The sequence below is a fragment of the Equus quagga genome, chromosome 3 (genome assembly GCF_021613505.1).
Source record: "Equus quagga isolate Etosha38 chromosome 3, UCLA_HA_Equagga_1.0, whole genome shotgun sequence".
Lineage (NCBI taxonomy): Eukaryota > Metazoa > Chordata > Mammalia > Perissodactyla > Equidae > Equus > Equus quagga.
The window spans coordinates 67,533,334-67,677,512 of NC_060269.1; the positions used below are offsets into that span (position 1 = coordinate 67,533,334).

Genomic DNA, 144,179 nt, shown 5'->3' on the forward strand with positions numbered 1-144,179 from the left:
TCTACTTGTTGTTAGGATGGAGTGGCAGCTTCTAAGATCCTTACGTACCAGACAAGAAATTGGAAGTCTTTCAATGGCACTAAATTCTTCTTTTTCCTTTCAAATAGTTTTGTATATCCATGCTTTAAAATAGATAAGGGCAGAAATGACCAAAGAGTGATGATCTTATAATATTGATTAATTTGACTTGGATTGAGAATAGCAAAAGTAATTGTTTTACTGAGAGAAGTAGTTCATAAACAGGTCAGACATTTGAGGAATTTTATTGTCTTATCTATGATATTAGTGTAACTGCTTTAGATGGGTTGATTTGCTGAGTTGCCTTTCTGCTTTATTTTTTGAGCTGTATTTGTTTTAGTTTTGTTTTCTCAAACTTGATCCTGCATTTGAACATGTGATACCAGCGGGTAGTAGGTAATTTGGTCACAGGGCCCTAAATGCCAAACTTAAGCAGTTGATGATTAAAAATGCAAAACATTGCTGTCTATTAGCTTAATTATTATATAAGTAATTCTATTAAAATATAAGAAATACAAAGTAAGCAGTAAATTTGAGCAAAGGAGCAAACACTTAGGCGCAGTTTGACTCTGTTCTAATTAACCTTTAAGTGTCATAATCTCCATCTCATCCTCCGCTTCCGTTCTTTACTTCCAAGAGTAACTCTTTAGTTCTTATAACAGTACAGTTAGTCTGGTGTCAAAACACAGCTCTTTGCCTCCATGGCACCCCCATAGAGTTAGCTTCACAGCTATAAACTATGAAAAGTATCTACTGTCACATTTTTTGTAGTTGTTGTTTAGGCATTTTGTTTTGTTCTTCTTGCTGTTGTTAAAACTGAGGTTCTGGAACTCAATACATTGTTAAAGGCCTTGTAATGGAAAATTAGAAAATGCTATAGCCATTGTTAGTTATTCAAATGTACCTTTTTTGAGTTATTCAAATATTCCAATCACGTCCAGAGCTCAGACCTCTTTGTATCCTGTTCTCTGTGCTTAGAATACTCTTTCTCCAATCTGAATAGACCAATCACAAGTAAGGAAATAGAAACGGTAATCAAAAACCTCCCCAAAAACAAGAGTCCAGGACCAGACGGCTTCTCTGGAGAATTCTACCAAACATTCAAAGAAGACTTAATACCTATTCTCCTCAAACTGTTCCAGAAAATTGAGAAAGATGGAGAACTCCCTAACACATTCTATGAAGCCAACATCACTCTGATCCCCAAACCTGACAAGGACAACACAAAGAAGGAGAACTACAGGCCGATATCACTGATGAACATAGATGCAAAAATCCTCAACAAAATTTTGGCAAACCGATTACAGCAATACATCAAAAAGATTATACACCATGATCAAGTGGGATTTATACCAGGGACACAGGGATGGTTCAACATCCGCAAGTCAATCAACGTGATACACTACATCAACAAAATGAAAAACAAAAACCACATGATCATCTCAATAGACGCAGAGAAAGCATTCGACAAGATCCAACACCCATTTATGATAAAAACCCTCAGTAAAATGGGTATAGAAGGAAAGTACCTCAACATAATAAAGGCCATATATGATAGACCCACAGCCAACATCATACTCAATGGACAAAAGCTGAAAGCCATCCCTCTGAGGACAGGAACAAGACAAGGGTGCCCACTTTCACCACTCCTATTCAACATAGTACTGGAGGTGCTGGCCAGAGCAATTCGGCAGGAAAAAAAATAAAAGGAATCCAAATAGGTAACGAAGAAGTAAAACTCGCGTTGTTTGCAGACGACATGATCTTATACATAGAAAACCCCAAAGAATCCACAGAAAAACTATTAGAAATAATCAACAACTACAGCAAAGTAGCAGGGTATAAAATTAACGTGCATAAATCAGTAGCATTTCTATACACTAACAATAAACTAACAGAAAAAGAACTCAAGAACTCTATCCCATTCACAATCGCAACGAAAAGAATAAAATACCTTGGGATAAACTTAACCAAGGAAGTGAAGGATCTATACAATGAAAACTACAAGACTTTCTTGAAAGAAATAGGCGATGACATAAAGAGATGGAAAAACATTCCTTGCACATGGATTGGAAGAATAAACATAGTTAAAATGTCCATACTACCTAAAGCAATATACAGATTCAATGCTATCCCAATCAGAATCCCAAGAACATTCTTCACAGAAATTGAACAAACAATCCTAAAATTCATATGGGGGAACAAAAGACCACGAATTGCTAAAGCAATCTTGAGCAAGAAAAACAAAGCCGGCGGAATCACAATCCCCGATTTCAAAACATACTACAAAGCTACAGTGATCAAAACAGCATGGTACTGGTACAAAAACAGGTCCACAGATCAATGGAACAGAATTGAAAGCCCAGAGATAAAAACCACACATCTATGGACAGCTAATCTTCGACAAAGGAGCAGAGGGCCTACAATGGAGAAAAGAAAGTCTCTTCAACAAATGGTGCTGGGAAAACTGGACAGCCACATGCAAAAGATTGAAAATCAACCATTCTTTTTCACCACACACCAAAATAAACTCAAAATGGATCAAAGACCTAAAGATTAGGCCTGAGACAATAAGTCTTTTGGAAGAGAATATAGGCAGTACACTCTTTGACATCAGTTTCAAAAGAATCTTTTCGGACACTGTAACTCCTCAGTTGAGGGAAACAATAGAAAGAATAAACAAATGGGACTTCATCAGACTAAAGAGCTTCTTCAAGGCAAGGGAAAACAGAATTGAAACAAAAAAACAGCTCACTAATTGGGAAAAAATATTTACAAGCCACTTATCCGACAAAGGGTTAATCTCCATAATATACAAAGAACTCACACTGCTTAACAACAAAAAAACAAACAACCCGATCAAAAATGGGCAGAGGACATGAACAGACATTTCTCAAAAGAAGATATGAATATGGCCAATAGACACATGAAAAGATGTTCATCATCGCTAATCATCAGGGAAATGCAAATCAAAACTACACTAAGATATCACCTTACCCCCGTTAGATTGGCAAAAACATCCAAAACCAAGAACGACAAATGTTGGAGAGGTTGTGGAGAAAGAGGAACCCTCATACACTGTTGGTGGGAATGCAAACTGGTACAGCCACTATGGAAAACAGTATGGAGATTTCTCAAAAAGTTAAAAATAGAAATACCCTATGACCCAGCCATCCCATTACTGGGTATCTATCCTAAGAACCTGATATCAGATATCTCAAGAGTCCGTTGCACCCCTATGTTCATCGCAGCATTATTTACAATAGCCAAGACGTGGAACCAGCCTACATGCCCAGAAACTGATGATTGGATAAAGAAGATGTGGTATATATACACAATGGAATACTACTCAGCCATAAAAAAAGACGAAATTGGCCCATTCACAACAATGTGGATGGACCTCGAGGGCATTATGTTAAGCGAAATAAGTCAGTCAGAGAAAGACGAACTCTATATGACTCCACTCATAGGTGGAAATTAGTATATTGAGAAGGAGATCTGATCGGTGGTTACCAGGGAAAAGGGGGGGTGGGGGGAGGGTATGGAGGGGGAAGTGGTGTACCCACAACATGACTAACAAAAATGTACAACTGAAACTTCACAAGCTTGTAATCCATCATAACATTAATAAAAAAAAAAAAAAAAAGAATACTCTTTCTCCAGATATTCACAAAATCATGTCTTCGCTTTATTTAGTCAGCTGTCAGAAGACCCTCAGAGACATCTTTCCTGACTAAACTATCTAATATAGGAGCTGCAGTCACTTTCTACGTCCTTAAATTTGTACTATTTGTTCCTAGAAACCAATCATACTATTGGAAACGTTAATTGTTCATTTGTGTATTGTCTGTCTACCCCATTGGTATGTGCTCTTGGTCTCTTTTCTGTAAGACTGTATGCCCATTGCCTAATAGAATATGCCTGACACAGAGAAGATACTCAGCAAAGCTATGCCGAATGAATGCATGCTTCTTCCAACCATCTCTTCCAGGATATGCACTGAGATAACATCACATCATCTTTCTACTTTGGTGAATTTTAGGTAAAAGAAAATTATGCCTGTGTTTCTATTCTTCATTCAGCATTTGGTTATTGGGGTGCACTGTAATCCAGCTCCAGCCGTGGAATCCTGCCACAATCTGCTGTGTGGCTTAGGACATTCTCTTTGGGAAGCTGAAAGTCTACCCCAAACTGTGGGGTAATTATTACTGGTAATTCTGAATTTATACATGATTGTCATGCATTAATACCATTATCTCTAATCAATGTAATAACTTTGGTACTGCAAATAGGCATACCATTCAAATTTATTGTTACTACCTAAATATTCATGGTCAAATGAAGGGAACCATTCATTCTAGATATAACTTGGAGTTAAACTTTTCTTATATGCTTTATGTTCTTAAGTTCTATCAGTTGAAATATAAATATGTGTATGTATTATTGCAGGAAGAAAATGTTTTAATTAATGATTGTGAAAGCTGTTAACTTTATATATAAAAACAACTTAAAAACTTTCAAGTAGTTGAATAGAGTAATATATTTACAGTTAACTGGAGAACGCTAGATAGCTTATGCAGAAGTAGTCAACATTAGGGAAAACATTCTATGTGGAGCAACAATATTTATAAAAAATCTAAATAATAATAATTGACAGAAAAATAGAGATAAGTTGTCATAATTCCAATAATTTGATGAACTAGCATTCATAATATTATGCAATATAACCCTTGAGAATATTTTTTAGTTACTTAATTCCACCTAGGCTTTAAAGCTTATTTTAAAAACATGCTGTTTATGAATTTTCACATCTATGAGGATGAATTAAAAGCCAAAATTTCATGAGAACAAAAATTTCCAAAATCATATACAAAACATCCATGGTAAATTACTTTGATCCAAAGCAATAAAAAATATAAAGAGCATGAAGAAGAGAAATATTAGAAGAAAATAAGGGTAGCCATATGCCATTATTTTTCATCAATCAAATTTCAAAAAGATAAATATTACAAAAATAATTTAATAAAGTTTTCTCTTACAGTTCTGATTCTAGGAAAGAAAAAACTAACAAAACAGATCATCCACAGGACTAATAGAGTTACCCAACCATTTCCAAACTTTAAAAGTTTGACAGCTCATTGGAGTAATGATGATTTCTACTATGCCTCTGCTTTGCTTACTTACTGAGAGATTTTTGGATCTCACATAGCTAACAACAGAGTGAATTTCCTTCAAGAAATATTTATAGAATAGAAAATAAGTTTTAAACTGATGACATGCAATTGATGTTTTCAATGAAACAAATGTGGTGGAGGCTTTAAGTAATTAAGAAGTCATGAGCCTACATTGCTTTGTTACCATACATCAGTTGTGTATTCAGAAAGCAATAATAGCACAGGATAAAGTAAAAAAACACCCTGTGACTTTAGCAGGAATATATTGGGGGCATTTACAACTGTTTTTTTTTTAACCAAAGACAAACTATATAACATATAAGAGATTCAGGTACTGCCTCATCATGTATCCAGGAAAAATAATCAAACAAAAGGAATAACTTCAATTACAGATTAGAAAGCCTTCTTGAATAAAAGAACAGCTTAATAGTTGATTTACAGATAATTATAACTACCTAGTAAGACCTATTAAATCAATAGTTTCTTACCAAAAATGTAGTGAGTTTGATGGAAACTGTTGAAGAAGTAACCAAAGTATCTTGAAAGCTCATGGATTTCTCAAATTCCATCTATTGTAAAGATCCTTCTATTATTCTAGCAAAATGTTAAAATTAACATTCATTAAATGAAATCTGAGATACAGATAATAAATCAAAGACAATTTTCTTTCCTTGAAAAATAATTACATTACTTTCATTTCTACATTTTTGGACTTAAGGGTAATTTTTTTGCAGTGATTGTGTGAAACAGCAAGTGAATGCAAAAATATTAGAAATAAAATACATGAGTGAGGGTAACAATCTTAAGCCTGCTTCTGAAAATATTCAGAAAACATTGTTTTCAAGTGTTGTATAAAGCTTGAGCTTATGAGATTGCTTCAAAGAAATTACATCACATAATACAAATCAAGTTCAGAAGGCAAAAGATGAAAACCTTAACAATTTGAGGGCAGCATCACCATCAGTTGGCCACTCCACCAACAGAATGAGTAAAACATGATCTTGCTCATCCACCAATTTCAGTTGAAAATATGCACCTCTTTGTATGGCAGTTTTGCAGTGGGGAGACAGAAGCAATCTTATAGATTAAAAAATTATTGTTTTGCACTCCAATGTGAAACTTAGCAAGTTTGACTATTATATTTTAGTAACAAAATTGTAATAATAATCACTAATTTGTTGATAAAATTTCAAAGTCCTATATTGCGAAGTTCCATCTATAAAAATAATATTTGCCTTTGGCTAAATATTGACTTTTAATGCTGGTCCTTGCTTCCAGAAGATATTTTTGTAGCTTCTGTCATATGTCAGAAGTTCTAGACCCAGTGGATAAAATGAAGACAGTGTTCCTATCCTTAGCATACTTGCATTTCAGTGAGAAATAGAAAAGAAACCAAGATGTGCTATATGTCCAAAGTGCTCTGACAAAAATAAAGCAGGGTGAGGAGTGGTTTGGAGGAAAGTTATTTTAAACAAGATGGCTGGAGAAGGCCATATATAACTAGGATTAAGAGCATTTCTAAATAACTAGGAAAAGAGATTTCTGTCAGAGGGAGCAACGGGCCATGCAAAGGCCTTAAGGCAAGAACGTGATTGTGTGTGTAGAAAAGCAAAGAGGAATGTAATGCCAGAGAGAACAAAGGCCTGCATGACGAGACAAAGTGGGAGGAAAAAATGGAAAGACTTGGAAACTTTTACCAAGTGTCCTGAGCAGCCTTTGGAGAGATTTAGCAGTAGAATGAAGTTATTTGACTTATATTTTTAAAAATATCACCCCAATTGTCATGTGGAGAATAAACATTATAGGGATAGGATTTTGAAGATGCAACGAGAGCACTAAGAAGACTATTGCAGTTGCCCAACAAAAAGATTGTAGTGCTTTAGTCTAGAGATGTGGCAAAAGAGGTGGGGAGAAGTGGTCAAACTCAGAACGTATTTTGAACGTAACGAAGACATTGAACTTAAAAAGCATGATTCATAGAAGGTAATAAAAAGCAACTTCATTTTATCTCCCACTATCCATTTAAAATGGATGAAAACTTGCCTTGATTTTCCCACAGTCTATCTCACAGTTCTTTTTGGGGATCTCTATCATTTTAAGGTCTTAGTATATCCTTTATCTTTAATATTCTTTATATGAAAGTAGAACTGAAGGGACATGTTGCTTTATTTAATATGATGGGGAAGATAAGGAATATAAAATCAGATTACTCCTAAGTATTTTTTTAAAGAAAAATAGGTGAAAATAACACCAAATATGGAGAAGCTGGGGGAGAAGCAGCTTAGTAGGTGGGTGGGTGAGTGGAAATCAAGAGTTTAGGACTTCTGCTTTCACTTAGGATGTAAAAACCTGCAAAGAATGTTGTCCCCAACCTAACAGTGAAAAAAGCTGCAAAGAATGTTGCTCTCAACCTAACAATAAATGAAGCTGAATACTACAAGTTTCTTGAGCCCACCATGAGCTCAAGTCCCAAGACAGCCACGTAACCTATATTCCAAAAAGAAGTCTGTTTGAGGAGAGACAAGACAAAAGCTGTCTCACCTTTGATGGAGCATAGGAGAAAGAGGTGGCCACCATACAAGTGGGTGAGAAGAAATCAGTTAAAGTTTTAATGAACTGTTAAGATCTAAGTATGGGCTAATGTGTACGTTTGGAATAGCTGGAGGCCCCAGACACAAGAGGAGTTAATATTCATTCCAAAGTCTCTTCACACAAATCTCCACCATGTGCCCATGAGAAAAAAAGGGATGTTATGAGTTAGATTGTGTCCCCCAAAAAGATACATTGAGTTTTAACCCCCAGAACCTCAGAATGTGACCTTATTGGCAATAGGGTCATCCTAGATGGAATTTGTTAAGATGAGGACATACGACAGTAGGATGGGTCCTTAATCAGGTATGACTGATTTCCTAAGAAGAGGAAAGAGATGCACAGAGAGAATGCCATGTAACATAGAGGCAGAAATTGGAGTGATGAAGCTGCAAGCAAGGGAATGCCAAAGTTTGACAGTATCACCAGAAGCTGGCAATGAAGGATTCTACCCAGTGTCTCAGAGGGAGCATGGCTTTCCTGACACCTTGACTTAGCTTTCCAGCCTCCATAATTGTGAGAGAATACATTTCTCTTGTTTTAAGTGACCTGATTTATAGTGCTTGCTACAGTAGCCCTAGGAAACTAATACAGGGGGCAAAGCAGGAGACAAAAGAGAGCCCCCTTGGTGATACAGGCATGCAGGGAATGAGAGGTGGCTGCTGGGGAGGAGAGGAGTAGAAGGTTCTGTCTGCTGCTCCTGACCTTTCTCTCTGTAATGAGTTCTGGGATTTGGGGGCTGATCAAGGAAAAAGACATGACCATGAGGTGACAGGAGCATAGGTTTGTATGAGGAAGGGAATTCCGTCATGCACGAGATCTTCCAGAGACAATGGCATGGGGCACCACACAGAAGGATAAGAAGGGAGAGGAAAATTGGAGAGGGAGCTGGTGTCTAGCATGATGAGAAAACTATGGGTCAAGAACTCCACAGCTTGGGGTGTTTTATAGTCCTAGGGTTTGCTTTATCTATGTCTAGCAGGTGTTGGATGCGGTTTCACAGAATATGCAAAGACAGGTTCTGAATGGCTAAAAATATGTTTACTGGGATATATTTAAAGCAACTGGATGAGCAAAAATTTTAGTTTAGTTCTGGTGGTCTTTTAAGATAATAGTCCCAGCTCTGTAAAGAAGTAAATACAGGGTTAATATATAGAGGCCATTTTTGACCCATTTATGTAACGATCTATCCCTTGGCTCGATGTTGTTTGCAATCTAAGTTGTATGTTACTTCATAAAGCCTGAGTTTGGAGTCAGCAATGAAACATTCTAATGACCCATAGTCTTATAAGCCCACAAACTAGCATTTTGAAGCCCATTTGCAGCCAGTCTGCCCATTTAGTAAGGGAAGTTCAGGGGAATAGATCAGAAAAGGAAAAGAGTTCACTCTTTTTAATCATTCAGTAATAGAGTAACATTATGACCCCTTTGGTACATGTCTCTGGCTATTGAAAAAACTTAGAGTGTGTTATCTACAGAAAGATGTGTTGCGTTCACAGACTCCCTCCCCCTTTATTAGTCAAAAAGCAACGTAAGGCTATGTGGTTATTTAACACTATGGCTCCTAGAGTATGGTGAGATTCAGCCATGAATTCTGGTTCTTGGACCACTTGTTTAATTTGTGTGGATAACTCCTGGGACATGGCTATCTGAACTTCTTTTAAATCCAGGGCATCTATGGCCTCTAAAATTGTTTTAGCATTAGCTTTCATTGCCAGTAAAGAGAACTCATATTTTTAAGAGACCCGCTACCACTGAAGAACAACTGGGTGGACTAAGGATTCATTTTAGCCTGCTCTGGACCTGCCAAGTCATCATGCTACAACACCATCTGTTGCCTGGTAATCTCACTCCAACATCCCCAACTGGTGGAGGATATCTTTGGCCTTGGTTAATATTTTCCATTGACATCGGTACAGGCCTTTACAAGACCTACTGTAGGCTGAACAGCTTTCCAAAGCATAAGAATTCACATGAACAAGGCATATGTGGACCAGTGTCCAAAGTCTCCTCTATAGATCATTCCTACCTTCTGCACTAATTATGCAAGATCCCTTAGTACGAGTACCATTATTCGCATCTGATACTATAGCAGCCAATTGTCTGAATTCAGGCCATTAGCTGGAGCCCACTCCTTACCAGATACACTCTATATAGCCAGTGGGCCCCTATTTTATTTGTTTCCTGGGTTAACTCCTTAAGGAGAGATTGGGCCCCAGGGTGAGAGAGGGGCTGTATTTCCTTCTTCAAGCAAGAACCTTCCCCACCTTCTTAGCCCTTTACTTTTGTCTTTTCTGGCTTCATTACTCTGTGGGTGATTACTGGCAAAGCAGAGGGTGAATTATCCCTGTCACTGTCATGATGACACTGTGCTGCATTTCCATCTAGAGAGCACCCGTGCTCCTTCTCAAGGTCCCCCAACTCTGTGTCACTCCTCCAGGGCTTTGGGCTCCTACTTCCCCTCTGGGTGGCCTCCTGGTGAGAAGCTGCCACGAGCAAAGCCCAGCACACGTCTTATGGTTTGGAGCACCTATTCAGCAGGTTAGCTATCTCTTTGGAGTCCCGGGATGGACAGGGATATAAATTTCCTTGCCTTATTCCCTTAAAGTCACACTTTAGCTAGCTCAGCCCAAGGTTTAGGGTCTCAATATCCCTCCAAGAAGAAGCTATAATGATGAATATTACAAAGGCATGCTGGCTGCTTGCAAAGGCTACTCCTCCGACTGTACTTAAGAGACTGACCTCAGTCTCATGTCTGTGTCTTATTGGCTTGTTTACCTACCTCACAAGTCCCTGGAGATGAGGACATCCTGTCGTCTCAGAGTACCCCAAATCTCTAGCTCGGCTGTGGGGAGTTCCTGCCACTACAGTCCATTATTGGGTCATCAGTGGCCCATCCTTGGTCTAGAGGCATGCACTTCTCCCCTTTTCCTATTCATGCTCACAGGTCTTACAATGTCTAGCACCTGCCTAGTGGGGAACCCAGGCAAGTAGGCTGACCACTTTCCCTGGGCAGCTCGGTGCTTCTGACCCCAAAGTTCAGTTCTAATCGTGTGGGTGCACTCAAATACTGGGGCTACTGCTTGGCGAGGCTATGAAGCACAGGAGGATATCATAAAGAATATAGAGCACAGAACAGTACAGAGCAATGCCACGCCAAACTAACATGTAGGCATTCCACATTTGGAGTCTCAACCACTTAAGGATGTCCATGATCAATTTGCCAATTAATTGGTTTACTAACTGGTTAAATACATCTGAATTTCTTAATCATCACCCAAAATCACCGAGTCCTTATTTCTACTTGGAGTGAGTATTTTGGGGCTGATTGAGGAAAAATATATGATCACAAGGTGACTAACATGTAATGAGCTTTTTTCGCGTGGCATACTGACAGATTTGCATGTGAGAATGTAGGGGGAAGTATCTCACAGCACGAAAACTTCCAGAGACAACGGCCCAGAAGGGGAAAAGAACAAGGGAATTCCTGAGGGGGGCGGAATTGATGAAGGGGGAAATTGGTGTCTGGATGATGTCATTCAGCAGCACAACAGGGAGTCTCTGGGTCACAGAATTCCAAAAGGCAGGAGTTTCTTGGGATCTTTTATAATCCTAGAGTTTGTCTTACCTGTGGCTAGCAGATTTGGGGTGCAATTTTGTAAGGTGTGCAAAGCAGGCAGGCTCTAATTCACTAAAAATATGCTGCTTTGGACTATATTTTTGAGCACTGATGTGTTAGAATTTGAATTTAGTCCTGGTGGGCTTTTGAGCTACTGGTGCCAGCCTTCTGTAAAGAAATAAACAACACAGAACACACAGGACATATTTGGATAATTTGTATACACTTTCATCAGAAACAAACCCATAGGTTCCTGGAAGAGGGTAGCAAATTTTTGTGACTCAGGGAACAGATAAAGAATAATTGCTTCTAGAGGATGGATAGAAGCAAAATATGTCTACCTCTTGGGGAAAACTCAGAAGACTTTCCAACTGTGGGACACATTGGTGTCTTTGAAGAAGCATGCCTGGAGAAAGCATAATTGCTTGGAAAAAGATGTAAGATAAGTTCTCTACTGTGGAGGAAGGGCAGGACATCATCTCTGACATAGGATCCCACCCCAATCTAAGCAGAAGTTTGCTACCACTGGGGATGCGACAATAAACTCTTTCCCTTCCAAAATCAACTACAAATAAAGGCAGAGATTTTCTGTCGTGGAGAGGGCGGACAGGAGCACTGAGAAAGCCATAAACCTGAGATCCAAGCACAGCAAGACTGAGAGGAAGACTGAGATTGGAACAGGACGACAGAGCCCCCCCACCCAACCCAAGGAGCCTAGTACTGAGTAACAAGCAAGATACATCTACTGCTGGGAGAAGGGAAGGATCCTGGGGGGAGCCCTGTGTGTGGTTCAGACATGCAGAGGAAGAAGAAGGGATGCTGATAAAATCCCTCGTGTGATTAGCCTCCACCCTAAACACAAGACAACAGAAGACCACTCTTAGAGAATTTAGAGCCCAGTGGTACACTGGAAGTACTGATAGCAACAAGAAAACCCAAAGACAGCTCAACTCCTGACTGAAATAAGTCAAACCTCCGTACAACCAGCATGACAGACAGAGGCAGGCCCATTTTCAGGCACGGATACAATTTACCTCAATATCTACCATATCATGTTCAGGACTCAACAAAAAATTATGAGACACAAAACAGAGCTAGCAAAAAACAACTCATCAAGAACTAAAGTAATCAATATAACTAGACTCAGAGATGAATCAGATGCTAGGATTATCAATCAGAATTTGAAACTAACGATGATTAACATGCCAGAGGCTTAGTGAAAAACATGGATAAACATATGGAAAATTTCAGCAGAGAAATGATAAAGAGTCAAATGAAAATATTATAAATAAGCACATACACACAATATCAGAAATGAAGAATTCTTTAGAGGTGCTCATCAGTAGATTTACTACAGGTTGTGATCAAAAGAATCAGTGACCTGAAAAATGTCAATATACATTATTTTTTAAGTATTCAAACTTAAACCCAAAGAGAAAGACTAAAAACAAAACAGACCACCCAAGAGTTCTTGGACAATATTTAATATATGTAATTGAAATCCTAGGAGGAAACGATAATGAATAAAAGAATATTTGAAGAGACAATGATCAGGAATTTTCCAAAAGTAAGAAAAAACATCAAACCATAAATCCAAGAACCTCGAAGAAGCCTGAGAAGGATAAATATCAAACAGAGAAACAAGTAAAACTGCTGGGCTGGTCCTGTGGCCCAGTGGTTAAGTTCCCGTGCTCCGCTGCTGCGGCCCAGGGTTTCGCTGGTTCGGATCCTGGGTATGGACATGGCACCACTCATCAGGCCATGCTGTGGTGGCATCCCCCATGCCACAACTGGAAGGACCCACAACTAAAAATACACAACTATGTGCTGGGGGGTTTGGGGCAGGAAAAAAGCAGGAAAAAAAAAAAAATTGGCAACAGTTGTTAGCTCTGGTGCCAATCTTTAAAAAAAAATAAATAAATAAAAAATACCCCACCAATATATTTTTTAAACTGCTAAAAAGATCTTTAACTCTCCAAAATATGCTTTCCTAATCTGTGTAACTGAGATTATAAGCCCTGATTTACAAAGTTGTGGGGATTCAGTGCAATCAGACATGGGACGCACGTAGCACAGGGTTCATGTGAGTATTAAATAATAATTTTTCAACTATAATTTGATGAGTGAATTCCCATTCTTGATTTTTTAAAAAGACTTTTCCTTTTTCTTGAACATAATAAGGAAATTTTTTCAGCTTATTTGAGGTATAATTGACAAATAAAAATTTGTGTATTTAAAGTGTACAAATTGATGATTTGACATACTTATACTACTACGTGAAATGATTACCACAATCACGTGAATTGACACATCCATCACTCCATACAGTGACCTGTTTTGTGTTTGTATGGTGAAAATGCTTAAGTTCTACTCTCAGAAAATTTCAAGTACATTCTGTGTGCAAGTAGAGATGTGTTTTAAGAACACTTGTGAAAAAGATGTTTCTAGGAATGCTGCTTGCTTGCTACATTGAGCAAAGTGTTATATCAGTGAATGGATGTGACTGTCAATCTATAATGCATGTAGAGAAGTGTTAAAGAGCAGTTATAAGAAAGATATTTTTAAGAATGTATTATCACCTATAGTCACCATGCAGCACATTAGATCCCCAGAGCTTTATCACTGAAGGCTTGCATCCTTTGACCAGCATCTCCCTATCATCTCCATCTCCTAACCCTCTGTAAGCACCATTCTACTTTCTGTTTATATCAGTGTGACTTTTTTTTGTTCTTTTTTACATTCTATACATAAGTGAAATCATACAGTGTTTGTCTTTCTCTCTCTGGCTAATTTCACTTGTCTTGTGACCTAACATTTGATCCATCCAGGAGGATGTTCTAAGTGCGCTCAGGAAGAGTGCATATATCCTGCTGGTGTTGGATGGAATGTTCTCCATGTATCTGTTAGGTCCACATGTTCTTTAGTATAGTTCAAGTCAAATGTTTCCTTATCGATTTTCTGTCTGGATGATCTATCCATTGTTGAAAGTGGGATATTGATGTCCTCCACTATTATGTATTGTTGTCCATTTCTCCCTACAGATCTGTTAGTGTTTGCTTACTATATTTAGGTGCTGAAATGTTGGGTACATATAAATTACAATTTTTATATCCTCTTGATGAATTGCCCCTTTTATCATTACATAATGACCTTCTTTGTCTCTTGTTACTGCTTTTGAGTTAAAGTCTATTTTGTCTAACGTAAGTATAGCTACCCCTGCTCTATTTTGGCTTCCATTTGCTTGGAATATCTTTTTCCATCTCTTCACTTTGAGCTTATATGTGTCCTTAAAGCTCAAGTGAGCCTCTTGTAGGCAGCATATAGTCAAGTCTTGTTTTTTTCTTTTCAGCCACTCTATGTCTTTTGATTGGAGAATTTAATGTATTTAAATTTATAGTAATTATTGATAGGTGAGGACTTATTAATGCTATCTTATTGATTATTTACTAGCCAATCTTTTGTGGCTTCTTTGTTCCTCTCTTCCTCTCTTGCTAGCTTCCTTTTGAACTAAGAGTATTTGGTAGAGATATGCATTTATTCTCTCCTGTTTATCTTTTGTATATCTACTATAAGATTTTTCTTTGTGGTTGCCATGAGGCTTAAATAAAACATGTTATGTTATAACAGTCTATTTTAAGCTGCTAACTTAATTTTGACCATATACAAAAACTCTACCTTTTTACTCCCCCCATTTTATCTTTTTGATGTCACAACTTACATCTTTATATATTGTGTATCCATTAACAAATTATTGTAGCTGTTGTTATTTTTAATACTTTTGTCCTTTAATCTTTTTTTTAAAGATTTTATTTTTTTCCTTTTTCTCCCCAAAGCCCCCTGGTACATAGTTGTATATTCTTCATTGTGGGTCCTTCTAGTTGTGGGATGTGGGACACTGCCTCAGCATGGCTTGATGAGCAGTGCCATGTCCGCACCCAGGATTCGAACCAATGAAACACTGGGCCACCTGCAGCGGAGCACATGAACCTAACCACTCGGCCACAGGGCCAGCCCCTGTCCTTCAATCTTTATGCTAGAGTTAAGTGATTAACACACCACCATATTATAGTATTAGAGTATTCTGGACTTTTTTTTTTATACCAAATTGCTTTATTTGAAGGCACAGTACAAATGAAAGAACTTAAGTAGCTGCTTTTGTAGACCTTATAGAAAAGGTAAAGGTAAGCTCAACATGCATGCACTGCCTTGGTGACCAGGGGAGTCACCTCGTGGCTATGGGAAGCCAGTCTAAGGCTTAGCTCTCCTTATCACTGTCTTCCAGGGTGTGGAAAGAGATAATCTGCCATGGCAGATTTGAGGGGCCCTATCCTGCATAAGTTGGTTATGTGATCACCCAATTCTTTGCTGGATTTCACTTGCTCATTTAGGTAATGAGCATCAGTGAAGTCACAGAAATGGGGGTTATTTTGTTAGCAGCCAGTTTGTGCAGTTCCAGTAGTCTCACATTTTCTTCCAAGTGTAATGCACACTACCTTGTCTTCAGCCCATTCTCCAAGTCATCATTGTCTGGTTTCTTCACATCCTGAAGGAAGATTCCACCACCTCCTTGGTTCTGCAGCTTCATTAATTTCTCAGCGTGTTCCCTCTCCTCATGAGACTGGTGAAGAAAATATTTGGCACAGTTCTCCAAAGCCACCTTGCTGTGGTCAAAGTAGTAAGACGTGGACAAATAGACAGGAGGCACAGAGCTTCAGGTTGCTCTGGCAGTTGACGGTGGCCTCCAAGTTCTGGTGTTATTCTGGCACACTACAGTGGCTGCCTAGGGAAAGGTGGCAGAAGCAGAGGTGGCTGCGTGGTGCTAGAGCTACGGTGGGGCCTTGGGGGCCCAAGGGCACTGTGAGGAGGTGGTGGAGGGCTGGGTCTGAGTGGCTGGATGAGCAGCCGTTCTGTCCAAGCGCTGTTGAAGCAGAATACCACACCAACTCTCAGTAAAGACTGTGTCTTCATATGTTTTCAAATTACTAAGTAGCATCCTTTCATTTCAGTTTGGAGAACTCCTTTCAGCATTTCTTGTTAGGTACGTCTAGTGCTGATGAGCTCCCTCAGCTTTTGTTTGTCTGAAAAGTCTTTACCTTTCTTTCATTTCTGAAGCCAGCTTTGCCAGGTAATGTATCCTTGGTTGGCAGTTTTTTTTTTTCTTTAAGCACCTGAATGCATCAGCCCGCTCTCTCCTGGCCTGCAAGGTCCCTGCTGAGAAATTTGCTGTTAGCCTTATGGGTGTTCTCTTGCATGTGAGGATTTCCTTTTTCCTTTGCTGCTTTTAAAATTCTCTCTATTTTGTTGATTGTAGACAGTTTTATTATAAGGTGTCTTGGAGAAAATCTTTTTGGGTTGAAACTTTTTAGGGATCTCAGAGCTCCATGAACTTGGATGTCCAAATCTCTCCTAAGATTTGGGAAGTTCTCAGTCATTATTTCTTTAAATAAGCTTCCTGCCTCTTTCTCCCTCTCCTCTCCTTTTGGGACTCAGTGTTAGATTGTTTCTGTTGATGATATTCTGTAATTCATGTAAGCTTTCTTCACTTTTATTCATTGGTTTTGCTTTTTTCTCCTCTGACTGGATAATGTCAAATGACCTATCTTCTACCACACAGATTCTTTCTTCTGCTTGATCAAGTCTGCTGTTGATACTCTCCACTGTATTTCTCATTTCATTCATTGTATTCTTCAGCTCCAGAATTTTTGTTTGGTTCTTTTTTATGACATCCATTTCACTGTTAAACTCATTTTGTTTGTACTGTTTTCCTGATGCTCACTGAACTTCCTTAAAATAATCATTTTGAATTCTTCATTGGGCAAATCACAGATCTCTTTTTCTTTGGGGCCAGTGTCTGTAAAATTATAGTTTTCCTTTGGTGGTGTCACGTTTCCTTGATTTTTTATGTTCCTTGAAGTCTTGCATTGCTGTCTTCATATTTTTTTAATTGAGGTCACAATAGTTTACAACACTGTGAAATTACAGTTGTGAATTATTATTTGACTGTCACCATATATATGTGCCCCTTTACCCCTTGTGCCCAACCCCCAACCCCCTTCTCCTCTGGTAAACACTAATCCATTCTCTTTGTCCACATATTTGTTTATCTTTCACATATGAGTGTAATCATATGTGAATCATATGGTGTTTGTCTTTCTCTGTCTGGCTTATTTTATTTAACATGATGCCCTCAAGGTTCATCCATGTGGTTGTGAATGAGATGATTTCATCTTTTTTATGGCTGAGTAGTATTCCATTATATATATATGCCACATCTTCTTTATCCAGTCATCAGTCAATGGGCACTTGTGTTGCTTCCACATCTTGGCTATTGTGAATAATGCTGCAATGAACATAAGAGTGTATAAGTCTCTTTGAATCATTGATGTCAAGTTCTTTGGATAAATACCCAGTTATGGGATAGCTGGGTCATATGGTATTTTGATTTTTAATTTTTTGAGAAATCCTCATACTTTTTTCCATAGTGGCTGCACCAGTTTGTGTTCCCACCAACAGTGTATGAGGGTTCCTTTTTCTCCACATCCTCTCCAACATTTGTTATTTTTTGTCTTGGTGATTCTAGCCATTCTAACAGGTAGAAGGTGGTATCTCCATGTAGTTTTGATTTGCATTTCCCTGATGATGAGTGATGTTGAACATCTTTTCATGTGCCTGTTGGCCATCTGTATATCTTCTTTGGAAAAATGTCTGTTCATATCCTATGCCCATTTTTGGATGGAGTTGTTTGGTTGTTTGTTGTTTAGTTGTATGAGTTCTTTATATATTTTGGAGATTAACCACTTGTCAGATATATGATTTCCAAATATTTTCTCCCAGTTGGTAGGTTGTCTTTTTGAGGTTTTCATGGTTTCCTTTGCCTTGTAGAAGATTTTTAGTGTATTGAAGTCCCATTTGTTTATTTTTTCTTTTGTTTCCCTGTAGACATGGTCTTTGAAAAGATCCTTCTACGACCAATGTCAAAGAGTGGACTGCCTATACTTTCTTCTAGGAGTTTTATGGTTTCACATCTTACCTTCAAGTTTTTAATCCATTTTGAGTTAATTTTTGTGTATGGAAAACTATAAAGGTTTCCTTTTATTCTTTTTCATGTAGCTTTCCATTTATCCCAACACTGTTTATTGAAGAGATTTTCCCTTCTCCATTGTACATTGTTGGCTCCTTTGTTGGAAATTAGCTGTCTATAGATATATGGTTTTATTTCTGGGCTTTCAATTCTGTTCCATTGATCTGTGTGCTTTTTTTTTTTTTTACCAGTACCATGCAGTTTTGATTACTATGATTTTGTAGTATATTTTGAAGTCAAGGATTGAGATGCCTCTAGTTTTTCTCTTTTTTCTCAGGATTGCTTTAGCTATTCAAGGTCTTTTTTTTCCCCCACATGAATTTAAGGATTCTTTGTTCTATTTCCATGAAGAATGTCATTGGGATTCTGATTGGGATTGCATTGTATCTGCAGATTGCTTTAGGTAGTATGGACATTTTAATTATGTTTATTCTTCCAATCCATGTGCATGGAATATCTTTTCATTTCTTTATGTCATCATCGATTTCTTTCAATACTGTCTTAAACTTCTCATTATATAATGAATGTCTTTCACCTCCTTGGTTAAATTTATTGCTGGATATTTCCTTCTTTTTGTTGTGGTTTTGAATGGGATTGTATTCTTAAGTTCTCTTTCTGTTTGTTATTAGAGTATAGAAATGCAACTGAATTTTGTAAGTTGATTTTGTACCATGTAAATTTGCTATAGTTGTTTATTATTCTAATAGTTTTCTGATGGATTCTTTAGGGTTTTCTATGTATAAAATCATGTCTGCAAACAAGGAGAGATTCATTTCTTCCTTGCCAATTTGGATACCTTTCATTTCCTTTTCTTGACTAATTGCTCTGGCCAAAACCTTCAGTACTATGTTGAATAACAGTGGTAAGAGCGGGCACTCTTGTCTTGTTCTTGTTCTCAGAGGGGTGGCTTTCAGTTTTTCTCCAGTGAGTATAGTGTTGGCTGTGGGTTTGTCATATATGGCCTTTATTACATTGAGGTACTTTCCTTCTATACACATTTTATTGAGAGTTTTTATCATAAATGGATGTTGGATCTTCTCAAATGCTTTCTCAGCATTTATTGAGATGATCATGTGGTTTTTATTCCTCATTTTTTAATGTGGTGTATCACATTGATTGATTTGCGGATGTTGAACAATCCCTGTATCCCTGGTATAAATCCCACTTGATTATAGTGTATGATCCTTTTGATGTTTTGCTGTATTCAGTTTCCCAATACTTTGTTGGGGATTTTTGCATCTATGTTCATCAGTGATATTGGCCTGTAGTTTTCTTTCTTTGTGTTATCCTTGTCTGGCTTTGGGACCAGGATGATATTGACCTCATAAAATGTGTTAGGAAGTGTTCTGTATTCTTCAATTTTTTAGAATAGTTTGAGAAGAATAGGTACTAAATCTTCTTTGAATGTTTGGTAGAATTTTCCAGAGAAGTCATCTGGTCCTGGACTTTTATTTTTTGGGAGATTTTTGCTTACTGTTTTGATCTCTTTACTTGTGATTGGTCTATTCAGATTCCCTGTTTCTTCTTGGTTGAGTTTTGGGAGGTTGTATAAGTCTAAGAATTTATCCATGTCTTCTAGGTTATCCAATTTGTTGGCATATAGTTTCTCATAGTATTCTCCTATAATCCTTTGGTTTTCTGTGGAATCTGTTGTAATTTCTCCTCTTTCATTTCTAATTTTATTTATTTTAGCCTTCTCTCTTTACTTCTTAGTGAGTCTGGCTAAGAGTTTTTCAATTATTTTTAATCTTGTCAAAGAACCAGCCCTTAGTTTCATTGATCCTTTCTACTATTTTTGTGTGTGTGTGTGTGTTTTCAATTTCCTTTATTTCTGCTCTAATTTTTATATTTTCCCTCCTTCTGCTGACTTTGGGCTTTGTTTGTTCTTTTTCTAGTTGTGTTAGGTGTAGTTTAAGATTACTTATTTGAGATTTTTCTTGTTTGTTAAGGTGCACCTCTATAGCGATGAATTTCCCTCTTAGGATTATTTTGCTGCTTCTCATATGAGTTGGTATTGTGTATTTTCATTTTTCTCCAGATATTCTTTGATCTATCCTTTAATTTCTTCAGTGATCCCTTGGTTGTTCAGTAGCATGTTGTTTAGTCTCCACATGTTTGTCATTTCCGAGGTTTTTCTTGTAGTTGTTTTCTAGTTTCATAGCATCATGGTCAGAAGAGATGCTTGATATGATTTCAATCTTCTTAAGTTTCTTAAGGCTTGCCTTGTTTCTCAACGTATGGTCTATCTTTGAGAACATTCCATGTGCACTTGAGAATAATGTGTATTCTGCTGATTTAGGATGGAGTGTTATATATGTCTGTTAAGTTCTTGTGGTCTATTTTTAATTTATTTCCACTATTTCCTTGTTGGCTTTCTGTCTGGTTGATCTCTGCAATGAAGAAAGTGGGATATTAAGGTCTCCTACTATTATTGTGTTGCCACTAATGTCTCTTTTTAGGTCAATAAATAGTTGCTTTATTTACTTTGGTGCTCCTGTTTTAGGTGCATATATATTTATAAGTGTTATGTCCTTTTGGTGGAGTGTCCCTTTTATCATTATATACTGCCCCTCTTTACCTCTCATTGTCTCTTTTATCTTAAAGTCTACTTTGTCTGATATAAGTATGGCAAGACCTGCTTCCTTTTGTTTGTCATTAGCTTGGAGTATCATCTTCCATCCTTTCACTCTAAGCCTGCCTTTGTCTTTAGAACTGAGATGTGTTTCCTAGAGGGAGCATATTGTTGGGTATTTTTTTTTAATCCATCCAGCCACTTTGTGTCTTTTGATTGGGGAATTCAATCCACTTATATTTAGAGTGATTACTGCTATATGAGGGCTTAATTCTGCCATTTTATCGCTTGTTTTCTTGTTATTCTGTATTTCCCTCATTTCTCATCCCCTCTATGTCAGACTGCCAATTCAGTTTGATGGCTCTTTATTATGATTTTATCAATTTCCTCTTTATTTATCATTTGTGTCTCTGTTATTTTTTGTTTAGTGGTTATCTTGACATTTGTATAAAAGATCTTGTAGATGAGATAGTCCATTTTCTGATAGTCTCTTATTCCCTTAGTCTAAGCAGGTTCCATTGCTTTCCTCTTCCCCTTCTAAGTTATTGTCACAACTTATTCTATTTTGTGTTGTGAGTTTATCTTCAAGATGAAGTGATTATATTTATTTTTGATGTTTTCCTGCCCTTTATGTTTAGTTATAGTTAAGTGTTTGCTAATCTGTTCTGATAGAGAGTTGCAATTTTCTGATTTTGTCTGCCTATTTATCTCCTTGCTCAAATCCTTGTAGCCCTTTTCTTCTTTTTTTTTCAGGTATGAGGGCATTCTTGATCATATCTTGTCAGGGGGGTGCGTCTTGTGGTGATGAACTCCCTCAGATTTTGTTTATCTGGGAAGGTTTTTATTTCTCCATCATATCTGAAAGATATTTTCATTAGTTAGATTATTATTGGCTGAAAGTTTTTGTCTTTCATAACTTTGAACATATCATTCCAGTCTCTCCTAGCCTGTAAGGTTTCTGCTAAGAAATCCACTGAAAGCCTGATAGAGATTCCTTTGTAGGTTATTTTCTTCCGCCTTGCTGCCCTTAACATTTTTTCTTTGTCATTGACTTTTGCCAGTTTTGCTAATATATGCCTTGGAGAAAGTCTTTTTACATTTATGCAATTAGGAGTTCTACTGGCTTCATTTACATGTAATTCCAGCTGCTTCTCCAGGTTTGGGAACTTCTCAGCTATTATTTCTTTGAACAAGCTCTCTGCTCTTTTCTCCCACACTTCTCCCTCTTGAATACCTATAATCCTTGTGTTGCATTTCCTAATTGAATCAGATATTTCTTGGGAGAATTTCTTCATTTCTTTTTAGTCTTAGTTCCCTCTCCTCCTCCATCTGAAACATTTCTATATCCCTATCCTTTAGATTGTTAATTTATCCTCCATTATATCAGCTTTGTTATTTAATGACTCAAGATTTTTCTTTATCTCCCCCATTGTGTTTTTCATCTCCAACATTTCTGATTGTTTTTTCTTTATAGTTTCAATCTCTTTTGTGAAGAATTCCCTCCATTCATTAATTTTGTTCCTGATTTCATTAAACTATCTTTCTGAGTTTTCTTTTAACTCATTGAGTTTTTTAATGATAGCTATTTTGAATTTTCTGTCATTTAGATTGTAGATTTCTGTGTCTTCAGGGTTGATTTCTGTGTGTTTGTCTTTTTCCTTCTGGTCTGGAGAATTAGTATATTTCTTCATACTACTTGATGGAGTGGATTTGTGCCATTGCATAGTGATAGTATCTGGTCACAGATTCCACCTGCCACCACTGTGTGTTCTAAACCTGCCATGATCCTTGTCAGCTGTGCCTGTCCAAGTCTGTGCCACTCCTTGGGACAGCAGTGGCCTTGTGGGCTCCCCTACAATTGGAAAGCAATCACACAGGGGCTCAGGGCTGCCACTGCCTGCTCCCACAGTCTCGCCAAGAGGCACTCCCCCTTTCAGGCCTCCTGTGGTACATTTGTAGCAGCTGGAAGTTTGCTCACCCAAGCATGCAGATTCACTGTTGTCTGCTCCTAGGTCTTACCAGCTGTTGTGCTTGGTGGATGCAGCCTCCCCACTGGGTCCAAGCCAGAGCCACTCCCTGGGACTGTGGTGGTACTGTGGGCTCTCCCACCAGTCCAGAGAGAAATCATGAAGGAGTTCAGGGTTGCTGCCTCCTGCTCCCACAGTCCCGCCAAGATTCACTACCCCCTTCAGGGCCACAGTGGTACTATGGGCATTGATAGCAGCCAGGAGTTCGTTCACTCGGGTGCACAGATCTGCTGCTGTCTCCTCCTAGGTCACACCAGCCATTGTGCTTGGTGGATAGGGCCTCCCCCCTGAGTCCACGCCTGAGCTGCTCCCTGTGGACCACACAGCACTGTGGGCTCTCCCACCAGATAGGGAAGTGGTTATGTGGGGGCTCAGGGCTGCCATCACCTCTTCCCACAGTCACGCTGAGGTGCACTCCCACCCTCAAGGCTGCAGGGGTGCTATGAGTGCTCCAGCTGGGAGACCAATTGCATGCATATACTGGGCTTCCTGGGGGCCATAGAGTGCTCACTTTTCTCCAGCACCTCCCCAGCAGGTGGTCCATCCACCTTCAGATGTATAGCTGTGCAGGTCTCTCAGTCATCCTGATGTGCTCTGTGGGTATCCTCCTCTGATTAATGACTATCCATTTAGCTGTAGTTTGAAGTGAGAGAGACAAAGGGAACAGTTCACTCTGCTGTGTTGCTGACATCACCCCCCTGTCTTCATGTTTGTAAAAGCAGTCACCATCTCCAGTCTTTACTGACTGTTGGGGAATCTGAAGATGATGCAACCCCAGCAGCTCATGGGTAGACTTTCTGGTGGAGTCCACAAAGTGGTTAATACGATCCAAGTACCTCTGACATTTTCTGAGAGCCCACGCTGATGTTCTCCCAGGCCTTCCCTCCCCCCTAACTATGCAGAACACCTCAGTTCTGGGTGGGACGTGGAAAAAGTGAGCCTCTTTGGCAGTGTCATGCATTGCGGGAGAAGCTGGCTTCTCACTCACCATGCTCTTACTTTCCCCCATGGGAGAAATTGTGGGTGGATAACTTCTCTCTTAGCGCTGTGTGATGCCACCTTGGGAGAGGTGTGGTGCGGGTTAAGTAAAACTGATTTTTCACCCTCTTCAAGGCATCCAATCTTGGATTATTTTTGATTCAGTGGTGTGCTGGAACTTCTCTGCTGGACTCCTAGACTTCCAAAAAGGCACTTTTGGTCATGGGTGATTGTCAAAATTGGTGTTCTTTGGGGGCAAGATGGTAGAAAACTCCTATTCTGCCATTTTTCTGAGAAATATCTTAAAATTGAGAAAACAGCAAAACTTTAAGGTGAAATAATTTTCACTACAGTTGTCTACATTATCTTATAAGTGCCTGATAAGTGAGTGAAAGAGAACGTTTTAAAAAGTAATTTCTATCGGAAAAGGAAAGAATAGCATCACCCATCTGTAGATGATATGGTTAACTATCTAGAAATCTAAAGAGAATGATGCAGAACTTAAACTAGGATCATTTACCAATATATCCAGATAAAAATAAATGTCTAACAAATAGTATTCTTGCTACTTATTAGCAATTTTCTGAAGGAATATATGAGGAAATACTGTTTTATTCATAATTCAAATTTTAAAATATTAAATATCCAAGAATACACAACCATTTTATACTTATATATTATTTAAATACATAAACAGTACTGTAGTTAGCGTATATGTACACATATGTATAAATGTATGTATATATATAATATTTAGTGCATATATATGTCTGTTTATATCTAGTATCTAGTATATACTATGACTATCTTTTTAGAGACATAAAATAAAATCTTAATTTTATTTATATACATATATATAATGTTTCCAGATGTGAGAACATAGCAATCATCACCAAATTTATACATACATTTTCAAAAATTAGAAAAAAATTCATCTAGGATAGTTTTATTTTTTTTTCTCTTAAGAAATCCTACACTTGTTTGAGAAAAATCAAGAGGAGAGGTCAGTCAAAAAATGTTAAAGAACAAGACAGAAAGAAAGAATTTAATATTCTCTCAGAGATTAAAACATATATACTATAAACCCATGATATTAAGAAGAGTATTTCCATTGACATGGTAGTATACAGATCATTTTATGCATCAATTTAAATATTTTAAATATCATCTTCTAAAGGCATACTGAAATGGTGAATTTTAAATTAATGGAACTGAAGAAATTAGTTAATCATTTGAAAGTAAATTCGTGAGAAACATTTTTTCATGAACCCTAATACACACCAGATGAATTGAAGACAAACGTATAAATAATGGAACAATTAACTTTTAAGCTAAATATAGCTGTAAATCTTTCTTTAATCTTGCCTTTAGAAATTAATTTTATTTGAGTGCCCTAAAGACTAGTTTTATAAGTTCCAAAAATAGATCTGGGAGATAATTTTTCTTCCAAATGAGTGAGACTTTGCACTGGAAACAAAGACTCACAAGATATGAAACAATTAAAGCAAGTTTTAATTTCCCTTCCTAGTCTCCATGCTGTGAGTAATAGAGTGGAGGGGAATGGTAGCTAAAGACAATAGAGAGGAGTAGAGATTCTCATGACTCTAGGCTGAGTTGGTACATGCTAACGGAGAGTGGGTTGGACTTTATTCTGCCTGCCTGTATATCTCTAATGAAACCGAGTCTTGACTGCCAAGGGAAGGAATTGGACTTCCACTTGCAAATCTTAACAGCTGAAATAAATTTGGCTTTGGTGAAGTTCCAATTATTTAGACTAATGAAACAGCTTCCTAACTGGTCCCTATGATTCTGTCCCTACTCTTTGATCCCCAAATTCTCTTCTCCACTCAAAAGCCAGAGTGATTTTTAAGAGGCAAAATTAGAACATGTCACTCTCCCTCTCAGAACTATCTCAGAATTTCATATTGTACATCAAATAAAATTCAAGCTATCATATTGCCTTTTCTTGTTTCCTTTGTGGTACTTAATCATAACTAAAAAAAATTGTTTTGGGGGAGGTGAATTATTTATTTGTTTGTTGTCTGTATTTAACATAAGAATTGTGTGGTCTAGGACCTTGTTTGTGTTCTTCACAGCTATATGCCCATTACCTAACAGAGTGCCTGAAACAGTAGGGGTTCCGTAAAGATTCATAGAACATATGATTAATTTAGTGAACGGATAATGAATGGGGTAAAAAGTGTTGTTAAGTCATTAAGGTGAAATTTAGAATAAGGAGAAATCAGAATACATCCTCGTTTTACTTCACTGGAAATTCATATGTGATCTATTTAAAGATCATTCCAATGTACCATAATTCTCAAAGTGGAATCAAGTATGGGTTTTGATTTAGCTTTAAGAATCAGATGTCTAAATTGATTTCATTTAATTTAATCCATAACTTTTCTTGTTTATGAGTTAAATGTTAGGGAAAGGTCAATATTAAGTCAACATATCTTAATGTGAGTCACACAGGAATTCTTCACAAGGTAATAGAAGGTCTAACATTAACCATTCAAAGAATAGCTCCTCTACAACTTATGCTCAGAATTTTTAGGGAAGAATTAAACATACATTTTAGATTGCCTCAGAATCTGTTTCTTCTCCAATTTGTAGAGAATAAAATTTTAATTTAACAAATGAGATACTAGCAAAGGTGTTTTTTGAACCCATATTCATAACAACATTATTCACAATAGCCAAAAGATGCAAGCCATTCAAGTGTCAATCAACAGATAAATAGGTAACAAATTATGGTATAAAAATAGATACACATTATGGTATTTATATACAATGGCGTATTAGTCAACCTTAAAAAGGAAGGGAATTCTGACACATGCTACAACATAGATGAACCTTGAAGTCACGATGATAAGTGAAATGAACCAGACACAAAAAATCAATACTGTATGATTCCACTTATATGAGGCATCTAGAGTTGTCAAATTCATAGGGACAGAAAGTAGAATGGTGGGTGCCAGAGACTGCGGGGAGAAAAGAATGGGGAGTTATTGTTTAACAAGTGTATGGTTTCAGCTTTGCAAGGTGAAAAGTTCTGGAGATTGGTTGCACAACAATGTGAATGTAGGTAACACTGCGGAACTGTATATTAAAAACGGCTAAGATAGTTATGTGTATTTTGCCACAATAAAAATTTTAAAAATAAATGGGCTATACTTTCACTTTAACTAAATACAATTCTTCCTAAATAGATGATGAAAAGTAAACAAATTGTGGATTATCAAAGCTCACCCTTCAGGGAGATCTTTGAACAATTCTCAAGATATGAACCTTTCCAGGATGTTTTATACCTTGAACTACAATGAGTGATTGCTACCAGGTTCCCATCAGAAAGCAACCTGGAACCCTCTAACGTCAGAGATTAATGTCAATTCACAAAGCTTTGGAAAAAGCCTTCCAGGAGCACCTGTTATCTGAACTTGCAAAAGCCTCTCACCAATTTTATATCTTGCAAATATTAAAGACTCTCCTGAAGAAATGTTCTTGTGACCAAATTGAGATCCTCTGAATGAATCTATTATATTTGAGCTTTTCTTTGAATAAATAGGAAACTTATGAAATAATGAAACTTAGAAAATGTGCCAAGTAGTTTCTTGGGACTTTTGGATTGATTTTTGTGTATCATCTTGCTTGTTTTGATCGGCTTTTGCTATTGCCTTTGGTTCTGGATTTTTGTGTCATGATAGTCTTTTTCAAACTATGCAGTGGTAGGGAAAATTAAACATTTTGATATTTCACATTTAATTAATCAATTGAACTGTGGATGGAACCAGTTTTAAAGTATCAACAATTTAGTATTAGGAAGTAGTAACATTCAGACAGAAAGGAGGGAGTTATATAACCAAATGAAATTACAACCCACTCTAACTCAAATTTATAAAAGATGACATTACTTACCATGTGCTTTTTCTCACAATGCTTTTGAAATGATTTTTAATTCAAATCAAATGTGGATTTGATCATTTGAGATGTCAATGGAGTCCGGAATATTTTCCAATTATGGCCAAATTTGGGAAAGGAAAATCCCACATTACAGGTCCACCTCATGGCTACTACACTTTCTGATTGTTCACTGGTTTGTCTGTTTAGTCATTGAGTTATCTGGATATGTATATTAACCCAGAGCTTTACTGTGATACAAAAGCTATTTGTCCTTTCCTTTTAGAAAGACTTTTGCATTCCTTCTAGCAAAATACCAAGGTTACACTAAAAATAATTCTGTCCACCAGTTTTAGATTAAGACCATCACAAGGAACATTGTGGAGAATTACTGTAAATGTGTGTATTATGATTGCTCCAAGATGTACCAGTAAATTAGCATGGACATAATTTGAACTATTAAAGTTAAATGAAAAAATAAGTTGCTTTTGGATGCAAAAGCAACAGTATCGACTTCCAAAAAAAGGACACAGAAAATTAACGAAATTGTCTGGATGATTTAAGATTAAATGTCCAAATAATCAAGGCTTGAGTGACCAGATTATTCTATCTTCTTTCTCCAGTTCCCAAAAACATGTATGGATTCAGCCAGCACAGTGTTTAAAGTTCATGTATTTCCTGAGTCATGGCATTTCAGAAGTGAGAATACACAATGAGAATACTTCCGGTCCCAGTGGCATAGGATGTTTAGCAGAGCTTAATCACATCCATAAAGGTCTCTCTTAAAACAAAACGTATTGCTTATGAATGACGTCTATTGCTGTCTGATGTTTCTTTCAGGTGGTGACTCTGCAGATGAAAATGACTAATGCACAATACCCAAAATAAATTATATCTCCTCCATCCCCATTTCCCACGAACTCCTTCCCACACACGCTCATTTTAAGTGAATGGAAATAAAGCCAAAACAATCCAGACTGCCAAATTCCATTGTGTATATAGTAGTCATTTTGATCCCAGGATGACATCCCAACCTCTTTCTCCCTGCTCCTCACTAATGTCCCTGTCCTTTTAATTACAGAAGGCGTTCTTCTTGGACTCCTGCCCCAAAGAACTCAGAAGCACTTTTAAGTAGTTCTTTCATTACCGACATTTCCTAGCTAGAGATTATTAAATAGAGATTATTGGAAGATAACACTACACCCAAGGATATTTCCATGTACTTGAGTCATGTCTGAGCAGAAAGATTAAACAACTCATATAATGCACAGCTGTGAAGGACCTAGGTGACTGTCTAGTTCATGCTCCCTGTGTTAGAGACCAGGAAAGAAGCATAGACAAACCAGTAACTTCTTACCCCATGTGCTAGCTGTAGCTAATTCTTGATCTAATGCCATTTCCACACTGCCAAGCTACCGAGTAGCTGACACAGCACAGAATCAGGATCAGAGAAGGTACCTGAAGCCATGTGGTTGTTTAGACCTCAAGTAAAATATTTTAAGCAGGAAGACTAAAATTGTGATTTTTTAGAGGAATCAGGTAAGCAACACAGAGAAAACAATTAACAGACAAATTTTATTTCCTCTCAGGTAGTCCCTATTTCTTTCCCAGGAAATGCTAATGAAAAATGGAGAATTAAAAGAGGTTGAAAGAGGATAGGGAGAAGCAAAGATCTTAATGACTACAAAAAACGAATATTTCATAGACTGTATCAGTTCCAGGCTTGTCTATTAAAGTTGTTAAACCATGGCTCTATCAGTCACTTTATAGCACCAAAAAGTTTTCTTGATGAATTGAATTAAAAATGAAGAATAAAGTAAAATCAGACTAAGGTCTCTAGTGTGCTTGTTTTCAGTAGGCCTCTTGCTAGGTGGAGCAAGATTCATTTCTGTGAATCTTATAATGTACATTTTCTTCATTGCTTTATTGGTTAAGAAGCCCAGAGCCAAAATTTTGGCCTCTCTGTAGAAACAATGGAGTTCCTATTGCATATATTTTTATACTAACGTCATCTTAACTCTACCACCAATTTATTTTTCTCTTTTTACCTTCTCTTATTCATAAGTTACTTCAAATCCTTTTCCGAATGACCTATAGTATAAATCAATCATATAATCCATAAACCATACATTTTTCCCATTTTTCTTGAAAAAAGATAAAGTGTTTATATGTATAAGCTGGCAAGAAACATCTAACGTAAAATGTATTGCATGCAGTGGTGAGAATGCTGGTCATGAAGCTTAAGAAGCAACGTTCTCCTTTATTCCCTGTATGCAAATAACTCCATTAGGACTTGATATAAATTGCGTGATAATACACAGAAATAAACAGAACTACCCTCCAGGGAGCAGAACTTGGCAAATTAAAATATGCCTCCTCCTCCAAGCACAAAATTAATTTCCAGGTGATAGTGTGTTAAAATGAACACCAAGGACTGGGGGCTGGTGGGATAGTGGTTAAGTTTGCATGTTCTGCTTTGGCTGTCCAGGGTTCACAGATTCAGATCCCAGGCACAGATCTGCACGTCACTCATTAAGCCATGCTGTGGCGGGGTCCCACATACAAAATAGAGGAAGATTAGCACAGATGTTATCTCAGGGACAATGTTCCTCAAGCAAAAAGAGGAAGATTGACAGCATGTGTTAGCTCAGGGCCAATCTTCCTCATCAAAAAAAAATTTTAAGTGAACACCAAGGACAGCCTTTGGGGCCAGGGAAATGTGTTGGGATATGTCACAGAATTTGTCTGAGGGAGTTGAGGCAGGAGCTGTGAGTGTGTGTGTATGTGTATGTGTGTGTGTGTATGTAAAGTCATCTCATAAGCATAACCAAATCCTTCTAGTCCAGGAATTGGACTGTCTAGAGCCAGGGGACAAAATCCCTGGGACTGTAGGTGTCATATATACTCGGGACTACACTGGCCAACAGGATTCAAATAAAGATCCCTTCGTTTGTTGTTTCTTAAATTGTAATAAAATACACATCACACAAAATGTACCATCTTAACCATTTTTGAGTGTACAGTTCATTGATGTTAAGTACATTCACACTGTTGTGCAAACATCACTACCATGCATCTCCAGAATTCTTTTCATCTTGCGAAACGGAAACTCTGTACCTATTAAACTATAATTCCCCACTTGCCTCTCCCTGCAGCTCCTGGCCTCCACTCTTCTACTTTCTGTCTTTAGGAATTTGACTACTCTAGATACTTCATATAAGTGGAATCATAGAGTATTTGTCTGTTTGTAACTGACTTATCTCATTTAGTATCATGTCCTCATGATTCACCCATGTTGTAGCATGTGTTAGAGTTCCCTTCTCTTTTAAGGCTGCATAATATTCTGTTGAGATGCATAAATCACAATTTGTTTATCCATTCATCTGTCAATTAATGCTCGAGTTGCTTCTACCTTTCGGCTGTTGTGAATGATGCTGCTATGAACATGGGCATACAAATGTCTCTTCAAGTTCCTGATTTCAGTTCTGGAATGTGTCCAGAAGGGGAATTGATGAATCATATGGTAATTCTATTTTAAAAGTTTTGAGAAATTACCCTATTGTTTCCCATAGCATATGTACCATTTTGTTTTCCCACAAACAGTGCACAAGGGTTCCAATTTCTCCATATCCTCACCAACCCTTGTTTTTTTCTCTTTTTGTGAAGTAGCCATCTTAATTTATGTGAGGTGGTATCTCATTGTAGTTCTAATAGCTTTTGAAACAGAATTTCCAAAACACTGCTCTGTATTTCAGCTATTACATTTAAGAGGACAAAAGAGTATTCAATGAAAGATGAGTAGATTTACAAGTTGTTCATAAGAGACAACAATCCTCACCAGATGGTTGGACTCGAACTCTGTTAATAACATGGAAACAAAACCTATTCTTTCCTGAGCCTCAAATGCCTTGCTTAAGGTCTTAAGCCACTAAGACTGACAACTATGTAATGGTGTAAACTTCTAGGCCTGGCCGGCTGTGATTAGTTACGACTGCTGAATTTCTTCTGGAAAACAATAGGTGGCAGTGAGTAAGATTGTAAATGGGCCTGTCTATTTAAAGACAAGGCAGAGGTTCCAGTTTATCCTTTTTGCTCTTTTTTCTCCCTAAGCATTTTGCATTTGATAAAACCCAAAACACATTTAGCCCTGAGCACCAACTGCTTCCCTTTTAAACACATGTGTGTCTCAAGAGAATGAATCCATATGTTTCTGATTCATTTACAATTAATTCATCAAAATGTTGTTTTGATGTCCAAGAAGCTTTATTGAGGCTCTCTCATGAGTCTTTTTTCTTAGAAACAGGAAATCATGCCTTGCCAAGAGCCAAACTCAAAACACACCAAAGGGTTTTGAGCTGAGTTTGAAACATTGGGACTTCAACATCTAAGCAACTGCTAAACTTGGACAAGAACATCTCTTCATCTCTACATGCAAGCCAAACCCAGATTTAATATCGAATTAATCTCTGGCTCTTGAGATGCCCAGCATGACTTGAGCCCTTTTTCACAAGCAGCATAAGATTCTAGGTGAATAGCAAAATAGTATGAAGATGAGAAGGAAGGTGTGATTTTTTAAAAGCTTACACCAGCAAGACATAGTGAGATTATTAAGATGCCTGTAGACAGCCCATCCACTGATAAACCCCAGAACAGTCTTCCTTTTGTCCAGTTTGCTTGTGTTTCCCATTCATAAGCTATCTCAACCAAGATGGCTTAACATCAGATGATATTAAATACCATCGAGTCCAGGCTGTTCTTTATCCACATGCTCTCCCCACATACTAGTTTCCTCTTACAGAGATCAAGGCCATTCAGCCTTCAGTGCTCCAAGCATTAATACTTCAACCATCTCTAGGATTCTGTTCCTCTTCCACCTAACTCAGTTTATATCTTGCATCAATCCTTCTCAAATGCTCCAATCTAACCCAACAGGTTAGCTTTTTCCAAATCTTACCTTATACTTTCAGATCTTCAAGTCTTTGCTCACACCATCCCAGGTTTTCCTGCCTTTCTGAATCTCATCATCCTTCATGCTCAAGTCTAGCTTCCTGTCTGAGGCCATATACATCAACCTCAGCCTAATATCATCTCACCTCCTTCTAAATGCTTATCACACTTATTTTTATTATACATGGTCATTACCACATACTCTTCTGTAATATCTTTTATTATAATCAAATATTCACTAAAAGTATAAATTAACCTGCATTAAATTATTTTTCAAATATCATATTGCTTCTGTAACTAGCTGCTACCATTTTGTGCACCAGGGAGGACAAATAATGAATGAGGATTTTTGAAATGAGATAAAATTGAGTGCATTTAGAGAATCCTACATGAGATAAGAGACATAGAAAGATTTTTCAATTTATGTGTTAGATACATAAATTTAATTTATATATATAGTGTTGTAATTATGAAAGCTATAGATGATGATGAAATAGTAATTTCTAGAGAAACAAAATTTAACAGTGATATAATTAATATGGAGGGGAGGGATCAACTCAAGGTCTAATTCTGCTAACATCGGATACATCAGGTTTATTCCTGAGTTGCCTTAAAGTCAGTTGTAATTATCAGAAAGAAAAGGAAACAAGAAATAAAATACTCCTTTCACTTTAGTTCTGATCAATGAAGAATAACTGGTTAATTATATGAGAGTGTATTATTCAGAATTCTCCAGAGAAACACAGAACCAATAGCATATATACATATATGAGGAGATTTATTACAGAAATTGACTCACACAATTATGGAGGCCGAGAAGTCCCATAATCTGCTGTCTGCAAGCTAGAGACCTAGGAAAACTAATAGGGTAATTGTAATCACAAGTCCACACTTGTCAACTTGGCATCTGGATGCATCTCCTTAACTCATACTTAATCTCCAAATAAAGATGTTAACAAGGTCATAATTCCACCTAACATGATATAACTATCCTGCATACAACTAAAAACACACTACTCCCTTCCTCAAAGTCATTGAGTGATATTTATTCTTCTCCTGATATCCTGTAACCTAAATATAAGATATAAAATTAACAATACTTAAACACTGATATGAGGTCAATATATCTTATATTACACAATAAGGGAATTAGAAAGGAAAGAAAATAAAGCTATTTGCTTAGTTATGTGTATTTACACACAAACATTTTCTTAACAAAATAAGGAGGAAATATTCATGACAATTACATTCCTCTTTTCTATAACTGGTCACGTGGTTATAGCTCGTATTTATAACTACCTTGTTTTACTACCTATTCAGTATTCCCTTTGCCTTCAGCAATCACCTCAACTGTTTGTGGTTTTTTTACCTGATGAGGTGACCCAAACCTTCATTCCTAAAGTGTCTGGGCCATTACTAGTCCTGCCTGGATTGAGTTGTAGTTTTCCATTGACCTTAATCACAGGACATGGTGGTACTAATAGACACCCTAAGGGATCGCCTATATTCCAGACCTACTGGTTCTTAACTTCCTTGTAGAGGAGTAGTCTAATTTTCCCCTGGTATTTAAGGTCAGTCATCCCAGTCAGCACAATGACTCCCTGCTTTGCCTGTTGATTCAGAGGCATGAGAAGCCCAAAGTGGCCTGGTGGCAGTCTTACCTTCCAGTTCAGTGGAATCTCCTGGTGAAAGCATTCCTCCCTCTAGAATTAAGACCTCTAGGCCAGCAGAGCATAAAGTCAAGGAAACAAGAAGCAAAAGTTTTGCTAGTGGTTCACTAGAGGTAATAGTGGGCCTCTCGCATTTCCACCCCTTGATCCCTGGACCCATGAATCCTAGCTATGGGACAAACAGCACCATATATTGCATGCTGATCCTTGCCCCAGCCTTGCAAAGTATTGTCACCCAGCTCACACTGTAACAGAGTCTTCAAAAAGCCATTCCATTATTTATCAAGCCAGCTGCTTCAGGATAGTAGAGAACATGGTCAGACAAGTGAGTTTCGTCAGAATGGGCCCATTGCCACACTCCTTTTCCTTGACCAGAAGCAATGCTATGTGGAATAACATCGCAGTGGATAAAGGCTGTTAAGTCCACGAGTGGCAGTTTTGGCAGAAGCATTGTGTGCAGGGAAGGCAAATCCATATTCAGAGTGTCTATTACAGTAAGGACAAAGTTCTGCCCCTTCTATGTTGGAAAGGGTCCAATGTAATCAACTTGCCACCAGGTGGCTAGCTGATCACCCTAGGGAATGGTGCCATATCAGGGCTCAGTGTTGGTCTCTGCTGCTGGCAGATTGGGCACTCATCTGCGGTGATAGCCAGACCAGAGTTAGTGAGTGGAAGTCAATGTTTCTGAGTCCATGTATAACTTCCATCTGTCCCACCACAGCCAATATGTTCATGAGGCCAGTGAGAAATGACAATGGTACTGGAGAAAAAGACTGACTGGAATCCACAGAATGGGGAACCTCTTGATTATTAAAATTCTTCTCTGCTCAGGTCACCCTTTAGTGGGACACAAATATCTTTATGTATTTTGCCAAATTGGAGAGTTCTGTTCACATACCTCTTCCCCAAATTTCTTTGTCACCAACTTTCCAATCACATTCCTTCTAAATCCTTGACCATCCCGCCAAACCACTGGCTACAGCCCATGAATCAATATATGACGACACATCTGGTCATCTCTCCTTCTGAGTAAAAGTGTACAACCAGGTGTACTTTCCAAAGTCCTGCCCACTGGGAAGATTTCCCTTAAACACTGCCCTTCAGGGACGTCCCAGGGAAGATTCGTAGGGCTACAGCTGTCCACTTTTGGCTGATGCCTGGATGTCATGAAGAATTACCTGTAACCCTGGGCCAAGTTTTCTCTTCCTCTGCCAACTTATTATAGTGAACTCCCTATGAGGCCACAGGTGCAGGCTGGGAGAGAGAAGGCAGTGTAGCAAGAGTGGGGATCATGGGCATTTGGGCCAGTGCATGTAGCTTACTTGTGCCTTCAGGGTCTGCTCGGGCCTAATCACATATACATCACTTCCATTTGATTAATGCCTCTCTGCATGCTCAATTTTACGGCTTGGTAGGTCAGATAGCATCAGTCCATGAAGGGCACCTCAGATTGCATGGTAATTTGGTACCCCATGGTCAAGCATTCAGTCCCTACTAAGGCCCAATAGCCAAACAAAAGCTGTTTTTCAAAAGGAGAGTAATTGTCCGCAGACAATCTGAAGATGGCAGAGTCCTTCCTCAAAATCCTGAAGGCCTGCACTGCAATTCACCTATAGGGGCCTGCTAAAGGCTTGAAATAGCATCTCTATCTGTCACTGACACTGCAAGCACCATTGGATCTGCTGGATCACATGACCCATGTGGCAGAGCAGCTTGCACAGCAGCCTGGACCTATTGCACAGCCCTCTATTGTTCTGGGCCCCACTCAAAACTAGCAGCTTTTCTGGTCACTCAATAAACAGGCTGGAGTAACATACTCAGATGAGGAATATGTTGCTTCCAAAATTCAAAAGGGGCCACTAGGTGTTGTGCCTCTTCCTTGGTTGTAGGTGGTGCCAGATGCAGTAACTTATTCTTCACCTTAGAAGGAGGATATCTCAACATGCCCCACACCAATGGACCCCTAGAAATTACACTAAAGTAAAAGGTCCATGAATTTTAGTCCAATTTATTTCCTATTCTTTGACAAGCAAATATCTTACCAATAAGTCTCAGGTAGTTGCTACTTCTTGCTCAGTAGGTCCAATCAGCACGATGTCATCAATGTTTTGGACCGTAGAAGGGAAAGGTGATCAAGACCCATGCAAACTGAATTCTGACATAGATCTGGAGACTTGATATATTCCTGAGGTAGAACAATGAAGGTGTATTGCTGGTATTTCCACATGAAATAAAACTGCTTCTGGGGTGGGAGGGCTTATGGACAGGTATGGAGAAAAAGACATTTGCCAGATAAATAGCTGCATACTAGATACCAGAGGATGTGTTAACTTGCTGAAGAAATAAAAACACATCTGGTACAGCATCTGCAATTGGAGTCACCACCTGGTGAAGCTTACGATAATCCACTTTTATTCTCCAAGATACATCTGTCTTCCACACAGGCCAAATAGGAGAGTTGAACGGGGATGTGGTGGAAATCATTTCCCTTGCATCTTTCAAGTCCTTGATGGTGGCACTAATCTCTGCAGTCCCTCCAGGGATGCAGAATTGCTTTTGATTTACTATTTTCCTAGATGGTATAGCCTACTACACTCCTAGGCTAAAAGGTACTAATCTCATGGGACCACCATCGTATATGCGGTCCATCATTGACCAAAACCTCATTAGGCAGTGCATGACTGTATACATAAAATTTACTCTATTGGTGTACATATATATTTACACACACATACAGTGGACCCTTCATATTTATGGGTTTTGCATCCACAGATTCAACCAACTGTAGATGAAAATTTCGAATCTTCAGTTAGTTGAATCCACAGATACAAAACCCATGGATACAGAGGGCTTACTATATTCATTGTACTACGCCATTTTATATAAGGGTGATAAACAAATGGAAAGCAATAGGATATATTAGCCATTGAGCATGCATTGTATATCTACTCTAAGTATTCACTGTGTCCCAAAGATAAGAACAAATAGCCTCAAGATAAAGATGCAACTTTCCCCGCATTGGCATTTCCTTAAGGATAAACATCTCTACCTAAGAAGGAATTGATTGCTGCGCCCAACCTGCTGTGTCCACCAAGACAGCAGACCTACTCCCTGCTGTGTGAATAGCTGTGCTGTGCCAGCTGGCAATCTCATGACTATTGTAAAAACGGACATTCCTATCATATGTGATGTGTGCTCTTTGTTCCAAGACGGTGTATAACCACTCTGTATATCCCACTTCTTTGGTGCCCTTCCTTCCATAGGGAAGGAAGGCCCCGGGCGAGGATAGCCCTCAGATCTGGCTCATAATAAACTCATCCCAATTTTGATGTATAGGTTGGTTATGGATTATTTGTGTTGAGAAGCGACTTGGGCATCTGTGGATTTTGGTATTCTCAAGTGTTCCTGGAACCAATCCCCTGTAGATACTGAAGGATGACATATGTATATGCATATATATATGTATTTTACAGGAATTGACTCACACAATTATAAAAGCCAAGAAGTCCCACAATCTGACATCTGCAAGCTGGAGAACCAGAAAAGCCAGTGGTGTGATTCAGTCTGAATTCAAAGGCTTGAAAATCATGGGAGTCTATGGTGTAAGTTTCAGTGGGTGTTCAAAGGCCTGAGAACTAGGAATGTTGATCTCTGAGGCCAGAGAGATGGATGTTTAGGCTCCATCAAGCAGAGAAAGCAAATTCTCCCTTTCTTGGCCTTTTTGTTCTATTCAGGCTCTCAACAGATTGGATGACACCCTCCACATTGGTGAGGGTGATTTTTACTTGGACTACTGATTCAGATGCTAATCTTGTCCAGAAACACCCTCAAAGACAAACCCAGAGATAATGTTTTATCAGCTAACTGGGCATCCCTTAGCCCAGTCAAGTTGATACGTAAAATTAATCATCACGGGGGTAAACAATTTTGAAGAAAAGTGATCATTTCAACCAAGACTTTGTGACAATGGAAGAAAAAGTTCTAAAGAGAATGAAAAAAGGAGATATTAAAGAAAACAATGAGGTGGTATGGCGACATCAATAGAAAGCTGAGATTTTCAAAAGGACACAGGAGAGAGATGAAAGACATGCTGAAGATATTTTTCTGTCTACCTGAATCTGGAGAAGGAGTTGAGGACCCCCTGCCGCTAGAAGGGCAGAAGGGGAGTGAGGCCACTCTTTCAGGATTCTTTAGTGCTAGAAAGGACCAAGATGATGAATACTGCCCTAGAAAACGTCGAAACCACCAAAACCACCCCATGACATCAGATGAAAGAGACCAAGTTCAGGGACAGCTCTCAACCATTAATATGCTGCCAGTGATAAGGAAAATATTCCCCCTAATTGGCGTCTATAATGCTGGCCAACAGGATAAAGGAGAAACTTGAGAATCTATAATCAGAGGAGCTTAATTTTGAAGCTGCAAAGTGTGAAACACAATTAAGAGAAAATCCAGTCTCTAGACAACAGAAACAAATTGCGGCTCACTCGGAACAGCAAATTTCACTAACACCAGGTCACGCTAGGTTAAGGTTAGTGCCAGAAAGCAACAGGTTACAGTTCAGGTGGGGGAGGGCAAGATATCCAAGGAAACCTCTGATAACAACTGCTTAAAATGCTGTACATAATCAGTTTCCCTTTCTTAATTGCCAGTAGAATTATGAATGTATGTTTCTAAAAGGTATTTTGTATTTAGATGCAATATAAAGAGAATTTGACTAAGCAGTCTTAGGATTCCAAATTTACAACGTATAAGTGAATAATTGATATTTCAAGTTTCAAAATATTATGAAATTAATATACAATTATAAGTTCAGAGATCTTTAGAGAAAAATTAATTTATTAGATTATAAAATCTACTTAAGAATTTGGGAAGGTTTGTCAGAAAATCAAAGTACTTAAAATATATTAAAATCATAAATGTACGTCCACATAGTTTTTAAAACTTTACTGAACTAAGTTTATATGAGTTGCCAAATATTAATCAAATGCTTCTTAAATAATGATTTTCTAAACTTCTAAACAGCAAAAGAAGGGGTGAGGTCAGCTAGATAGTGGTACAGAGAGCCCCAGATCCTCCTTCCCCAGTGGAGACACCAATTGAACAACAGTACATGGACTAACTCCTTTGTGAGAAATTCAAAAACCAGTTAAGAGGCACTTGCACCCCAGGTGAGTAGATGAAACCAGTCACATCAAAGCTGGTAGGAAAATTCATGGAATTCACTCATCACAGTCCCTCCCACCAGCACAGTGCAGTGGAGTTGAGAGGAAACTCCCAGCTCCCAGCTTCTTCCTGAGGAGGAAACAAGAACAGTGGACTGTACATCCAATGTTCAGACATTTTGAGGGGCTGCCTGAGGAACTGACTTCTGCCTTCCCTGAATCTCAGTGATGAACAGAAAGGGTTCCAAGCTGGGGGCCAGTGAGAATGAAAGTGACATTCTGCACTAGCATGAACTTACTCGCCATAGTCCCTCCTCTTGGCTCAACCTGGAACAAGCAGGAGAAAACCCCTAACTCCCAGCTTCTCCCTGTGGTGGGAAAGAGTTGGAGCATGTGTCCAACATTCTGGCTCTTCAGCACGCTGCCTGAGGGACCAGTCTCTTTCTCACAAGTCTGAAGCATTGCTGGGACCTGGCATAGTCTAGAAACCTGGGGATCACTGAGAACAAGAGAGAGGTGGGAGACTTGCAGCAGCTCCAGACAACCTGCAGTACCATAGACCGACATGAGGGGGAGCAAGAGATTACAAGTTCCTGAAAGAAGGAATCAGCAAACGCCTCAAATTGGGAATTTACACACATAAATTCAGAGAACACACATCCGCAGAAAAGGCTCACGAGGCCCCTATAATCTCTAGGCAAGCTGATTGGTGAAGGTCTTTCCTGGTATTGAAACCAGTCCATACAGATTGTGAGAGGTGGCTTTTTTTTCAAATACGCAGATCCAGAAACAAAGTTATGATGCACATGAACACATAAGAAAATACATCCCTTTAAAGGAACAAAATAAACCTCCAAAAACTAACTCTAAAGAAATGAGGGTATATGAATTATCTGACAAGTAATTCAAAATAACCTTCATAAAAATGCTCAAAAAGCTCAGGAAAACAATGCATGAACAAAAATGAGAATGTAAACAAAGAGAGAGAAAATATAAAAAAGAGCCAACCAGAAATTTGGAGCTGAAGAGCATAATAACTGAACTTAGAAATTCACTAGAGAGGTTTAATATCAGACTTGGTCAAACAGAAGAAAGAATCAGTGGACTTGAAGCCAGATTACTGGAAATTATCCAGTTGTAGAAGCAAAAGGAATGACGAAGAGTGAAGAAAACCTAATGGACTTAAGAGACACCATTAAATAGAACAATACAGTATCCCCCTGTATCCGTGGTTTCACTTCCTGTGGTTTCAGTTACCCATAGTCAACTGTGATCTGAAAATATTAAATGGAAAATTCCAGAAATAAACAATTCATAAGTTTTAAGTTGCACACCATTCTGAGTAGCATGATAAAATCTTCTGCCATCCGCTTTGTCCTGCCCAGGACATAAATCATCCCTTTGTCCAGCATCTCCATGATGCATATGTTACCCACCTGTTAGTCACTTAGTAGTCATCTCAGTTATCAGATTGACTGTGTGGTTGCAGTGCTTGTGTTCAAGTAACCCTTATTTTACTTAATAATGGCCCCAAAGTGCCATTAATCTTTTACTATGTCTAATTTATAAATTAAACTTTATCATAGGTATGTATGTATAGGAAAAAAACATGGTATATACAGGGTTCAGTACTATCCATGGTTTCAGGTGTCCACTGGGAGTCTTGGAATATATCCTCTGTGGATAACAGGGGACTATTATATATATATTATGGGCGTCCAGAAGAAGAAGAGAGAGAAAAAGAGGCAGAAAGCATATTTAAAGAAATAGTGGCCAAAAACATCCTTAAAGTTAAGGAAGGAAATGTACATCCAGTTTCAAGATGCCCAGTGGATTCCAAGGATGAACCAGGAGTCCACATCCAGACACATTATAATCAAATTGTCAAAGACAAAGACAAAGAGATAATTTTGAAAGCAGCAAAAAGAAAGCCACTTGACAAATACCAGGGAGTCTCCATAAGATTATCAAAGGGTTTCTCAACAGGAGCCTTGCAGGCCAGAAGGGAGTAGGATGATATATTCAAAGTGCTGGAAAAAAAAAACTGCCAACCAAGAATAAAATACCTGGCAAAACTATCCTTCAAAAATGAAGGAGAAATAAAGACTTTTACAGATAAACAAAAGCTGAGGAAGTGCATCACCACTACACCTGCCTTAAAATAAATGCTAAAGAGGGGCCTTCAAGATAAAATAAGAGGATGGTAGATAGCAACATGAAAGCATATGGAGCTATAAAGCTTCCTGGTAAAGGTAAACATATAAACAAATACAGAATACAGTATTATAGCAATGGTGGGGCATAAATCACTTTTAATTCTGGTACAGGTTAAAACTACTAAAAAATAACTATAATGATAAAAGTATATTAATAGATATACAATATAAAAAGATAGAAATTGTGGGGCCAGCCCAGTGGCATAGTCATTAAGTTCACACACTCTACTTCAGTAGCCTGGGGTTCACAGGTTCGGATCCTGGGCGTGGACCTAGCACTGTTCATCAAGCCATGCTGTGGCAGCATCCCACGTAAAACAGAGAAAGATTGTCACAGATGTTAGCTCAGCAAAAATCTTCCTCAAGCGAAAAGAGGAGGATTGGCAACAGATGTTAGCTCAGGGCCAATCTTCCTCACACACACATAAATATACATATGCATATAAATTGTGATATCAATTAAATAAAGTGTGGTGGGAGGAGGGAAAGTAAAAGAGTAGTTTTTGTATGTAATTAAGCTGTTATCAGCTTAAAATAAATTGTTATAACTATAAGATATTTCATGTAAGCACAATGGTAACCATGAAGAAAATATTTATAGAAGATATAAAGAGAAAAGAAAAAGGAATCAAAAAATATCACTACAAAGAAATCAACACAAACACAAAGAAGACAGCTAGAGAGGAAAAGAGGGACAAAAAAGCTACAAAAACAGACATAAAACAATTAAGAAAATGGCAATAGTAAGTCCTTCTCTATCAGTAATTACCCTAAAGGGAAATAGATTAAACCCTTCAATCAAAAGACATAAAGTGGCTGAAAGTATTTTAAAAAAATGAGATACAACTATATACTGTCTACATGAGACTCACTTAAGATTAAAGGACACACACAGGCTGAGAGTGAAAAGATGGAAAAGGATATTTCATGTGGATGGTAACAAAAGAGAGCAGGAGTGGCCATACTTATATCAGACAAAATAGACTTTAAGTCAAAAACTGTCAGAAGAGACCAAGAAAGACACTTTATAATATAATTCACCAAGAAAATAAAATAATTATAAATATATAGGCACCTAACATCAGAGCACCCAAAAATATAAAGCAAACATTGACAGAACTGAAGTGAGAAATTCACAGTAATATTACTAGGAGATTTCAATAACCCACTTTTAGCAGTGGAGAGAACATCCAGACAGAAAGAAAATCAATGAGGAAACTGAAGACTTGAATACCACCACAGACCACCTGGACCTAACAGACATTACAGAACATTCTATCCAGCAGCAGCAGAATGTAAGTTCTTCTTTAGCACACACAGAATACTCGTAATGATAAATCACATGCTAGCTCATAAAACAAGTCTTAACAAATTTAGGAAGATTGAAATCTTACCAAATATCTTTTCTGACCACAATAGAATGAAATTGAAAATCAATAGCAGAAGATAAACTGGAAAATTCACAAATATATATGGAAATTGAACAACACACACCTGAACAACCAAAGAGTCAAAGAAGAAATCAAAGGGGAAATTAGAAAATATCTTGAGACAAATGAAAACGAAAACACAACATACCAAAACTTATGGGATGCAGCAAAAGCAGCACAAAGCGGGACGTTTATAGTGGTAAAAACCTTCATTAAAAAGGGAGAGAGATCTCAACAACATAACTTCAAGGAGCTAGAAAATAAAAAAGAACAAACTAAGTCCAAAGTTAACAGAAGGAAGGAAATAATAAAGATTAGATATAAACAAAATAGAGAATAGGAAAACAATTTAAAAAATCAATGGAACTAAGAGTTGAGTTTTTAAAAGAGAAATACAATTCACAGATCTTTAACTAGGCTAATAAAGGAAAAATAGAGAAAGAATAAATAATAAGGAAATGCAAAAGGAGACACTGAATGTTTGTGTCCCCCCAGAATTCATTATGTTAAATTGAAATGCTCAAGGTGATGGTATTTAGAAGTGGGGCCTCTGGGAGGTGATTAGGTCTTGAGGGCTCCACCCTCAAAATGAGATTTGTGCCCTTATAAAAGAAACCTCAGTGAACTCCCTGATCCCTTACACCATGTGACGACACAGCAAAAAAACAGCCTTCCAAGAACCAGGAAGTAGGCTCTCATCAGACATCACATCTGCTGGCACCTCAATCTTGGGCTTCCCAGACTCCAGAACTGTGAAAAATAAATTTCTGTCATTTATAAGCCACCCCGTCTCTGGTAATTTTGTTATAGCAGCCACGACAGACTAAGACACATTACAACTGATGCCACAGAAATAAAAAGGATCATAAGAGATTACTATGGACAATTATATGCCAACAAATTGGATACTCCAAAAAAAATGGATTAAATCTTAGAAATAAACAACCTACCAAGACTACGCTAAGGAGAGAGAGAAAATGTAAACAAACCTATAACCAGTAAGGGTATCAAATCAGTATGCAAAAACTTCCCAACAAAGAAAGTCCAGGACCAAATGGCTTCACTGGAGAATTCTACTAAGCATTTAATGAATAATTAATACCAGGCCTTCTCAAACCTATCTAAAAACTTGAAGAGGAGGGGACACTTCCTAATTCATTTTATGAGGCCAGCATTACCTTGATGCCATAGCCAGACAAAGACACTACAAGAAAAGAAAACTATAAGCCAATATTACTGATAAGTATAGATGCAAAAATTCTCAACAAAATGCTAACAATCAGGATTCAACAGTACATTAAGCGATCATACATTATTACCAAGTGGGATACATCCCTAGGCTGCAAAGATGATTCAACATACGAAAAAAAATAGAAAAAAGGATTAAAATCTCATAATCATCTCATAGATACAGAAAAACCATTTGACAACATTCAACACACTTTCATGATAAAAATTTCAATGAACTAAGAATAGAAGAAAATTACCTCAATATAATAAATCTGTATTTAAAAAGCGCAGAGCTATCATTATACTCAGCAGGGAAAAGCTGAAAGCTTTTCCTCTAAGATCGAGAACAAGGCAAAAATGTCCACCCTCACCACTTCTATTCAACGTAGTACTGGAAGTCCTAGCCAGAGCAATTAAGCAAGAAAAAGAGAAGTAAAAAGCATCCAAATTGGAAAGGAAGAAGTAAAATTATGTCTGTTTCCAGATTACATATCTTAAATGTAGAAAACTCTAAAGACCCCCAAAATAACTGTTAAACTTACAAATGAATTCAATAAAGTCGTGAGATACAGAATCAGCATACAAAAATCAGTTGCATTTCTAAACACTAACAATATAGTATCTGGAAATAAAATTAAGAAAAAAATTTACAATAGCATTAAAAAAAATAACAGAGAGTAAAAACTTAACTAAGCAAGTAAAAGATTTGTACACTGAAAACTGCAAAACACTAATGAAAGAAATTAAAGATGATACAAACAAATGGAAAGACATCCATGTTCATGGGTTGGAAGATTTGATATTGTCAAAATGCCCATAGTATCCAAAACAGTATAAAGACTTAATGCAATTCCTATCAAAATCCCAATAGCATTTTTGAAGAATAGAAAAAACAATCCTAAAATTCATATGGCTCCATAAAGGAAAAATGACCCCAAACAGTCAAAACAATCTTGAGAAAGAAGAACAAACCTAGAGGCATCACACTTCCTGACTTCAAAACATGGTACAAGTCTACAGTAATCAAAACAGTATGACACTGGCATAAAGACAGTCATATAGACCCATGGAACAGAATGGAGATCCCAGAAATAAACCATACATATATGGTCAAATCATCTTCTACAAAGATGCCAAGTCTACACAAAGAGAAAGGGATAATCTCTTCCAAAAATGGTGTTGGAGAAACTGGATAGGTTAGGCTATTTTCTACAACATCCTTTCTCACTTTACACAACCTCTTGGAGAATACCATCCTTGTCCATGGGGAAATCTCACCTTTGTCCATGGTTTTATCATATATATGAAATTGCCTTTCAAATATATAGCTCCCAATTTACTGTTTTTCTGAATTCCAGACCTTTCAGTTCCCGCTGGTTTTCTTCACTCTCATTCATGTTCTACAATAAAGCTTAAACTTCAAATATCCCAAACTCAACTCATTGTACTCTCAGAAACATGATCCTCTTTCCTAGCTAATATAACAATATCAACATCTCCACATATGCTCAAAGGAGAAACTTGAAAACCAACCATGGCTACATCTTTTCCTTGCTCACAAAACCCACCCTACCACCAAATCTCTGGTTACTTTCTAAATTTTTCTTTAATTTCTCTATTTGCTCTTTCCTCAACTTTTTTACTACAAAATTAATTATTTTGGATTCAGATGTTCTATAAATCTCCTGAAATTCTACATAAAATATGTTTAAATCTGTATGCTTTCTCTCTTTTTATTTTATTCTGTTGTATTTCAAACATATAAAAATGTGCAATATGTGCAATATTTGCAAAGGATCCAGAGATGCTACCAGATTGTAAAATGGCTCAATGATCTCAAAAAGGTAAGAGCCACCTACTTAGGGCAATCCAATGTCCAAACTTTATTTTCACACAACTCTCAATAAAATAATTTGAGTATACACACAAATATATATTTATTCATAAAGTATGCATAAACTTCATCTCATCTGTACATTCAATATTACAAAAGCTTAAGTTCTTAATTAAAAATAAAACATTAATAAAAACGTCAGTTCTAATATGTTCTTTTCTTATGCTAGGAGACCAGGGTTAGTATCTTGGAGATCCCGACCTAGATAAAACATTCAAATCTAACTATCCCACTTTTTTCAGAGTTATCTTTTTACTTCCTTCAATGTTTGCTTAAATTGTTAATGTCTACAAGACAAATTAATACTCCTTATTGTCGCATATAAAACTGCCCTGAGATCTCTAAACCAGCTTCCTAGCTTTATCCCTTTCCCATTTTCCCTTTGCACTTTCTCTTTTACTCACCTGTGCTCTAAATACACTGAGAATTCTCACCCAGCTGTGATTTTGTACATGCTACTCTGGCTGCTTAAAAATATCCCTCTTGGGGACAGCCCATGGCTGAGTGGTTAAAGTTCCACGTGTTCCACTTTGGTGGCCCAGGGTTTGCAGGTTCAAATCCTGGGTGCGGACATACTCCACTTATCAGCCATGCTGTGGAGGTGTCCCATATATAAAATAGAGGAAGACTGGCACAGATGTTAGATTAGGGGTAATCTTCCTCAAGCAAAAAAAGAAGAATGTTGGCAACAGATGTTCACTCAAGGCAAATCTTCCTCACCAAAAAAAAAAAAAAAAAAAAAAAAAAATTTAAAAATTTTACTCTTGCCCTCAAAGGGTGCCGTATATTAAAGTGTTCAAGCACACAGGCTCTGGGAACAGACCACAGAAATTCCAACTCAGCTTTACCAGTTGCTAGCTAGTGATTGGCTAGTTTCTAACCTCTCATTGCCTCATCTATAAAATGGGGATAGAAACAGTACTTTAGTTAGTAGAATTAATTAGAACTGTGCTTGGAATAGAGTCATTAGAATACTAGAATATTCTAACACTAGAATTTGTACACTATAACTATGTACATTAGTTAGCAGTCCTTCTCTTTAAGGCCCAGTTAAATGTGCTTTCTTCTGTGAAGACTTTCTTGACTGTTCTAGCTGAATTAGCATCCCTCAGGCTCCCTAACCTTTCATGGGACTGTTTTCACCTATGCCTTCTCTTAGGCTATACTCAACTTAGTGGTTATTTTGTTTATTTCCTTCACTAATATGTAAGTTTCTTGAGGGCAGAAACCATGTCTTGCTTATTATTTTTGTGTTTTGGCTCCTTTGCAGTGGACAGCAGAGAATGTTTATCACCTGCGTGTCCTCACCAGCTGAGACTGCCGTCCTGAGGGACATAATGGACACATCCCTCACCAACCCCATCGCTCTACCTGTGGTTATGTGCATTTTCTGAGATGTGATATGACAACTCAAGGAGACATATCAGAATTCTCCTGAGTGAAAGTGATGTTATTTAAAGACAACCCTGAAGTCATTTCAACCGATCAGAAGATATTAATGCTTCATCAACTGTCAAAGGAAGGAAGGAAGGGAGGGAGGGGAAGGAGTGGGAGGGAGGAAAGGAGGGAGTAGAGAGAAAGAGAAAAGCAGGAAGGCAGAAAGAGAGAGAGAGAAAGGAAAAGAGAGAGGGAGGAAGGGAGGAGGGAGAGAGGAAAAAGGAAAGGAGAGGAGAGAGGAGAGAGAAAGAGAAGCAGGAAGGCAGGAAGGAAGGAAAGAAAAAAAGAAAAAAGAGAAAGAAATAAAGCAAGAAAAGACAAAAAAGCAAGAAAGAGAGAGAGAGAGAAAGAAAAAAGAAAGAAAAAGAAAGAAAGAAAGAAAAAGTTATTTGCATTAGAAGAAACTGAGATTCAAAAAAATGATTTGTTCAAGTTTATGGAGAGCTAGAAAAAAGTAGTCTGGATTCAAACAAAGATCTGACTCCTAAGCTAGTGTTCTTGCCACACCACTCTGCCTCAGAAGTAAAGACCTCTAGTGATGTATCTTAGGGCCTGTTGCCTTTCAATAAGTTCTTGCCTAAAAAAGGAAAAAAAATATCATTCATGTTTCAGTCATTTGTATACGTACCTCAAATCCTCACAACAATGTTATAAATGAGATGATCTTCATTTAAGAAACAAGGAGGCTGTGGCTTGCAGCAGTCAAGCTGGTCTAAAGTTATACACTGGAAAGTGCAAGGCCGGGTTTGGGGTCTTCTGAGTCTGGTCCTCACTCCCCTGCACTCCTGCGGCCTCTGGCCCTTCCTATTTAGTTGTTTGGCCTGTTTGACAGTGTTGCCTGCTGTCTTAGTCTACTCTGTCTGCCATAATAAAATACCATAGACTGGGCAGCTTAAACAACACACACTGATTTCTCACAGTTCTGGAGCCTGGGAAGACCAAGATCAAGGTGCTGACAGATTCGGGGGGGGAGGGCACGGGGTGGGGGCCTGCTTCCTAGCTTGTGGACAGCTGCCTTCTTGCCATATGCTCACATGGCCTTTCCTCAGCCTGCGAGTGGAGAGAGGGAGGTTTGTTGTCTCTTCCTCTTCTCATAAGGGCATTAATCCCATCATGAAGGTCCCACTCCCATGACCTCATCTAAACCTAATTCCCTCCCAAAGGCCCCACCTCCAAATACCATCACACTGAGGGTTAGGGCTTCAATGTATGAATTGAGGGGGAGGGGACACAAACGTTCAGTCCCTAACACCTGCTCTCTATATCAACTTGTCAGATCTTGGTCAAAGATTCTAACCATCTCCAAGTTCCCAGCTTCTCCTCAAAGCTAGAAAGCAGGAGTGGTGCTGATCATCAGCCCATAAAAACTCTCTATCCATCTCATGCCCCTTTGACTAAACCAAGTGTAATGATGATTTTATAGATTTCTTTCCATTTCTATGTGCTAGTACATTTTATTAATACACATATCCAATAGATTCTTAGACTGTTAGTGCTGGAGGTGAGCTTAAAGAACGGGGAAATCAACACCTTCATTTTTACAATGAGGAGACTGGAGCTCAGGGAGATCCAAGAACTTACTTGACTAGTTTATTTAGTTGGTTTATTTCTCCCATAGCATGTATTATCAAATGAAATCATATCATTTCTGCATGTTTCCTATTACTTATCAAGCTCATAAAATAGCCTCAATGAAGGCAAAATTTTTCCTCTCTTGTCTTCTCTCCTGAGAAGATTATCTCCATGAGAACACGGACTTTTGTCACTGTTATGCCCTCCAAACTGACATCAAATATTTGTTTTTATTTTTTTAAATGTACCCTCAACTTAAATAACAAGGTTTTTTGGAGAGAAGAAAAACTGTATTAAGTATAGACATATATTTGAGACCAGCAATAGCAAACATGCGTTCATATAAATAAATATAAACTGCTTTTTCTCATGTCCAAAAGCTTGTGTCTAAATGTTTTTCACATTCAGAGATTAAAGTCTCTTGAATATTTTTGCCTTTCAGTGGGCATGTGGATCATCAGACCTATAATCATGACTTTGATCTCTTAATTACTCTTGATCAACAATGTAATTTCATGATGTACAAAGAATTCTGGAATTTTCCCCTATTTTCTATTTGGTTATTTTTTTTCTTTTGTATCTCCCAAAATTCATTCAGAAACACCTGACAGAAAGCTTGTTGCTATTTTGAATCTCATATCATCACCTCCTTGTTTTGTTTGTTTGCATTTTTTGCGTATTCCATGGGTCTAATCTAAGAGACTTCGTGGTTTCTACATGACTTTTCTGTATTCATAATAACTTGCTTTAAGATACTGCCACATAAGTCTATCTTTTCATAAATATTTCTTTAGCGGGTGAATAAAGGCAAGAAGAATTGAGCTGTAATTCCTAATTCAACTTCTATCCCCACCAGATAATGCTGAAGTGCATCTGAGAGCATAAGCTCATATAGCAGTGATGGGTCTTATTAAATTGCTTTGTGTTCTGTGCTTTATATGTCCTAATACCTCAGATAAGATTATAATAAAGATTTTATTAATATTAATAAAGAAACCTAAGGGGTAAGCTTGTTGCTAAAGCCCTAAGGAATCTTAATGCCAATCAATGACAAGATGGGAAACTCACAAACTCCCAACAAGTTTATTTATCTTAATTCTTTCATTCTGAGGACTCATACTAAAGTAATGGCATATCTCAGATTCTACTGACCATTGGTAACCTCCCCAGCCAAAAAACATTGTGGAATCAATAAATGTTTAAGGAAAGAGAGAAGCGGTAAAGAAAGGAAGTTGGGAAAGCAAATTTCAGCAATGAAATGTGTTTATTAAACATTCATGGTTATTTTATTGAAATTTATCATTGCCTATAATTGATTACTTTTAAGGTTTCTAGCATTTGTACCATATCCAAATCATAAGCTTAACCAAAAACCCACACATTCCAGTATAGTATGAATAAAGAATATAAGCACAGTGGGAGGCAGAGACAGACACTTGAGAGGGCAGGAAACCAGGAAAATGTGATGATGGACGCATGTGTCACACCAGTACCCACGCCATCTCTCAAAAAGTTTGGCTTAAATCAAGTTGTTTTAGGAAAGCATTCCTTAGAGATATTTGTCTTCAGTTATTAATTGCCTCACATGGGCACTGTCAGGCCATCAGTAACTTCCAAATCTAATTTCAGATGAGTAGGCAAAGGGAAAGTATTTCAATGTCATCCAATTTCGAAATGAAAGGTAGTTTCCTGGGTCTTGACTACAAACACAAGTGTGCCTTTTGTGAACTGCTATCACACAAGGGACATCAAAAGATTCAAGATGCTGCAAAACATAGATTTTATGAGCAGAGACTTTGACTTCTTGTAAGTGCACATTATTAAAGCTCTGTTTCACTTTCTGAGAGGATTTAAAATGCCATGGTATACTTCTTCCCTTTACATCATTTTGGGGAAAAAATCACCTCTGTCCAGGTAACCAGCTAGTTTGCTGAAGGATGGAAGTAAACAATACCTAACATTCAAAAGTAAAAATATATTGACTATTGTCAGTTAAGTGGAGAGAAGCTATTAGAAAGGAACTGAGAGGGCTGCAGCCAGGCTGTGACAGAGGAAGGCAAATACACCAGCCTGTCATTTTGACATCAATTGACTAATTTGCTCCAGGTTTTCTTGAGGTTTCTTTTAGTGTATTTATAACCACAAAAGCATTTATTTTGGTCCCAAGATAAAAAGCCTTTTATGCAATGGCGCATATTTCTAAGGTAACAATGTTTCCATTGTCAAAACTGCCATCAGAAGGGGGGCAGGCAGGGAATACTGCCTACCTCATTTATTTTGTTGGCATTAGCTTTACCAAAGCACTGGTTTGGAACTTAACCTAATTTTTACTGCACAGTTGCTAGTTGAAAGAGGGGAAAAATGCTTTTCAAGTGATTTCATCTTTTCTGATATCATGAAGAAGGAAAATATCTTAGACACCAATGTCCTAGGACATTCTATTCTCTAACCTGGTACCCAGAACTTGTGCATGCTGGATTAGACACAAGGGAAGAGGCAGATGTCCAAAAGATAAATGAATCCAGATGTTTTTCCTGCTCTTTATTAATGCTGTGCTCCAGCTGTTCCATCTTTACACTGGTAAAGTCTCAATCAGCACAAAGGTGAAATAGCCGAAGGTAGAGGTGTTCTGGAACACTACAGGGCCAAAATAATATTTTCTACAAAATTTAAGATATATCAAAACTGGGGCCAGAAATGTCTACATACTGACAGTTTTCAAAAGAAGCAGTTGCTGAGACTTAGCCTCCCATTGGAAAGCAACACAACAGTCTCATGACTCTACTGGCCAATGGGCAAATCCCCAATTGTCCTCAATTAAGACTGTCCCCAAGAAAATACCAGAAGAGAGATAGAGTGCAAATATGTGGGGTTTTTTTAAGCCTTTCTCTCTCACACACAAATGAAGTAGACCACAAGAATGAACAAAGTTTAACAATAGCAAAACAAATTAAAAGTAGTACCAGCCTTCAGTTTGCTGGAAGCTACATGCAGCTCAATGATGACAAGTAAGATGTTCATTCTTAGTCTAAAAAATGTTTTCCTGGGAAGCTGGAGGGCATGGCTCAGTGGTCTGAACATCTGGTTTGATGTACCTAGACTCCTTGGAGCCATGGGCTGGCGTCCTGGTGGGATTTACTTACTTAACTCTTTATCTTTAGCAGAACCAAACAGAATTCCCAACTCTTTAATGTGTGGTTCTCAGGAAGTTTTGGGAAAGATGTACCCACCCTGCCTCAGCTTGAAGACAAAGGAATTCAAAGGATTAAACTTGACATTTCAGCCCCAAGTTACTTTCTTTCTCTTGTTTACTGCCACTGGAATACCATATTTTTTGTTTATGTAGGGTCTTTCATTTAAAGATTTCAAAGTACTCACTGACATGGTCTAATGGCAGAAAAGAGTAATGTTCATGTTTTAAGGATGAGAAAAATGAGACTCCAGTATCCCACAGTAAGTCAAAGAAAAGGCAATAATGAAATCTGTTCCTTACATTGGAATGGACAGTCATTTTATATGAGAGAGTTTTCTGGGCAGAGGGCAAAGGTCAGATCAATGTGCATCTTAGATCATAAATAAAGAATTCAGTACAAGTGATATCCCCTGTAAGGACAATGATCAATCTGAAACAAAAGAAATTTAATAGCTTCTTTGAGCCTTAGTTATTTAATCTTCAAACTGACAGAAATAATGCCCACCTATCCAGGTCCATGTAAGAATAAAATGAGATAACATCTGAGAATGTGCTTAACACCTGATGGGTGATGCAGATATGTCACTCTCTCTTTCATTCTGACCCACAAGGATGGCATTATAAAGAAAGCCTTTAACAACTTTCTATCCCCACAAGAGGTATGGAAGAGAGTAGTCTTTAAAAGTCTTAATGTCTGAACCAAATAATCTGGAAATGGCAAGCCAGCAGAACTTCCTTCGCTGGTGTTGTTCTCTTTAATGCAGTATCCCACCCATTCACTTCCCCACTCCTTTACACATTCACTGTACATTGAGGTGCTTGTTATGTGGTAGGCACTGGGGACACCAAAAGCAATGAGTCAGACCCACACAAGTCGTCTAAGAGTCTAGTGGAGAAAGACAGACGTGTACACAAATAGTTAAGATGCAGAAAGATGAATGACACAACAAACCATCTCAACAACTATTTAAAGACAGCCAGTGTGTGATATAATTCCTTTTATTTCCCAGGATATTCTGCAAATATCAACTGTTCGGAAATATTTTTTTCTGTACTCAGGTATCACTAATACTGACTATTAGCATATAATCTCCCCTACCTGCTACACAATTGTTATCCTCATCCATCACAGAGTGTTGCTGAAAGAATTATTTTATATAAACCACTCAGCACAGTGCCTGAACATCTAAAGCACTCACTAATGCTCTTATTATTATTATTATTATTATCATAGTAATATCATAGTCAGATCATTACTAGAATGCCATCATCAAGGATAGGAAAATGGCATCTCCCAACAATCCTAAAAATGGGGCAAGGTCACTGGTGATGAGGATGCAGGCAAAGTCCAGTCTCATGTATACGATCAAAAGGAGTCCTCAGATAACCCATAGATGCTTGATTTACTCAATCTCCCTTCCAGCCCCAAGGAACAAGAGTCTGAAATAGAGCTGTAGTAAAAGGTAAATTAAATAAACAGTCACCTTAAAAGCATTTCAAAGGACCTCCTAACAAATACCTCCTATTATACCTATTACAGGTTCTTGAAATTCCTTTAGCAGGAAACTCAGCTTGCCTATCCTTGGAGAAATCATACATTTCTCTAAAGCACTGGTCTTCAACCAGAAGGATATTTTCTCCTTCCCCCTCAGGAGGTATTTGCAGTATCTGGAGACATCTTTGATTGTCACAACAGGGTAAGAAGGAGTGGCGAGAATAGGAGTGCTGCTGGTATCTACCAGGTAAAGGCTAGAGCTGCTTCTAAACATCCTACTATGCACAGGATAAACCCCACAACAGAATTATCTGGTCCAAAATATCAGTAGTGCCAAAGTTGAGAAATCTTGACGTCAAGGAACATATTGTTATTTAGACTGCCTTAGCAAGGCATCCCATTCATTATCCTTTTCACCTCATTTCAAACTATGATGTAAATGATTGAGCTACACCTTCCTTAAACAAAGCGATGATGGCTGAAGAAAGAGTAATGAGAAACGAGGCATTTACTCTGTAAGGAAGCGGAAGAAAAGAATCTAACAGATGTAAGATTTTCCTATTCTATATTTTATTCAAGGGCAGTCTCAATGCCTTTCCTTGCTACAAACATTTTTTTTAAAAACGATGTGGAAGATACTCATATGAGGTGCTCCATAAATTGCCGATGTATGATTAATTTCAATTGTAAATCTGGCTTGCATTCTCTCATGACCCTGAGGAAGATCAAACCAGACTTTTGAAGATTCAAGAGTTTAGCAAACGATTTAACAAAATATTTTGAGCACCTGTTATATGTCAGACAACGTTCTGGATACTTGAAATACATCAATGAATGGAACAAAGATACCCATCCTTGAGGGGCTCACATTTAACCAAATTTTGAGTAAAGTTCAAGAAATACTTCAACTGGAATGTGTCTACATGTGGCAATATATTTTTCCTACCTATTTATCTCTCTCAATTAAAAAAGAAAAATTAGTTTTAAGAGAGCTTTTATCTACATTAGAAATGAATAGATTTCCAAGGCAACAAAGCAAAATAGATTGTAGTAGCAAGCCAGTCTTTAGCAGATTGTTGTTTAAGAAATTAAGGCTTATCGTGTGTAAGAAACCAATACAAGGAAGACATCCAAGCCTGGATACGTTTCTCTGGTCCAGGTGAAAATGGAGATGGAAGACTGAAAGATCAGTTGTATGACTTGCCCTGTTTAGGAGGAAGGCTTCCACAAGAAGACACTGATCGCTTTTGGAATACCCGCCATGATTGTGTTCATAACCAGGTGTTTAGGCATTTAGTTTGGGTCTGCATTACACTTCGAAGCACAGGGCTATTTACCCTGAATTCTCCCTGATAAGCTTTAGTGATAGCATTTAATCACTCTTCCACTAGTCCCAGTCTTAGAAGACTAATGACAGCTTGAATTTGTCCTATTTCTGCACTCTTAAAGCCTAGAAAATATGCAGACAGATAAACGTTACCAGCTCGACAGCTCTGCTAAAGGTCTGTCCCCTCAGAGGTAGCAACAGCTCTGGGAGGTTTTGCTGGGTCCTCCTTCCCCTGTATTTTTCTTACAGGTTTTTGTTCATCCAAATATTGCTACTTTGAATAACAGAGTTATTTTCATGTCTCCCAGCCTCCCCATGACTTGTAGGAAGAGACTGTGTTCAAAACATCTTTCCTAGGCAGCACCTAGAATAATATCAGGTTTCCAAAAGTGTTAGGCAAGTAAAGTGAATGGATGGATTCATGAGTACTTGGATGGAGTGTGGGGATGGCAGTTCAGGAACTCTCACAAACCCTAGGAAAGTAGAAACAAAGTATTACAGAGCTTTTTGAACATTTACTTCAGGTGGAAATCTAAAGAAAGCACCTCTCGCCTCACACCCCTCACCTTCCTTATCCTGTTAAACATTAACTGGAATTAAGACCCTTTTCTTTCTTCTGCTTCTAAAAGCTAGATCCTTAATATATTTACAAATAAATATTTATTTGTTGAACTCATAAGGTGCGTGGAATTCCATGAGGAGAAGCAAAAAGGATTTGTATTAGAACCTGAAAATAAGACCCTCACCACTGAGGCATATGGCACCTCTGCTTCTGTTTGCTGACTTCCCACAGAGATGTCACAGATCAGTAGCCCCAGGGACACCTGGAGCCACCAGTGACAACAAGCCTTTAAATTCCTTTTGGTTCTGGAACTTGGTCTGGGAGGCAAGTTCAGCAAAGCATGCCACATGTGTATACTAACATTTATGCAGGCCGATTTCTGCCTTACAGTTCACCTTTGTATTTAATTATTATATTCACTTTGCAAACTAAAGAAACAGAATGATGAGGCCAATGTTAAAGGCTGCTTATAAATCGTTAAAAAAAAAAGAAAAGAGACGAGGTGACATCTTGGACCTTCTGCCTCACAATAAGCTTCATGGTACAATTTGTGAATTCTAAGGCTAATACCCAGGAGCTCTAGATACCTCTGTGACTATGTAAAATAGCTTCAAGAGGCCATCACTCAAGCCATGGAAGTTGCTGGCTTCTGTCCCATTTTGCAGAGTTCCTACCCATGCAGAACATCCATCAGGCATCTTCAAGTTTGAATTCCACAATATCTTCAAGCAAGGATTCAGAGTGTGCTATGCACTTTAAGACCCTGACATGAGGAATCCATGAAGTTAAAACAAACCAAATGCTCTACATTTTATTATGATTTAATATTTGGCTCTGAGAGGTCAAGTCCAAATTGTAGCCTTTCTTTAGGGGAGTCCAGGATTTAACTTCTACCAAATATACCCATGATGGTGAAAGTCTTCAGTGAACAGAGTAGGCTGAAGGAAAATTGGATTGAGCAGTTAGATCTTGAAATTAGGAGTATCAGTGAGAGGTCAGAGAAAGTCGGAGAAATAATTTAAAGTATTGAGTGAAGGCAGTGGTTAAACATTCTTTTTTTTCACTTTTGTGGTTTGGGTAGTGGTTTTTGGATGGCAGATCACTATATAAGTGATCATGAATCAATTCAGTGGTGCACCAGCATTTCTCTAATGAAACAGACAACTTTGAAAAATGGTTCGCATGTGTGTGGTTATGGGTCACAATATAAAATGCATTTCTAGGGCCAGCCCTGGTGGTCTAGTGGTTGAGTTCGACGAGCTCCGCTTTGGCAGCCTGAATTTGGTTCCTGAGTGTGGACCTACACTACTCTGTTAGTGGCCATGCTGTGCTGGTCCACATACTAAAAGAATAAATAGAGGAAGATTGGCACAGATGTTAGCTCAGGGTGAATCTGCCTCAGGTAAAAAAAAAAAGTGTTTCTATAAAATGTTTGAAGCTCAATGACCTAGAGGAATGCTTACTGTGTCATTATAAGGTGGCAGAGGCTTTTTAAACTTTGCTTGAATTTTTTTCAAACGAGCAAACATTATCATCACCTGGTCTAGATTAGTTCAGCACCTCCCTCCAAAGGAGTCAACTAGTTCAATGACTAGGTCTGTATTCTGCAGGACTGGGCAGTTGCCATATGAGTGTTTGCCATATGCCAAAGAGTGTTGCCATATGGCGTTAGCAAGTATCTTAAACTTCCTGAGCCTCAGTTTCCTCATCTATAAATTGGGAATACTATTACCCACTTCACAGAGTGCTAAAGTAATAACTAATGACAAATAAAAGCATTTGATACAGTTCCTGATATGGAGTAAGACATAAATGTTTCCTTTCCTTCCAGCTTTCATTCAGGGAAAAAGCCACCTTCTTTCACTCCCTGTTCTCCTGTAAAGAGACGGGGTCACCTCTCACACGCTGCCCAGAGTTGGGACGCTGTGACATTGTCAAGAGATTTTCTGCTGTCAAGTTAATGAAGGATTACGCCCGCCCCCTCTCCCTGGTCAGCACAGCTTGCTTGGAAAAATCAGAAAATTTCTAAGAGCACTAAGCGAGAATCAGCTCTGTATAAAAGCAATTTTCTTCAGTTTTATGAGTGAGGGCAGCTGTAAATCACTCAACCCATTTGCATTTATACTGCTTTAAAAAGGGGGTGGTAATGGGGAGACGGGAGAGATATTTACCCAATAAGAAATGTTACCTTGAAAAACAAGAGAAGATGTTTCCAAAATCACCCCCCTGTTTGGCCAATGATGGGCTGTTTGTGCCAGGAGAGTAGGAGTGAGGGGTAAGAAGAGGTTACATCAAACTCTGTTTCATGGAGTAAACCTCAAAATTGGAATACCTGTTCTTAGAATTAATATCTAATCATTAGCTTTACTTGATTTTTCTTTGCAAACGGAGAAAAAAAAGTTTATTTACGATAGCTTAATTGTTTTGTAATGCCTGACACATAAAACCAAATGGAACACTCACAGTGTTACTGATGGACCTCTTGGCTTTTACCATCTCAATGACATTTACTTTATCCCTGAGCAATTTTAGATAAGCTAAGCCAGCAGCTGGGGAGACCCCAGCTGTAACTAAGCCTGATGTCCTTGCTTCATCTAAGAGAAAGCCCAAGGGGCCGCATGCAAGCATCCAAATAGAAAGAAAATATTTTCTGCTACCAAGGACAGATAATCTGAGCTATGTTAAACCCAGTCTCTGTGGAATTCCTGCTTGAACATTCCTTGCTTGGAGGTAAACCGAGGTCGCTCGGAGAATGTCACAGGAAATTGATTGAGAAGAGTCTTCCGTTTTCAGCAATTATTTTACTCCAGAAATAAATGCATGCAGTCAGTAAAGAGAGCGCAAGAGGCCTAGGAGGGCAGGCTTGGCCTGTGCCGGTGGTTGGTGCTGTGATATGACCACAATTGGTGCCCCATCAGGATTGCTTCCCCAATAGTAGAATGTTTCCTCTTCTTCAGAAACGTGGGGAATCATCAGATACATCAAAAATAAAAACATATTTTAAGTTTAGGTGAAGGGAGGGAACGATTGTTTGGAAAAGTAGATAGAGTCCAACACCAGACCTCCTTATCTTTCCAGACTCATCTTCTGTACATTAAGGGAACACGACAATCACAGCCATTTCACCACTTCTGTATGAACGTTAATTTTCAACTATAAGTTTAGACTTCTCTTTGCTTTAAAACAAGTTCCTCAAATAAACATTTTATAGTTTTAATATTCACTGTCTTTTTTGAGCCACCCATTAATTCTTGCTAGTCAAATTCAGTTCTACCTATCCACCTCTCCACCTCTCCACCTATCTATCTGTCTGTCTGTCTATCTATTCATCTATCTGTCTGTTTATCTATCATCTATCATCTTTATAAGTCTGAATCTTTCCCACTCTCTCTTTGATCTCTTGAACTCCCTTTCCTACTTCTCTTTGATCTTGGCTTCTTATTTATATAATATTAACTTGTTACTGCATGATCTTACCACTTCTACCACGTTATTCAACTGTAAAATGATGTCATAAAACATTACACTTATGGTTTTTCTTCTACTCTCCAAACCATTCCATTTGTTTTCTTCCTTAACTACCTCCTTGTTTTCAGTATATCCCTTTTCTTCATCCTTCATATCCAAAGCTAAATCTAATGAAAATTAATGTCCTAAAATTTTTCCAAATGCCATTCCTTCTGTCTGGAATGTCCCCTTCTTCCTCTAAAGACTTGGAGACTAGAATTCAAACTTGTTCCTTAAGATTCAGTTCAAGGATTGTGACATTTAAAAACTATAAACAGGAAAATTTGATTCTTTTGTCATGTGAGGGGTAAAATAATGATATTTTTAGGTATATACTACCTAAATACATTTCTGGGGAAAATCCTTGAATACGTGTTCCAAAGAAGCAAAACTGAATCTGATCAACACTTCAGGAAGGGCGAAGGTGTGCTATGGCAGCAACAATAGGAAGTTGCAAAGGGGTAAAATTGAGCGTAAATCTAAACAATTGCTGACAATGGCTGTGAAATTAACTGCTGTTATTAGAAAAAAGTTATTCAAATAGAAGTGGGAAGTATAAAACACGGGTAATAATAACAATAGCAACCTGAAGCTAAAATTTCAGATTATTTCTGCAAAAACATATATATTTTGAGAAAAGAATGGGAGAAAAGCAAAGGAAATTAAAAGAGACTAAAATCTTATCATGTTCAAAAAGGGAAGGCTATTAATACTATAATTCTTCATTTTGATAGATAATTCAAATAGGTCTGTCAAAATTTGAAGTGTAACTATTACTAGAATATACATGAGATGTATAGTTCCCAAACAACTTAAGGAACAGAGAAGAAACAAAATGTATTTAACTTACTAGTAAGGAAAGGGGGAGTGGGAGAGGACATTAAATTTTAGAAGCACAACATACAAAGTAAAACGAAATAATATCCCCTGAAAAGAACCAAGCAGATCAGAAGTTATAATGAATGTGACTAAGTACAACTTACCTACTAAAAATCAAGAACATTCTATTAGGTAAAAAAAATAGCTTGTCATTATTTCCCAAGAAAATATTTAAAACAGAATGACATAGAAAGGTTAAAAATGAAATCTGGAAAAAGCGTATCAGTAATATGAAATAAAAAGAAATTAAAAAATGGTAATATTAACACTAGCTCAATATCCAGCTCAAAGAACACTTCAATCCACATATAAAAAAACACAAATGGCCAAGAAATTTGAAAATATTCTCAACCTCCCATGTTTTAAGAAATTCAAAAGAAAGTGGTGAAGACATGCAACTTTTCATATATCAGATTGGTGAAGATGTGTTTGAGAATGTTCAGTGTTTGCCAATAAGGAAACAGGCCCACTCAAACATTGTTTTAGCGACTATAAACTGAAACAGAGTTTGCAATTTGGCAGTAGCTTCAACATTTTTTACACGTATACTTGGACCCAGCAGTTTTGCTTCTAGGAATTCACCTTACAGATAAAATTACACAACAGTGCAAAGGTCTATTTGCAAGGATATCCTCTGCCACATTTTTATAGGAGCAAAAGCCTAGAAAGAATGTATATGTTCATCAAGAGGGGGCAAAATAGGCACATTTTTGTATCTCCCTACAATAAAATCTTAGAAAACACTTTAAAAGAGTGGATTATATCTGTATGTACTGATATACAAAAAGTTAAAGATATATATGGGGTGAGAACAGTTAAATTTTGTAACAATTTATAATGAAATTCCATTTGCAATTTTAAGGGGAAAATACAGATTTTTATCTATTGTGACTATCTTTCTTGATTAGGGAAACATATATAGTCATATCTGATTTATTTTTTCAATCATCAAACCTCAAATGTCCTACAAGGTGAAAATCCAGTATCTTCCTGAAAGTCTTTTCACTTTCCTAACTTTAAATTCTGTAACAAAATCTGGGAAGTCTTTCTCAAGCCCACTTCAAATACCAGGCTGAGTAAGGGGACTGGAAAGTCTGAACGACTGATCAGCGCCATGACTTTTGTCCCTGCCAGAGGGTCTTGCTCTTAAACATCGACCTCTACCCAGTCTGATGATTGTTTTTCCACTGCTGCATTTGTGCCCTGGCTGGTTCAGATGTCTCCAAGTATAGAGTGGCAGCTGCCTTGTCTTTCAAGGTTGCCTGCCAGTTTGTGTGCACTCACATGATCAGCTCTTACCTCCAAATCAGAACACTTCCCCTGCACAGTGTTTCAAGAGGGTTCCAGACTCAGCCACAGGTGGTATGAGAAAGAGCTCCCCATCCCTTCTGTCAATCCAGGCTGTGCTGTGGAGTGCTGGTCACCAATCCAGAGGACCCCACACACTGGCCACCTCCTTGCCAGTGAGCAGCCTCGAAAGTTCTTGGTGTCCTTTGATTCCAACAAATCTGAGTGGGACCATCTCAAGTTATCTGAGACGTTATAACAACATTGGGCTACAAAAAGGAAGGGGTTAGAAGTCTGGCCTGTCCTTCCATATATTAATTTAACAATATTCCGACCAGCACCTTTGCACACCCTTCCACCAGGGCAATGGGTCACTTACATTTATGTAACTAATGTAGCCCACCTGAATGATATTTCCTGTAAATAAAAAAAAAGGTCTCCCAAGTGTCACATTGTCCTTATCACCACATATAGAAGAGGCTAGCACACATACACACATCCACGTGCACCTTTATCATAAACGTGAGTCTATTTCTTGACTCTCTTTAGTTCTGTCACAGTTTATTACTGTGATGATTCCACATTGCTTTAATTATTACAGCTTTATGATATGCTGACATAAGGTACATTCATTCATATTTTGATGTTGTTTTCAAATACACTTGCCTTCTTTGTCCATTTTATCTTTTTTGTAGAACTTTAAAAACCTGTTTATTGAGCTTAATGAAATATCCTCCTAGGGACTTTAACTTCATGTTGCATTGAGTTTTTAAAATAATTTTGCAAGAATTGGCATCTTTACAATATTGAGTCATTCTGTCCAAGAACTTGGTGCCTCTCTCAGTCTTTACATTGCCCTTCAGTACAGTTTTACTGTAGTCTTCGTATACAGCTTGTACATTTCCTGTTCAGGATTTTGTAGTTCTGTTACTATTATGAATGGGACTGTTTATGCCATTATTTTTTCTACTTGATTGTAAATATTGATTAGGAAAGCTGTTGATCTTTGTACATAGATATTCTAACCAGCTACTTTACTATTCTCTTTTACTCTAATAGTAGTTAAATTTGACTTTCTTGAATTTTCTAGGCAGACATGTTGCCTGTTTATGATGAAAATTTGTCTTATTGCCGTTGCCTATAGTTTTTATTTGATTGCTCTCATCTTGCTACATTGGCTATGAGCTCCAATACACTAAATAATATTGGATATAGTGGCCATTCTTGTCTTATTTTTGACTGTTTCAGTTACAAATGTGTTCAGCCAAGAATAATTCAACTAAAGTTTCCCTCCCCATGAATAGTTAGGAGTTCACAGGCTGCTGGTATGGTACACCTTCTCAAGAAACGTGCCACAGTGAGGGACGCTCTTTATCTTTCCTGCATCTTCCTTAGCCTGTTGGGTTTTCCTTAGCCTCACTATTTATGGGTCGCAAATTGGTTCCTTCCCACGATCAAGGCAAAATGAGGAGGGGCGATTAGGCACAGTCTGGTACCTCCTTCTATAAAGAAAGCAAAAGAAGCTTTCTCAGATTGCACAGAGGGCTTCCACATACCCCTGAGTGGACTGAACTCTGCTGTACGACCACCTCCATAAGCAAGAGAGGCTTAGAAAATGAATATTTAACTGGGCATCTGGGTCCCCAGAAAAGGCACCCATGTTTTGTTAGCAAGGAAGAAGGGAGGAATGGATAATGGGGAGAAAACCAACAGTGTCTGCCATACTCACTTTCTAAAGGATGTGTCTGACGTTTCAGAAATTATTAGGATGTGTGTTGTAATTTTCTGATAGAGAGTTTTATCAGCCTCAGGAAGCTGTTTTCTACTCTTAGCTTGATGAGGTCTTTTAAAATCAGGAAAGAATGTTAAATGTTATCAAAACTCTTGTGGCATCTGTTGAAAAGATAATATAATGTGTTTGTTTTTGCAATTAATATGTTAATTTAGAGTAATAGACTCCAATTGTTGAATCTTTCTTGCAATCCTGAGATAAACAACGCTTGAAATGTGGTTATTCTGTTAAACCAATACTGTATTTAATTTGAAAATACCATACACATATGTTTTGCATTAATGCCTACAAGTGAAATTGATCTATAGTTGTCTTTATGCTATCCTTGTCCACTTATTTTCTTGAGGATTCTGTAACTGCATACAAGGAGTTAGAGAACTTCTTGTCTTTTTCAGTTTGAAGAGTTCAAATAGAATTAGTCATCCCTTCAAGACTGGGTAGGATTCTTTTCAACAATATAGGCTTGTCGCTTTATTAAGGCAACATCTATAATTATGTATTCTGTTTTCCCTTGACTATTAATATCTTCAGGTTTTCTGTTCTTATTGAAACAGTGGTTATTTTTCTAGCTTGTTGCGTGATACATGCTATCTTCAATATTTTGTTAAAACTTGTTATTTTGTTATATTTTGTTATGTATATTTTGGTAAACATGTATATTTTGTTAAAAATATACAGTTTAAAATATACAGTTAAAAACTTGACTGTCAGTATTACTTTAGCAGTTTCGATGTTTTGCTCACATTTTCATTCCTTCACAAACAGATTGTCATTTCAACATTGATTTCTTCTTTAATTTGAGTTATTTAAAAGAATTTTTTAGAAAATATTCATGTGAATAGTAGGGGACATTTTTAATTTATTTTTGTTGTTGTTGTTGTTATCCCAATAGTGGATGCTTGCTGCTTTGTGCTACCCAGCATTCAGCCACCCCTCTAATGTTGAGGTAAACCTGTGTTGGCTGAGTCTCCGTGGAGACTCCAGAGAGGAGAGTGGTAGCAAGATTCCGGTGTCAGATGATACAAGGGCACGAGATGACAGGGGACTGGACCTTTGCTGTGATTTCTGATGTTGGGCCTGGCCTTCCTGCATCTTGCTTGGTTCTCCTGTCTACAGTCAATTCTGTAGGCTCCCTACAACCCTTTCAATACCTTTTGTTGTTGCTTAAAAGAGCCATAGTTAGTTCTGTTGCTTGCAACCAAGAAGAACTGTTACTGGTAATTTATGCTTTCTTACTTTAGAGCTAAAAAATGTTGTGCATAAAAGTTCTGTTTTATGGAAATTTATGGATATTTTTTCTTTGATACCTAATACACAAATTTTGCTAATAGTCCATTTTTGCTAATTCCCAGTTTATTAGATACAACATTTTATGTATCAAAGTTGTTTCTTACATAATTCAAGTCTTTTTTTTTTTTTCTATTTGGTTCATTAGCTTCTGAGATAAGTGGGTTTAAGTTTTAAATTGTTGTTATAAATCTGGTCAGGTCACAACCATTTTATTGGTAGACTCCCAAATGTTGGTATCTGTAGGTGTTTCTCTTGGGTCAGATTCTCCAGAGAAGACTTTTCCAATCCTTTGCCAAGAGAGAGATAAGCCCGGCTGCCAACATACTAGCTGAAGAGTATCAAAAGACGGCCAAGAACATCCCCACCAAATGTGTATTTTCTCTTGAAGTACACTCTTCTCAACTGCTTTGTATACAATGCTTAACCTCTGGCCTAAGACACGGTGTTCCAACCTCTCCATAGAAACAAGCCTCTGTCTTCTGAATTGTTGCGGAAGGTGGGCAAGTAGTTGGTCGGGGCAGTGGGAGGGGTGCTAGGGTTTAACTAATCCTTACACAGACTTCCAACACCCAGATTTCAGTTAAGTCCCTTGCTCCTTCCTGCCCAGGTAACCTATTACCTTTCTAGGGTTCTGTGATTCCTGACTTTGCTTCTCATTTGCATTTCTTCTATAAGCCCTTAGCTTTCAGCTTTCAAAAATATGCTAAACAGGTCCCACTCATCCAGCCGCTTTTCTTTGTTCCAAATTTGCTGATATCTCTGGTCCACAGTCTCCTTCTCAGCTCTCTTTTTCCATGTAGAGATTATATAGATATTCATAATATATTTATATTCTTGTGTATCTATATATAATTGATTTTTTAAAGTAAGTTTATATTAGAGAATAAAGATATTCCTTTGATTTCTTTCCCTCTCCTTTTTATCTTATTTTGTAGTGATAGAGGTAGTATTATTTTCTCTTTCTACCTTTTTCTCTTTTCTAATTTATATAGCTTTTTCCCTGAAGGTCAGGCAGGTCTGGGAATGAGATGAGGAAGCGAGGTGCCCCTGGCACAAAATATAAGGAAGCAAGCCATATTGTTACATTCAACAATGGAAAAGAGTAAAGTGAAAACATTTATTTTTTTCTCGAATGCTGTTATTTCAAGGGTAACAAATAGAAGGGGATGGGGATGGAGACAGTTTACAGAGATCTTGAAGGACACGTGAACATTTTTGTGGATATAGTCAGCTAACGCCCATTTTATCTAATTTCTTCTTCAAGAGTCTATGACTGTGGGTGATCAACTTCCAGCCTGACAGCATGAGGAGCTCTGCTGACCTGCTCCCCAGTGAAACTCGTGAGATTAATAGATAAAAACAACTATTCGTGGGGCCGGCCCGGTGGCACAGTAGTTAAGTTCACACGTTCCGCTTCAGCAGCCTGGGGTTCGCCGGTTCAGATCCCGGGTGCGGCCATGGCACCGCCTGGCATGCCATGCTGTGGTAGGTGTCCCACATATAAAGCAGAGGTAGATGGGCATGGATGTTAGCTCAGGGCCAGGCTTCCTCAGCAAAAAGAGGAGGACTGGTGGTAGTTAGCTCAGGGCTAATCTTCCTCAGAAAAAAAAAAAAGGCGAAATGATAGCAGATGGAAGTTTAAATCTATAGGAAGAAATAAAGAGCAGTTAAAATGGTAAATATGTGAAAAAACATAAAAGACTCACTTTCTTTCCTTTCTTAAATTCTTTAAAAGTCAATTGACTTTTTGAAGCAAAAAATAATGGCAACATATTATAGGGTTTATAACAGATAGCAGTAAAATGTATGACAATAATAGCGCAAAAGATGGGAGGGGTATAAACGCAAACACACTCTTGTAAAACTATTACATTAAAATTGAAATAATGCTGTGTTGATTCAAGGTAGACAGTGGTAAATTAGGATGCATATTATAATCTCTAGAGTAAATACCAAAAAACACAAAATTTAAATAGAGGTCCTAGGGAAATCAGAAAATCACCCTGGAACCCAAGGTATCAGCCAGCAATGCTCTTAACAGCAGTGTTGTCCTCCCAAGCCACTAGCCCAGGACTCTCCCACCCAAATAATAAGCATTGACCTAAGCTTTTCTCCCACGTTAGAGAGGCTACAGAAAAAAGCGTGTATAAGTAAAGAGGTAGAGATATATGAAGCACGTAACCATCTTATTTCAGTCATTCTGTGAATGATATCTAGCTCATGTTCTGATGGCCCTCTGTGATCTGCATAATTGTGTTACTCTGTGGTGGGTATGTAATTTCTGGAGGCAACTGGGAAAATCAAAGAAGTTTTGGACACTGCTGCAGTGGTGTATGTGAACCATTCAGGTCTACCCAGAGTAAGTTTGCTCTGCTGGGCCAGCTTGCATGTCTTGGCGATTAACCAGTTATATTCAACCTCATACAAGGCAGTAGTATCTAGGCACCTTCTGCACATATGCTTTGTGCAGCAATACATAGAAGGTATCACGGTAAACTTCTAATGTGCCTTAACCAACTGGCTCCCAGATAGAAAGGACCAGGGAAGCTAGTGAACACAGTTTTTAGTTTAGGGATTCTTATGCACCCAGACAGAGGTTACAATGAAAGCTATGGTCTAGAAAAGAATGCTCTTTGTTGTAGAATGGAGTGGCACTGAAATTAGTTACAGCTACCTTAAGTTAACCTTAGGAACTGTTACAGACGCGTGGTCTATCAAAGATCAATGAATTAAGGAGTCTAACTATTGCAGGTTCTATATAGGTCCATAATTAAGATTGTATGTGTGAATTTTAACATTTGTGGATTAAAACATGAAAATATGGGTCAAGGAGGGGAAAGAAATGAACATTTTATCTCTTTCAAATTATACCCATGGTGACTAAAGCCAGAAAAGGAAAGTAAAATTCTCTTTTCCTCCTCTCTCCCTCCCACCTAGAAAGCATTGTCTGACCCCTAGTCCCAAGACAAAGCACTCCTGCTTGCCCATTATGGAACAGAGTAAATATTGGGATGCTGGTCATTTGTAGCTGTCATTGGCAGTTATCAACCGTAAAAAATAAACCAGTTCCCAAACTGCATTCCCTAACTGGGGGCTTTTGATTTTGGCCTTCTCAGGAATAGTAACCAGAACCCTAACCTGAATTTATATGTCATCTTCCTTGAGAAAAATTTTATAAAACTTCCTTTTATATGTGATATTGGAGTCAGCAGTATATCTTAGAAAGAGCACTAAAGGAAATGAAAGACAAAGTCTGAAAATATGGATTACAGCTCCATACCTCTGCCTTTACCTGTGTGAGTTTGGGCTATTCCCTCCATTTTCCTGAACATCCATTTTCTTATCTGTAAAATGAGAAATTTTCATTTAAGCAGAGACTGTTAAGTCCTTTTATTACATATATTCCTTGGAAACTTTCATAAAATTGATAGATTAACCTCCTCAACAGAATAATGCACAAAGCTGAACAAACGTTTCTCCTCTCACATTTTTCCATTTTCCATTTTGGCACCTTCCAGGACCCAGCTAACAATAAGATTTTTTTTTTATATAATTTAATCCCCCGGCTGATAAGGAAACTTGTGTCTGATTGTTTTGAGATACTTCATCCGGAGACCAGGCCTCCTATGTCTTTCCTTTCATACTCCTCTACACACAGGACCTGAAGATCCCCCTGTCTTCTCCAGCAGGTGAAATCCCAAAGCACACAAGGAGGCAAGACCTTTGAAGAAAGGGAAGAGGTCAAAAGACCAAGTGACTGTGTGGAAGGAGAAATAGGAAGCAAGTAAGGAGATCACTATTGAAGAGATACGTCCATACGGGGTGCCCCAGATATCTGAAGAGAGAGCCCTTCCCTTTGTGGATAAGGAACAGACTCACCAATTTCTGCCCACTCTTTGGACTGCGTATGAGTTGAACTACATCATTTGAACATGAATGAAAGACTTATTCTGACATGAATCTGCTCTTCTGCTCTCCAGGAGATCCCTAGATTCCTGTGAGGAAGATGGAGATTCAAAGAGAGTTCCTCATGAGACAAGCCACCTCCTCACCCCACATGGCATACATTGGCAAAATTTATATTTAATTTCAGAGGTTCACAAACCCCTAATATCCATCCACAGCTCCTGGGATAAGAACGTTTAAATTAGATAAGAACTAAGTTCCTTCCTTTGCTGATATCTGGAGTCTATACCTATCTTTGCATATACCTTTTTGAAGTAGAGAAGTTATGTTTTATATTGGAGAAAATAAAAACACAGAGACAAAGGGCCTGGCCTCATGGCATAGTGGTTAAGTTTGGTGTACTCTGCTTTGGTGGCCTGAGTTCACGGGTTCAGATCCCAGGCATGGGCCTACACCATGCTGCGTGTGGCCACGCTGTGGTGGCGACCCACATACAAAATAAAGGAAGATTGGCACAGATGTTAGCTCAGGGCTAATCTTCCTCAGCAAAAAAAAAAAAAAAACCAAAAAAACCCACAGAGACAAAATAACATTGCTTAATTGCACAGATTATCAGTGAAGAACCATTCCTAGTGGTAGGTCTCTCTCGTCCTCACTCCTGGAAATAAGTCTGACACTTCTGGAAGAGAATGAAGAAAATAAATGGGGATTCATATTGGACAGAATTTACCCAACTAGAATTCAACCAAAGAAGCAATGAATTGATTATTCAGTAAAAGTTCCAGATGATAGTCAAGGTTTTTTCCAAGTAGATCAACAACTCCGGGCACCAGAAACTTCACTAAGGTGCCTAACCTCTCTCCCTGCATGACCCTGCACATTTTGTCAATGCCCATGTGTTCCAAGGTCAATATTCTCCTCATGAATTAACTAAATTTCATGCTGAAGGATTTCAAATGCAACAAAAGTTGATCCGCTGAAAAGATGAAAGAGTTGCTTAACAGCTGTGATAAAGGAAATTAAAACAATTGAATACTCTCTCTGTTGGGAATTAAACTATTTTCACTAAGACCCACACATACCAGTGCCCTGGAAGAGCTGACAACAAACAAATTGAAATGAATGATGACAAAGCAAAACCACTCTTACATTTGGAACTTATAAAAATGGCAAAATACCTTCAGAAAGAAGCTAATTTTCATTTTTAAAAGTCTTACTTCTCTCTTGAAGCAAATCTATCACTCTAAAAATACCTATAAAACTCCTCAGTAGACTTTTTGGCATAGAAACACAATAATTTTGTAATGTCAATAGTATTAATTTGTATAGGTTTACTGGAAACTTTTCATAAAATATAGTCAAAAGTCAAAATAAAACTTGTGGAATAACTGATTAGTCATCATGGCTCATTGGATTGGACATATGTATCAGGCAGGGTCCTAGTTCACCAAAAATGCTAATTGAGGAGAGTTTAAAAAAGGAGTTATTTACAACGTAAATTAGTAGTGTTCTCCAGAGAAATAGAACCAATCAGGTGTGTATAGAGAGAGAGAGAGAAGGAGAGAGATTCATTATAAGGAATTGGCTCATGCAATTCTGGAGGCTGAGAAGTCTCAAGATCTGTAGCCAGCAAACTGGAGACCCAGTATAACCAACATGTAGTTCCAGTCCTAGTCCAAAGTCCTGAGAACCAGGAGGGCCAATGGTATAACTTCCAATCTGAAAGCCAGAAGGAATCTAAGAGGTGATGTTTCAGTATAAGTCTGAAGACTGCAAAGGACTGATGTCCTAGCTCAAGCTATCAGGCAGGAGGAGTCTTATTCAGCCTTTTTGTTCTATTCAGGTCTTCAATTGATTGGATAAGGCCCCCCACATTAGGGAAGGCCATCTGCTTTACTCAGTCTACTGGCTCAAATATTAATCTCATCCAGAAACATCCTCACAGACATACCCAGTATAATGTTTGACCAAGTGTCTGGGAACTCCATAGTCCAGTCAAGTTGACTCATAAAATTAACCATTAAGAAAGATATTGACTGAGTTTAAGAAAACGATGTCCCTAAGGCTAGAAACAGTATCCCTATCCTGGGCTGGCAAGAGCCAAGAGCCACTACAACCTTTACGCCTGGAAGAGAGAGTCCTTAGCACATCCGGGAGAGTGTAGAGGTTGCCCAAAGATGGAAACCATTGGTAGGAGGAAGTAGTGGAATAAATAGCCTAGAGATCAGCTTCCCCCATTATAGAACAGAACAGAAAAGAGTGGATACTGAACATGGATGAGCAAAAGAAAAACATCCAGGATAATATTATCTTTAAAATCAGGGAAAACAATGAAAAGTATAAAATCATGGCCTACAGCTATAGTCATGCAAGCATGCTAGAATCCACTTGGTAGCTTGTGTGGTCTGTGAATTGTATCAATATAGCTGCCATCAAATAAAATACAAATACTGAGGTGCCACCTACACCTATCAAATAAGAACCTCTAAGTCTTGCTCTCAGGCGTGAATATATTTTTAAGTTTCTCCAAGTAATTCTTTCCCATACAACCAACTTAAGATACTTCCTTGAAGGATGTTTGTTTACATCTTTCATCTAGTTATTTTGAAATCATATTCCTGTTTCCAAAATAACCTGTAAGAATTATTTTTTTCAAAGATAAAGTGTTTATAAGATGCTTAAAACTCATCTGACTTTTATTTTCACTGAGGTGGCTACACTGATGATTGATGATCCTGTATGTACAGACAGTCCTAGTTATACCAGCCTAAAATACATGATGGTAGATATAGTGCATCTACATACTTTCTCCATTATAATGATACTTCCAGTACAGCAGGAAAGAACTTCCCTAGAGTAGGAAACCAGATCAGAAATCAGTGGTCACATTCAGGGAAAGTTTCTCAATCCCATCATTTACCTTAGAGTCTTTTACCCTAAAATGACATCTCCTGTTAATTCCTTCCTGGATCTTGTCTTTTTTATTAAATCTTTTTGGAGGCTGCAATTTCATCTTAGACCTTCTAAGAAGTGAGACATTTTGAGAATGTGCTCTGCACACACGTGATGATAAGAGTTATAATGGGAGGATAAATAGAAGAGTACATTTAATATACAGAGAGATGGGTGCTTTATATGTACTATCCCATTAAATCCTTGCAACTATCCTATATTATAGGCATCATTATGTTACTTTTAAGATGATAGATTTGTGAGTCAGAGAGATTAAGTGACTTGCCAGGGATCACATAGTTATTAATTGGCCAAAACCAGGTTTTAATTATTCCAGAGACTGTAGTCTTTTGGCTACCTTATACCTCTGTCCATTAAGTCAGAAGCTGGAGAGAAGGCTGCATCAGCCACTGACACAATCTTTAGGATCTGGGAACCATTTTTCAACATCTCCACACCGATTAGACTTGTTTACAAAATCTGTAAGGAGTGACAGGCAGGAAAGTTCTGTGTTTGGGGCGCAATTGATTTTAAAATGGGTTTCATGAATTACTCACACTGGGGAACACGGCATCAAGGCACAGAAAACTCCATCTACTGGGGTTATGGCTCCGCACATATCCCCCAGCTGAAAAGGTCGAGGAGATCTTAAGTGTCAGGAGGAATGGCAAATCCATGCAACATGGTGGGGTCAACAGGTGACAAGAAAAACAATGACAGGGGAAATTAGCATAAAGTGCATCATCTCAGTGCAGGTAAGTAAACATTTACAGAATACTAATAATCCTTTCAAGTGCATGGTCATTTGACATTTTTATCATTATTGAGAAGTGACCATTTTGAAGAACACATTGATCATTGCCTCTTTGAAATCCTGCAGCACATGCAGTTATAATACAAATATAAGTTTGTAATATTTATCTTGAGGAATAGTTAATGATACAAGAAAGATAAGGACTCTAAAAATAGATAAATTTGCTCTGAGTCATGGGGCTTCCATGTCTTTGCTGTGTGACCTTCAAAAAATTACTTGATCTTTCTAAGTTTTTTCATCTGAAAGATAGTTATAGTTAAAAAACAACACTTACATACTGTGTATTATCTGCCAGGAGCTCTTTTAGGTGCTTTGCATGGATTAATTCATGCAATGTTCATAATAACCTTATAAGGTAGATCCCATTATTACTCTTACAAGTAACAGAGTCAGGGTTGAAATATAGGCAATCTCCTCCAAAGCCCAGCTCTTCACTGCTCTCTGACACTGGCTACCTAAATGCCTATACTATTTGGTTTGTGTAATTGTTAAGTAAGATAATATGCTTTAAATGCCTAATGATGATCCACAATGATCAACAAAGGTGAGTTCCTTTGGTAAAAGTTTGGTTGTTTTCCCTGCCCCATGCCCACCTCATCCCACACGGAAAGAGAAGTAGTGTTGCTGTGGATTAATTAATTTCAAGGACAATCATTGGAGTTTATTTTCTAAAATAAGACCACTGTGGAGGGTATATAAGTAAGTCCATTTTAGGGGGAAATCACACTTTTTCTTGCTGGTTGACATATTATGGGGTAGCCTTTTTTTATCGTTGAAGAAGTTGACCGAATAAAATAGCTTTGAGTCTGCCTGTCTCTACATTGTGCCATGTTTCATGGCACATCAAACGACCAAAACAAAACCAAAAGAATCTGCCAACTTCTAGTTCAAAACGGCATCTCTTTAGTAAGCCCTGGTAAGACTTCTAATTCTTCACACTAATAGCAGAAAGATAAAAATAGATTAAAAATCACTGCAACAACAAAAGAGAAAGCTGATAATGCTCCCTGGAGGCAGTAAAAAAGCAGATTTAATGCTGTAGAAAAATTGAAGCAATGATGTGGAGTCAAATTTATGAAATTCTGAAAGGAAATTGAGAGATCAAAAGGTAAAAGAAAGTGAGGGAAATGGTAGAAAAAAAGACATATTCAGTGGTCGAAAATATCAGTGCTGCTGGATGATATGCAGTCAATTCTCCTTATTTGTGGTAGCTGTTTTCTATAAAGTCGCTCCAAACACTGAACTAGTGAATATTGAACTACTGCTCCCAGAAGAAACACAGGGTTATGCTCCTGTGAGCCTCTGTCACAACATTTCATCAACCAATCAACACATAACCTTTTTTTATGTGTATTTCTGTTTAAAGACACCCTATTTAATATATATATATATATATATATAGTTGATTAATTAACCTTGAATTGAAAGCCAACAGCACTATAATTCACAACTGAAGGAAGCTTACCTAATACACATTTTCTCTACAAGGCACATCACAGTCTTCTTGCATTTAGGAATGCTAAGCAGCACTTTCAGCACTGTGCTTGGGAGCCATAAACATGGAAGTCACCAACAAAAAGAACAAAAATGTAAAAACACGTGGCACTAAATGCAGTGTGAAAAGGACATTCCTTTATAGTATGAGAGTAGACAAGAAAGCAGAGTTCTCAGCTGAGAACTTACATGTCATGGGGAACTGAAATTTTTTCATGCTTTGCGCATGTGGATGTCCATAAATGACTGCAGGGGTGTCACGAGTATTGATTTCCGGGTTAAAAATAAATGTTAGCAAGTAGGCAAATGCCCAAATACAGAATCTGTGAATCATGAGGACTGACTCTATAAGAATGTGTGGATCTTAAGTAACAATGAAAGATATAATAGAGTGAAACTTACTCAAGCAAAGCATTACTGTGTGAAATTGAGAAAACTTACCACATTCCACATGAAATCAAAGAAGACACTGACTGTGCAACACATTCTGGCAAAATATGTGAGCTACAGTCATGTAAGGAGCATCCAAAACAGAAATAAAGATAGATTGGCATGAATACACAAAATGCTAAGAAAAAGTACCCCCAACAAGATAATGGGCAGATTGCATCAATAGTGTTCACAAGAAGAAAAATAGGTCATCAAGAAGCACAAGGTGATTCAAACTCAATAGTAATCAGGGAAGGCAAATTTGGTGCTCACAAAATTGTCAGTTTCGAATTAATATTAAACATCAGCAAGGCTCTGGAGAAATAAGCATTCCAATAATTGTTTGGTTGGAGGGTCAATAAGAACAATAGTTTGGGTGGGTAATTTAAGGATATGAATTAAAAAACACAAAACCTTTTGAGCTAACAACATTTTTTACAGATTCCTACCATGAATGAGCATATATCTACAAAGATATTCATCAAATTGTTGTTTACAATGAAAACGTAGAAATTCTGTAAATGCCCAACATTGAATTAGAATACCAAATAGAATTAGAAATAGAATCATAAGATAAAATGTTACATAACCATGGAAATGATATTGTACAGCATTCATATATAAATATATCCTAAATGAAAATATACTGAAATTACACCCAGCAAAACTGTGAACATATGTGTGTGCACTGCATACTGATCTATAGGTATACCTATATAAACCAGAATACCAGCATAAACAAATATGCACAAAAACATTGCTTCCTAGAGTGGATACATACCATGAATACACATATCAAAATGTTAACAGTGATTATTTCTCAAATGTGGGTAACAAATGATTATTTTCTTCTTAATGTAATTTCTGTATTTTCCAAATGTCCTGAAGTAAATGTGTGTTACTTTTTAAATCAAGAGGAGATGTGTTTTAAAAGAGGGTCAGTCATACATAAAAATCATTCGGATTTTTCAAGAAAAAAATTGGACTGAGGTGAAGCGGCTCAAACTTCAGCCTCCTGTGTAAAATTATCACTTTTGTTTTTAGTTCTTCCTTCAACTTCCCTGTGTGCTGTTAAGAACAGCACCAAGCCAAACTCTCCCAAGACAAAGTTCAAATGTTGAACCATTCTCAAATCAGTCAGATCTGCCCATGTTCCACAGAAAATGGTGCTACCAGAGCTACAAATGCGCTCGTACCTGCTCAGGTCTCCTGCCATTCTTAGCTGATTTTAAGACTCCAAACATATTGTTTGTTGGGATGTTGTAATTGATGTGGAACAAGCCACAGCCTGTAGCATCTACAAATACTGTCAAATCCAAATTGAGCAGCTTATGTTCAAGTCTTTGTGGGGCTAGGGGCCCGAAGGTGTATCTTTGGGAGTAAATGGGAGGAGTTGCATCAGGGAAAGGAAGAGGGTGTGCAAAGTTATCCTTGGTAGGAAGATTAGATTCATGCTCATCAGATTTACATGCACATGTATACAGGCACATTGTTATATGTGACAGATCAAGAAAATGGAAGCTTTGAGTAACAGGTAATTATCTCTTCAAAGAAAGTTGCTCAAAAAACCAAAAAAATTGAATTTGAATGTCGCTCTGCAACCTTAGGCAACAAGGACTTAAAAGTGTGCATGTGTGTGTATTAAACCTTAATTTTCCTAGAGTGGAGCAATATAGACTCTGAGAAATGGCTGGGCACTTGTTTCTAGGAAGTCACAAAGAGGCGAAGAGCAGTCCTGTTTCTGCTGGAAGAGTAAAGAAGGAAGGGGCTAATAGCCAGGGAAATAGGCCAGACTGTGGATATCAAACCCAAAAAAAGCACAAACACATGTCACCCTGAAAATAGTACTGGCTGGACAAACAGTGGACTGGACCAGCCTGTTGAGAAAGAAATTGCTGACAACATTTTAATCCTCTTCAACTATGTGACTTCTGCCATGATTGTAAAAACCACAACAAAGGGAAAGAGGCTTACTCCCCGTGGGAGAGAGGCTGTGCAAAGAAGTTCACCCCGGAGAAATTTGTGCTACTGGACGGACATTATCATCTATTATTCTTCTATAGGCCTAAGAAGTTACCCCTCCCATCTAACTAGAATTCAAGATTTTCATAAGAGAAAGGCCCCTTGGATTGTTCAGTTGTGAAGAGAAATAGATGCCCCTGTCTGGTCCAAGGAGCCTGATGACTAGTCCCACTTTTAACTCTGTGCCCATTTAATTCGGCACGATGCTATCACCCTTCCCCAGAGGAGGTAAGCTACTCTACTGCAGGCTAATTACTTGTGACTCAGAAAACTTGAAATCCACAGGCTCTGCTAGAAAAGGGAAGACAAGGTGAGCCCCAAACCCTATAGAGGGATGTCCTTGGCCAGATGATTCCTGACAAGTGTTTATCAATAATCTCTAACGTAAGGAGGAAGGAGACGCACATTTTACAGCAGCTTTGTATTAAAGTGCTTATCGAGAAGACATGAAGCTTTTAATTCAAAGTGGATGAAAGCTCATCTCTACAACAATAGAGAATGAGAGATTAATAAAATGCAAACTTCCTGGATCACCCTAAGCTTTTGGCCTATTCTTTTCATTCAGACATTCCTATAGCAACTTCTCCACCAAATCGCATTTTCACTTGGGCAGAAGTAGAATAGATAGGGAAGTGTTCCTATTTAGGAGGGAAAATTCATTTTAAGTAATCATATAGCATTACAAAGATGAGTAACGCATTCATCAGAAGGAGATAAGCCCATTGCAGGGAACAAAGTAGAACTAGCCATCTACTTGGGATTATTCAGAGCATCTGTCATGCCTGTGTGACCCAGAGCTTGGGGTGCCACCTGAATGCATGTTATATCCATTATGGAACCTGGCAGGGAGGTTTGCTTTCTTTCTTCTATTCACTCTTCTAGCAGTCATGATAGTAGGCTGCAATTTAGCCTTCTGTGACTCTTTATTACATTTACAGGTATTATGTACTCACAAGGGAAGTTGGATTAGGTAGTTGACGTTCAAATTGATAAAAAGCCACTTTTGCATTTTTTATGGACGCAACATATACAAGAAAAGAGTTTGGCATTCTCAACACTGCTTCCAATTGCCAGGTTAATTGTTTTTCAATGTCATGGCTGCTATACTGTCCCAAATTTTTAAAAATCATCATGTATTATATACTTTTCAGAATACTGATTTTTCCAACCAACTTTGAGGAAAATATATGTCTTCAGATTCTTGCCTTATCCTTACCCGTATATGCCCTTATTGGGGTAGTTTTCAGTCTCAAGATTAATTCACAGCAACAGATCTCTCTCTGGTTTCAGTCTTTCTCTTTCCCAACCAGCATTATCCTGACTGCCCTGAAGAGAGGCACCGTGACAAAAGCATGGGTACACGGCTGTGTTGGAGGGCAGCGTAAATCTTTCCACGGGTTTCCATGGCTGATTCACGGATAGTCACGATTCACTGGTTAACATGCTCCCCAAAATTACAATTTTGAAATGTGTAGGGAACTAGGGATTGAGAAGGGAGCATTGGAAAGTGGGAAAAGACTGTATACTTTCTTTCTCTTATATTATCATTGAGCTCACTTGATAATTTCTTTATAACAATTTTATTCATGTGGATTTCTAAACAACAGCCTATGGTATTTCTAACATTAAATCCAAACTCTTAAAAGTTAGCCTCAGTACCTACTAACTCCCACCACTTTTTAATTTGTTTTGAAAATATAACTATAATGTAGCAGGGGAAAAGCAGTTTTTGGCCATCATTCACAATCTGATCTTCTCAACTAAATTATTTTACTTTTCATATTTTCTTCCAGACTCGCACCAACTTATGCCATATATATACATACACATATACATGCACACACATACACACACATAGAATATTCTAACAATAAATCAAATGATTCATATGCTGTTATATAACTGCATAATTCATATGAAAATATTATATGTACATTATGGACATCCACATATGTAATTTATATTTCTTCATTATTACAAATATGAACATTACCCATGTGTTCATTTAGTGTTTGATACATGGCTATTTATCTATCAATTATTTCTCTCATTACTATGATCACAATTGCCACTCATTTTGGCTTAATCACCCAAACTTTCTAAACCTCAATTTCTTCCCTGAGAAAAAAAATCTGAATAATAACCTGCTTCACTGGAATATCAGGAACCCTTTAGAGACTCAATGTGAAAACGCACTGTGAAGAGATAAACCCTTTGGAATGCAAGGTGCTGTGGTCATGACCATTATGTCTGTCTTGTACCACTCCTCCTCAGTGAGACCTTTCCTCTCCAGGTGAGGTATTTCTGCCATGTCCTCACCGTCCATCAAGCTGTATTTCTTACCTCAAGACCCAGCTGACAATTCAGACTCCACCAGAGGCTTTTGAAATGCATTCTACTCCACACTGTCTAAAATTTCAGAGTATATCTTTTGAATGCCTGTGTGTTTGCGGGAAAAGTTTGATGAAAAAGGGCTAAATTCTCATCTTTTCTAGTGAAAAGCCAAAATACAATGCCTAAAACTAAAAAACAAAAATAAAAATCCTTAATTAACATTATAAACATCTTATTCAAGACATATACATTTGTACAAAGTGAAAAAGCTAAAAGAATTGAAAGCAGTTGCCTATGAGGAGTGGGAGGTGGAAGGAGGTAGGGCAGAGGAAACTCTTGCTTTTGTAATCTTTGTAGAACTATTTGACTCCTTAACCCATATGCATATGTAATTTTTATAAAAATGCGAACTTTAAAAAAAAGGTTACGTTGGAAAAAGGTTTATAAAATATCTTGCAGAATGCCTGCTACATGGTTCATGCTTAATCAAAATTTTATCATGTTTCATACGAGAGACAGAGCTGTATTTAAAGAAGAAACCAAACCTAAAAACAGGAGCATTTGCTCTGACTCCTAATTGCTCTCCTTGCTTAATGATCGATTTGCCCTTCTTGATCATGGCCTGTGTCCCAGTAACCTGACCCCGTCAACTAATCCTAACACATTAGCTCAGAAGGAAGTGCCTGTTCAAACTTCTTTTAGTGACAATGCTCTGGAATCCCATCATTCCATGGCTTTCAAGCCTATCCATACTCTGATGAATGGCCTAATTTATAACTCCAACCTCGAACCCTGCTCAAAGCCCCAGATGTATGTAACATGCACTCTAGGGCTCCACTTGGAGGTCTTGGAAGCTCAAATTCAATGTTATTCAGGCTGAGCTGTGGTTCAAACACACCTCCTTCAGTGTAACTGAGTTGGTAAATGGCTTCACCACAAACCCAGCTGCTGTTCAAGCTGGAAAGCTGAGACTCAGCCTTGACTACTCCCTCTCCATCATTTCTCACACCCAATTCAGAACCCAAGCCATGTGGATCCTGACTTCAAATATATCTCAAAACTGTACACTGCTCTCCATCACTCTGTCACCAAATTAGTCTACCTCAGTTACAGGAGCTTTCTAGGTCTCCTTGCTTGGATAGTTTGCTCTTCTTGAACACATTTCCACACAGCAGGCAAAGTGAACTTTGTAAACATAATCTGATCAGTTTATTCCCTTGATTAAACTCTTCCATGGGTCCCCACTTTGCTTAGGTCCATGAGGGCTCCGTAACCAAGAACTGACTGCTTCTCTTCATCAGTACCATTCTCCCTCATATTCATTGTGTGCTGCCATACTGGCCTCATTTCAGCTTCTCAGATGCACCAAGTTGTTTCCCCACTTTAGGGACTTTGCACACGAGACTACCATTGACTAAAACACTCATCTATGTTCTACAGCTAGCCAACTCCTACTTACTCTTTAGGTTCCAGTTCAAATGTCCTTCCTTAAAAAGTCTTCCTCCGATGCACTAATATAAACTAACATTTATCACACTTTTTACTTTCATATTGATCGTATATTTGTATAATATATATATATAGTGTGAACATTTGTTGATTGACTCTTCTTCTAAACTATGTCTGGGAAGTCAGGGACCATGTCAATTTTGCCACTCACTTTACCCCAGGACTGGCACATTGTAGGTGCCCAAGCACTATTTTAAAGCATCTTCTATAAAAGGTCAATTCATTAAAGAATTATAAAGTTAAATAGACTGCAAGGAACTAGCCCATGGACAATCTGTGGGGCTCTCACTGAAAAAAGCCCTTGGAAAGTGGTTCTTCCCACCCAACCTTCCAAACTCCACAGGTTGAGGGCACAGCAGGATTCTTGACAACTTATGCAAACTCAGCTCGGGAGCGCCAGACCTGCTTCTTCCTTTGGCTCCACTCTCAAATAATATGAACATTTTCTTATTAAAAAGGAAAAGAGCATCTAAGGTATTTTATTCTGAATATTTGTTCAGTGAAGAGAAGTTTACACAGCTTGTGGAGAATTATTCAGCAGGAAATTAAACCTCCGTAATTCTGAATTTTCACTTTGCTTTCAATTGGCAAAGCTTCCTGGCAAACCACACTCCCCTTTAGAACATTCGTAATACCACATCCGCCACCAAAATGTGCTTTCTGGGGCAAATCACAAAACGGGTTAGACAGGACGACTCTCTGGAGGTCTGAGACATAGACAGGCTATGAGCACACAAGGGCATTCAGATGTGTCAGTAGTTAATACCTAAGTTTTGCATAGTAATTTGAAGCTTGCAAAGGACTTATATAAAATAATGGATTATCAGGGAAAGCTCTCTTGTGTTATCTATGTGAATATACTCTCTAATTTGAGCCTCCCAACAATTTTATGAGACTGATCTTATAACTCTATTTTACTGATGAGACAACTGAGCAGCTTGGAGAGGTTTAAACGACTTGCCTAAGGTCACACAACTAGTGCCCTAAATGCAGAACTCAAAATTAGAGCTTTCAACAAATATTTTTTATTATCCTGTGGTGCTTCTCTTCAGCAGGAATCTGATTACTTGGCTGTTTCATTTAGAGAAGAGAATTGACTTCACCTAAAAACAAACAGCTGTAATAGAGAGTGGGTTTGTATGTTAAACAAACAAACAAATAAATAACTTAATCCTTTCTATACTGAGGACAGCCAAATGGATTTTTGTTTTTTTAATTTGCTCCACTTAACAAAGAAAAGGTAACTTTTTTCTTTTAATCTCAACTAGACTAGAAGATTTTAGAGGCTTTTGTATAGGGAATAATTGGATAATTATTTGCCTCATTTCATTATGTGTAAGACTCCATAGATTGTTTCACTCATCATTATTTTTATGCCCTTAGAAAGAAAAAAATACCATGCCGATTAAAGTAGGATACACCAACGGTAAAATGAACCCCAATTTCAAAAATGTTTTTAAAAATTCTAAATGTGCATTTAGAATCTATGAAATATATAAGATAATTTAGTTCAGTATGATAGGGAAATTATTGTCCCTTAGATATCTCTTTAGAAATTTATTTCTTTTTTGTTTCTTCTACTAAAATCTTAATTTAAGCCTTCATCATTGTAGGGGAGGAAGACATTTCCTCTACCTTCTCTGAGTTCTTCTGGCCAGGGAACGAATTAAATTCACATGAGACAGAACAGCAGGAGAAAATTAAACAAAGCTTTATAACATGTATACATGGGAGAGGCTCAGGCAAACTGAGCAACTCGCCAAAATGACTGAAGCCCCCACCTTAAATGCCATATTCAGCTAAAGACAAAGGAGAATGTTGGGGGTGGGGGGAGTCAGTTACAGGAGGTTACCAGACAAGCACAATAAACAAACGCAGATTTAAGTCCTTGCCTTCCCCATTGATTAAGAGTTTCTAGAGATAAGGTCATCCCCCCTTCTTCCTGGTACAGAGAGGGAGACAACTTTACAGATGGAGATTTCCTTTATAATGTAAATGTTTCCCAACAAAGGGCAAGCAAACTCTGCTCCTCAGAGTTGCTGTTATTAAAAGTAACCAGCCCCAAACAATCCTCATGCTGAAGAGACATATCTTGGGGTGGCCAATTCTAGGCCCCCACATCATCTTTTGCCTGGACTATTAATATGCAAAACCTATTGTTTTTACCATCCCACTTCTCCTCCTTCCAATCCATCCTCAGTAATGCTGTCAGAATAATTTTTTAAAAATACAGCTCTGGGGGGCTGGCCCCATGGCCGAGTGGTTAAGTTCGCGTGCTCTGCTGCAGGCGGCCCAGTGTTTCGTTGGTTCGAATCCTGGGCGCGGACATGGCACTGCTCATCAGACCACGCTGAGGCAGCGTCCCACATGCCACAACTAGAAGAACCCACAACGAAGAATACACAACCATATACCGGGGGGCTTTGGGGAGAAAAAGGAAAAAATAAAATCTTTAAAAAAAAAAAATACAGCTCTGGCAATGACTTCCACAGATTAAAGACTTTCACTGATTTCCTACATACAAGATTAAATCCAAACTCCTTGAATGAGCATAAGGTACTTTACAACTGGTCCCAAACTACCTCTGTAGCTTCATCTCTCTTCACATTTTAGTATGTACTTTACCCACACACTTAGCTTCTCACCAGTCTCCATTCACACCAAATCTATAGAAGTGAACATTCTGTTTTCTCTCTCAGTAACACCATTAATCTCCTTCTTTGTTGGTAAACTATTGTGCCTACTTCAAGACTCAGATCAAGTGGAATATCCTTTATAAAGCATTCTCTACCCACTTTCAGGCAGCTAGAAGAACTGTACCCAGGAACTGGTAATCATTTAGCCCAAGTCAGTCCTTTTACAGATGAGGAAAAAGAGGCTCAAGCAGGTAAAGTATTTTGCGCAGTATTATACAGCAAGTTAATGACAATATTAGCACAGGAATTCACGGTTTCTCACTCCCAGTTCACTTTTTCCTGTACTTACATGGACATAAATGAAAGAATAAAGGAAAGTAAAACCTAAGACCATGCCGGGTCAGCAGATCTCCATAGTTCCTCTCCTGCAAGTCTATCTGGAACTACCTAGACCACCAGGAGGCAAAATGATGTTCTGAGAAGTCAATCGCAAGTAGATTCCAATCTCTGTGCCCTTCCTTGGGTTACTTTACCCCTCAGAATAATAATACCTACCTAACAAAACATTGAGAGGATTAAATGAAATTTGTGTATTTCAAAGGCCTATCACAGCACCTAGCACAATTAAGGCTCAATCAATGTTATCTCCTTTACCAATTTCCTACTAGATGAGGCCTAAAGATGGTTGTTTGTAGGTTAAATCCATTGTTAAACCACCAATGTAGTTAAGGAATATTTTATTTACTACATCTTAAAAAACACACAGCTTTGGTATAAATTCCCCAGTGAGGGTAACGCCACCCTGTTTATATAATACACACATGTGCCCACTTTAAGAATGGGGTGAGTGGCACTGCCACCAAATGTCAGAGCTTTTGGTTATTGACCCCCAGCTGAACATGGATCAATTGGGCAAATAAAGGGAACCAAAGAAGTCGACAATTACAAATATCAACACACACACCCAGAAATAAAGAGAGAGATCAAAGGCAGACCATAGCTACCCAGGAGAGACACCAAGAAGATTCGCATTGGGGTAGCAAGATCAAGGCCCCCAGAAAACCTTTTCAGGACTTCCAGCCATATCTGGAGAGAAATCAAAGGCTGAATCCTTGGCTATTGCGTTTCAAAATAAATAAAGACTCCTCTACTTCCTTTGCAAAAGATCAGCCAAGCTAAATTTATGTTCTAGAATATTACCCTGGGAGCTGTCCCTGGACGAAATCATTTTAACCCTAATACTGCTCTTTGTTTTGCATCCAAGTATTCTGCCTTTGCCCACACAGCCATTAGCAGACAAATTAGAAAAGCATCCAATCAAAAGATATTTATAGAGCAAAATGATGCAAAGTGCTGTACTAGGGGAAGTGCCAGTCTCCAGAAATTATTGAAGCATCTCTCTTAAAGTATTCTAAACTTCCTCTAATATTAGTTCCTTCTTTAGGGTTAAGCACTGCCTTCTTTCTTTTGAAGGTCTCCCTTTAAGTGTCAAAATTCTTGGTGTGAGGCTAAAATATTAGATTGACAAAATCTTTCCAGAGGGGAAGAATGACTGACATATGAGAGCATAAGACTGGGAAGAAGTCAGGAAACATTAAAACAGAAGAGGAAAGAAAGGTAGAAGGAGAACCAAGAAGTCTTCCTACTTCAGTGTAGTTATATATTGTGTGATATAGAGCCAATTAAAAATAGATTTTATCTGTATGCTAACTTCTTTTAATTCATAATGGCTCTTTGGAGCTCTGTGCTGAGGATTGTGAGCCCATTTCTGGACAAGGGAGGAGAGTAGGACTGGTGGTTCACGTAATGCGTATTTTCTACCCTTGAGCACAGCATTGGAGCTCAAGTATCTAGATCTGAATCCGGGCTTTGCCACTTACAAGTTCTGTGATCCTGTGCACATCACTGGCATTCAAGTTCTTTATCTATGAAACAAAAGTTGAAACAATAATTACCCTATAATTGACTAGGGTACAGTTGCAAAATATTTAGCCTGTGGCTAAATTAAGTAGAAATAATTTATTATCAGGTATTAAATGGCTTACAAAATCATAGGAAATCTGGAAGAGCCAACTCTAGGATGGCTTCCTGGAATACTTCCCAGTGCCCAGCATCACACTGCCTCTGCCATGTTGGCAGAAGAGCTGTCACCAAGAGTGCAAGAAGGTGCCACATTAGGAAACTGCTGACTGAAAAGCCACCATGCCTGTGCCACAGCCCAATCAAGCAAAACGAATGTCTACTCATTGCTCTTTCCTCTACTTAACTCAGTTCTGAATCACAGTCTCCCAGGAGTACCTCTGATTGTGAGAATCAAAATCACATGCAGCTCTCTAGCTGCAAGGGAGTGTAAGACCCTGAGGTTCTGGACTTCCAGCATGTCTAGTTTAGGAGGGCCCCTTCAGGACTCTGCCACCTTACACCAGCTGCTGAGATTACTGGTGGCTGGCATCTTTCTGCTAAGTCTTTCTCTGGGAATTGCCGTCAGTTGAAGAGAGCTACCGCATGCAAGATCAGGCTCACTCCCAGGGGCACACTGCATGTAATTACTGATCCACTTGAGGGTATGAGGAACCAGACCCTTTGCCTCAAGGCAGGATATCTTCGAAGGTCATCCCAGCTCCAGAGATCTTCATGGAATTGATGGAGTCCTTTGTTGTGACTGCCTTAGAGTTCAACTCCTTTCTCCGCTCAGTCCTATGCTGTTTATTTCCCACAGCTATTGGTCTGGTGGTCATTCCCTGATATAAACTTCCTACGTACAACTATTCACCTCAGAATCTGTTTCCTGAGGAATCTGACCTGAGACAGACACATTAGAAGTAGGTGGAACATTGAGGTTGAGCAAGCCAACCCTCAATATTCACCACAGCTTTTATGAGTAATGAAACTATATAATTTATATGAAAAAAATCCCTAGGATCTCACACATTGCCTGAGCCAGAGTGAGCCCATAGATGTCTGCTTAATGATCATATGATATAGCTAGCATTTATTGAGCACTTCCTACACTTCCAGATACTATTCTAAGTTCTTTGTATGAACTTATTTAATCCTCATAATAAGCTTGTGAAGTAGGTACTATCATTATTTATTTTACAAGTGAGGTAAATAAGATACAAAGAGGTTAATTTCAATGTTAAATTGCACGTGGCAGAGGTAGGATCTTAACGCACATAGTCTAATTCTAGAGTTTTTAGTCTTGACCACTTTTCTGTCTCAATGTTAAATTTGCAGCCAATGAAATCTTTCACCCATACACAAAAGTCTCTGCTTTGATACTTCAAAAATGTGGTGGGATTAGGACAAGGGAACTAAGAGCTTTTTGCTGGGGCCTGTGGTAGGCTAATACCCCCCTTAAAATGCTTGTGTGTGAATCCCTAGAACCTGTGATTATGTTACATTACATGGCAAGGGGACTTTGCAGATGGGATCAAGTGGAGCATGTCGAGATGAGGAAGTTATCCCGGATTACCCAGGTGAGCCTTAAATGTAATCACACGTGTCCTTGAAGGGGAGAGGTAGAGGGAGATCCCACTACATAGGAGAAAGTAATGTGATGGGAGAAGCAGAGATTGGAAGGACACAGCCACAGGGCAAGGAAGGATGGCAGCGACCGGAAGCTGGAAGAAACAAAGAAAGGATTTTCTCCTGGAGCCTTGGGAAGGAAGCAACTTGCTGACATCTTGACTTTCACCCTTCAGACTCCTGGTCTCCAGAAATGTAAGAGAATAAATAGATTTGTTTTAAGCCAGTAGATTTGTGTTAATTTGTTTCAATAGCAGCAAGAAAATAGTACAGAGCCATACAAAATTATATTGTATAGTATGGTATTTGGATAGTATGTATTTGCAGTATTATGTGGAAGCACCTACTGGAGGATCAGGAGTTCGATCTGCCTAGCCGGTATAGGTTCACAGGTGGAATCTAACGAACTCTGAAATACTGGCCTTGGACTTGGACTCTACCACCATCTACTTCAACTACGTGGGACAGTCGCCAGGTGGGGAGTGAGATTCAGAGATATAATAAATGTGTACTTTGTCATCAGTATTAATAGGTAAAGCTTCTCTTCCCAAAATTTAATTTCTGGAAGTTATAAATTGCACAAAGACCAGGTCAACTAGTAAATAATACATAATAAGGCTCATACTTAATTTTCAGAGCAGCTTTTTGTGTGTTCCATTGACAAGTGGCCTTACACATAGTCAAAACGAGAAGCAGAGTTGAGACTCATGGACCCAAACATGAGAGAGACAAGACCAGCTCCCATCTGCTAATCATTTGTCAGAGGGTAAGAGAAGGGGAAGGAGGTCCCCCATCCAAAGGCCATTAGAACATTTCTTTGAAAACAGAAAATGTATTCCAAATTTAGAGAGCCTTGCTTCATCTCAGCATTCTTAGCCCCTGAGCCAGCCTCCTTAAATCCTTTCTGGAACAAAGTGGATATGCAGAAATAAATATAAGAAATAGCTCCCTTAACCTCACTGTCTGGTTATAAACAGGCTTGGCAACAGCTATGGTGTGAGTCAGGAAGCTGCAAGACTGGTCAGTTTCTGAGTAATCCTAAATCACCATCTCAAGGAAAACTGTAAGAAGAGACGACTATGAACAAGGTGATCTCGGCAGTGCTTCTCAAACTGCCTGTGGTGAGAGAACAGGTTTTTAAAATTTCCAATCCATCATGGTCTAACCCCCTTGTAAAATATAATCAAAATGAATTACTAGAAAAGTGAAATGGAGAAAAGACACAAAATGCAAGCCAAATTTATTTTACTTATCACATACAAGAAACGTAAAATTGCTTTTTCAAAATGCTATCAAAGTTTCTGAAAGATTACTCAGTTTCTGTACTTATTCTGTCACCAACCAGTAACAAACAGTTCTGGGCTGGGCATCGGTCCACAGAACACGCTTTGAGAAGTGCTGGTCTATACCGCCACTCTCTAGGTTGAAAATTTAAGTTGAGTTATTGCTGGACTAAATGTGCAAGATGCCATTCTCTAGTGTCAGTTACACTTCCAGGGAACTTCAGTCAAGTGTGTCTGACTTGAACTTATTCTGCTAGTTTTCAGCAGTCTCGCATACAGCATTTTTCTTAACAATTGGAACATTTCCATACATTGTAAATAAAGACGTTTACTATTTCTAGAATTTTAAATTACCTTGCCTTCATTCTTGCATTCATTCTTAACTTCATCTTGAACTCCTGGAATATGGAAACTGTGGAAAGCTGAAATAATAATGATTGAAACAATTTAGAATTGTAGGGTAATAAGGCAATTTTGTGAAAAGCAAGTGGAACTAACTTTCTCAAAGACCTTTGCACCAAGAAAATTCCATTCCCCAATTGTTCCACAAAAGATAGCACGAAGACTGCGATTCACCTGCAGGCTTGCTTGAAAGGCATATGCAGGGACACCACCACAACGCCGCTGATTCAGATGCATTTTAGTGAAACCTAAGAATTCACATTTTAAATGAAGCAACCCATCTAATTTTTAGTGATTAAGAACTAATACATTAGTTAGCAAAAGTACATTTGCAGCACAAAATTATTCTCTTACTTCTAATAAAAGGCCATTAAAAATTCTCTTTTTTCATTTTTACATTCTTTTAGAGCATCATAACTACTTAGTTATGTTACTTAGATAACATCGTGTTATCTGTGTACTTAGTATGTACTTCAATTAGATGTTTTACATCTTGTCTTCTTTCAATTAAGGTAGCTTGAAATATTTTGAAAATAAACACTTTTTCATTTTTTTGTAATCTCTTTTACAGAAATTGGCAGGAAAAATGTGAGATACACATCAGAAGAGGTGTAACGACTGGTTTAAGGAAAATGACACTTGTCCTAGAACAGCCAGAAATCACTTGGGATTCGTTTAGTTCTGGCTTAGTGGGAGAACTGATCAAATGAATCTAGAAACTGAGTTATCAGCACTGAGTTGGTTCTGAAAATTCAGTGTGATGGGAGCATTAAGTCACAGTACAATTTCATCCTACCTTGCTGAGATCCTGTGATCAAAAGGGCATGTCTTTATGTTGACATAGCAGACTCTGAATTCATTTGACTCTATTGGGAAATACTGAGGTTTGTTTTTGTTTTTGTTTTACCCCTTCCTTGCTTCAGAACAAAATGATTACATAAGAATTACATCTTTGAGATCAAGATGGCATGAACCAGGACCAAAAAAGAGAATACTTAAAGCCTCCATTTTTTGAATGACTGTTATGTATCAAATATTTTATGTACATTATTTTGTTTAATCTTCACAACTCTGCAAAGACGGTGTTAGGATCTCCATTTTATAAACAGAGAAATGGAAGATCAATGAGGGTAAGGAGCAAATCTGAAATTCCACAGCAAGTCAGAGACAGAGTCAGAATTGAAACCAGCTCTACTTTACTCCAAAGTCTGTGCTGGGTCCATAACATAGTGAGGACTCCTAAGCGAGATGGGTTTTACTAGTATTCCTTTGCCTCAGCAGTGCTTACTCATACATAGATTTAGGAGCCTACTGATTATTACCTATGTTCTATCCAGAATTATACTGCCTAGATATAAAAGAGCTTAGATACAATCACAAGAGCTGGGGTACCAGGGAAATCAACATAGCGTATTTGTACAAGAGCTCAACCAACCGTCTGTTTAGGCACCAGAGAGCCCAATAAACATATCTGACATTCAGCTACTTAGTCTGATTCCATAATGGCAGTTCCCTATAGTCCTCACTAATTGAAAGAGACCTGGTAGAAAGAAGGCTTTCTAAGTCAATGAGGTTGTTTCTGGATTTTCACCAGTAGAATCGTCTATTTCATGAGGCCAGAAAAATCCTGAGATATAGGTCAGTGGCACTATCTCAAAGCATAGAGCTGTGCAGTTGGGCAAAAAAGAATCATCTAATACTTCTTATTTTTTCCTTGACTAAATTCAAAGGCAAGCTTCAGGACACGAATTGAGTGAGTTCCTTGAGTATCAAATGCATTAATAAGACAGTGCTCACATACGCAAAACCTAAACTGCCCTTAAAACTTTATTCTGTCTTAGACTCTTGCATTGGCTACCCTACAAAGATATGCCTCTTGTCTCTCAGGGGTCAAGCAAGAGAAATGGAATGGACCGGCACAACTTGATTTCCTTTAGACAAGACTTGGCAATGAATACTTCTTTAGGCCACAGGTAATCCTAAACATTTTACTACCAAATATCTCTTTTCTTGTTTTCCCCCACAGAATGCGAAAGTCCATCAAACTGCATTTAATAAACCAGTTTTCAATTCCTTATGAATAAGATAGGACAGCCAATCAGAGTTTAATCAGAGTAAAGAACTGTTGCCTTAGATAGCCTGCATGCAGGGAAATAAACATTTTTCCACTGGGCTCCTTGGAAAAGTGGAATGACTCTCTGTCCCCAACTCTCCCATCATCATCTATTACCTGCCTCAGCATGCAAGGGAAAGAGCATCAGACGATAAGTCGTTATGTTCCATATCATCTTTCCCTCTTTTTCTTGGCCAATAGAAAGCCCAGAAAAAGCCCATGTTGTGCTCAAATGCTATAGTTTTCCTCAATTAGGAGATTTTATAGTATTATTTTTCAATTAGTTTTGGAGGCTTTTCCTCTTTAGGAAAGCAATACATTAAATGCAATGTGATATTCTGGCTTAGATCCTGAGATAGAATATTAGTTAATAAACTGGTGAAATCCAAATAGAATCTGTAGCTTAGTTAATAGCAATGTATACACATGTTAATATTTTAGTTTTAACAAATGTAGCACCGCTATATAATATGTTAATATTAAGAGAAACTAGGTGAAGGGTATATGGGAACTCTACTTTCTTTGCAAATTTTCTGTAATTCTAAAGTTATTCCAAACTAAAAAGTTTATTTAAAAAATGCATAATTATTTTAGAAAATACAGATAAGTAGAAACGTGAAGAAGTAATAGCTCAAAGATGACCTGCCAAAATTTTGGCACTTCCAGATATTTTTATATGAAGAGATATCTTTAATTCATGTTCCACATATTATCTTCAACTATGTTTTTTACTTAATAGTATGTGGTGAGTATACTTGCATGTCAAATATTAATGTAGAACATTTATCCTTTCAACATTCAATCATATTAACTACGTATTTCCTACAAAATATCTACATGGTGTTGCACTGCTCAGATCTATCTTAATGTTTTGGAACATTTGTAGAATTGAAATTTGAAACAATTGTAGAATTTTTATATCGTTATTTTTAATTATTTAAAAATATGCCATGGGAGGCCAAATTTCTGTTTACAGTTATAATTTTATTATCTTAAAAATTCCCATGAAATTATGCTTTGGGTTAACAGGTATGCCCATTTTGCAAAGAAGTATGAGAACGCCAATTTTTCTATATCCTTTCCCACATCAAGTATAATTATTTTTATATGAGATAATTTAAAAATATTTTTCAATTCAATAGGCAAAAAATGGTATAACATGCTTTTTAACTCAGTTTTCTTGACAATATACTGACGTTAGACATATGTTAGTATGTTTACTATCCATTTGTACATCTTCTGAATTTGCTGGCTTAACTTTTTCCACTTGTATTACTGGGGTGTTTACCATGTTGATTATTGACTTGTAAGATGTATATGTATATATATCATGTTAGCCCTTTGTCTAACACATATGTGACAAATATTTCCCACAAAATTTTATTTGCAAATTTATTTTCTCCTTTACGCTTTCTGCCCTTACCATGCGTAAAAAAAATCCTAACCCACATCAAAAATACGTTTACACATATTCACGCAAAGGCACATTTTTTTTTTTCTGATCGTATTTTGTGGGAATTTTTTACATATATGTCTTTAATTCTTCCATCTGGAACCTATCCAAATGAATAAGGAACAGGGACATCCCAAAGGGATAAACTAGCATTAATTTGAAATGTCACCTTTGATAACATTAAATTCTTATATATACTTATGCGTGTTTCTTAACTTTCCATTGTGTCTCCACTGATACATTTGTTGAAATTATTATTGTAGGTCGATAGAAGGTTTTAATACCTTCTAGCAGTACTTTCTGTACTTCATTCTTTATCAAAGTGCAAGGCCCTATTTTCATAACTTTTAAGTCTCTAGATGAGGATTAGAAGCATTTTATCAAGTTTCAACAAATCTTATGGAATTCTGCTGAGAACTGACAAATGCAAACATCAATAAGAACAGGCTGGACATCTTTACAATTTGAATCTTCCCGTCTAAGATGAGAATATGAATCTCACTCCATTTTTTTCCAAATCTCTGTTAATGTCCTCAGTAAAGCTACATATTTTTCTTCATATGATTCCTAACCCATTTTAAAATCTTTTCTTATTGGTGTGAATTGGACCTTTATCCATTCTATTCATAACTATTTCTACTCTTGTCCTCATACAGTCTTCTGTCACCACAGCAGCAGCAAGAGTGATCTTTCTGTAAAAGAAATTCAAATTATGTTGCTTGGAGCAGCTGTGCTCAACCCTCACTGCACGAGAGCCACGAGGAGCATTTAAAAATCCGCATGCTCAGGCCTTACTCTGAACCAACTAAATCAGAATCTCTCAATGTGGGAGTGAGACATCATTCTTTTAAAAGCCCCCCACATTCTACCAATGTGCAGCCAACCTTTGTCCCCCGAGTAAAAGCCAAAGTCTTATCTGGAACAGTGCTGTGTAAACTTTAATGTCTGAGAATTGCCTGGGGACCTTGTTAAAGTGCAGATTGTGATTCAATAGGTCAAGGTAAGACCTGAGATCGTGCATTTCTCACATGCGATCGTGGAGGCTGATGCTGCTGGTCCTCACATTGCACCTGAGTGGCACAAGGCCCCCTGTGTTCTGGTTCCCTGCTATTTGTCTAACTTCCCCTACTGCTCTACCACTTATGCACTCTACTTCCGCACTTCTTACCATTCCACATGCAAGCCAGCCACACACACTCCTCTCCATTCTCAGCATTTGCACTGGTTGTTCTCCCCACCAAAAAATTCCCTTTCTCCAGGGCCAGCTGGGTGGTGGAGGGGCTAAGTTCACGCACTGTGCTTCAGTGGCCTGGTTTCACTGGTTCAGATCCCAGGCACGGACCTACGCACTGCTCATCAAGCTATGCTGTGGCAGGCATCCCACATATAAAGTAGAGGAAGATGGGCACGGATGTTAGCTTAGGGCCAGTCTTCCTCAGCAAAAAGAGGAGGATTGGCAGTGGACGTTAACTCAGGGCTAATCTTCCTCAAAAAAAAGAAAAAATTCCTTTACTCCAGCTGCTGCTGGTTACCAAGCACCACTGAGGAGGTGAATGGATCCCAGGCCCTTTCCATCTCTTACCATCAGGAATCTGTGCACCAGTTAATCGTGGTGCTTACTATTCAAAATTGACTATATATTCATTAGTGAATTTCATCTGTCTTTCTCTTCGTCATTCTTACCTCTGCCAAAATAGTGTCTGTATTATAATGATTTGGCAAAAATAAACAGATTAAGTACACGGACATTGTGTCTTCCTTAATGTTTTGAAAAAATTATAAAATTTTCTGGACTCAACACCATTCTGGAACAATTTAAATTTCTTCTATAAATTAAAGGTCTTTTCCTCATCTGCTGGTGTAATGGATGGCCCTCTCTCTCAGATCTAACAGTGGGAGTGCAGATTGACTGACCAAGTCGCTAAGCCCATCCTTAGTATCTAGCAAGCTTATACACTGTGCACTTCTGCTTCTGGATAAGCTTATATGTCACTTTAGTTTTCAAAAATTGGAGCTGGAATTTCTCACTACCCTGTCCTTTTACACATCTCACTCTCTACGACCTCTTCTCTCTGTTAAGACTTCCCTTAACATTTGTGTTTACCTAATATTTTGTGCCTACAATAGTTGGGGTGAAAAAAAGAAAATATTGGGGTTTCCTGAGGGTTCCGCACCCCGGTAAGGCATTGTCCTATTTAGTAGCATCTGCTTAATAGACTTGGCTAAAATGCATATCTCGAGTGCCTATTAGGATTTAAACAATGGTGTTGGGAAAACAAAGAATCAACAGGGGTCAGTAAACTTGCTTTCCAGTTAAAAAGTACATTTTAGGTAAAATGACCAATGATCTCATCTGTGAATTTTAATCATAAGCATAAATGCCTGTGGTTGCTAAATACCCTTGAACATAGAGAAAACAATTAACTGTCACTTGAGCCTAATAAGGAAAGCTAAAATCACCAACAGGTTTCTGGAATGCTCAGCTCTGCTCGTCTCTCTAACGTGACTGAGAGGTCTGCTTCTCACACGCCACGTCAGGGTTGTGAGCAACAAAGCTTCAGAGACAGAATTCGTGTAAGTTTAAGCATAGCGATTCTCCCTAGAAGCTCATGGCATGAAAGAATTTAGAAATTCTCTTTTTCCTGTCCCAAGGTCCACACTGCCCCCAACCCTCTCCTCTGTGCCAACAGACCAGGCATTTTCTTTCTCCACCGAAAGATCTGTAAACATTGAGTCATCTGTATGGATAACTTTCCTTACATGTCGTTTTATTTTTTTAACCAGAAAAAAGTAAAACCACAATTTAAACTAGTAGTAGCAGCCCAAAATTAATGAAAAACTGAAGAAGAAAAACTAGAATTTGAGAAAATCTGCCGTGACAAATCACCCCACACAGAGTGGAGATGAAGGGGAGAGGATGTTATGAGGAATTACAAACAGAGGTAAGAACTATTTTTAAGAGAACCTTATGAAACACCTTATAATTCATTTCAATTGCCTCTAATTTTAGATAAGAAGTCAACATGAGATCCATGGCACTTTGGTCAGAAAACTGTGTGGGAATTAGGTCCAATGAATCTGGACATGTTCCGTCCTTAATTTAGGAAATAATTAAAGATGTGGACACCCACACACACACATTTGATCATATAACTGCCATCATAATAGAACATCATAGCCAAAATAATGAAAGCATTTATTCTGGTCTACTGGGTGTTTGGAGAATAAATATACACAATAGCTGTTGCAGGGCCCTGTGGCTCAGGGGAAACAGAAAGTAGTAAAGAAAGCATTTCCGCCTACTGGCAGTAAGAGAGATCAGTGTCTGATTTGCAACCCACGTCCCCAACAACATCCTGAGATGGAGAATTACTCTACCCCTTTCCATTCCGCAAGACCTTCTCAGAATGAATGCATTAGGTTGCATCCATTAAATTGTTTTCAATTTCACTAACAACAACAAAACTTTTCCATGAAGGGTAAGATAGCAAATAATTTAGGCTTTATGGGCCACATGGTCTCCATTGCGACTGCTCTGCTCTGGATTGTAACTGGACAGAAGCCAGGAAGAATGTGTAAATGAATGAGGATGGCTGTGTTTCAATAAACTTTATAGACACTGAATTTAAATTTCATATAATGTTTGTGTGTCACAAAATATGCTTCTCCCTTTTTTTAACCATTTGAAAATGTAGAAGTTGTTCTTAGCTCATGTGTCCATACAAAAATAGGTGGCAGGCAGGATTTGGCTCATAGGACCATAATATGCTGACCCATTCTCTAGCAATACTCAAAATTTATCACGTTAACAACTGCCAACCCACTTAGCAAAATGCAGTTCCTCCTTATCATTTTTCAGTGTCATTAAAGCAAAGAGGGGATGAGGGAAGAAGAAGAGAGAAAGAAAAAGAAGATAGAGAGAGAAAGAAAGAGACATATAAAGAAGGAAGGAAGAATAAGGGAGAGAAGAGAGGAAGAGAGAGGAAGGGAAGGGAAGGGAAGAGAAGAAAGAGCAGGAGAGAGGAAGGGGAAAAACTCCAGAGAGCAGGAAAGTTGCTCATATTTCTCCTCAGCCAAGAAACCTAAAGTCTTAATCTTGGTCATGGGAATGTGTCCTGGTTTTGATCACTGGTTGTACTTCTCTTATATGCTGGTAGATGAATGTAATCTACTCTTCTTTTTGGTCTTGGTATTAAAAAATTGCACTTATATTTGCCATTCCAATTGAAATGCACTGCCTCCTGAAAGCTACTGGCCTTCTGCAGAGTGAAATGATCTGAGATAACTGGCATGGCGTGACAACTTGGTTCATATGTCAGTTCTGCTGACTACTAGCTGGATTATCCTGAGTAAGGTAGTTAATCTCTAGATAGTTTTCTCATCTTTAAAATGAGATAGTGATGCTCAAAACAATCCATCTAGCCATACTTGGGTGGAGCTGCTGAATCATGGCCCTGTTAATGCTCTAACTTAAAAAATTGTAGGAAAATTTAAATGAGAGTTACATGAGTAAAATTTCTAGAAGAGCAGAGTTGCTTAATAAATTAGGACCATCGTTATTGTCCTTTTAAAGGTACACGTAAAAATCTGACATTTTACAAGCAAGGGTACAATAGAAGTATGATTCCTGTAACCAGAAAGTTAGAGACTGAATACTGTTCAGATCAAGTGTTGCTAAGCTAATAGACAAGTAGGTGAAACTCCTATTTCTTAAAACAGTGTTAATGTTATTAATGGTGTTTCCAGAGATGGGAAGTAAATTACATGGAGCCATATTGGTGGGTCATTTTCATGAGACATGCAGAGGAGGGAGGAAATATCAATGCCTGCCAATTGCTTTGGATTTATATCAAAATTGGCATGAAAGTCTTATTTGAAAAGAAAAAAGAAATAATATCAAGTAAATTTGTGGTTTTAAGAGAGAATAAGAGCAAAGACAATCTTGTTCGTTTTCCTGGAAGCTTAATAACTAATTTGGCTCTTGGTTTGTATTAGAAAAAAAGTACTAGTTAAACACAAGGTAGTTCGTATCTGTGAGTCATAGGAAGTTCTGTAGTACAGGGAAATTATATCATGTAATTTTATGATCTACTGGGCAGTAATTCATTTAATAAAGACACAGATGTATACTTTGCCACATAGAAAAAAGTTTCAAGTGTTCCCATCATAACTTAGAAAGTTTTTAGATTTTAGTTCTTCTGGACTGTTTCTCCTTTATTCCTACAGCAAATTTAACTTTTATAGGATAAAAAAATAAACTTTATGGAAAAACCACTTTACTTAGTTACCAAAATCTGTAGCCACTTCCTAGAGCTATAATCCAAGCCAGAGAAGCATATCAAGAGGGGGATAAAGGTTTTTAACAACTTGGAAAACATCTTGGATATAAGTATTTCAGTTCAAATAAAGGTAACATCTAAGCTTACCATTTGGGAAGAAAAGTAGTGTCATTTTTTACTAAAAATCATAAACCAAACTAAAACATCTAGTAAAAAATATTAAAGATACTGTATGGTAACTCTAATTCCTTAGGATAGATAATATATTCCTCAGGGAATAAAAACACATTTACTCAGCATTACTTTGTAATATCAATAACGATAAAAATGTGGGCAATTAAACCTACATGGCCACAACTTCCATATTCACCTATGGCATGTAAAGAGCTTGGAAATTGTCACTCTCATCTTTACAACAATTAAAAGGTGAACAAACTGAAAATCAATGTTTTTTCTTGGATGCACAAGACAACTTTTATGGCAAACTACCACCATGAAATCTGACAAGACAGGCAACTGCAGACAACTACAGCGGGTATCTGCTTACACTGAGCAGAAGTCTCCGGAGCCATGAACTGGTAGGAACACTTAAATGACAACTTTGATGAATTCCTGGAAGCTAAATGTAGACTAGCACGAATGAAAGAAACTCCTGGAAGCCACAGTCTCATGGGAGTGCTGCACTTTCCTGGGCTTTTTTTTTTTCTTTCTTTCCAGAAAACACACAAGGCTGTCACTGTGAACATCCAAAGAAGATGGCTCTGTCAGGGGTCAGGAAAGAATAAACGTTGCAAAATACACCCAGGGCCTTCTCCATAACAAGGTCTACTCTCCAGAAGAAAAGACTTTACCAGAGCCTTATCCCATGTGGAGTAAGGCCATTTCTCTGACTCAAGCCCTCCGAGGCCCCCTGTCTAACCTAAAGAGGGGAAAGCTAAGACATTTTTGAAGGTCATTGCCCAAGGAGACAAGCCCATTAAAAGACTGAGTTTTAATCAAAAGACTGTGGAATGCTTGACCTCCTCCATATCTTACAGAATACCAACAGGTCTCTAATGTAATACAGTGGAGCACAGCTCAAAGAGCACTAAGAGATGGTCTCTAACTCAGAGTTCTTAGGGAGGCCCAAACAAAAGAAGGGAGGTATAATCAAGGACACTACAGGAATTTGAAACCTCTGGCAGCTACAGCTATAGAAAATATCAAACACAATGCAGCCCCTACCCAGATTAACATACGAGAACACAATAGAGGCCTATTTACCTCAATTTCTATTACTCAATAAATTGTTGGTTTTCAACAAAAATTTAGAAGGCATGCTAAAAAGCAAGAAAAAAAACCAGTCTGAAGAGACAACCCATGCATCAAAATCAGATTCAGATAAGACTCAGATCTTGGAATTATAAGACAGGGAATTTAAGATACCTCTGATAAAAACAGACAGCCTGTGAGAATTGACAAATAACAGAGAAAGAAACTCTAAGAAGAATAAGAGGAAATGCTAGATATCACAAAAACTCTACCTAAATGAAGAATGCCTTTGATGAGCTTATTGGTAGACTGGACACAGCAGAAGAAAGAATCAATGAGCTTAAAGATAGGTCAATAAAAGCTTCCCAAAAACAAATGTAAAGAGAAAAAAAATGAATAAAAAAAAGAAAAGAATATCCAAGATCTAAATAAATGGAGAAATATTCCATGTTCATAGACTAATAGACTCTATTATTAAGATGTCAATTTTTCTCAACTTGATCTATAGATTCCACACAATCTCAATCCTAGAAAACTATATTTTAGATATCAAAAAATTTATTTTAGGGGCTGGTCCCGTGGCCAAGTGGTTAAGTTCATGCACTCCGCTTTCAGCAGCCCAGGGTTTCGCTGGTTCGGATCCTGGGCGCAGACATGGCACTGCTCATCAGGCCATGTTGAGGTGGTGTCCCACATGCCACAACGAGAAGAACCCACAACTAAAAATACACAACTATGTGCTTCGGGGGATTGGGGGAGAAAAAAAAAAGCAAGGAAAATAAAAGAAGACTGGCAACAGTTGTTAGCTCAGGTGCCAATCTTTAAAAGAAAAAATTCATTTTAAAGTTTATATGAAAGGCAAAATGTGTAGAATAACCAACACAATTCTGCAAAAGAACAGAATTGAAGGATACACACTATACTATTTCAATGGTTACTATAAAGCTATAATAATAAAGGCAGTGTGGTATTGGCAGAAGAAGAGACAGATAATCAAAGAAACAGAATAGAAAGAGAAGAAACAAGCCCACACAAATATAGTTAAGTAATCTTTGACAAAACTGCAATGGCAATTCAACGGAGAAAAGATGACCTTTCAATGAAGGCTGCTGGAACAATTGAATATCCATATACAAAATTGTTTTAAAAAAGAAACATAGATAAGGACCTTACGCGTTTCACAGAAATTAACTCAAATGGATCATAGGCTAAATGCAAAACTCAAAACCATAAAACTTCTAGAAAAAAACTAAGTGGCCCTGAGTTTGGTGATTGTTAAGGTACAAAGCAAGAAGCATGATCCAAGAAAGAAGAAATTGATAGGTTGGACTTTATTAAAATTAGAACATCTGCTCTGTGAAATACAATGTTAAGAGAATAAAAATACAAACCACCAACTGGGACAAAAAATATTTTCAAAACACATATCTGATTAAATACTTGTAGCCAAAATATGCAAAGAACTGTTAAATTTAACAATAAGAAAATAAACAACCCAATTAAAAAATGGACAAAAGATCTGAACAGGCATCTTAACAAAGAAAATATACAGATGGCAAGTAAGTATGTTAAAGATGCTGAATGTCATTTTTCATTAGGAAGTGCAAATTAAAACAGCATATCTCTTAGAATGGTTAAATTTTAAAAATACCAATTTCCGGCAAAGTGTGGAGCACAGGGAATCTCATTCATTGCTGGTGGAAATGCAGAATGGTACAGCCAATTTGGAAGTCAGTTTAGTAGTTTCTTACAGAGGAAACCGTAGTCTTATCAAATAACCCAGCAATTGCACTAAAATATATTTACCCAACTGATTTAAAAACTTATACTTACCTGAAAACCTCCACATGCATGTTTACAGCAGCATTATTCATAATTGCCCCAAAGGAGAAGCAGCTAATCCATTCTTCAGTAAGTGGATAAATAAACAAACTGTAGTGAATCTATATAATGGAATATTATTCAGTAATCAAATGTAGGTTTTATTAGTATTCAAGTATGTGTCGTGGAGAAAGAGATCTCTGATGTCTCTCCCTCTTCTTATAAGGACCTATCCTATTAGATTAGGGCCCACCTGTATCACTTCTTTTAACCTGGATTATCTCCTTAAAGGCCCTATTCCCAAATACAGTCACATTGGGGGTTAGAGTTTCCACATGTGAGTTTTGGGGGGACAAAAACATTCAGTCCATAACCCATATATGGTGGAATAGAATAATTGGGTAAATGTATGACACATGGTGCAAGTAAGGTTTCTTTTATTTGGAGTGGGAGCTAGGGAAGAAGGCTAAAATGATCTATGTGGTAATGGTTTCAGAATTCATTAATATGAACTCATATGTGGGTTGATACAGATGTAGATGGTTACATATAGAAATATTTATGAATATGTGTATAGGCACAGTTTAGTTAACACACACATATTTTCTTGCTCTGTCAGCTGGGAGGGCCTAGAGACAATGACACTACAGAACCATTGAGGACACCTAGCACCCAGATCTTGACTTCTAATACCATTCTCCAATAAAAGGAACCAAAGCCTTGGAGAAATGTCTGATTCTAGGAGTAAGGCAGAAAACATACAAGATGAGCCAAGAACTCTCGGGGTGAGGAAGTACTCAAAAAACCCACAGTGATTGTCGTACGTCAAAGGAACCTAGAGGTCAACTGAAAGAGCTCCTAAGGGCTAAAGATGGAACAATTTGAACAACAAAATATAGTATTGTATTATAACCCAAAGTACAAAGTAAAGAATCATGAACACATAGTTATCCCAATGAAATACTGAAGGAATAAATAAACAAATGGGGAGAAGAGAGAAATCTCTCATGCAGACAGAATTCCAAATAATTATGTAGATCCTCCACCTTCAGGAGGGGAGCATAACTCCACACTCTGTGTGTGCTCTGCATAGTGACTTCCTTCCCAAGAGTGCAGTATGGAAAGAGGGTAAAAGAGTAACTTTACAGTGGAGAAACCTGACAAACACGACCTCAGCCAGATGATCAAGGTTAACGTTGACAGTGATAAGTCATGCTGATGGATGTACTCTTGAGAAGATGTGATGAGGACGGCATTTTACCCCTATGGTCTTCCTCCCAAGAGCACATCGTCCCAACCTACTTATGAGAAAGATACCAGACAAATTCCAGTTGGAGGACATTTTACCAAATACCTGAGCAGCATACCTCAGAACTTTCAAGGTCATCAAAAACAAACTCTGAAATACTGTCACAGCCAACAGGAGCCTAGGAAACATGACAACTAAATGTAATGTGGTATCCTGGATGAGATCCTGGAATAGAAAAAGGATATTAGGTAGAAAACTAAGGAAACATAAAAAAACATAGACATTGGTTAAGAATAATGTATCAATGTTGGTTCACTAATTTTGACAAATGTACCATACTAATGGAAGATATTAATAATAGAGGAAACTATATGTGGGGTATACGAGAATTCTCTGTACTATCTTTTCTGCAAATCTAAAACTATTCTAAAAATGAAGTTTATTTGAAATATATATAAATGGCTAGTCACACGCATTCTGTATAATGGATACAAATTACAATTTAAAGAAAAACTGAATAATTTCTTTGGGTACCTAAGGGTATCAGGGTTTATTTATATAAACTATGTTCTATATTTAATCCATATCTTCTACCTATTCATAAAATATGAGCATTTGTCTCATTTATTGGCTCATTCTTTGTTCAAGGATTAATTCAACAAATTTATCAGACTGACGACATGCCCAAGGTTTAGGAGGACTATACAGATTCAACTGCTCTCTTTGTTGTTAGTCTTCATCTTAAAAAATGCTCTAAGGTTTTTAGTTGATAGAAAATGCAAACATCATTGAAAATAATAAAAGAATAACTCTCAAAATGATCAGAAAAAGTAACATGAGTATGTCATGGGCAAGTTAAAAGCTGACTAGCTATTTTTCTTAAGGCTTCATAGGTATCCATAACCTGCTGAATTTTTAAAAATCCAGTTTTGTCCAGCAGCCTAAGCTCAGAAGATTTTTTATTTGCCGGCATGCTGAGTGGGGCACAGAATAAGAAAAGGCTGTACAGCATGCCCCGGCTGTCAAGCAAACTGCTCTGTCAGTCAGGCTGTATCATCCAGCAGATATGATGGTACTTGAAATGTCTGAGTAGATGGGCATGCTGCGAAGAGACTCTGACAGGAATCTCTAAGTGAATCATAGTGCAGATCTGTAGGATTTGGGAGTAACGATATGCAATCCTCTATTAATAATTTTTTTTTTGAGAAACAGTTTCTGGCTTACTACTGGACCCTGGTAGAGACTGAATGCTTAATCATGGGCCATTAAGTTACCACATGCCTTGAGCTCCCCATCGTTTATTGGGGCTGTCTGGCCTACGAAGCCAAAAAGTTAACTCTGAACAGTAGCATTCTATAATCAGATGAAAGTGATGTAAAAGAAGAAATTTAAGCATATCTTGAAAGCGTAAGGAGAGATGGCCAGAGATACCTGATTTACAGTTTAGCTGGATAATCAGGAACTTTGAGAGAACAAGATTGGAAAATCGGCCATAGGATATCTTGGGAACAGGTGTGTGGAGAGAATATCCCAAGTGGGCAGAGTATAGAGACATTTGTTTTCCATATGAAGGGTCACCAAAGAATGCCCTCAACAGAGGAGGACCTTAATAAGCAGGTGGATAAGACTATCCTCTTTTATGGACATTGATCCAACCACTACTTTCCTTGCCTAGTAGGCTGATAAACAAAGTGGTTATGGCAGCATCATGTAGATTATTCATGTACTTAGCAAAGTGGATTTCCACTTACTGTGAGGGTTAATTTTATGTGTCAACTTGACTATCACAGGGTGCTCAGACATTTGGCTGAATGTTATTTCTGGGTGTGTCTGTGAAGACGCATCTGGATGAAATTAGCATTTGAATTGGTGAACTGAGTAAAGCAGATAGCTCTCCCTAGTATGAGTGTGCAGCATTCAATTCATTCAGGGCATAAATAGAACAAAAAGGTGGAAGAAGGAAGAATTTGGCCCCTCCTACCTGATTGTACTACTTGGGACATCAACCTTCTCCTGTCCTCTTTGCTCCTGGTTCTCAGGCCATTAGACTCAGACAATTACACTACGTGTTGCCCTGGATCCCTGGCTTGCAGACAGCAGATAGTAAGACTTCTCAATCTCTGCAATTGCATGACAAATTCCTTATAATAAATCCCTTAGTATACAGATAGCCTATTAGTTCTGTTTCTCTGGAGAATTCTAACTAATACACACACCAAGGCTGATCTAGGGACAGTGCCCAACTTGCCAACAGCAGAGACCAACAATATCCTCCAATATTGCATTCCCAGAGAGGATTAGCTGGCTACTTGGGAGCCAGCTACCAGGCTGATTACATTGGACCAATTCCATCACAGAAGAGCAGCGCTTTGTTCTCACTAGAAGGTAGACACTTACTCTGAACATAGATTTGCCTTCCTTCCTGCAGCACTTTTGCCAAAACTACCATCCATGAACTTATAAAACACCGTATTCACTTATAAACACTATACTCTTGATAGCATAGCTACTGAGCAAAGAGATAATTTTATAATAAGTGAAGTGTGGCAATGGACCCATACATGTGACATTCACTGGACTTACAATGTTTCCATCACTCTGAAAGTCTGATAGAAGAGTAGAATATCCTTTTGAAGACTCAGTTCACAGTGCCAGCTGGGTGACAACATCTTATAGGAATGGGATAATGCCACTAAAATGTGATCTATGCTCTAAATCACTGGCCAACTCGTGGTGCTATTTTGGTGCTATTTCTCCTATTGCCAAGATCCATGGATATGGGAATCAACAGGTGGAAAGGAGAAACTACTACTTCAAAGATCTACCCATGAACAAAATATATGCTTCCCATTCTAATGATTTTGAGTTTTTCTAGATGAGAGGTCTTCATTACCAAAGAAGGAGTGATTCCATCAGGAGACACAGCAACAGTTCTGTTAAACAGAAAGTTGAAACTAGCACCTGGACACTTTGGACTCTTCATTCCAGCGAGTAAACAGGCAAAGAAGGAGGTTACTATCCTGGTCGAAGTCATTGATTTTAACTCAAGGGGAAGTTGAGTGCTACAACATAACAGGAATACTGAGGAGTATCTTCTGTAAAACATCCCCTTGATAGTACTTCCATATGCTATGATTAAAATCAATGGAAACTATAGCAATCCAATAGAGGCAAGACTGATGGCCCTGACACTTCAGCAATAAAGACTAAAGTCCCCCACCAGTAAGGAACTACAGCCAACTGAGTTTCTTGCTGAGGGCAAAATGGTTAGCGGAAAAAGAAAGTTATAAATACCAGTTATAACTACATGATCCATTACAGAAATGAGAACTGCAATAATTGTGATATTTCTTTTTTATTTTAATGTGAATATAGTTGTGTATATATTAACCAATTCTTTTTTCTTCCTCTCCTCTATTTTCCCAACATCTAATATATGTAAATAGTAGTTAGTTTAAATATAAGAAATAAAACTATTTGATATCAAATAAAGGAATAGAATTCAGAAAAGAAATGAACATAAAGGTGGATAAAAGAATTTTGCATCCTTTCTTGGGGACAAGGTTAGTGTGTTTTCAGTTATATAGGAGATAGTTGCATCATGTTACGTGAAAGCATAATTTTTCTGTTGTCTTTATTTTACAGTTAAATATGGTTAAAATAAGTGTGTATGGGTACCAATTTGACAAATGGTAGCTTTGTAATGTATCAAATTAGCTTAACTAGACCTGTATTTCTCAGAATTCTATCCGTATATGGCTCTGGGTAAGGAGTGGCCAATATTTACACAGGATTTGGAAAGTAGAAGTGAAGCCACAGTCATTTTGTTACACTCTGAAGGCTGGCCGTGAGAGGTCTGATGCTGCTACAGCTCATATACACTGTCAGTGATAGACATTGTCATGGATCGCCTTATTGGTATGGGGCAGCACCTGAATCCACAGCAACTCTTGATCCTGATAGATCTTCTGTTGCTCCAAGTCCTGCAACAAGAACATGCACAGCCCAAGGCAACAGGCGCCAGCTTCTTCTGTAGGTCATCCATGAGAACAGCACCAAGCTATGAGAGACAGCCACAGGTTTCAGTTTGTTCTTATGGTCCTCTCTGGTTCCAGTTTTCCTTGCTCTTCTGCATGTACAGCTCTTCTTCCCACCTCTCAGTCTGGTTGACCCACAGTGGTTCCAAGACCAACCCAGACTCAGAGATGCCAGCATTGCATAGACTCCTCCACCAGCTCTCACCATTGCAGAAGGTCTAAACCTTATAATAAGTCTCTTACCCTTTATCACTCATAGTTCTACTTCTCTGAATAAACCCTAACATTACGTCTTACTCTTCAGTCTGAAAAGAGGAAGGTAATAATCAAATACCAAAAAAAATTTTAAAAATATATGTATAGAATGAATGTGAATTTAACTATTATAAAATGACATGTTCATCCTCCCTTTTTCATAGCTTAGAAATAAAATTTTAATCACTTTTTTCTTAATACGGCTCTTGTTAAAACCACATGACATGCTGGACACTTCCAGCCAAAAGGAGAGAGCAAGCTGGAACTAGTTTTAGGTGAAACTAGGACACTTTACTAGGAAAGAAGGATTGTCCCCATCCAGGAAAAGATCATCAGTCCAAATTAACCAAACATGAATCTTATCTGGAATAAGCATCTGTTGGGCTCATTGAAGGGATTGGTCCATGATTGGGCAACAAAGGTTGCTGGTAATCTGGCAACATCAATAACACATCAGCAGATGCTTTAATTGTAAATTAAGGAGGCCCATCTTGTCTAGATATGGAGAAGAATCAACCTCTTTTGTGCCTATTAGTTGCAAGACTTCAAAAATGGCCATATCTTATTTATCTTTGTATTCTAGAGCCTAGTTCTGTGCCAACAATGTAGTAGGTACTTAGTTATATTGTTGAATGAAAACAGTAAATGAATGGTCTCCACCAGCCAGGATAGGGAAGGCAGGAATTGACAATGTTAAAGGTTATTGGCATAAATACCTGCTATCAAGCAGGGTGACTTAAAATGTTTCTTTTTTCTTTTTGATGAGGAAGATTGGCCCTGAGCTAACATGTGTTGCCAATCTTCCTCTTTTTGCTTGAGGAATATTACCCCTGAGCTAACATCCATGCCAGTCTTCCTCTATTTTGTATGTGGGACTCCACCACAGCATGGCTTGATGAGCAATGTGTATGTCCATGCCCGGATCTGAACCTGCAAACCTGGGGCCACCATAGCAGAGTGAGTGAACTTAATCACTAGGCCACCAGGCTGGCTGCAAAGTGTGTTTCTTAGATAATGTAAGTGATATCATTCTCTCTCAATATATATTTTTCCATAATATAGATATTTGCATATAAATATATGGATAACTTTTATATTTATGAAACTTTTATACTTATGAAACTTAAAGATGTCAGTAAGATCTCTTCTAGCTCTAGATATCTAGATATCTAGCTTTCTCTCCCTCTCTCTTTCTCTATACACACACATATACATTCATATCTATCTCTATCTCTCTTTATGTATATATACATACATATAGATAGTATGACTATCTCTATATATATATTTATGTGGACATAGATATATATATATAGAAAGAGAGAAAGAGAAGATCTCAGAGAATAGGTGTTTAAAGCTACATAAGATCTTATTAATATTTATTAATTCAACCCTTCTATAAGATAGATAAAAGTCTTAAGTTTTCACAGGAAATTGTTACCATCAAAACACAATTTAAGCCAAAAATACAAAATATAAAGATATAAAAGGAATAAAGACAATAATTATGAGGAAAATTAGATATTCAGGTGGCACTCTCTTTTTTCTTTTGGCGTGAGCACTCAGAGTCAACTTCTGGCTGCCTCACCTCCTCATCTGCAGGCCTGGTTCTGGTTAGTTTCTAAGCCAACCTCAAACTGGAAAGAGACTACATCAGCAATAGCCACTTAAAGTGGTCTCACTCTCATAAAATGGTATCTAACATGCCTGGGGAGTTTTGTTCATGTACACTCATTCTTCCCCTCCCTCAGTCCCACTGTATCTACACGAATAGCCTTTCCCTAACCATAGCCCCATGGAGCTAGTCCAATCTTGTATATTTTGCTTTAGGCTTCCTGACTCCAGCTTACTCACTCTTGACACCCTTGCTCCCCATACCTCCAGTTGCTGACCATCTGACTTCAGATGTCCCAGGGGAGATATGGACTTCAGTGCTAGTCCTACCCTGCCGGATTAAGCCATCTCAAATATCGAGGCCTGCTGATACTGTGCAGTTTGCCTGTCCGCTTAGTATTGGATTTCCTAATTGCACCTGTAGTGCCAGCAGCATGGCTTGGTCTATTTCTTCTCTCTTCGATCTGATGATACACTCCCCAGCATGCATCCCATCTGAGCGTGATGTGAGGAATGACATCTACCAGATACATTTCAGGAGGTTATTAAGGAAGAAAAGTCAAAATGGATGAATGCTAAATCTGATTCACAATGGTGATTTACGTGTTTTTTTGATGGAAAGACTCCATCTCTCAAAGTGGATTTTAATTCAGATGTGGCTGCCCCACAGCCCCCAGCAACCAGTCTGGAAGAACTTGGCTTATCCTTGTACCCCTAAATTTATATTGCGCCAGAGTTTCAAAGACATATGCGAACTTACACATCTTGATGTGTTCTCCATGAGAAACTATTCTCAAATGCCCTAATATCCTCATATAAATTCTGTCATAAGCCTAATGCAATTGGCTTTCTCATTACTATGCCTCAGGAGGAGGCAGGCTAACTTAATCTAATGTGCCCAAAAGAAGAAAAATAAGTAAGGGGGGAAAGCGGGAAAAGGGAGCACAGTAGTTCACAATCTGACAACAGAAAAAATTATCTGAAACCAGTCCTGCAATTATTGGGCGATCCCTTCCTACTAAGTCAACATCTGCCTGTTTTAGATGACTAGTAATTAAATAAGAACAAATCTCTCGCATGCCACGAGGGCACTAAAAATGATAATTAGTCCTCTCGGGGTAAGTATAATTGAAAATATTTTTTCCAAAGACCCAAAAAGTAGAATATTAAAATTTATATTTAAAAAGTGCTACTTCCAAAACACAGTTAGATGAGTCAAGTAAAGTAAAATAATGATTTACTCCATAATATCAAGAAAGGAAGAAGAAAATTGGTAGCTAAGGAAGAAAATAGCATCATGTCCTTTTCTGTCAGTAAATTGCAAATAATGAGTAATCAGTCAAAATAGAAATATCCTGGTACATTGTGTGACAAAGGCTTCCAGTATTAGAACTAATGTATTCACTAGGAAGTCATTACAGGGCTTGCTAATTGCTCTATTTGGCTCCTGAACATTTCACCTATATCCCTGATACCAGAGATAATAAGTACAGTTAATTATTTACATGTCTGTATTCCCAACCAGAAATTAACACTGACAAAGACAGAAGACATGTAATAATCATCCCCGTATGCTCAGTACTTAGTGCAATGTCTACCAAGTAACAAGCACTCAATACATGTTGATTGACTCAGTAAAGTGCTTAGTTGATACAACGGCTGAAATGTCTCAGAATATGTAACCCCAGAAGGTTTTGAACTTGCTCAGAATCGCTGGTTCTATATTCTCCTTGCGGTGTGGACACTCCCCATCCACTTCCTTCCAAGTCATGTCTAGGCTGAAAAAACAAAGGGATGCAAAAATGAGGGCCAAGAGAATCAGAACTATGAATAACAGAAGAGGGTAATCCACATTTACAAGTATCAAAAAATCTTACGACATATAGTACAAATGGGATCAAACTGAAAGCAAGAGCCCCATCACAGCTTTGTTCTGTCATCCAGCTAAGGACATCCTGCTCTTTGTCTCCCCAGACCGTCTAACTTCCTGCATCCCTGTGTGTGCAACCCCATATTGCAATGTCAACCTGGCTTGTCTTCTTGTCTCTCTCTTAGTTTTCTTCCCCTTGCCACTCTTTTATTTTAATTTGGAAATATTATAAGTTCTGAGCTGTGCCAAAACCCTCTCAGCCTCTCTCTTCAGCCTAAAATTAGGATCTGACAAGAAAATACTCCTTTAGAAAATCAGGGAGAATATAATGAGATACGTTTCTTAATCAAAATTCTTTAATATGACTAGAAAATGTAAGCATCAAGAGTACTTTCAGCAGAATAAGTTTCAAGATGGGCTTGTGGGAAAAGGTGAGAGGTGAAAGCAAAGCAGACAACTTTCCACTTAACGTTTAGAAGTTTTTATAAGCTCAGAGGAAATAATGCTAAAGATTTATAAACTTTAAAAGTATAAACTTTAGTTTAACTTTAGTTTAACAAATGCCATAGTGAATAATGACTTCCAAAGTCTCGACTTATAAGTAAAATATACATGAAGGAACTCAGATGAGTAAAACCTATTTTTTAAAGGTTAGAATCCATTCCCTTGTCATCCTGGTAGACAGAGAATATGGATATCGTTGAGACTTTGTAATTAAAAAGTACTTAAGGAAGTGACTTCTGTTCCCAGGTATGATGGAGTAACAGGGACCAGATTCATAGACCAGCCTTTAAAAACAGACAAAATTTAGGAAATAGCAGTTTACAGATATTGGACAACAGGTGAAATCATGACAATGATTCCCTAAGAGTCCAACTGCTAAACCAAACTAAAAGGGTCGTTTGATAACCGCATCTTACTGCCTGGAGAGAGTCTGCAGCACCATGTGGATGAACCCAAGCAGCCGCCTAAGTTGAAGAAGCAGAAGTCAGGTTTCAAGGATGCTCTTCTCAAATTCATGAGGCAGGCTAGTAGAGAGGAGAGAGTGAGCATCAGAGATCATCAGAGGGTTTCCCTCGAGACGTTTTTACTGAGTACTGATCTTGCACGCATGTAAAATAACTACTAGGGCTTGGGAAGAAAGCAATAGAATGGAGCAGGGAGAATGATCTGTAGAATTCCCAAAAGGATGGGAATAGTTCATGTTCCCAACAGCCATAATGGAAAGATCTCCTGACACATAGTATTGTGTAGAACAGGAGCCAGCAAAATGAGGCCATGGGCCAAATGTGGCCTGCTACCTGTTTTTTTGTAAATAAAATGTTATTAGAACACAGCCATGCTAACTTATTTACATATTGTCTATGGCTGCCTTTGTGTTACAATGGTAGAATTAAATAGTTGAAACATACACCATTTGGTCCACAAAGTATAAAATATTTACCCTCTGGCCCTTGAGAAAAAAATATTTGCCAACTTTTGGAGTAGAGTCCTCAGAAGTGTATTGCCTCAGTAGTCAGGCCGAGTAAGCTCTAAACTAAAAGCTATTCTTGATCAGCATAACAAAGCTTAAAAACAAACATCTAAGTCCCAGAACCATGTCCCAGAACATAGATCAAAAATATCCAAAGAAATAAAAGAAAATTTAGAATCCAAAGACTTAAAATTCACAATCCCTGGAATACAATTACACTTTACCAACCATGAAAACCAGCAGAAAAATACGGCGAATAACAAGGAAAAAAGTCAATCAGTGGGGACAGATCCAGAAAGAACACAAACAATAGAATTAGAGGATGTCAAAATAGCTGTTTTAAATATAACTCAATATGTTCAAGAAGGTGTAGGAAAGCATGAGCATGATAAAAAGATTAATGGAAGATTTAAAAAGACACAAATTGAACTTCTAGAAATGAAAATATAAAGTCTGACATGCAAAGCACTCAAATAATAAATCAGACATTGCAGAAGAAAAAAAATTATGAACTTAGAGACAGCAAGAGAAGCTATCTAAAATGAAACACAGAGATAAAAAGACTGAAAAATAAAGAGAGAACTGTAAGCTATGGGCAATATCAAGCAGTGTAACAAATATGTAATTGGAATCCTAGAAGAAAAGGATAGAAAAAATTTTTTGAAGAAATAATTGCTGAAATTTTCCAAATTTGAAGGCAACTATAACCCCACAGAACCAAGAAGCTCAAAAAAACCCCAACCTGGGGCCAACTCAGTGGCATAGTGGTTAAGTTCACATGCTCCGCTTCAGAGGCCTGGGGTTTGCTGGTTCAGATCCCAGGCATGAACCTACACACTGCATATCAAGCCATGTGGTGGCAGCCATCCTACATATAAAGTAGAGGAAGATGGGTACCCATGTTAGCTCAGGACAGACCTTCCTCAGCAAAAAGAGGAGGATTTGTGGTAGATGTTAGCTCAGGGCTAATCTTCCTCAAAAAACAAAACCCCAACCAGAAAAAAACATGAAGAAACCACAAGAACACACATCATAACCCAGTTGTTGCCAAACAATGATAGAGAGAAAAATCTCAAAAGCAGTGATGGAAAAAAGGCATTATATATAAAACAACCAGGGTAAGAATTCTGGCAGACTCCTAAGCAGAAACAACACAAGCCAGAAGACAGTGAAGCAACGTGGCTAAGGTGCTAGAAAACAAATTCAACCTAGAATGCTTTATCCAGAAAAGTATTTTACTATCTTATAATATGCATGGAGAGGTATACCATTATTAAAATACAGACCATTGTAAGTTAAAGATTATATGTATTTGTAAACCCTAGAGAAAAAAAAAGCAATAAAGGAAATAAAAATAAAGTCCTGAAAAAATATTCAATTGATGCAAAAGAAAGCAGAAAAGGAAAATGAAAAAGGACTAAAGAACAGATGGGACAAATACAAATAGCAAGATGGTAGATTTAAAGCCAGCATATAAACAATCCCATTAAATGCAAATGATGTAAACATACCAATAAAAATGCAGAGTTAGACAAAGTAGATGAAAAAGGATGACAAAACTATATTCTATCTATAAGAAACTGACATTAAATATAAAGACACATACAAGTTGAAATATAAAAATGTATATCATGCATATACACACACGCACACACACACACACGTACACACAAACAGGAGTAGCTACATTAATATCTGGAAAAGAATGTTCAGAGCAAAAAAAAAAAAAAATTACCAGGGACAAACATATTGTTGTGTAATGATAAAGGGACCATTCAGTTAATCAAGAAAAGATGAGTATCCTAAAAATTTTTCACTTACTGACATGGCTTCAAAATACATCAACAAAACCTGAAAGTACTAAAAGAAAGAAGTATTGTTTTAATCCACAACTACTGCTGGGGATTTCAAATTCCCTCTGTCAATAATTGATAGAAAGAAATATGGGAAAGGTCAGGAAATTTATAGAAAGCTTGAACAGTACTATGAAGCAACTTGGCTTAATTGATGTTTACGGAACATTCCGCCTTCGAAAGCCAGAAGAACACACATTCTTTAAAAGAGCACCTGGAATATTTTCCAAGATAGACCATATTCTGGGTCATAAAGCAAGTCTTGATAAATGTAAAAGTTTGTTATTATAATTTTACAAACATAATTGAACATCATAGAATTAAATTAGAATCCACAACAAAAAGAAATCTGAAAAATATTCATATATTTGGAAACTTAATGCTCTACTTCTAAATAAAACATGGGTCAAAGAAATTACCACAAGGGAAATTAGAAAATATTGTAAACTGAACAAAAAGAAACACACAACATCAAAATCTGTCAGATCAACATAAAGCAATGTTTAGAGAGAAATTTGTAAACATTAAATACTTATGTTAGAAAACTTGAATGGATTAAAACCAATGACCTAGGTTTTCATGTAATAAATTGGAATAAGAATAGCAAATTAACCCAATGCAAACAGAAGGAAGAAAATAATAAAGATTAAGCAGAAACCAATAAAATTGCAAAGGTAAAACAACAGAGAAAACTCATGAAATTAAAAGCTGAGTTTTTTTCAAAGATCCAAAAAATATCAACCTCTAGTCAGATTGACCAAAAAAAAAAAGGCATGAATTACTAATATCAGAAATAAAAAAGTAACTCACTACTGATCTCACAGACGTTATAAGGATAATAAGGGGATTCTACACACAACTTTATGACCATAAACTCTCCAACTTAAACGAAATGGACCAATTCCTTGAAAGAAAAACTACCAAATCTCCTTCTAGAAGAAATAATTAAATTAAATAGTCCATAAATCTATTAAGTTAGTCTATAAACCTATTAAAACCATTGAATGCGTAGTTTACAACATTCCACAGAAGAAAACTACAGAGTCAAATATCTTCACTGACAAACTCTACCTAATCATTAAAAGAGCTATAATGCCAATTCTATACTTACATTTCTATGCCCTTTTATCTTTAGATAAAGTAAGGACAACTTAAGTAATATATTAAGGGAGTTATTACAAATGACCAAGAGATTGCAGACATCAGCAAGATGGCAAAATAGGTGGTTCCCGACTGCAGTCCCCCTCACAGGAGGAGCAACTAGCAATTAACCATAGACACAATGCCTTTGTGAGGATCCTAAAACCCAGAGGTGAGGCAGAAGAAAGCCCTGGAATGCAAAACCAAGAAAACAAAATAAGAAGGGTAAGAGAAACAGTTTCACTTTGACTGCATCACCCCTCCCCCCAGGCAAGTATAGCGCCACACCAACTGGGTCTCATTGGGACTACAATTTCTCTAGTGAGAAAAGGAAAACAAAGGTGAACATCTAGCTTCTCCAGAATTCTGAGATGTTTCCCAGGAGGCCCCATTAGATATTGCATCCTGGGAGTCAGTGGGGGAATCAGCTAAAGGTGGAAAGGGCAAGGGGCTCACAGCAACCAGCACATAGACCTCTGCAGATTGTGTTCCTGCTAGCAGTAGTGCCTGAGTCAAGATCTCAGCCAGCAGCTTTGCTCATCTGCAGAGCTGAGTCAGTGGACCCATCTGGCTGAAGAGCTTGATTGACAGTACAGCTTGATTTGGGTCTCCAGATGGCAGGACATCCTCACCATGGAGCCTATTCTAGAGCCCCACCTGGACAGGGAAGCAAATCACTGCTTCCACCCAATGCTAAGCATATCGTCCAGCCTGCCAAATCAAGAAGCCTAGCTATAGACATCAGCAAGCTGCAGAGCACATCCTACCACCTACCAGCAAAGGGAAGCAAGTCAGCAGCCCCACACAACTGCTGAGAAAGGTTGAAAGAAAAAACCACTTCCTCAAGTGAGCAGGTACTAACAATACAAGGATCACAAAGAATTGGGTAAATGTGACACCACCAAAGAAAGCTAATAAAAGTCCAATAACAAACCCTAAAGAAATGGAGATCTATGAACTATCTGACAAAGAATTCAGAATAATCCTCTTAAAGAAATTCAGTGAACTACATTAGACACAGATTGACAATGAAACAAAATTAGGAAAACAATGCACGAAAAATGTGAGCTCAACAAAGAAATGCAAGCCATTAAAAAAACAACAACAACAAAACAGAAATCCCAGAGCTAAAGAACACAATTACAGAGCTAAAGAATTCAATAGAAAGCTTCACCATCAGACTCAACCAAACAGAAGAAAGAATCGGTGAATTCAAAGATAAGTCATTTACAATTATCCAGTCAGAGAAGAACAAAGAAAAAGGAATGAAAAAGAGTAAAGAAAGCCCCTATAAATTATGAATACATTAAAAGAAACAATCATACATTGTTGGAGTCCCAAAAGGAAAAGAGAGGGAGTAAGGGAAAAAAACGCATTTAGGTATACAATGCCTCAGAAATTCCCCAAACTGGGAAAGGGTCTGGATATCCAAGATCATGACTCTCAGATGCCCAAAAAGTTTCAACCTTGAAAGATCTTCTCCACGTCACCTTATAATAAAACTGTCTAAAATCAAAGACAGAGAGAGAATTTTGAAAGCAGTAAGAGAAAAAAGTTATCCCATTAAAATAGACTATTATAACTATAACAAGTTTTATGTAGGTCTCATGACATCTCAAAGCAAAAATCCATAGTAGATTCATGAATGTAAAGAGAAAAACCTCAAACCATACCATTGGGAAAAATGATCAATTTACTAAGGAAGACAACAAGAGAGGAAGAAAGGAAGACAGAAACTACAAAACAGTCAGAAAACAATCAATAATATGGCATTATAAAGACCTGTCGGGGGTTGGAATTGGCCACCCCAAAATGTGTCTCTTTGGCATAAGGATTATTTTGGGCTGGTTACTTTTAAAAACTGCAGACATGAGAGAAGCCCTGAAAAGTAGAATTTAATCCTTTGTAAGAGATACTTACGTTTGTAAGGGAAATCTCCATCTGTAAAGGTATCTCCCTTTCTGTACCAGGAAGAAGGGGGGATGACCTTATCTCTAGAAACTCTTATCAGTGTGGAAGGCAAGGACTTAAATCTACACAATAACCCTACTCTTATTTACTGTGCTTTTCTGCTAACCTCCCGTAACTGACTTCCCCCACCTCAACATCCTCCTTTGTTTGTAGCTGAAGATGGTGTTTAAGGTGAAAGCCTCCACCATTTTGATGAGTTGTTGCTCAGTTTGCCTGAGTCTCTTCCATGTATACATGTTGTAAAGCTTTGTTTGATTTTCTCCTGTTATTCTGTCTCGTCAAGTTAATTCACAGTTCAACCAGAAGGACCTAGAGTGGGTAGAATGAATGTCTTCCTCCTCTACAGTCCTTACCTATCAATAATTACTTTAAATATGAATGGATTAAGTTTTCCAATCAAAAGGTATAGAGTGGCTGAATGGATTTTTTAAAAAAAGACATAACTATATGCTGCCCACAAGAGACTCACTTTGGCTTTAGGACACACGTAGTCTGCATGTGTGCAAAGTGAAGGGATGGGAAAAGATGTTTCATGAAAATGGAACAAAAAGAGAGAGAAGGGGTAACTATACTTATATTAAACAAATGAGATTTTAAGTCAAAAGGTCATTATGTAATGATAAAGTGGTCAATTCATGATGAAGATGTAACAAATGTAAATATATAAATATTTAGCATCAGAGCCACTAAATATATTAAGCAAATACTAACAGATTTGAAGGAAGAAATACACAACAATACAATAATAGTAGGGGACTTCAAAAGCCCCCTTTTAACAATGGATAGATTATCCAGAACATCAATGTGGAAATGTAGGACTTGACTTTAGACCAAATGGACCTAACAGACATATACAGAACATTCCATCCAATGGCAGAATACACACTCTTCTCAGGAAAGCACAGAACATTCTCCAGGACAGATCATATGTTAGGTCATGAAACAAGTCTTAACAAATTTAGGAAGACTGAAATTACACCAAGTATCTTTTTCAACCACAATGGTATGAAAGTAGAAATCAATAACAGGAGGAAAGTTGGAAAATTCACAAATATGTGGAAATTAACCATCATACTCCTGAACAACCAATGAGTCAAAAAAAAAAAATCAAAGGGAAAAATTTAAAATATCATGAAACAAACTAAAATGATACACTATTTACCAAAATGTAAGTAGTTGGATGCAGGAAAAGCACTTCTAAGAGGAATGTTGATAGCGATAAATGCCTACATTAATAAAAAAGAAAAATATCAAATAAACAACCTAATATTATACCTCAAGAAACTGGAAAAAGAAGCAAAAATTGAGCGCAAAGATAGCAGAAGGAAGGAAATAACAAAGATCAGAGCAGAAATTAATGAATTAGAGACCAGAAAAACAACAGAAAAGATGGAAAAAATTAAGAGCCAGCTTTTTAGAAAAAAAGTACACCAATGTTTCGCTGGACCAACTAAAAGAAATAATGAGAGAGGAGTTAAATAAAATCATAAATGAAAAAGGGGACATCTTAACTGATACCACTGAAAGACAAAAGTTCATAGAAGACTGCTATGAACAATTTTATGCCAACAAATTGGATGATCCAGAAGGAATGGATAAACTTCTAGAAACATACAACCCACCAACACTAAATCAGGAAGAAATAGAATATTTGAACAGACCAATAATGAGTAAGGATATTGAATCAGTAATTAAAAATCTCCCAACAAAGAAAAGCCCAGGATCAGATGGTTTCCTTGGTGAATTCTAGCAAACATTTAAAGAATTAACTCCAATTCGTCTCAAATTTTCTGAAAAATTGAAGACGAAGGGACATTCACAAACTCATTTTATGAGTCCATCATTACCCTGATACCAAAGCCAGATAAGGACACTATAAGGAAAGAAAACTACAGGCCAATATCTCTGATGAATATACATACAAAAATTCTCAACAAAATAGTAGCAAACTGAATTCAACAGTACATTGAAAGGATTATACACTGTGATCAAACCAGATTTATCATGGAACACAAGGATGATTCAACATACACAAATCAAAAATCTGGCACATCATATTAACAGAATAAAAGATAAAAATCATATGATCATCTCAATAGATATCCAAAATAATTTGACAAAGTACAACATCCTTTCAAGATAAAAACTCTCAACAAATTGAGAATAGAAGGAATGTACCTCAACATAATGAAGGCCATACGTGACACACCTCAGCTAACATCATACTCAATGGTGAAAGGTTGAAAGCTTTTCCTCTAAGATCAAGAACAAGATAAGAGTGCCCACTCTCACCACTCCTATTCAAAAATAGTACTGGAATTCCTAGCCAGAGCAATTAGTCAAGAAAAAGAATAAAAGGCATCCAAATCAAAAAGGAAGAAGTAAAACTGTCTTTGTGTGCAAATAATATGATTGTATATAGAAAAAATCCTAAAAACTCTATGAAAAAACTAAAAATTGTTAGAATTACAACAAATTTAATAAAGTGGCAGTATTCAAAATCTGCATGCAAAATTAGAAATAAGCTCTATTTCTATACACTAACAATGAACTATCTGAAAAAGAGATAAAGAAAACAATCCCATTAAAATTAACATTGAAAACAATAAAATACTTAGGAATAAATTTAACCAAGGAGATGAAAGATGTGTACCTGGAAACTGTAAGACTTTGATGAAAGAAATTGAAGAAGACACAAATAAATGAAAAGGTATCCCATGCTCAGGAATGGATCAGGAAAATTAACATGTTTTAAATGTCCGTGCCACCTAAAGCCATTTATAGATTCAATGCAATCCTTATCAAAGTTCCAATGGTATTTTTCACAGAAATAGAGAAACAATCCTAAAATTTGTATAGAACCACGAAAGATCCTGAACAGCCAAAGCAATTCTAAGAAAGAAGAACAAAGCCAGAGGCATCATACTTCCTGATTTCAAACTATACTACAAAGCTATAGTGATCAAAACAGTATTATACTGGCATAAAAAAAAGAAACTTAGACAAAGTAACATAATCAAGAGCCCAGAAATAAACCCTCATGTATACAGCAAACTAATATTTGATAAAAGAGCCAAGAACACTCAATGTTGAAATGATAATCTCTTCAACAGATGGTTTTGGGAAAACTGGATAATCAAATGCAGAAAAAAGAAATTGAACCCTTATCTTACACCACTCACAAAATTAACTCAAAACTGATTGAAAACTTAAACACAAGACCTAAAACTGCTAAACTTATAGAAGAAAACATAGGGAAGAAGCTCCTTGACACTGGTCTTGGCAATGATTTTTGGATGCAACACCAAAAGCACAGTCAACAAAAGCAAAAATATAGTAGGATTACATCAAATAAAAAGCTTCTGTACAGCATAGAAAAAATCAACAAAATGAAAAGGCAACTGACAGAATGAGAGAAAATATTTGGAAACCATATATCAGATTATCCAGAATACGTAAGGAAGTCATACAACTCAACAGCAAAAAAACACAAAATTCAATTAAAAAATAAACAGAGGACAAGAATAGATACTTTTCCAAAGAAGATATGCAGATGGCCAATAGATACATGAAAAGGTGCTCAACAACTCTGGTCATCAGGGAAAAGCAAATCAAAACCACAAGGAGATAGCACCTCACACTCATTAGAGTTGCTATTATCAAAAAGACAAGACGTAACAAGTGCTGCTGTGGATGTGGAGAAAACGGGACCCTTGTGCACTGTTGGTGGGAATGCAAACTGATGCAGCTACTGTGGAAAACAATATGAAGGTTCCCCAAAAATTAAAAATAGAACTACCATATGATCCAGAAATCCCACTTCTGGGTATATATTCGAAGGAAATGAAATCCCCATCTCAAAGAGATCTGCATCACTATATTCACTGCAGCATTAGTCACAATAGCCAAGAAATAGAAACAACTTAAGTGTCCATTGATGGGTGAATGGGTGAATGGATAAATGGATAATGTGAGATAATGTATACATGTGCATATGTATATATATATGTGTGTGTGTGCGTATGTGTTTGTGTATATACACACAATGGAATACACAATGGAATATTACTCAGCCTTGAGAAAGAAGAAAATCCTGCCTTTTGCAACAACATGGATGAATAGAGGACATTACGCTAAATGAAATAAATCAGAGTAATATATGTATATATATATAGTGTGATCTTACTTATATGTAGAATCTAAAAAACTCAAACTCATAACACAGAGTAGACTAGTGGTTTCCAGGGGCTGGGGGGTGGCAAAAAAGGGAAGATGTTAGTCAAAGGATACAAGCTTCCAGCTATAAGATGAATAAATTCTAGGGATCTAATGTACAGCATGTAATATAGTTAACAATATTGTTTTGTATACTTGAAAGTTGCTAAGAGAGTAGCTCTGAAGTATTCGCAACATAAAAATGAAATGGTAATTATGTGAGGCAATGGACGTGTTCACTAACTTAATTGTCATAATCATTTCACAGTATATACATGTATCAAATCATCACAGTGTACACCTTAAACTTTCACAATGTTATATGTCCATCGTATCTAAATAAAGCCAAAGAAAGAAGAATGGCCAAAAGTGGAATGCATAAAATAAAATTAAAGTTTTAAGAGAGTTTACTGAAAAATCTAAATCTCTATTCTATGCTGTCTGGATGACACAAAAATCTCCACTGGGCATGTGCACAGGCAGATATATGAAACTCCTGCCTAAAGAGTTCCACATCACGGCTATCATTCAATTCTTCCTTCCTTTAGAAAGTGGGAATAGAAGGTGGTGGGAGACAGTGGTATGGAATCTCCAAGAAGAAAGTTTGAAAAACACTCTTTTTAAGTCCTAAAACCTTTCACAAACAAGCCTCCTCTCAGGTCCAGGAGTATTTTAGAAACTTCAGCCTCAGCTACAAGAGAAATCTAAGACTTTGTCATGCTCCTAATATATGGAATAGCTTCCATAGTCAGTGGAAGATTTTTCTTCACTAGATTTCCACTTTAGAGTCCCTACCTGTCACTGAAGATCCCTGTTGGGCCTTGAGATCTGTCTTCATTTCCAGCTGGGTTGAATATTGCTTAGACTCCCTACCAAGTTGTCTTATCAGTGCCTTTCTCCAGAAGCTGTTTTTAACTTCTCCCTGATGCTGCTCCCAGCATTCTAAGTGCCTGGAAACAAATGCTGCCATCTATGCAATTAAAAGTATTGCTAATACCATAAGTGTCTCATTGTCATATATCCCACGTTAGATATAAAAGCCAGAATAAAAAAAAAAAAAAACATTCGTCATGATTTGTTGTTGACTCTCTTGGACAAAGAGACATAACCTTTGAAGGCCAGTCTTATATCTTTATAAATGTTTCTACCCCTTCTCTACCTAATCATTCTTTTCTTCTCCTCCCATTGACCAATATTAAGCTTCTATAATAGTTTAAGGTTAAGATTATTTATATGTGGAGTGCTCTGTTGACCTCTCCTTTCTCTGATCCCAGATAGTCACCAACTGCCTTCTGACCTGATTATAGTTTCACAAGTATGATTGTGGGGGAGAAAATGTTCTCTGACTATAAAGTAGTCATTTAGCTTCCTGGTCTAAAATAAATCCATCCAGAAGGGTCTGGATAACATAACATGTTGAACATAATGGTTCTAGTGTTTAGAAATCATAAAACCAGGTCTTGCAGGACAGAGACCATTTCTAAAGAGCTAGCCTATGCTGTGACCTTTTGCATTACCAGTTCTGGCTCATTATGCTAATCTTGAAGGGACCATTTTCCTAAGCAGAGGAAAATGCAGTCCAAGGATAAAGGCACATTAGCGTACTGATCGAATTCCTTTGCTGCTCACTATGAGATACCCCAAATTACTGCCTGGAGGCAAAAGATTTCTGATAGAGCTTGAGAACAGAGCCACTAGTGTTGAAATTTTCCATTGAGTTCTTCCCTTATTATATGGGTAACTTTACACATTGCACTACAGTTTGTTGCACAGAAGTGTGTATTATAATCTAGGGACTTTTATTTGTCAACACAATGCTAGGCATCCTGCCAAAAATGATTCTCTGCTCAAAGAAAGCCTCCTGCCTGATCACTAACAGGGAGAAAAAAATCTATGCAGAAAAATAAGTATTTTGATATTTGTGACACTCAGTCCCGTGATAATATGATGTGACTATAAAGAAGTAGGCAAATGGATGGGCTAACCTCAAGATTGCCATTATCTCTCTGCCCTCCAAATGTTGTGACTTTGCTATGCGAGTTTTGACAATTCAATAAGGGATCAGACTACATAGATATTGGCCGAGAATAACCAATAACTCTGCTCACTACTTAATTTTATTCTAAGGACAACCCAGATTCATCTCTCAATAGTTAATTTTCAAGGAGGGCATAGAATATAAAGGAGAGCTCTGAATTCTAGACCTCTTCCCCAGCGCATGTTAACCTTAACCATGGTCAGTCAGAGGACCCTGTCATTGACTTCAAATGCTAGCTTTCACTAAACCAAACATTTGAGGAGATGGGCACTGTCCCAGGGCCAACACATGTAAAGTGTTTGATCCTGGGACTAAGGCTAGCATAACAACAGCTCACAGAGCAAAAATGTTCTCTGGCATGATGTTAAGGAAAAACTACTTCCAGTCATCAGATAGTGGCTAGAATGGATTTTGTTGTTGTCATTGTTGTCCTAAGAATTCTGGCTACTTAAGAACTCTCAAAAAGATGGTGACAGTGTTCATATCTAAAGTGATCACAGTAAAAAGCAAAAGCATTGTTTCACCATATTTTCTCATATTACTGTAACATAGCACATTCTGGCTGAAACGAAGAATAATGTTGCAAATTGTGCTTTTATCATCTGAAAAATGGGAGCAATAACATCACCTATGGTTGTTCTGAGGATCCTGTGAAGAAAATATGCATAAACGCAGCTGTCACTCCATCTAGCATCTACTATAAGCTCTTTTTCCTTTCAAATTAGGAGAGACACAGTTCATTTCAATGAATGTTGTATTTTTGCCTTATTTCACTCTCTGCTGTTACCCTAGTTTCTCAAGCTCTGTTTTCTGACCTTCCACCAGAAAGCTTAGCCTCTCCCAAGTTCCCAGAGCATCCTCATGTCCCCTCAGGTACGCCATCACTGCAGGCTCCAGTTCATTGAATTAGGCTTTAGTCTTAGCCTCCGTGGCAAGTTCCTATTCTAAGCTACTGGAATATAATAAATAATAATTTCTATTCATTCCTTTCCTATTTGAGAACCATAGTCCTTTCTGGTTCCTATCAGTGTCTGCCCCTATCACCTTGTGTACTTGAGTTCTCCCTCACTCTCAATACCAGCTTGGTGTCTAAGGCCCACCTATCCAAGGGCTTATACCTTCTCCTTCTGTCCATTTTAAATTGTTTTTATAAAAGTCAAAGAGGAAAAAAGAGACACCTTAAAGAGTTTTGATACTTGATCCTGGCCCCAGACCAAGGAGGATAACTTTTCTTCATACCCTTATTCAGCCTCATTGATCTGAAGTCCACTCCAGATAACTGAGGTGTGAGGCCAAGGAGAAAAGAGGCTGGATTCAGGACTTGGTGGGGATGGTGAAAGAGGGGAGCACATGGCTGAAGAGACTGGGGTCCATGGAGGAAGGGAATTCCACAGATGAGAGGCTTCGTCTCTGGAGAGAAGGTGACCTGTTGATGAGGAGTAGATGGGATAGAACACAGCAATTCCCCACCCAAAGTGTACTCTGTATGGATTGCCAAAGGCAAATTGAGCCAGGAAAAAAGAATGGTTTGCATTACCCTTCTGGATAGCATGTAGAGATGGATTTACCTTGAAGCTGATGAAAATAAGCTCCACTTACACCGTCCTTTCTAAGCCTTGCTTTCTTTTATTCCATGGAGATGGGGAGGAAGTAGCAGTCACAGCTTGTCACCAGAGGCAGCTGGGTCACCCTCTGTGCCCTGATAGTGTTCCTGGCTGCCAGTACCAGCTCCACATCCTCTCTACTTCCACCAACAAGCTGTCTCTGATGGACTTCAGCAAGTGACCAGACCTTATATTTTACCCCTCAGAGGAATTGCTGGACAGAGTTGCTGCTCTGTTCCCTGCCAGGAAACACTAAATTGCAGCTTCACACCATCTTGACCCACAGAACAGACTCTGAGCAGGTGGGGGAGAGGGAAAAGGATTAGAGAGTGGAAACTGACCAGTGTGAACCAGCTTCTGTGGCAAGAATCATGCCCAGGGATGTAAACAGGCTGAAGTGCTCCCAGGGTTTGTCTCTGAATAAGAAACTTGGATGAAAGTTGCAGAGGTTGTTCGGCCAATAATAAACTATAAAGCTGAAATAAACTTTTCTAACCTATCAATTAGAAAAAAATGAATTCTGACCAATCACGCTAGAGAAAACACTAAATTATCTTTCTATCTTTCTGTAGAAAAGACACATTACAAAACCCATTTTCTAATGGTCAATGGTATTCACAGATATGGCTGCAAAGGCATATAGTTGAGTACAATAGTGCTGAAGAAATAACTCTACAGTCCCTGTAGGAATTAACAAATTCTAAACCAGTGTCATTTTACAGTTCTTGTAGTTTTTCTTAAAAAGTACCAAAAGAGTAAAGAGGGAGACAAAGACAGAGACAGAGAGAGATGGAGACAGAGACAGAGAGAAAGGAAACATCATTGGCATGGATTGAAGGTTACTACTCTGAGTCCTAGTTTCCCTACAAGCTATGCAGACTACAGCAAGTCTTTTCACCCCTCTGAGCCTCAATTTTAACAATTTCGAAATCAGGTAACAATCATCTTACCTATAACTTGTCATCCAAATACAGCCATTATCATTCTTTGAAACAGCCCATGTGAATCTATAACAAAACAATCTTTTTCCCGTTCTGCTAGCTCACATGACATGTGTACAAGGCCAGCTGTGTCTAAAAAGGGAAGCTTAGACACGGATTTTGGACCTGGCATGCTGCTCCCCCCAACAAAACTCTGAGCATTATTAGTAAAGATAAAGGGAGGATTGATGTTAGGTTAGGACCTAGCAGCCTCTGTCTCATATACAGACTGAGGGAAATAAAAGATAAATAAATCAGGGGCCGGCCTGGTGGCACAGCAGTTAAGTGCGCACGTTCCTCATCAGCGGCCCGGGGTTCACCAGTTCGGATACTGGCTGCAGACATGGCACTGCTTGACAAGCCATGCTGTGGCAGGTATCCCACATATAAAGTAGAGGAAGATGGGTGTGGATGTTAGCTCAGGGCCAGTGTTCCTCAGCAAAAAGAGGAGGATTGGCAGCAGTTAGCTCAGGGCTAATCTTCCTCAAAAAAAAAAAGATAAATAAATTAGTTTTGTTGTTTTATTGAAGCGAAAAGGAAAATGTTCATGAAGCTAGTGTTTCTCACTCTAGTTTTTATGTCCATTAAACTGTATGTAAGCAAAATTACATAAGCAGACAAGTAAGTAACATAATATAGTGGAAACAATAAGTTTGTCCAGGAAAGGGAATATCCAGAACATTTGTCAATTGCTGTGTGATTTTGGACAAGTCAGCTAACTTCTGACCTATAGTTTTCTTAACTGTAAGATACCAGTAGAACCATCAATCATACTAATTTTACAAAGCTATTATTACATGAAATTAGGTATGTGAAAGTGATTTATAAACTGTGCAGTTTGATAGACATGTTAAAGAACGTCACGGGCATTCAGTATAAGGAGATATTGCTGTTAGCTAGAACCACCAGAAAGAGCAGAGGGTTGTAGAGTTGAGCTTAGAAATGACGGCATTGAGGAAAGCCGTATTACACAGTGCTTGAGAGCAGTTTTAGGGATCTCCGAGACCTGAGTTTCAATTCCAGCTTTGCCATTTATTGGCTGTGTAATAGTGAGCAAGCTGCTTAATCAATCTAATTTGCCATTTCTTTATCTATACATTACATAAAACATAGACTATCTCATATTATTGTCTAAATTGAGTAAATTAAGATGGATAAAACTCTTAGCAAGAGACTGGCATATTGCAGGGCTCAGAAAATGAGAGCTGGCGTGATGATGATAATGATGACGATGATGATGATGATGATGATGATGATGGTGAGGCACATACATGTAAATTCATGCAGAAAAGAAAAGGAGCACATTTTCCATCCTCCAACTCCAAGAGAAAAAAGTTCTCAAGGGCAAAATATTAATATTGAGTGCCATGGACAGAAGTATATATGATTTTACTCTGCTCAACCAAAAATCTTGGTCATTCTACTCTATATAGGAAAGGACAGGTAAATTGTTAGAATATCGATTTGCTGCTAGTATCTTCGCTCTTAGTTAGAAAGTAGAACGCATATCTTTGTGCTGCTCTAGGCTTTCTTCCATATGTTGTCCACGTATATACATATACACACACACATTTATTCCACAAGTATTTTTAGAGCAACCTCTATGAGCCAAGCACTACGCTAGGGATACAGAATTCAACAAGACAGACACTGTTTCTGTTCCCACAGGGCTTGTAGTCTAACTGGAAAGTCATAAAATTAAACAACTAAATACAATAAAATGCACTGGGGCTGTCCTTGTGGCTGAGTGGTTTAAGTTCCATGCGCTACTCTTCTGTGGCCCGGGTTCGCAGGTTCTGATCCTGGGCATGAACCTACTCCGCTCATCAGCCATGCTGTGGTGGCATCCCACATACAAAATAGAGAAAGACTGGCACAGATGTTAGCTCAGGGCTAATCTTCCTCAAGCAAAAAAAGAGGAAGATTGGCAATGGATATTCATTCAGGGCTAATCTTCCTCCTCAAAAAAAAAAGACATGCAGTAAGCATCAGAACAGAAGAAGTTCATGGTACTATGGGGACATACAACAGAGGTATTTTATTGTTTTACAGAGGGGCAAAAAGATCTCCTTGAAGTGATAAAGTTTATGCATATTCTTGAAGTTAGGTAAAAAGACAGAGGAAGCATTTTCTTGGAAGAGAAAATAGCATATATGAAGGTGTCTCAAGTGAGAGAGCATGGTATGTTGGAATAGTGAAGGGAGTATGGAGAAACAAAAAAGAGAAAGAACACGAGATCTTCTCAGGAATGTTAAGGTTTCATTTTTTCCTAAAGACAATAGAAACCATGGAAGCTTTTTTTTGTTGTTTTTGAGGAAGATTAGCCCTAAGTTAGCATCTACCAGCAATCCTCCTCTTTTTTGCTGAGGAAGACTGGCCCTGAGCTAACATCCATGTTGATCTTCCTCTACTTCATATGTGGGACGCCTACCACAGCATGGCGTGCGAAGCGGTGCCATGTCCGCACCTGGGATCCGAAACAGTGAACCCTGGGCAGCCGAAGCAGAATGTGTGAACTTAACCACTGTGCCACTGGGCCGGCCCCCATGGAAGCATTTTTCAAGAGGAGGAATGACATTATCAGAGCTACAATTATGATCACTCCTATTGATGCCTCTTCCACTTTGTAAATATCAAAAGGTTTACAGATTGTAGTTCCCAACTTGTGACACTCTCCTAATCAAAATCCTTCAGGAGCTCCCTACCTCCCCACCATGCATTGAAGAAAATCCACCTCCTTGCTTATATTCAAGGCCTTTCACTATCTGGAATACCTTTCAAGAGCTATCTCCCTCTACTCCTTTTCATGCATTCTATAATGCAACCTATCCTTTCCAAAAGTCAGCCTGGGCTTTCCTATGTTATCTTTGATCTTATTATTCACCAAGACTAGGAGATTCTTCCACCTTGTTTTCATTTGCCTGTGTCATTCAGAGTCCCATTCAAATATCTTCTTCTCTCTAAAGTCTTCAAAGATTCCCTGAGGTGGTATTACTCTCTTTCCACAGAACTTCTTCAATACTGCTTTAGTCTTTTATGTCTTCCTACTAAATATTTAAATTATATATGTTTATGTCATATATATTTTAATTTCAAATATAAAGCATTTGATAGAAAAGATAAACTTTATTAATTTTTACGTCTTCTGCAGGTTTAAGGCCTGTTCCTGGACTACTATAGAAGCACCCTTAATTAGTGAATGGGTGGGTGAATGCCAGCTTTACCACTAGAACAAGGGAAGGTGTCCATTTCAGAGCTATAAATGGCATTGCAATTTAGGATTTCACTTTCCCAGAACCTTGTAATCAAGTTTCTGTATTGCGAAATGTCACAAAATTCTTGAATTTATGTCTATTCTTAGAATATTTACAAGTTAATAAGATAATAAAGGAAGAATAAGCCTCAGAGGTTGGATTATTGCGAGAAGCAACTGAGAAAGTTGAAGCACTTTTAAAAGCACTAAGTGCTATATAACTATGAAAATTTGGTATACGTTTAAAGAATATTTTAACATCATTTCTCACATTGAGTATTGGATACCTGGTAAGGGTACCTGTAAACAGATTTATGCAATAGGTCTGTTTCAGATAAATCACTTGTACATCTTTCTGTTCCTATTAATTATACTACTTACAAATTGAGCCTTAGTATAATGAAAAGAACAGGAGACTTTGAGTCAGTAAAATTGATGTGAATGACGAATTTATGAATTACTTCTTACTTATACAATGTTGGGCAAGTTATTAAACTCTCTGGGCCTCAATTTTCCCATAATGAGGATGATAAACCCACCACTTCATATTGTAATAAGAACTAAGTGAGATGATGACTATAACGGTGCTTTTGTAAATGGCAGCATATTTGCAAATGTTAAGTTTATTATTTCTATTGATCTATTGAAGGTCACAATATAAATAAATGATATTACAAATATTTTATCAAAAGTAGAAAATATCTCCCCTAATCTGTCTATTGTGTAAAACAAAGTCTTCATCTTCTTTGAAGATGAAAATCACTTCTGGCATGCCTGGAATGGATTTAAGATCAGGATGGGCAAAACTTAAGGTAAATAGTAGGCTGAAATGTTTCTTAATAAGAAAAGTAGAAAGTATATTTACACCAGGGACACCAAATCAATCTCTCTCTGGTAGATTTCAATCTAACCATAAAATTTCCATGAATATTACATTCTAGTCAAAGCTCTATTGCATATTCCAACTTCTGCTGAATATTCCAATTTTAGAGAGCCAACATAAACAAATTAGTTGTGATATATTTATTCTATAGATATTTATTGAAAACCAGCATGGGCCCCCTCAAGTATAGAGGCTTGAGAAACAATGATAAGGTGTGATTCTTCCTCTTAAGAATCTTGCAAATACAAAAATATATAATACAATTTTCCAAGTGTCAAAATAAAGGCCTGTATGGAGTGTTATAAGAGTATGAAGACGTAATGACATCAGCAACATGATAGAGTGAGCTGTTCCCTTTGTTTCTCCCCTTATGAATTACAACTAATTGGACATTCCTTGACCAATGGAGGATACCCAAACAGCACAACAGGATGCTGGAAAGAACTACACAGCTATAGATCTTAAGGCAGATGAACAAGATCCCCAGGAAGCAGTGGAGATAGGTGAGTGCAACCCTCTCCATCCTCAGCAGCAGGGAGCCAGATCAGAGAGCCTTACACAGTAGCTGGTACAACTCTAAGAGGAGGCAGGGACAACAAACACTTAATTAAAACATAAAAGATAAAGGGGAAAAAAGCATCAAAAATAATAATAAACATTTCAATTTAGTCACAAACTCACAATACAAAACAGAATAATTTGTGACAACAATAACTCAGAAGGGGAAGAGGAATGCGGTGGAACCTGTTTAGGTCAATGGAGGTAAGAAGCTATCAGAAAAAGGACTATCTTATCTACAAGATCTTTTATACAAATCTCATGGTAACCACTAAAAAAAAAATTAGAGCAGAACCAAAATTCATAAATAAAGAGAAAACTGAGAAAACCATCACAGAAAACCACCAAACTGAAATGGCAGTCAGAAATACGAGGGAAGAGAAACAATGGAAATACAGAACAACTGGAAAACAAGAAATAAAATGGCAGTAGTAACCCTTCACATATCAATAATCACTCTAAATGTAAATGGATTGAATTCTCCAATCAAAAGAGACAGAGTAGCTGGATGGATTAAAAAACAAGACCCAACAATATGCTGCCTCCAGGAAACACATTTCTGCTTTAAAGACAAACATAGGCTCAGAGTGAAGGAATGGAAGATGATACTTCAAGCAAATGGCAAACCAAAGAAAGCAGTTGTTGCCATACTTACATCAGACAAAGCAGACTTCAAGATAAAAAGGACAATGAGAGACAAAGAGGGGTAGTATATAATGTCAAAAGGGACATTCCACCAAGAGGACATAACACTTAAGAATATATATGCACCTAACACAGGACAGCCAAAGTATATACAGCAGCTATTAAAAGTCCTACACGGAGACATTAACAACAACACAATAATAATAGGGTACCTCAACACCCACTTACACCAATGGATAGATCATCCAGAGAGAAAGTCAATAAGGAAATAGTGAATTCAAATGAAACAGCAGATCAGATCAGATTGACTTAATAGAACTATACAGAACATTCCACCCAAAAACAACAGAATACACATTCTTCTCAAGTGCACATGGAACATTCTCAAAGATAGACTATATGTTGGGAAACAAGGCAAGCATCAATAAATTTAAGAAGATTGAAATCATATCAAGCATCTTTTCCAACCACAGTGCTATGAAACTAGAAATCAACTACAAGAAAGAAGCTAGGAAAGTCACAAATACGTGGCGACTAAACAACATGCTACTGAGCAACCCAGGATCAATGAAGAAATCAAAGGAGAAATAAACAAACACCTGGAGTCAAATGAAAATGAAAATACATCATGCCAACTCATATGGGACACAGCAAAAGTGGTTCTAAGAGGGAAATTTATAGCAATACAGCTCAATAAACAAGAAAAATCTCAAATAAGCAATCTTAAACTACACCAAATAGAACTAGAAAAAAAAGAACAAAGCCCAAAGTCAGCATAAGGATGGAAATTATAAAAATTAGAGCAGAAATAAATGAAATAGAGACTAAAAAAACAGTAGAAAGGATCAATAAAACTAACAGTGGCTTCACTGAGAAGATAAACAAAATTGACCAACCCATATGGCAACAAACTGGACAATCTAGAAGAAATGAATAAATTCTCAGACTCATACAACCTCCCAAAACTGAACCAAGAAGAAATAGAGAATCTGAATAGAGCAATCACAAGTATAAATATTGAAATAATAGTCAAAAACCTCCCAAAAAACAAGAGTCCAAGGCCAGATGACTTCTCTAGAAAATTCTACCAAACATTCAAAGAAGATTTAATACCTATGCTTCTCAAACTACTCCAAAAAATTGAAGAAGATGGAATACTTCCTTGCTCATTCTATGAGGCCAACATCACCCTGATACCAAAACCAGACAAGGACAACATGAAGAAGGAAAATTACAGACCAATATTGCTGATGAACACAGATGCAAAAATCCTCAACAAAATAATGGCAAATCAAATACAGCAATACATTTAAAGGATCATGCACCAGGATAAAGTGGGATTTTTACCAAGGATGCAGGGATGGTTCAACAACTGCAAACCAATAAATGTGATACACCACATTAACAAAATGGGTATAAAAATCACATGGTCATCTCAACAGATGCAGAGAAAGCATTTGGCAAGATATAACATCCATTTATGATAAACTTTCAATAAGATAGGTATAGAAGCAAAGTACCTCAACATAATGAAGACCATATATGACAAACCCACAGCCAACATCATGCTCAATCAGGAAAAACTGAAAGCCATCCCTCTGAGAACAGGAACAAGACAAGAGTGCCCACTCTCACCACTCTTATTTAACATAGTACTAGAGGTTTTGGCCAAAGCAGTTAGGCAAGAAAAAGAAATTAAAGGTATCCAAATAGAAAAGGAAGACGTGAACCTCCTGCTGTTTGTTGACAACATGACTCTATATATAGAAAACCCTAAAGAATCCACTAGAAAATTACTAGAAGTAATCAATAACTACAGCAAAGTTGCAGGGTACAAAATCAACTTACAAAAGTCCGTTGCATTTCTGTACTCTAATAATGAAGTGGCAGAAAGAGAAGTCAAGAATACAAGCCCATTTAAAATCTCAACAAAAATAATAAAATATCTAGCAATAAATTTAACCAAGAAGGTGAAAGACCTATATGCTTAAAACTGTAGGACACTATTGAAAGAATCAAAGAAAACATAAAAGAATAAAAAGATATTCCAGCTCATGGACTGGAAGAATAAACACAGTTAAAATGTCCATATTACCCAAAGCAAACTACATATTCAATGCAATCCCAATCAGAATCCCAATGACATACTTCATGGAAATAGAACAAAGAATCCTAAAATTTATATGGAACAATAAAAGACCCTGATCAGCCAAAGCAATCCTTAGAAAAAAGAATAAAGCTGGAGGCGTTATAATACCTGACTTCAAAATATACTACAAAGCAATAGGAATCAAAACAGCATGTTACCAGAATAAAAAAAAAACAAAAAACCAGCACACAGATTGATGGAACAGAATTGAAAGCTCAGAAATAAACCTACACATCTATGGACAGCTAATCTTCAACAAAGGAGCCAAGAGCGTACAATGGAGAAAGGAAAGTCTCTTCAATAAATGGTGTTGGGAAAACTCGACAGCCACATGCAAAAGAATGAAAGTAGACCACTATCTTATATCATAGACAAAAATTAACTCAAAATGGATTAAAGACTTGAAAGTAAGACCTGAAATCATAACACTCCTTGAAGAAAATATAGGCAATACACTCTTTGACATCAGTCTTAGCAGCATCTTTTCAAATACTACATTTACTCAGGCAAGGGAAACAAAAGAAAAAATAAACAAATGGGACTACATCAGACTAAAAGCCTTCTGCAAGGCAAAGGAAATCATGAACAAAATAAAAATACAACCCACCAACTTGGAGAAAATATTTTCAAATCATATATCCGATAAGGGGTTAATCTCCAAAACATAGAAAGAACTCATAAAAATGAACAACAGAAAAACAGACAACTCAATCTAAAAATGGGCACAGGATACGAACGGACATTTTTCCAAAGAAGATAAACAGATGGCCGACAGGCACATGAAAATATGTTCAAAATCACCAATTATTAGGGAAATGTAAATCAAAACTATTATGAGATATCACCTGTCAGAATGGCTATAATTACCAAGACAAAAAATAATAAATGTTAGAGAGGCTGTGGAGAAAAGGGAAGCCTCATACACTGCTGTTAGGAACACAAACTGGTGCACTCACTGTGGAAAACAGTATGGAGATTTCTCAAAAAATTAAAAATAGAAATACTATATGAGCCAGCTATCCCACTGCTGGGTATTTATCCAAAGAACATGAAACCAACAATTCAAAGAGATTTATGCACTCCTATATTCACTACAGCATGATTCACCATAGCCAAGATGTGGAAGCAACCCAAGGGTCCATCAACTGATGAATGGATAAGAAGATGTGGTATATATATGCAATGGAATACTACTCAGCCATAAAAAGGCAAAATTATCTCATTCACAACAACATGGATGGACCTTGATGGTATAATGTTAAGCAAAATTAGTCAGACAGAGAAAGACAAACACCATATGATTTCACTCACATGTGGAAGATAAACAAACACATGGATAAAGAGAACAGATTGGTGGTTACCAGAGAGGTGAAAGGGGTAAAGGGGCACACATGTATGGTGAGGGATACAAAATAGACTGTTGGTGGTGAGCACGATGTAGTCTATACAGAAACTGGTAAATAATAATGAACACCAGAAACTACACAATGTTATAAACCATTATGAACTCAAAAAAATAATTTTAAAAAATAAAGAGTATGAAGAAAGATGAACTCTGGAGAGAAATTGGGAAAAGCTTCAACATATGATAAAATATTTGCTATGTCTTAAAGAATAAACAGGAATTTTCTAAGCAAATGGGCAAAAAGGTAGATGGAAGGAGATTCCAGGCCAAAGAAATAACATGTGGAACCAAATCTTAACATATCTAAGAAAATGGAAATCTTTTCTTGCTATCTCTTTCTCTAATAGGAGTCGGAAGCTACCAGATGGTGATTATGGTGTAGATAGACATAGTTCTCTTTCATCCTTCATTTTATTTATCGTCCAGGTCTTAAATCTTCCCACCATCCTTAAAAGGGAGAATGACTAAGTATGACAGAACTGATGATGACACATATTCTTTGCTTTGATAACTTAATTACTACAACGACTTATTAATTAACTATATTATGTGTAAACTTCACATGTACAACAGGATATTAAATGGGATGTTTTCCCATCATATTAGTTTTGGCTGATGCCCCAAGCCTAAAGCCAAAGGTAATGAGTACCCTAAATTCTAGAAAGAGATACCAGACCATCTTACAGGTGGTCCAGCAAACAGGTTTAGCAAACATTGGGCCACCTAGAGGACACAACCATGGATGCTTGACCACTGAGGAAGAAGTGCTGTATATTAAGCATTTCTCTAGCAAGAGCATTTCAAGATGCATTTTCCCTTTCCCACCCCTCATCCAAATAAACCGGGTTTCAGAAATCTTGACATGTATCCTCTAAAGCTGGGGAGGGAAGCATTGGGCCTGGTACCTGACTTATAATCCCCCCACAGAGAAACTTCTAAAGGCAAAAAGCTGTTTAGAGCAGCTTGGCATGACAGAGAAGAGATGGGGTCACATTAAGAACACCTCACACTTTGAGAATTTCTAGAGCTTCAAGACAAGAAGAAAGGTAGGCACTGGAAAGAGGAGCCAGACATGAGCTCACTTGAAAGGAACTCTGTCCAAAAGGTAGTCTTGGATGGATAAGGCACCTCCAAGGAAGTTGTTTGGAGTAGACAGAAGTCGGCCGAGGGAGCCCCAAAGCAGCCAGCCGTGAAGACTCAAGGAAGAGCAGAGGGGAGGCTCCCAGAAAAAAGATCCTCTGAGAAAGCACCCAAGGAAGAAACGGCCAATATTTTTCTCTGCCGCATCAGAAACGCACCAGTACCAGCTGCAAACTATGCTAGCAAGATCTTTTCTGTCTTTTGCTGTCTTCCCTTCCCCAGGCTCCACCCTGCAAGAGCAGAAGGGAAGCAATGAACGAGGGGAGGAGAGAGAGCAAAAGGGCGAGTGAGACAACACTGCACAAGTTCACCCGCACCTCTTCCTCAGCATGGTTTTTCTAACCTGAGGCAACCACAAGCTGGGCACAAGAAAAAGCTCAGAATTAAATGAGAAACAAAAGTTCTGAAATTAAAATGGACTGGACTTTTTAATACCTGAAAAATGAGACTATACATTAACCTTTAATAATAATCAGAAAACCTATGGTTATCTGCTAGAGATTTCATCCAGGGAAAAGGAAAGAGTCAACAGAATGACTTTAAAGGAACAATGGAAAGAAAATCACATGTAGATTATCTCATGTAATTGTCGTGAAATCCTATGAGTTACATGTTATCATTCTGATTTTATAGATGATGAAACTAAGTCTTGTGTAGTAAGGTAAATTGTTGAGAATCACCGCCTGCAAGGGTAGGTTTGAACACAGATTTGCCTAAACCCAAATCTGGCACTTAGAGTCTCAGCTATTTTGCCCTGTCATTATACACATTATAAACTTAAGTTCCCAAAGCCATTAAACAGATTTTCTGTGAAGGTCCTTAATATTTTACTTAAAACCCACACTCCAGAAAAGAATGTGATAGAAGTGTAGGAAGAAAGGACTAAGAACAGCTAAGGGGAAAATAAAATCTTTGTCATAATTGAGCCAGCAGTAGTTTCACGAACCCTTCCTGTTTATTCTTTAAGACACAGATCAGGTGCATTAATTTAACAACTATTTATTGAATTCCTCCTATATGCCAGGTATATATTTGGCAATAAAAACACAGAAATGAACATGGTTTCCACTTACATGGGAATGCAGGAAGAGTGAAATTACAATCAATAGCAGCCCAATTTATGATGTTTGCTATGTTTTATAATGTAACTGTGCACGCACACAGAAGAGGACCTGACCCTGACTTGGTGGTCAAAGAAAGCTTCCTGGGAGAAGTGACTTGTGAGCTGAGACCTGAAGGATGAGAAGGCAAGGCAAAGCAGAGGATGTAGAAGTGTTTTCCCAGCAGAGGGAAGAGAGCATGTGTGGGCCTAGATGCAGGAGAAGATATGGCAGGTTCAAAGAACTGAAAGAAGCTGAGAAGTGCTAAGTCACAGAGGGCAAGGGGAAGATGGTGAGAGATGTGCAGGCAGGGGAGGTGAGACCGAATGGGCCACGTTAAACAGATTTGGACTTTATTCTAAAAGAAGTGCGATGAGAAGGAGGCTGCAGCAAACAGCTCATGGGTTTACACAAATTCCTGAGATTATATAAACAATTCAACTTCTGAAAAACCTCTCCCTCTGAACTTAACCCAAACCACAGCTCTGATCCAAAAAAGAGAAAATGGGAGGAATGAAATGAATCGAATTTAATTGCCAGTTTTATAAAAGCTTTTGTCTTTCTCTGGTCTACACCTTATGCTGGAGCTTTCTCAGGGAGAGTTTCAGCTCCATTGAAAGGACAACCGATGCCTGCGTTAGGCATCTGGAGAGATATAGAACTGCCATAACAAAAACCAGAAAAATCTGGTCATTGAAATTTCTAAAATTATTGCAATTAAAATTGAGATGCCCTTTGTATTTTGAATCGTGGAAATAACTTATCACGTTGACTACAAGGCAAACTTATTGTTTATCATTATTGAATATTTCTGCCATGCTACAAAGCTTTCTGTGTGTGTTTGTGTTTGCAGTTTGTTTTGTTTTGCTTTGTTTTGTGTAGAAACAGAAAATTGCTGAAGAAAGACGCAAGTCCAGGATTCTGCACTTTATCATCAGTCTAAAGATAGAACACCTAGTTCCTTATGACGCCCAACCTGCTTCCCTTCACTCCCTTCTTTCAGATACTCTGTGGGCACTAAAGAAAAAGAAATGGACTAAAGGAACTTGTGTTTATTAATAAATAATGATAAAAACAATAAAAGCTGTCATTTATTGGGCTGCCACTTGGTAAGAGGCACAATATTGGGAGGTTTGCACACATTATCCCATTTAATCCTCTCAAAAATCATCTGCTATGGGTAATACTGTCTTCGCTTGACAGATGAGGAGCCCAGGCAGGCTCAGGAGGCTGTGCCCGAGGTCTCCCTGGCTGCGGGAGTCACACGCTCTCAGTTACTCTAGTGTAGCAGGAAATCATCTTCACAGTTTTACTCAGGGCCAGTCTTGGAGAGGCTGGAGAGGAGTAAAATAAGGGTACTCTTCTTCAAGACGTGGAATGGGTTAAATTCAGAGAACATCTGTAATATTCAAGAAAAATATGCAAAATTACAGCTTTATTCTCTATCCATCTTCTTAATTAGGGAGAAAATAAAAATTTTCTTTCACTTCACAAATCTATTTTTCATTAAAAGCAGACATTCCCTCAAGTAATATTAAACATTGGGCAGCCAACCAAAATATATTGCCAAATTCCTTCTTAATTTGGTCGTGTGGAGCTATTTCTAATTTTCTCTGACAGCAAGTTTTCCAGGCTGACAATTACTCAGCAAAATTGCATTGTAATACATTCTCCAACCTTAAGAGCTTTTGCAATAGCAAAATTTGAAATTTTAGAGCTTTACCTTATGAACAATTTCACCTAAAGTGAGATACATGCAAAGAACTATTATAAACTTTAGCACATAGTGAACACTCCATAACACTTGCATTTCTAGTGATAATTATCAAATATTCAGGTTTTGCTTAGACATTGTCTCAGGGTATATAATAGTCTCAGAACAGAGAACTTTTTGCAAGATACATGTCTGTTTGTAAGTAAGAAGACAGGTAGATGTACATAAACTGAAATCTATTGCTTTGTGGACTATAATCTCTAACACTGATGAGGCTGCTTAATTAGTCTCTGAAATTTTTAAATAAATTTAAAGTATAATATTCATCAAGTAATCTGAAAATCCTCAAACATGGGATTTAGCCTAGAAACTAGAGATAAAAGAGAGAAGATTTAAGGATCAAGATGGAAATCTCAGCACACTGGATTAAAAACCATCCTCCTCTGTGCCCACTTACAAAGTTTTCTAGAGTAGACAAGTGGAAATAAAGGGAAATCTAGATGATTACAGAAAATCAGAGAACTATAGACCAAATAAAAGCCGAGAGATGGAGACTTGACCAATCTCAGATTAATCATAGGTGAAGATTAAACATTCACTGGGAAAATAGATAAAATAAACCACCAGCATAACATCTTTGCTACCTTAAATTTAGAGTGATAATTTTATGGGGTATCTGTTTGGGGAAAATATTAGTGTTTCTAAGGTCTTAAAGAAGTATCAGAGAAACTAGAGTTTTAACAAAGCAAAATTCCTACTCCAGGGGTTACTTCTAGCTTATCCCAGGCAAGCATGGCTGTTTGCTAAATATGATAGAGGGTTGACATGGCTATCTCTTAACAAGAGCAGTCCTGGTACTTAAAGAAGGTTGCCGTCACAAACACGTTAAAGAAATACTTTGTCCCAAAGACAAAAATTTTTATTTAGATACTGCTAATTATAGCTGGCTCCTTGCTTCATAACCATAGCTGAATCCATATTCCAGCAAAATAAGACAAAGTTTATCTGCACAGATTCCAATAATGAATCACAAAGCCTCTGATGGAACTCTCTCAACAAGCAATTAGACCAGCTTAGACCCTCTTTGTCAGGATGAGTCAAGAATAAGAAAAAATGTTGCATTTTCAGCTAAAGGACCACTCTGAAAAATTAGAACTAGAATTTCTTTTATTAAATAATTACGGTAAAATAGAACATGTAGAACCTCTTTAATCTTTATTTTTAATGAAATTCACGAAAGCATTAAAATTCTCAAGCAGATGGAGACAATTATTTAAATGAAAAATTATGAGATCAAGAAGTACATTTTTTGGAAATTTAACAAAAATTAAGAACACAATCTTGAAAGTATAATTGGGACAATTAAAAGCTAATTAATTATTACAGAAATTATATTTATGAATTAAAACAAAAACTTGAGAACATCTCTTAGAGATAATAAAAAAAAGTAAAGATGAAGACCATGAGCTACTCAGGAAAGAAAAACTCCTCATCCCCTTCTTCAGCTTGTGCTAAGCAGTAGAAACCTTGGCTCATGATAAGTGTCAGTGGTTCAACTTCAGCAAATAAAGACCTTAGAAGTCATCACTCCCATCTTTACAATAACAACATGTTGGACAAAATAAAAATCAATGACTTTTCTAAAACCCATTAGAGAAGTGAGGTTTCAGGGAAAATCACCACTTCAAAATTCTGAAAAAGAAGTGCATTCAGTGAGTCACAGCTGAGATCTGCTAACCTGCAGCAGAAGATGCTGGAGCCATAAACTGGTAGGAATCCTTAAATGGTAATTTTGATGAATTGCTGATGTCTGGATGCAGGCTAGTGTGAGAGTAGGAAAACTATGGAAGAATGCATTATTAGGGGACCCTCCACAATTTCATGGGCTTTACTGCTAGAAGCACCACCAGAAAGACCTCCATGTGGTTCTATCAGGGGGAAGGAAAGAGTACTCACTGTAAAAAAAAATGCCCAGATTCTTCTCCATAACACAGTCCTACTCTCTAGGTGAAAAGACTTTTCCAGAGCTTGATCCCTGTGGGGCATTCCTCCTGTTCTAGCCCCGTCTAGCCTTCCAGTGTCACATAAGTGGAAAATCCATTGTTAACATACATCAGGGCTTCAAGGAAATAGACTGGGAATGCTGTACCCAGGGAAGGAAAGTAATAATGGCTGAGAATTTCCCAAAATTGATGACATACATCAAACCACAGATACAGGAAGCTCAGGGCACATTAAGCAGGATAAAGACCAAAAATATCTACACTTCGGCGTATTATATTCAAAGTGCAAAAAAACACTAAAGACAAAATCTTTATAGAAGACAGATTGGGGAAAAACAACTCTCCTACAGAGGAACAGGGACAAGAATTACAGTGAGCTTCTCCTCAGAAATCAAGCAAGCAAGAAGAGAATGAAATAAAATATCTTAATTTTTCCTAAAAGATATAAACTTCTATGTCCAGCAAAATTTTCCATCAAAAGTGAAGGAAAAATAAAAACTTTTTCAGAAAAATTCTGAAGTAGCATATCTGCCCTGCAAGAAATGTTAAAAACAAGTTTGGGGGGACAGAAGGAAAATGATATAGGTCAAATATTGGGTCTACATAAAGAAGGGAAGAGTATGGAGAAAGAATTTAAAAAAGTAACATAAAATTTTTATTTTTCTCCTTGTTACTTGATCTAAAAGATAACTATTATAAGAATTAGGTTCACAGTGACATTAGCATCACAGAGGCGTAAGATGTCCCTCCTTTCCCCCCCCCCCCCATTTTAACAACTAATTAAGCATCCGTCCATGAACAAAAAAGCATCTCTGGGGGTTGTGGGGCCAAGCACCACACACCAAGGAGCCTAGAAGGAGCCTCACCCACCTGCGAGTCTGATAGTAGGCAGACCTCAGTACAAACTGCAGAACCAGCAGGAGCCAATAAACCTGCCCCAATCCCTCTTGGCCATGGTCAGGGGAAGCCTGGAGAGTGCCGAACTGGGCAGACACTCACTGACAAGAAAGACGTTGTAGAAGTCTAACCTTCCTGAGGGAAGATTCCAGAATGTCTTTGAGGTAAAAAAAAAAAAAAATACGAGTTTGAATGCATTGGAAAAGGTTAGAGGATCTTTGCTAACACTACCCCTCCACCAAGGTGACGTAGCACAGGGCTACGCTAGCCAGGGGCAGCCTCTCCCATGGAGGAAGAGGAGAGTGGTGAGTGAGTGCCCAGCTACCCCAGTTTTCACCAGCAGCACCCAAAGTACTGAGGTGGGACTTCCATGACTGGGAGAAGGGAGGAGATTGGGAAAGAGGAAGATAAGAAGATCAAAGGGCATTAAAGGGATGTGGCTCCAGCTGACTGCATTCAGGACTCCAGTAGGAAGCCCACTCATGAGCCTCTAGGAGAATCTCAACCACGGATCTCCCCACTGGGCCTACAAACACCCTCCAACACCCTAAGTGCTAAAACCCCCATCACCCCCCACTCTGCAGCTGACTCCTTTTGCACACTTTTGAGTGCCACAGTGAAATCAAGGACCAGTAAACAAAGCACTCTCAGAAAAACAGAACAGGATCTGTGGGCGAGGGAGAAATCACAGACTTCAGCTGTCGTCCACTTTCTGGAAAACAAAAGAGAGGTTTCCAGCAGCCAGCCTGGTGATTAATTAGAACCAAAGAAGACATAAAAGCTTAAAAATTCTGCCACAAGAGGGAGCAAGAAGTGTGGAGCAGGTGTATCCACACAAGGTTGGAGAAAACGCCAGATATAATAGAACAAACCAACAATATATCCCACCTGAAGGCAACTAGTAAAGATTTGGGAAGGAATCTGCTACTTCAAATGTGAAAGCAGCAATGCAAAACTACAAGAAACATGAAGAATCAAGGAAACATGTCATCAGCAAAAGATAACAATAACTGAAATCAAAGACAGAATTTTGTGATTTAAGTGATAAAAAATTTTTTATTTTTTAAGCTGTTTTAAGGAAACTCGGGGAACTACTAGAAAACACAGAAAGACAATTCAACAAAATCAGGAAAACAAGACATAAACAAAAGGAGAAATTTAACAAAAAGAGAAATCATAAAAAAGAAGCAAACATGAATTCTGGAGTTGAAGAATTCAATGACTGAAGTGAAACAATGCAATCGAGAGCATCTACAGCAGAGTAGACCAAATGGAAGATGAAATAAGTGATCTGGAGGATAGGAAGTTTCTGGTAAGAGCTAATGAGAGCAGAACAAAAAGAAAAAGGAGAAAGAAAAAGAATGAAGAAAGCCTACATAATCTATGGGACTACAGCAAGTGGACAAATATTAGAATAATTGGAGTTCCAGAAGAACAGAGGGAAAAGGGAACAGAGAGTTTATTCAAAAAAATAATAGCTTGGACATGCAAGTTCACAAAGCTGATAGATCACCCTATTATCTCAATGGAAAAAGACCTTCTCCAAGACACATTAAAATGAAACTGCAAAAACCAAAGATAAAGAGAGAATCCTAAAAGCAGCCAGAGTAAACAAAGATTGTAACTTACAAAGGAACCATTAGATTATCAGCAAATTTCTCAGCAGAAACCCTACAGTAGACCAGAGAGTAGAATGACACATTCAAAGTGTTGAAAGAAACTGCCAGCCAAGAATACTTTATCTGGCAAAAGTATCCTCTGGAATATGAAGGAGAAATAAAGACTTTCCCAGAAAAAACAAAAGCTGAAGGAATCCATTACTACTAGACCTGCCCTGCAAAAAATCCAGAATGGAATTCAAACAAAAACGAAAAGATACTAATTAGTGATGTGAAAACCCATGAAAATATACAACGCATTGGCAAAGGTAAATATAGAGTCAGATTTAGAAAACTTAATTCTGTAGTAGTGTGTTAATCACTTAACTAGAGTATAAAAGTTAAAGAAAAGGAGTATTAAAAATAACTACAGCTACTATAATTTGTTAATGAATATACATACATAAAGAGGTAAATTGTGACATCAAAAATATAAAGGGAGGAACAAAAGTGTAGGGCTTTTGCATACAATTGAAGTTAAGTTGATATCAGCTTAAGATGGACTGTTTTATCTATAAGATGTTTTATGTAAGCCTCATAGTAACCGTAAAGCAAAAACCTAAAGTAGATTCACAAAATAGAAAGAAAAGAGAAACAGAGCATACCACCATGGAAAGGCACCCATTTACAAACATAGGCAGAAACAGGAAAAAGAAACAATGGAATACAAAACAGCCAGAAAGCAATTAAGAAGATGGCATTAGTAAGTCTTTATATATTAATAATGATTCGAAATGTTAGTGGATTAAATTCACCAATCAAAAGTCACAGAGTGGCTAGATGGATAAAACAAGATCCAAGGACATGCTGCCTACAACAGACTCAGTTTAGATTAACGGACCTTCTTAGGCTGAAAGTGAAGGGATGAGAAAAGACATTCCATGCAATTGGAAACCAAAAATAAAGTGGAGATAGCTACACTTATGTCAGAAAAAAAAGATTTTAAGCCAAAAATGGTAACATGAGACAAAGAAGATCATTCTATAATGATAAAGGGGTCAATGGTAAAGCAGTCAATTCATAGAAGAAATTACCATGTAAATATATACACACCCAACATCAGAGCATCTAAATATATTAAGCAAGTACTAACAGATCTGAAGGTAAAAATAGATGACAATACAATAACAGTAGGGCACTTCAGTATCCCACTTTCAGTAAGGGATAGATCATCCAGACAGAAAATCAACAAGAAAACATTGGACATAAACTGTATATTGGATCAAATGCACCTAAAGACATTTACAGAACATTCTATTCAACAGCAGCAAAATACACATTCTTCTCAAGTACACATGGAACATTCTCGAGGATAGATGATATGATAGGCCACAAAACAAGTCTTAAAATTTAAGAAGACTGAAATCATACCAAGTACTTTTCTAACCACAGTGATATGAAACTAAAAATCAACAAGAAGAAAGCTGGAACTTTCACGAGCATGCAGAAACGATTAATACACTCCTGAACAACCAATGGGTCAAAGACAAAATCAAAAGGAAAATAAAAAGTATGAAACAAGTGAAAGTCTAAACACAACACACCAAACCTATGGGATGCCATAAAAGTAGTTCTAAGATGAACGATTATAGCAATAAATGCATATCTTAAGAAAATAGAAAGATCTCAAACAATTTAACTTTACACCTCAAGAAACTAGAAAAAACAGAATAAACTAAGCCCATAGTTAGCAGAAGGAAGGGATCAACAAAAATTGGATCAGAAATAAATGAAATAGAGACCAGAAAAACAATTGAAAAGGTCAGAAAAACTAAGAGCTGATTTTTTGAAAAGATAAACAAAATTCACAAACCTTTTAGGGAGACTAAGGAAAAATAGAGATGATTCAAATAAATAAAATCAGAAATCAAAGACAAGACATTACAACTGATACCGTAGAAATACAAAGAATCATCAAGACTACTATGAATAATTATAAGCAAACAAACTGGATAACCTGGAAGAAATGGTTAAATTCCAAGAAACATACAATCTACCAAGACTGAATCAGGAAGAAATAGAAAATCAAACAGACCAATAATAAGTAAAGAGATAAATCAGTAACCAAAAATCTCCCAACACGGAACATCCGAGGATCTGACGGCTTTACTGGTGAGTTCTGCTAAACTTTTAAAGAAGAATAAATGCTAGTTAGAAAGTGCAGAAATAGATCAGTGTATATATAACTACTTTATTTACGTCAAAAAAGCCAATTCAACATGGAAAGAAAAGTATTTTTAACAAATGGTGCTGGAACAACTGAATATGCAAATTTTTTAAAAATGCATGAAAAATTTTGACCCTTTCTTTACTCCATATGTAGAAATTAGCCTGAAATGACCATAGAATTAGATGTATATGTTAAAATTACAAAACTTCTAGGAGAAACATAGATGA

The 144,179-nt window shown here is 37.6% G+C and overlaps 1 pseudogene; it reads right to left on the reverse strand.

Annotated features, from left to right (window-relative positions):
* Positions 1-15,655: 15,655 nt before the first annotated feature.
* LOC124236761 (ferritin heavy chain-like) lies at positions 15,656-75,936 on the reverse strand (annotated as a pseudogene).
* Between the last annotated feature and the right edge of the window lie 68,243 nt (positions 75,937-144,179).